The sequence below is a fragment of the Stomoxys calcitrans genome, chromosome 2, assembly GCF_963082655.1.
Source record: "Stomoxys calcitrans chromosome 2, idStoCalc2.1, whole genome shotgun sequence".
In the NCBI taxonomy this organism is placed as follows: domain Eukaryota; kingdom Metazoa; phylum Arthropoda; class Insecta; order Diptera; family Muscidae; genus Stomoxys; species Stomoxys calcitrans.
Genome location: NC_081553.1, coordinates 110,691,692 through 110,835,870, shown reverse-complemented (window position 1 = coordinate 110,835,870; position 144,179 = coordinate 110,691,692). Strand labels below are relative to the sequence as shown.

Genomic DNA, 144,179 nt, shown 5'->3' with positions numbered 1-144,179 from the left:
CTATTAGTCGAAGCGCCGCACAGTGTAGCCAAGCCGAAAAATCTTGAAAATAAATCGAGAGGTTTAGAACGGTTAGAGATATGTACACGAAACACAACACAGTCAATTTTGAGGTGTCTTCCAAAAAGCATGAACAAATTGGGGACCCAAGTGGGTCCAAAAGCTGATCCAAGTTGGCCACCGCGAGTATGTTAAATTTTGAATAGTTTACAAAACGGTCAATTATAGGCCGATCGGCTAGATTCTTTTTTATACCCTCCACCATGGGATGGGGTATACTTATTTCGTCATTCTGTTTGTAACACCTCGAAATATGCATCTGAGACCCCATAAAGTATATGTAGTCTTGATCGTCATGTCATTTTAAGTCGAACTAGCCATGTCCGTCTGTCTGTCGAAAGCACGCTAACTCTCGAAGGAGTAAAGCTAGGCGCTTGAAATTTTTCACAAATACTTTTTATTAGTGTAAGTCGGTTGGGATTGTAAATGAGCCAAATCGGTCCATGTTTTGATATGGCTGCCATATAAACCGATCTTGGGTCTTGACTTCTTGAGCCTCCAGTGGGCGCAATTCTCATCCGATTTGACTGAAATTTTGCACGTGGTGTTTTGGTATCACTTCCAACAACTGTGCTAAGTATGGTTCAAATCGGTCCATGTTTAATATAGCTGCCATATAAACCGATATTGGGTCTTGACTTCTTGAGCCTCTATTTGAGAAAGATGGTAATTCCCCAGCTCACAAAGGTGACGGTCTTCAGCAAGGTTGAGGGCAGCAAACTCGCAACGAAAACCATAATGGCAGGCTTAATCAACCAAAAACCAAGATTTGGTCGCGGAGGGCTTCCACAGTGAGGAGAAGGAAAAAAAACACTCTTTGTGGTGGGCATTGATCAAGTATCCGTGACAAGTTTGGCTAAGACCTTTTTTTCAAGATTGGAAAGACTACGATAGGTAAATTCTCTCACATTCAGGCAGTGCAGTGGCAGAACACTCGATAACGCCTAACGAACAGGGGGCCGACGACGAAACAATAATGGGGAGACAAGGAGAAGCAAAGATCCTAAAACAAAAACTTCAGGCATTGCAGGGACGAGAGATTCAACACAGTCTAAGTACAGTACAGGGACCCAACGATGGATTCATCAACGACTTTCTTACGACTGGGATAGATAAAGATTCTTATATTGAGACGTCAGGCAGTGCAGTGACAGGAAACTCAATGCAACCTAAAAAACGGGGAGCGGATGATGGGACCATCACCTACTCCCAAGAAGCCCATTGTCTTAAGATTTGAAAGACTAGGATAGACAAAGATCGTTATTTTAGAATATCAGGCAGTGCAGGGACGGAAGACTCAATACAACTTAATGAACAGGCAGTGTTGTGAGAGGAAACTCAATGCAGCCTAACAAACAGGGAGCGGACGATGAGACCATCACTTACTCCCAAGAAGCCCATTTACTCAAGAATTGGAAGAGTAGGATAGGCAAAGATCCTAATATTAGAATATCAGGCAGTGCAGGGACGGAAGGCTCAATACAGCCTAATTAACAGGGACCCGACGATGAAACCATTACCGACTTTCTGAAGATTCGGAAAACTAGGATAGATCCTCATATTGAGACATCAGGCAGCGCAGTCTCAGAAGCCTCAATACCGCCTGAAGAACAGGGAGCAGACGAGGAGACCATCATCAACTCCCAAGTAGACCATTTACTGGAGGACCAATGATTGAGGTCATCCAGATAAACCTCCACCAGAGCGAGACAGCTACACACCCTGATAGAGAAAATCACCAAGCACAAGATTCATATTGCCTTAATTCAGGAGCCATGGACGACCGGAAACAAAGTTTCTGGACTTAACCTTACCAACTACCTATTATTATTCCATGCTAACACTGGTACTCGGCCGAGGACCTGCGTTATTTGTCTAAAAATTGTAATTATTTTTTTTACCAGATTTGTCAACGTCATACTTTATGGTATAACTTTATCTGCCTTTCGACTATCCGACACCGCAACCCATGTCTGAGCAGCAACGGTTGGTGAGGAAAGCAATACAGACAGCAAACGAGGTACTTATAGGGTGCAATACGAACTCTAACCACATTTCGTGGAGTAGTACCATATCAATCAGCGGAGCCAAGCCCTGGCAGAATTCTTGAATACCAACGACATAATAACACTCAAGATTGGTAACATAGCTACCGTTGTTTATACGATAAGGGAGTAGGTTTTAGATGTGGCAATATGTTCAGAAATTTTTATTGGTGAGGTACAGTATTAGAGGGTCTCCAAGGAGCACTCCTTCTCAGACCATCGCTACATCAGGTTTAGAATTGCACGGCCAGCATTCATTCCGATAAACTTTCGTAATAAGTTGAAAACCATCTGGACAAAATTCGGAAGAATAAGCAGAAGAAGAAAGGCCAAGGTAATTTAGATTTTCCAAGCAGAGAAGACATTGACGACAATGTTAACAGGATTACAACTGCACCAGTGGAGTATTAAGATACTCCACTAAGATAAACTCTGATGTCCTTTCGAGAAAGGACATCAGCCCAAGAAAAACATTGAATGACCAGGAAGATTCGCAATATTAGGACCGGGATTCGAAATATAACAGAGCACGTCGTAAAAAAACGGAAGTTTATGGGGATGTGCATTACACACGGCTCATGGAATACGATAAAATTATCAGAGTGGCAAAACGTGCCTCCTGGAAGCTTTTCTACGAACAGGTCGGTAGTGTTAATGACGCCACCAAAATAAAAAAAGTTTCTGTCAAAAAACCATGTCCAAACTGAAACGTTAGTAGACAACATGGGAAAACAACGGAGGACATGTGGAGGCATTTGATGAAAACGCATTTTGCCCACGATAAGACGGGACGCACGGAGCCACCGGAATCACGAAATAATGAGGTTGACCGTAGGCTTATCATTGCAGAATTTATGGTAAAGGAAGCTTTGAGGAGCTTCAAACCATAAAGTAACCCGGACCTAATGGAATATTTCAGGCGTTTCTATAGAAGGAGGCGAACTATCTGGCGTTCCATCTGTCCTGTATTTTCACAGCGTGCCTAAAACTTGCATATACTCCGAAAGCCTGGCAGGTGGCAAGGGTGGTATTTATACCCAAGCCCGGAGGAAGAAACAGGTGGACCAATTTGACGCACCACGTTTCCTCAACAGAACGATATCTGACTAGGTCAAGTACTTAGGTGTAATCTTGGACAGGAAACTGAGTTGGAAGTGTCACATTCAAAAGCGTACTGAGAAGGCTTACAGATGTTGGACACTATGTAGACTAGCCGTAGGCTCGAAAAGAGATCTGAATTCGGGGATAGACCATTGGCTCTACAGGAGCGCGATTAGACCAATACTTACTTACGCCTCAGTAGTGGACTGCGAGGGAGCAAAATTGCAACGTAAGGACCATACAACTGGTTCAGAGAGCATGTTGTTTTGGCATATGCCGAGCGGGGACCACGCCCACTGGAGACTATTTTAGATATCCGACCCATTGACTTAAGGCTTAAGGCAATGGGAGAATGGATTGAGGATGGGAGCAGCTCATTCCATCGCGGTATAATCGACGACAGGAAACCTGGAAGGGAAGGGAAGACGTTTCCGATCGGACACCTGTGATAAACCTTGAGGTCGAGTACGAAGCACTGCTGCCAGCGGCACACTATTGGATTGACGGAACCCTAGTTTTGTCATCTGGAAGATCATATTACACGAATGGATCAAAGCTAGAGAACAGAGTGGGCCTGGGGGTCTACATTCAGAACCCAGGGACTGAGATCTGTTTTAGCTTACCTGACCATAATACGGTACCAATTGCGTGAAGTGGTGTGGTGCTAACGCGGGGACGTCGAGTGTGAACATCTTTACTGACAATAAAATTGCCATAAGGGCAATAACAACCAGAACGGTAAGGTCACGAACAGTCTTGCAGTGTAAGAAGGAGATTAACGCCTTCTCAGAGGATGGCACGATCTGCATCGTTTGGGTGCCGGGCCATAACAGAGTAAGGGGAAATGAAAGGGCGAACGATTTGGCGGCGAAGGCCAGAGGACTGCCGTCAATAAACTTGGTTAACCCGAAGAGTGGGCGACGAATGCGCATGCAATATTGTGGAACAGCGAAACGGTAGGACAGCCAAAATCCTATGGGGGGATCTAGATCGTGAGAAGACGAGGCTATTACTGAAAGGGAGCAAGAAGGAGGTCAGTATAGCTATTGGAATCATAACGGAACACATAGGACTACGAGTTTACTTATGTAAAATCGGTGCGGCAAGTGATAGGATGAGTAGGGCATGCAGGGAAGATGGTGAAACGTTGTAGCATTTCCTTTGTCATTGCCCGGCTTTCGCGTCCATTGATACCGGTACTTAGGTAGAGACACAATAACAGACATGAACCAACTTAGGAGAGTGATATTGAAAACAATTAAGGATTTTGTAAGTAGCACGGAATTCCTAACTCCAAATTGTCCTTTTGGAGGTTACTTTATAGTTTTTAGAGCGCACAAAAAGCCAATTACTGGCTTAGATTTATATCCATAGTGGCATGGGGCGGATAAATATCTGCACCTCTCTTTTCAACCTAACCTAACGTCTATCCATCCGCCCTGCACAAAGTTCATCCATTTCGTAACTTTTTGGTACTTTTTTTAGTACCTTAATTTACAAATTGCCAAAAACACCTATAGTCACCCAATTGAGGTTGCCATAATGTACCTAAGTTCCAAAATTCAGAGCTTTAACTTAATTGACAAAGAAAGTACCAAATAGTACCAATTGCGATATATAACGTGCTTTTTCTCTTCCAGTACGATTTTCCAAATTTTTTTAGCAAACCTTATTATTTTCGAGACGCTGTTTAATTTGAGCCCAATAACATAGTTTCAACCCTTTCCGTACGCGTTTGGCAAATATGTACCATTTCGAACTTTTTGAAATTTTTTAGTACCTCGACGTACGAATATCTCAAAATCTAGCCTTATCCCGTGCCTATGACTCAAGACCAACATTTGTTCAAAATTTCATGATTCTTGCTGTAGCCGTTTGGGCTGGGCGATGATCAGTCAGTCACGCACCTCTTTTATATACTCGTATATAGATAAGTTTTAGACGAATTTTAATTGTCCCTAAACTTAATTTCGAAATTTTAGTTAGGTGTAAAACTTTTTTTTCAATTTTTCTAAATATTTTGCTTATAAGTCCCACTATTAATTTTTTTTTTATTGACTCTAAGCCACCCTATTGTTTACCAACAAATATCTGCAGGTTCATTTACCACCACAAGTGTATATGTGTGTGTTTGTCTACATGTGTGATTCGTAATTTGGCAGTGTCACGTTCAGACATAATGACGGCAATAATGCCATCGATGTCATTGTCGTTGATTTTAATGTTGCGGCTGCTGTTTTTGGTTTAGTGTCGCATAATCATGGCTTAGATATTTTACATATTTTGGCATTTTTAAATAGGCGTTTTAATTTTTCCCCCTAATTTAAAATTTTTTGAAACACTAATAATGTAATATGCATTCTATGAATGCAGAAAAATCTACTTTTTTTTTACAGGGAAATAAACAGAAGTTCACGCTATAATAATGCAGAACTTTGTTTGATAACGGCCGAAAGGAGGTAAACTTTTCTAACTGATTAAATGCAGTTCCAAGTAACAACTTTGACTCGAACGATTAAAATGCATATCTCCCAAAGAACATCACATTAAAGGTGCTATTACACGACATGTATTTATCATAGGACATGTCAAATGTAGCATATGGGAAAGTTGCACACCTCGTGTGATACGTATGAAACACTTAGTATGAACAAGTAAAAAAGCGTTAAGTTCGGCCGGGCAGAACTTTGATATACCCACCACTTCGGATATATATGTAAACCACCTTTCGTCAAAATCCGGTGAAAAATGCATTCCTTATGACCCATAGTAGTTATATAGAAATATGTTCCCATTTGGACCCAATACTTATAAGTACAAGTCATTGTTCAATTGTGTATAACAAAATATTGGTCTTTTTGGTAGCCATATCTAAAAATAAACCGATCTGAACTATATACGACATGGAAGTCGAAAAGCCTAACATAAGTCACTGTGTCAAATTTCAACGAAATCGGATTATCAAGACTTTAAATCGAGATATCGGTCTATATGGCAGCTATATCCAAATCTGGACCGATTTGGGTCAAGTTGCAGAAAATTTTCGAAGAGCCCAACTCAACTCTCTGTCCCAAATTTCGGCGAAATCGGACAATAAATGGGCCTTTTATGGGCCCAAAACCTTAAATCGAGAAATCGGTCTATATGGCAGCTATACCCAAATCTGGACCGATTTGAGCCAAATCGAAGAAGAATGTCAAAGGGCCTAACACAACTCACTGTCCCAAATTTCGGCGACATCGGACAATAAATGCGCCTTTTATGGGCCCAAGACCTTAAATCGAGAGATCGGTCTATATGGCAGCTATACCCAAATCTGGACCGATCTGAGCCAAATCGAAGAAGATTGTCGAAGGGACTAATACAACTCACTGTCCCAAATTTCGGCAATATCGGATAATGAATGAGCTTTTCATGGGCCCAAAACCTTTAATCGAGAGATCGGTCAATATGGCAGCTATATCCAAATCTGGACCGATCTGAGCCAAATCGAAGAAGAATGTCGAAGGGCCTAACCCAACTCTCTGTCCCAAATTTCTGCGAAATCGGACAATAAATGCGCCTTTTATGGGCCCAAAAACTTAAATCGAGAGATCGGTCTATATGGCAGCTATGTCCAAATCTGTACCGATCTGAGCCAAATTAAAGAATGATGTCGGTTGGCCTACCACAACTCACTGTCCCAAATTTAAGCAAAATCGAATAATAAAATGGCTTTTATGGGCCTAAGACCCTAAATCGGCGGATCGGTCTATATGGGGGCTATTTTAAGATATATTCCGATGTAGCCCATCTTGGAAATTAACCTGCTTCTGGACGAAAAAAGAATCTGTGCAAAGTTACAGCCCAATATCAGTAGCGTGATTTCAACAGACAGACGGACAGGCGGACGGACAGGCGGACGGACAAGCGGACGGACAAGCGGACGGACAGGCGAACGGACAAGCGGACGGACAGGCGGACGGACATGGCCAGATCGTCTTAGATTTTTACGCTGATCAAGAATATATATTTTTTATAGGGTCGGAAATAGAAATTTATTTAAAAAATAAAACACAATTTGTAGGTAATTTGGTCCGATTTCAAGCGTAATATCTTGAAATCTAATCTTTTTATACCCTCCACCATAGGATGGGGATATACTCAATTCGTTATTCCGTTTGTAACACCTCAAAATATTCATCTAAGACCCCATAAAGTATATAAATTCTTGATCGTCATGACATTTTAAGTCGATCTAGTCATGTCCGCCCGTCTGCCCATGCTTCCGTCCGTCTGTATGTCGAAAGAACGCCAACTAGCGAAGGAGTAAAGCTAGGCGCTTGAAATTTTGCACATATACTTTTTATCAGTGTAGGTCGGTTGGGATTGTATATGGGTCATATCGGTTCATGTTTTGATATAGCTGCCATATAAACCGATCTTGGACCTTGACTTCTTGAGCCACTAGAGGACGCAATTCTTATCCGAATTGACTGAAATTTTGCATGAAGTGTTTTGTTATGCCTTCCAACATCTGTGCTTAGTATGGTTCAAATCGGTCCATAACCTAATATAGCTGCCATATAAACCGATCTTGGATATTGACTTCTTGAGCCAATAGAGGGCGCAATGCTCATCCGGTTTGGAAATTTTGCATGAAGTGTTTTGTTATGACTTCCAGCAAGTGTGGTGAGTATGCTTCAAATCGGTTCATAACCGGATATGGCTGCCATATAAATCGATCTTGACTCCTTGAGCCAATAGAGGGCGCAATTTTCATCCGATTTGGCAAAATTTTGCATGAGGTGTTTCATTATGACTTCCAACAACTGTCCTAAGTATGATTTAAATCAGTACATAACCTGATATTGCTGTCATATAAACTGATCTTGGATCTTGATTTCTTGAGCCACTTATCCGATTTGTCTGAAAAGTTTCCAACAACTGTGCTAAGTATGGTTCAAGTCAGTACATAACCTGATATAGCTGTCATATAATCCGATCTGGAATCTTGACTTCTTAAGCCTCTAGAGGGCGCAATTCTTATCCGATTTGGCTAAAATTTTATACAACGGCATCTCTCATGACCTTTAACATACGTGTCTAATATGTTCTGACACGATCTATAGCCTGATACAGTTCCCATATAAACCAATCTTCCGATTATGCTTCTTGAGCCCCTACAAGGCGGAATTCTTAACCGAATGGACTAAATGACATAGGGAGCCCCGGAAGCCGAGTTGGTAGCGTGCTTAGATTACCAGTGCAGGGGTCGTGGGTCCAATTCCCGCCAGAAGTCTTGGTCTGTCGCAACTGTGCTATCACAATGGACTTAAAATTGTCTAAGTGAGTCTGTGAAGGACTGCCACTCTTACCTAACCTAACCTACCCAATGACTTCTTCAACATTCGATTCATTTATAGTCCAATTCAGACTATAACTTGATATAGCTCCTATAGCATAATAATTCTTACTCATTTTTCTTTGTTTGCCTAAAAAGAGATACCGCGCAAAGATCCCGACCAATGGAGGAGGGTATATAAGATTCGGCCCTGCCGCCCTTACTTGTTTTATTTATTGATGGGTATATTTAATAAATGTAGAATTATCAAAAAAATAAAAATGATTTCTTTTAGAGACTCTCTTTAAGTAAATCACTATTTAAAGACGTACTTTCATTTTACACCCATATTGCACTTATCGGTCCACTTTTGGTTTTGAATGGCGTTTTTGGGATAGGGGGCGGGACCGCCCCCATTCGATATCTAAAAATTATACAGCCACTGTTTCCTTCCAGACAAACTTACACAATCTGTGAAAATTTTAAGAAATTCAGTTCATCCTTTTTTGATTCTACGGAACAAACCAATATGCCCATTTAAGGCGTGTTTGGGGGGGTAGGGTGACCCCCTATACTTCGATCTGATTTTGTATGGTAGATTCGTAATCTACTCCCGAATACCTTTCATTTGAGGCCCATATTGAAATGAATGTCCAACATGTCTTTTTAGGGGAATTTTAGGGTTGGGGCAGCCGATAGGTATTTAGACCCAAATTTTAACACCATATTCGTATTCTATTTTGCAATACCTTTCATTTGATACCTTTATTGCCCTCATCGGTCCACTTTTGATTTTGGTGGAGTTTCATGGGTAAAGGGGGAGGGTCCGCCCCCTTCCGTTATCAATAAATTATAAAGCCTATTCCTACTTCCTGACCATATTCGTAATCTACTCCCGAATACCTTTCATTTGAGTCCCATATTGTCAAGATCGTTAAATATACCCATTTTAAGGGGTTGTGGGGCTGGGGCGGCCCCCAAGGTACTTGGACCCAACTTTTGTTATGAAATTCGTACTCATCTATTGAATACCTTTCACTTGAATCCCATATTGTCCCGATCGGCCCACTTTTATTTTTGGATAGTACTTTTGAGGTAAGGGGGAGGGTCCGCTCTCCTCCCAATATCAAAAAATTATATTGAAAATTTCGAAATAAACGGTTCAGCCGTTTTTGAGTCTATACAAAACAAACCGACAAACACACAAACAAACACACGAACAAACAAACAATCACAAATTGAATTTTATATATAAGAAGAAAAGAATATTCGTATTTTCGTCCATGGAATTCATTTAATCAGAAACAGTGTCTAAATTCACATAAAACTGAAAGAAACAGAATTTTCAAATGAATCAGTAATGGACAAGTTTTAAATTAGTTTGTGCTCTTTTGAGCCTCAAAGTGTTCAAACCTTCCGTTAAATATACAACATTTTATAATTTCTATAAAATTTCCATTTTATTATGAAAACCCATATGAAGAGAAAAGTTTAATAAATTTTACCTTGAAATTTACAAATTCATAGTTGCCATAAAGTTTATACACACGCACACACACACACACACACATGCATTCTCACAAAAATACTTAGTTGCTTCATGTGAAACAGAGAAAACATATCCTTCATCTATGGAAATTCCTGAATAATTTAAGCCATCGCACTAAAACTCTGCATGCATGAAATTTAAAAGTGTTTTTGCTTTCGCCTTTCTTCTTCTGTTTTTGTAAAGCAAGAAGAAAGGTGGAAAAAAATTGATAAATTTCTTTTAAACATCGCGTGCATTTTTTCATAAGGCCTCAGACATGAACGTTAAAAGTCGCTCGTGCCTCCTGCAGATGTATTTTGCATTGCATTGAGTTATTATACACACATACATATAATACACATAGACACAATAGGGTGGAGTGAAGGTGTATGTAAATGAATTGGTCATTGAGTCTATTACAAATAAATTGAAATCAAACATTACTTACTTTGATGGCTACCACATCCTGATAAAATGCGGCTGTTTGGTCCTTTATCCGAACTCAGCATAATTTCCATGCGCTTGTTCTCCAATTTTTAGTATCTTGTTTCGAGATAGTTTTTCTATCGAAATTTGGGTCTTCATTTCTGCGATTACCATTAGATCCATTTTAAAATTACTTCTAAGCTGGGGCTTCTTCAATCATTGCTGCAACATAACCATGAAGTTGCCGTTGTATTTTGATTAGCTTAGGTTAGGTTGTAGGGCACGTGGCTAGCAACCTTAGGTCTATTGTGTTCACCCTAGAAGAAAATAGAAGAAAGGAAGAGGATTATATAAAAATACACCACAGATCGCTACAAGACATCAAATAAGGACAGAAAAACGAAAATAACGCATAACACAAGGAGGCCACCGTAGCGCAGAGGTTAGCATGTCCGCCTATGACGCTGAACGCCTGGGTTCGAATCCTGGCGAGACTATCGGAAAAAAAATTTCAACGGAGGGTTTTCCCATCGTAACGCTGGAAACATTTATGAGGTACTATGCCATGTAAAACTTCAAAGAGGTGTCGCATTGCGGCACGCCTTTCGGACTCGAAGGATCATTGAGCTTGAATCGGACTGCACTCATTGATATGTGAGATGTTTCCCCCTGTTCCTTAGTGGAATGTTCATGGGCAAAATTTGCATTTGCAACTCATAAGACAAGAAGAATAAAACTCATCGTTGAGAGTATGGTCCAGTCATCCAATTCAGGACTCTATATAGTATTGCAGAATGACAAGAGGGCTAAGAGCCTCTAGGGAATCCATGCTGGGAAAGATTATGTTTACCTATTACCCTGTGTCTTCTCCTCGCAAGTGCGGGGCAATGACACAACAGATCCTCGACCATCCCCAGCTCCTACTCGTCATCGCACATTCTGCAGAGGTTTTCCTCTACCTGCACCCATAATGACCAGTCAGAAGTGATATTAGCAGTTCTAAGTCATGCTTTCTCAGCTCCATGATAAAAGCCCCATAGGGCCTTTGAAACCCTACAACCTAAGCACCAGCCCGCGCCATCGCGCAGTCATAGTAGAAGACAAACACCTTAGCAAAAAGCTCTCACGATGGATGTGCCACATATGTTTTAGCAAGATCTGCGGCAATCAGCGATCCTTTCCTGGCCAACTCGTCTCGTTTCTCGCCATACCTGGATGGCCGGAGACCCAGCTGAGCCTGACAATCTATCCCATGGTTCGAAGAATCCCTTTGCATCTTCAAACCAGCTTTGATCACGCGCACTCTGACGCCAGGGCCTTTAGCACCGACTGACTGTCCACATTGATGCGCCTGACTGTCGACAATCATGCTTTCGCACCGCCTGACTGTCCACATTTGCACCGCCTGACTGTCCACACTGGCTGTCCACATTGATCAACATCGTCTCCAGTGCCATCAGGATCGCGAAAACATCCGCCTGAAAGACGCTGCACCTGTCGAGAAGCAGTTGAGGTTAGGGGAAAGTTTTCCAGTAGTTTTCAGGAAGCTTTACGTGCAACAGCAAAGTGGGATACCAAAAGTGGTCTAGGTGTAAATCCATGTAAGACAGAAGTAGTTCTTTTCAGCAGGAGATACAAGTTGCCTACAGTGTCACCTGTCGCCTTGGGTGGAGAGAATGTTCCATTTAAAGGAAGCACAAAATACCTGGGTATTTTGCTGGACAGGAAATTGAACTTCAAATCCAACATTTTGGAAAGGGCAAGAAAGGCAACTCTTGCCGTATTCACCTGTAAGAGAGTCATTGGCAAAAGTTGGAGGTTTAGAACGCGCGTAATGCATTGGGTATATACTGCAGTTGTCAGAGCAATAATGCTATATGGTGTTGTGGTCTGGTGGACGGCGCTTCAAAAGTGCATCTACTGTTAAATAGTCGACGGGATACAAAGGTTGGCTTGTTTTTGCATCACAGCACCACTCAATTTAATGTTACATCCAATGCCTCTGGACATTGTGGTTAGACAAATTGCAGCGACCACTGCCATAAGGCTAAGGGAGCTTTCTCTTTGGTCATGTTGTGGCTACGAACACTGTGTTATCTTTGATACAACGTCCGATGTTCTAGGCAGTGTGGATTACAACCTACCTGAGCCGCTTTTTGATAAAAAAGTATTGTACAACTATTCTTGATAGAACCGATTAGAATTACGATATCCCTGGAAATAGAAGTTACATAGACTTCTATGCGGATGGTTCCAAACTAGACGTCCGAGTGGGCTTTGGGATGTACTCTAAAGATCTAGAACTGGTCATATCGAAGAGGCTACCCGACCACTGCAGTATGATTCAAGCGGAGATCCTTGCAATTGAGGAAGTGGTGGAATGGCTAAGATATAATGTCGTAACGACGATTGGCATAAATATCTTCTCAGACAGCCAGGCAGCCAATAAGTCCATGGATAATGTATTTCTGACCACAAAAACCGCCCTCGACTGTCGCAGATCTCTCAACGAGATGGTTGAACAGTTTTTACGGGCCGCAGAGATTCAAAATACAAATTTGCAAATTTTGCCCATGAACATTCCACTAAAGAACAGGGGCAAACTTCTCACTTATCAATGAGTGCAGTCAGATTCAAGTTTTAAGCCCAATGATAAGGGGCCCCTTTCTATAGCCGAGTCCGAACGGCGTACCGCAGTGCGATACCTCTTTGGAGAGAAGTTTTACATGGCATAGTACCTCACAAATGTTGCCAGCATTAAGAGGGGAAAACCAACGCTGAAATTTTTTTCTGATGGTCTCGCCAGGATTCGAACCCAGGCGTTCAGTGTCATAGGTGGACCTGCTAACCTCTGCGCTACGGTGGCCTCCAGGGTCACAGAGATATTCCTGGGAATTGTAAAGCGGATGAGCTTGCGAGACTAGAAACTACCTTACACATTCCAGGGATACTGGAATCTGTGGGTATACCTCTAGCGACATGTAAGCTAAGTTTTCAGGACCAGGCTCGAGGGACAACGAATGATAGATGGTCATAAAGAGGGCGCTGTGAGCATTCCAAAATTATGTGGCCAAATCTAGACTTGAAGAGGTCCAACGCTTTGCTGTCACTGGCTAGAACAGACGTCTCAATCATTGTGTCCGTCATGACAGGTCACTGTCTAATCGGAAAACATGATGACAGACTGAAGATAGCCAGTAATGAATTTTGCAGAAGCTGTGAGGACATCGAAGAAGACGAGACTATAGAACATCTTCTGTGTGTGTGTCCCGCACTGGCAGTTAGAAGGAGTTCAACTTTAGGTTCTCATTTCTGTGAGAACCTGTCAGATTTAGCAGAAACGAACATTCGCAAATTGTTGGCCTTTTTAAAGCGATGTGGATGGTTTAACGGTAGGAACTAGAAGGCGTCTTCCTTCTTCTGTTCCTGTGGTATCACAATGGACGAAAACGTCTAAGTGAATCTGATGGCAGATTGCCACTTAAACCTAACCTACCAACATCTGTGGTATATTCCGGCCCAATCGATTGCTAAATGTGGGACAATATAACTACAAGTAAAATCTTTAAAACCACATATATCCGATCAATATCCAAATTTGAACCGACTTTTTATATATATATATATATATATATATATATATATATATATATATATATCAGAACCGATTTGCTTCAACCTATGTCACCCTATTCTCCATCCTGTTATAACTTATTATCTCACAAACCTGTCTAAACACTCCACCCTAATGTTCAATTGTTGCCACTGTTATTATTTTTCGAGTTGTTTGCTTCAGTTTTTGTTCTCTGTTTATAGTTCAAGGTAAACTCATAAACTTTTGTTATATATTCATCATCTCCATTCACAACGCCATCATCATCATCACTTTATAGCGCTCCATTCCATTTCGACTGAGTTCAGTTCAGTCAGTGGGTCTATAGGTCGTAGTTTCGTTGACTGACGGACGGTCTGCTCGCTCGTAAGCTCTATGTATGATGTCGTGGAATGTTTGGCATGTGCCAGTATCAAAGTGCATGTTTCTTACATGCATTATTATAAACACACACACAAGCACACAGACAAACACAGGTTCAAAAAATGTACCCTCTCACATACATTGGGAAAAAATGCAAATAGATTTGCCGGGGCCAAAGGTAAGAATGGAGAGAAAAATTAGTTTTTTTTCTTTGATGGACACGTTTTTTCAATTCATTAACAAATCCATTGAATCTGATTGCATCCATCAATTTGACCAGAATATTTTTATACCCTTCACCATAAGATGGGGGGTATACTAATTTCGTCATTCTGATTGTAACTACTCGAAATATTCGTCTGAGACCCCATAAAGTATATATATTCTTGATCGTCGTGACATTTTATGTCGATCTAACCATGTCCGTCCGTCTGTCCGTCCGTCCGTCTGTCTGTCGAAAGCACGCTAACTTCCGAAGGAGTAAAGCTAGCCGCTTGAAATTTTGCACAAATACTTCTTATTAGTGTAGGTCGGTTGGTATTGTAAATGGGCCATATCGGTTCATGGTTTGATATAGCTGCCATATAAACCGATCTTGGGTCTTGACTTCTTGAGCCTCTAGTGTGCGCAATTCTTAACCGATTGGGATACAATTTTGCACGACTTGTTTTGTTATGATATCCAACAACTGTGCCAAGTATGGTTCAAATCGGTCCATAGCCTGATATAGCTGCCATATAAACCGATCTTGTGTCTTGACTTCTTGAGCCTCTACAGTGCACAATTCTTATCCGATTAGAATGAAATTTGTGTGCGCAATTCTTAACCGATTGGTATACAATTTTGCACGACGTGTTTTGTTATTATATCCAACAACTTTGCCAAGTATGGTTCAAATCGGTCCATAACCTGATATAGCTGCCATATAAACCGATCTGGGGTCTTGACTTCTTGAGCCTCTAGAGTGCGCAATTCTTATCCGATTGGAATGAAATTTTCCACGACGTGTTTTGTTACGATATCCAACAACTGTGCCAAGTATGGTTGAAATCGGTCCATAACCTTATATAGCTGTCATATAAACCGATCTTGGGTCATGACTTCTTGAGGCTCTAGAGGGCGCAATTCTTATCCAATTTGAATGAATTTTGGCACTTAGTATTTGGTTATGATATCCAACAACTAAAACCGATCTTGGGTCATGACTTCTTGAGGCTCTAGAGGGCGCAATTCTTATCCAATTTGAATGAATTTTGGCACTTAGTATTTGGTTATGATATCCAACAACTCTGCCAAATATGGTTCAAATCGGTTCATAACCTGATATAGCTGTCATATAAACAGATCTGGGGACTTCTTGAGCTTCTAGAGGGCGCAATTTCTATCCGATTTGGCTGAAATTTCACAAGACGTTTTTATTGTTACTTTCAACAACTATGTCCAAAAAAGCACAAGTCGGTTCATAACCTGATATAGCTGCCATATAAACCGATATGGTGTCTTGACTTCTTGAGCCTCTAGAGGTCGCAATTATTATCCGATTTGCCTGAAATTTTGTACGACGGATTCTCTCATGACCATTAACATACCTGTTTATTATGGTCTGAATCGGTCTATAGCCCGATACAGCTCCCATATAAATCGATCTCTCCAAAGGGCGCAATTCTTATTCGAATTGGCTGACATTTTACACAGGTCTCCAACATATAATTTAGTTGTGGTCCAAACCGGACCATATCTTGATATCGCTCTAATAGCAGAGCAAATCTTTTCTTATATCCTTTTTTTTTGGCCCAACAAGAGATGCCGGGAAAAGAACTCCACAAATGCGATCCACGGTGGAGGGTATATAAGATTCGGCCCGGCCGAACTTAGCACGCTTTTACTTGTTATAGTTGTTGTTGAATGGAAAATGTCTTTAGCAAGCAGGATATGGAAGTTCTATATAATAGGAAAAATGTTTGTCGAATTTTATATCCACTCTTTTTATATTCTCCACGATAGGAAGGGGGAATACTAATTTCGTCATTCCGTTTGTAACACCTGGAAATATTCGTCTAAGACCCCATAAAATATATTTATTCTTAATCGTTGTGACATTTTAAGTCGAACTAGCCTTGTCCGTCCGTCCGTCTGTCTGTCGAAAGCACGCTAACTTTTGAAGGAGTAAAGCTAACCGCTTGAAATTTTGTACAAATACTTCTTATTAGTGTAGGTCGGTTGGGATTGTAAATGGGCCCTATCGGTCCATGTTTTGATATAGCTGCCATATAAACCGATCTTGGGTATTGACTTCTTGAGTCTCTAGAGGATGCAATTCTCCGATTCCGATTTGACTGAAATTTCGAACATAGTGTTATGATATCACTTCCAACAACTGTGCTAAGTATGGTTCACATCGGTCTATAACCTGATATAACTGCCATACAAAACCATCTTGGGTCTTGACTTCTTGAGCCTCTAGAGGGGGCAATTCTCGTCTGATTTGACTGAAATTTTGCACATAGTGTTTTGATCGGTCCATAGCCTGATATAGCTGCCATATAAACCGATCTTGGGTCTTGACTTCTTAAGCCTCTATAGAGAGCAATTCTCATCCGATTTGGCACAAATTTTGTACAACGGCTCCTCCCATGGCCTTCAACATACGTGTGCAATATGGTCAGAATCGATCTATAGCTTGATACAACTCTCATAAAAACCGATCTCCCGATTTCGCTTCTTGAGCCCCGAATCGGACTAAAACTTGATATAGCTGCTCCTCGTCGTTATTCATTATACTAAAAACAGATACTGCGCAAAGAACTAGACAGATGCGACCATGGTGGAGGGTATATAAGTTTCGGCCCGGCCGAACTTAGCACTTACTTGTTCTTATTTTCATTGACGATGCATGAGGTGTTTTATTTGACGTCCAAGTATGTGTGAAAAATTTCATTAAAATCGGTGTAGATTTACATATAGGACCCATATATATCATTTATCCGATATAGTCTTGAAAGGCTATAGAAGCCACAATTTTCGTCCGATCTTTAAAACATTTTGCACCAAGTGTTTTATTTGACGTCCTCATATGTGTGGAAATGTATAAAAATCGGGCCAGGTTTAGATATAGCTCCCATATATATCTTTCGTCCGATATGGTCATTTAAGGTTGTTGAAGCCACAATTTTGACCCGATTTTTACAAAATTTAGCGGGAGGTGTAGAAGCCTTAAAAAAAAATGTTGCATGAGATGTTTTATTTGACATCCCAAATTAAGCACAAAATTTCATGAAAATCGGTCCAGATTTATATATAGCTCCCATATATATATATATATATGAAAGGTATTCGGTCAGGAAGTAGGAATAGGCTGCTTTATAATTCCTTGATAACGGAAGGGGTCGGTCCCTCCACCGTTACCCCAAAAACACCACCCAAAAATCAAAAGTGGACCGATAAGGACAATATGGGTATCAAATGAAAAGTATGCGGGAGTAGGTAAAGAATCTGGCATACAATTTCATGTCGAATTATAGGGGGTCACCTCACCCCCACAAAAACGCTCAAAACGGGCACATTAGTCAATCACGGATATATGGGACTCGGTTTGTTTGTTCCGTATAGACTGAAAAACGGCAGAACCGATTTTCTCGAAATTTTCGCATATTGTGAAGGTTGGTCTGGAAGGAAACATAGGCTATATATAATTTTTCGGTATGGAGGGGGGACGGACCCTCCCCCTTATACCAAAAACACAATCCAAAATCAAAAGTGGACCGATCGGGACAATATAGGTATCAAATGAATGGTATTGGAGAGTAGAATACGAATATGGTATTAAAATTTGAGTCTAAGTACCCATCGGGCCGTCACCTGCCCTAAAACTCCCCCAAACAGACATATTGGACGTTCATTTCAGTATGGGGCTCAAATGAAAGGCATTCGGGAGTAGATTCCGAATCTGGCATACAAAATTAAATCAAAGTATAGGGGGCCACGCCACCCCTCAAAAACGCCTTTAGACCCATTATGACTATATGATACTTGGCTGAAACGATTTTCTTAAAATTTTCATAGTTTGTGTACGATTGACTGGAAGGAAACATAGGCTATATAATTTTTAGATATCGGGTTGAGGCGAACTCCTCCCCTTTACCCCTTAAAAACGCCTTAAATGGGCATATGACCCATCAAGACTATATTGGACTCGGTTTTTTTGTTTGTTTCGTAGAATCAAAAATGGCTGAACCGATTTTCTTACAATTTTCACAGATTGTGTTAGTTTGTCTGGAAAGAAACATAGGCTATAGAATTTTTAGATTGCGGATGGAAGTGGTCCCTCCCCCTTACCCCAGCAACGCTATCCAAAACCAAAAGTGGATCCAAAGGCACAATATGGGTATCAATTGAAAGGTATTGGAGACAAGAAAACGAATATCGTATAAAAATTTGGGTATGTGTACACAGCGGACCTCCGCAACCCCAAAACTCATCTAAACAGATATATTCGACATTCATGTCAATAAGGAACGCAAATGAAACGTATTCGACAGTAGATTACATAAAACATTGGGTCCAAGTAATGGCAGGTCACCCCACCCCCAAGTACCCCAAATGGGCATATTAGCCGAGCAGGGCTATATGGGACTCAAATGAAAGGTATTAGGGAGTAGAGTACGAATATGACATTAAAATTTGCGTTCAAGTCTAGGTGGCGCTTTTCCTCCTAAAGATACGTCAAATGGGTTATTTGACCCATTATGACAATATAGGACTCAAATTAAAGGTATTTGAGAGTAGAAAACGAATTTGATATTAAATTTTGAAGCCAAGTGTTTTGGCTAAGGCACCCGCCGAACTTCATTTCCGTTGGGAATAAAGAACGAATTTGATATCTATTTTCAGTGTAAATTGCCGTTGGCCGCCCCAGTCCCAAATCACCCTCCAAACGGTTCATATTTACCGGCCATGGCAATATGGGGCTCCAATTGAAGGGATTTGGAAGTGCAGCATGAATTTGATATTCATGTTTGAGTCGAAATGTCTCAGGTGCCATCCCACCCCTAATGAGAACATTACCCTAAGGAAGAATATTACCACCAGGAACCGAGAACGAGCAAATTCTCACACATCAATGGGTGCATTCCGATTCAAGTTGAAACTCAATGATAAGGGACCTTTTTTTATAGCCGAATCCGAACGGCTAGCCGCAGTGCGACACCTCTTTGGGGAAAAGTTTTTAAATGACCATGCATGGCATTGTACCTCGCAAATATCGCCAATATTAAGAGGGGATAAACACCGCTTTGTCCGATGTTCTCGCCAGGATTCGAACGCGCTCAGCATCATAGGCTACAATGGAACGAATCCGATATCCACATTCAGGGCGAAATGTCCCCACCCTGAAAAGATATTAGAGAGTTAAAGAAGGCGCAGCGGAGCGGGCCCGGATATTGGGTTGCCCAAAAAGTAATTGCGGATTTTTCATATAGTTGACGTTGACAAATTTTTTCACAGCTTGTGACTTTGTAATTGCATTCTTTCTTCTGTCAGTTATCAGCTGTTACTTTTAGCTTGCTTTAGAAAAAAAGTGTAAAAAAAGTATATTTGAATAAAGTTCATTCTAAGTTTTATAAAAAATGCGTTTACTTTCTTTTAAAAAATCCGCAATTACTTTTTGGGCAACCCAATATATATTTCATCCGATATGGCCTTTTGAGGCTTATAAGGTCCTATTCGATATTTCAATAGGTCTGACTAGATTTGGAGATAAGCTCTATAGATTAAAAGTAGGGCTGCGCCCGACTTTTGCCTTTCCTTACTGATTTTTAATATTTTTATACCCTCCACCATGGGATGGGGGGTATACTAATTTCGTCATTCTGTTTGTAACTATTCGAAATATTCGTCTGAGACCCCATAAAGTATATATATTCTTGATCGTCGTAAAATTTTATGTCGATCTAGCCATGTCCGTCAGTCTGTCCGTCCGTCCGTCTGTCTGTCTATCGAAAGCACGCTAACATCCGAAGGAGTAAAGCCAGCCGCTTGAAATTTTGCACAAATACTTCCTATTAGTGTAGGTCGGTTGGTATTGTAAATGGGCCATATCGGTCCATGTTTTGATATAGCTGCCATATAAACCGATCTTGGGTCTTGACTTCTTGAGCCTCTAGAGGGCGCAATTCTTATCCGATTTGCCTGAAATTTTGTACGACGTATTCTCTCATGACCATCAACATACGCGTTTATTATGGTCTGAATCGGTCTATAGCCCGATACAGCTCCCATATAAATCGATCTCTCTATTTTACTTCTTGAGCCCCCAAAGGGCGCAATTCTAATTCAAATTGGCTGACATTTTACATAGGTCTCCAACATATAATTTAATTGTGGTCCAAACCGGACCATATCTTGATATCGTTTTAATAGCAGAGCAACTCTTTTCTTATATCCTTTTTAGCTTAAGAAGAGATGCCGGGAAAACAACTCGACAAATGCGATCCATGGTGGAGGGTATATAAGATTCGGCCCAGACGAACTTAGCAAGCTTTTACTTGTTTTTTTTTTTTTTTTTTTTGAAACATTTTTGGTATTTTTTCCGGAGTCGAGGTAATTTTTTCCACTCTGACTAGCAGCCCTTGTTGAAATACTTCCATGAAACATTGGGGACAATATTGACAATGTCTTGCTTGATTTTTTGAATGGGTGTGTGGTACAATGTACTAAAATGTCCAAATGAATTTGATTGCAGACTGCCACTAAAACCTAAACCTTATTAAGAGAAACTGTTGATACCAAATTGAGTTACTTTTATACCAAATATACAGAAAAATACATTTTTAAACTTTTGCATGAAACTCAACGCCATTGTTGGTTCATTAAATTTGGCTAAATCGGCAACGGCGTTTCCACTTTTTCTTGTTCATTTTTTTTTTGCCTGTGTTGTTTAGGCCACATATTTTATAGGCCATTTGAACAGAGATTTAACTTAATTTCGTCTCCAGCTGAGTGCACGTGCCTTCAATTGTTGTCGTTACCCATTTTAGCCCTTTATTATTGTTATTGCATGTTGCGTTTTTTTTTTTCATTTCTCTGTTTTGTTTCTTTCTCCGTTTCTTATATTTTCTGGGTCGCTTGTTTCGGTTTCAGCTACGGTTTTTTTTTTTTTGTTTTTGCTCATTTGAACTTTTGCTTTTTTCCGTTGAAGTGTGTTAATTATAATAATTTTATGCAATGCAAAGTTGCGTCATTTGTTCCTTAGTATACCAAGGGGTTTAATAATGGCGGGTAGTAGCAAATAACTACATGAAGTGCTTTCTAAAAAAAAAAATTGCCACTTTTATGAGAATACTAGGATTTTTCAAAAAGAAGAATAAAATAGAAAAATGCTTTTCAGTAACAAGTAAAACGCCTTAAATGAAGTCGGGACAAACTGGGAATAACCTCCTAAATCTGACCTATCAACTGCAAATAAGGACTCTTTTACATGGCAAATGTGGTCCGATTTGAACCGCATTTGCCAACAATCTCATAGACATCTTTGGCAAATACATTACAACAATAACGACTTGTTAAAAATTTCATGCATTACTTGCTGCATGATTGAAGGCTTATTGCGCTGCCCCTTTTTGTCGTACAATGTGATTGACGGCATGGCTCTTTGTTGAAATATTTCAACGATTTTTTTCTTGTATGTTAAATATGCTCTTGGCATTCTGTTCTTCTTGTTGCCATCAATGATGATGAGGGAAACGAGAAATTATGGGGTTCCAAGAAAATTGTAGGCCTCAGTGCTTGCCAATGAAACTGAATAACAATAACAACAAAAAGAAAAAGAAAAACCTGCAACGAAACAAAACACGCAAATATTTAAAGCATGTATTTAGGATTTTCAATTAAGCAGAAAATTCGAATATCTAAAGTCTCATTTAGAAGCAATTGTTTGTTGAAGTTTTTCGAAGTGAACTTGAACTGAATTTTCCATTGACCCAAATTCATCATAATTTTATTGATTTAGGGTTAAATTGTTTGGTAATTGTATTGGATAGATTTTGTGTAAAAAATAAAGAAGGTCGAATATTCTGGTCAAGGGAAATGAGGTACGATACGTGTACTTAGAACTAATTGAAGTGAATTAAAACAAGTAAAATCGTGCTAAGTTCGGCCGGGTCGTATCTTATATACCCTCCACCATGGATCGCATTTGTCGAGTTCTTGTCCCGGCATCACTTCTTAGGCAAAAAGGATATAACAAAAGATTTGCTCTGCTATTAGAGCGATATCAAGATATGGTCCGGTTTGGACCACAATTACATGTTGGAGACCTGTGTAAAATGTCAGCCAATTCGAATAATAGTTAAGCCCTTTGGGGGCTCAAGAAGTAAAATAGAGATATCGATTTATATGGGAGCTGTATCGGGCTATAGACCGATTCAGACCATAATAAACAGGTATGTTGATGGTCATGAGAGGATCCGTCGTACAAAATTTCAGGCAAATCGGATAATAATTGCGACCTCTGGAGGCTCAAGAAGTCAAGACCCAAGATCGGTTTATATGGCAGCTATATCAGGTTATGAACCGATTAAAACCATACTTGGCACAGTTGTTGGATATCATAACAAACTACGTCTTACAAAATTTCTTTCCAATCGGATAAGAATTGGGCACTCTAGAGGCTCAAGAAGTCAAGACCCAAGATCGGTTTATATGACAGCTATATCAGGTTATGGACCGATTTCAACCATACTTGGCTTAGTTGTTGGATATCAGAACAAAACACGTCGTGCAAATTGTCAGCCAAATCGAATAAGAATTGTGCCCTCTAGAGGCCCAAGAAGTCAAGACCCAAGATCGGTTTTTATAACAGCTATATCAGGTTATGGACCGATTTGAACCATACTTGACACAGTTGTTGGATATCATTACAAAACACGTCGTGCAAAATTTCATTGCAATCGGATAAGAATTGCGCCCTCTAGAAGCTCTAGAAGCTCAAGAAGTCAAGACCCCAGATCTGTTTATATGGCAGCTATATCAGGTTATTCACCGATTAGAACCATACTTGGCATAGTTGTTGGATGTCATAACAAAACACGTCGTGCAAAATTTCATTCCAATCGGATAAGAATTGCGCACTCTAGAGGCTCAAGACAGACGGACGTACGGACAGACGGACGGACCTGGCTAGATCGACATAAAATGTCGCGACGATCAAGAAAATATATACTTTATGGGGTCTCAGACGAATATTTCGAGTAGTTACAAACCATCTTATGGTGGAGGGTATAAAAAAAAATAGTTGTATATGAAACATATGTACAAATAATTGATAATGGGAGGAAGAAGTAAACAATGAATAGGATTCTGGATGTATAAACTTCATATCGAAACTCCAGTTCATTCATTGCCATATTAAATAAATTTCCAATGAGACTAACTTCTCTACTCTGGTTTGCAGAGGAAGGCTATCTTCTTGACTACTTCTTTTTCCGTTTCTCAAAGAAAAATATTCAAATCTCGGAATAGGTACTACCTATTACACAAAAGTTTTAAAGCCTATTTGGTATAGGCTCAAAATGGACTTCAAAGACCCAATAGCTGCGGTGTAGGCGTCAGAGCGTAGTATGTTGTCCTCCTCTCCTATAAGTGTTGGTGCCTTGACACCTGTAGTCGAGACAACTAGTCATCAGACTAACAAACGAGAAAGAGACTGATACACCAGAGCGATGCTCAGTTCATCCCCAGCCCTTACGTAAAGATGGTGTTTCCGATTCGGACTCAGACAGCGACAGTGTCATTGAAACAGTATTCGTAGTCGAATCAAGAGATGAGGACAGCGGGATAATGACAGAAGTGAGCGAGGGCTTCGGTAAGCTCACAAAAAGACCGAGAAAGCAATCCGATCACTAATGTGGTACAGGGTATTATAATTTAGCGCATTTGTTTGTAACACCCAGAAGGGGAAGACAGATAGACCCATTGATAAGTACATCGATCTACTCAGAATCACTTTCTGATAAAGCCTATAGAAAATGGAAAAAAATCGGTTCAGATTAAGATATAGCTCCTATATATATGTTCGTCCGATTTTGAGAAATATTGCAATGAAGTGCTCATTTGTAAACCGATTCTCTCGAAATTCAGCAGGAAGGATTTTCTTTTGGCTCCGGACATGACTGGTGAGTTTCATAGAAATCGGTCCAGATTTAGATATAGCTGTCATATATGTATATCGCCCCATTTGCACTCCAAGAGCCACTGGAAGCGCGTTTATTGACCAATCTTTCCAAAATTTTGCATAACGCTTTGCTCGAAATCGGTTCATATATAGATATAGCTCCCACATATATGTTCGTTCCATTTTGAGAAATATTGCAATAAAGTGCTCATTTGTTAATCGATTCTCTCGAAATTTGAGAGCAAAGATTTTCTTATGACTCTCGACATTACTGCTGAATTTCATAGAAATTTGCCCAGATTTATATTTAACTGTCATACATATATATCGCCCGATTTTCATTCCTAGAGCCACTGCAAGCGCATTTTTTGACCAATCTTTCCTAAATTTTGCTTATCGCTTTGCTCGACAACTACAACGCTTTCCTAGACGTCTACCACAATATCTGAGAAGTTTGCTCGGTGGCCTGCCAGGCTAAGTCATGTCTATGATTAGGTTTCAGCGAAAGAAAGACAATGAGTGACCAAGGTGGCGTATGATCTATGGCTTATTTGAGCATAATTATCGAAAAGTAATCATACACACCCATGTTCAATAGACATAACAAGGAAATTATTTTAAGTGGTTGGTGCTGGGTAAAAATCGTTAATAATGGACCTAAGCTATATCTCAAAATCAAAAGCTGTTAGAGATAAACTATTGCTGGGTATGGATGCAACGCGCCAATTTGAGATAGACACGCTTAAATATTAAGAAAAACAAACCTAAATCCGCATAAAAGCCAAAACCCGCATAGAAGCCAAAATCTGCATAAATGCCAAAGTCTGCATAAAAGCCAAAATTCTTACAAATGCCAATTTCATTCAACTCAGTCTTATAGCCAAGGTTATATGGCCTAATCTTGTCTCCCGCTTGACTTGAACAAAAGTTTCACTCATTGTATTATGACAGGTCATGAACTAAAGGATAAGCAGATGAGTGACCATGGTGGCGTATAATCTATGGCTTATTTGAGCATAATTATCGAAAAGTAATCATACACACCCATGTTCAATAAACTTTACAAGGAAATTATTTTAAGTGGCTGCTGCTGGGTAAAAATCGTTAATGATGGACCTAAGCTATATCTCAAAATCAGAAGCTGTTAGGGATAGACTATTGCTGGGTATGGATGCAACGCGCCAATTTGAGATAGAAACGCTAAAATATTAAGAAAAACAAAAGTCATGTTGACCAGTGTAATCCGTACACTCTTTTTATACCCACCACCATAGGATGGGGGTATACTAATCTAGACATTCCATTTGTAACACCTCGAAATATTGATCTGGGACCCCACAAAGTATATATATTCTTGATCGTCTCGACATTCTGAATCGAATTATCCATGTCCGTCCGTCCGTCTGTCGATATCGCGATAGCGGTTGAACGCGTAGAGCTAGCTGCAGGAAATATTGCACAGATAATTAGTATTAATGTAGGTCTTCGGGGATTACAAATGGACCATATCGATTCAGATTTGGATATAGCTTCCATATAAACCGATCTCCCGATTTGACTTCTTGAGCCCCTGGATGCCGCAATTTTCTTTCCATTTGGCTGATATTTGGCACACAGTTTTCCGTTATGACTTTCAACAATTGTGTCAAATACGGTCCAAATCGGTCAAGAACCTGATATAGCTCCCATATAAACCGATCTCCCGATTTGACTTCGTGAGCCCCAGGAAGCCGCGATATTCGTCCCATTTGGCTGAAATTTTGCACATAGTATTTCGTTATGACTTCCAACAACTGTGCCAAGTACGGTCTAAATCCGACAATAACCTGATATAGGTCCCATATAAACCGATCTCCCGATTTGAATTCCTGAACCCCTAGAAGCCGCAATTTTTGTCCGATTTGGCTGAAATTTTGCACATAGTGTTCTGTTATGACTCCTAACAACTTTGCCAAGTACGGTCCATATCGGTCAAGAACCTGATATAGCTCCCATATAAACCGATCTCCCGATTTGACTTCTTGAGACCCTGGAAGTCCAATTTGTATCCTATTTGTAAGAAATTTTGCATATAGTGTTATGTTATGACTTCCAAAAACTGTGCCAAGTACGGTCTATATCCGTCTATAACCTGATATAGGTCCCATATAAACCGATCTCCCCATTTGAATTCCTGAGCCCGGCATTTTTTGCCCGATTTGGCTGAAATTTTGCACATAGTATTCTGTACGGTCCAAATCGGTCAAGAACCTGATATAGCTCCCATATAAACCGATCTCCCGATTTGACTTCGTGAACCCCTGGAAGCCTCAATTTTCATCCGATTTCTCTGAATTTTTGCATGTAGTGTTATGTTATTACTTCCAATATAAAGGGTGATTTTTTTGAGGTTAGGATTTTCATGCATTAGTATTTGACAGATCACGTGGGATTTCAAACATGGTGTCAAAGAGAAAGATGCTCAGTATGCTTTGACATTTCATCATGAATAGACTTACTAATGAGCAACGCTTGCAAATCATTGAATTTTATTACCAAAATCAGTGTTCGGTTCGAAATGTGTTCATTCACCGTAACGTTGCGTCCAACATCATCTTTGAAAAAATACGGTCCAATGATTCCACCAGCGTACAAACCACACCAAACAGTGCATTTTTCGGGATGCATGGGCAGTTCTTGAACTCCAAATGCGGCAATTTTGCTTATTTACGTAGCCATTCAACCAGAAATGAGCCTCATCGCTGAACGGTGAATGAACACATTTCGAACCGAACACTGATTTTGGTAATAAAATTCAATGATTTCCAAGCGTTGCTCGTTAGTAAGTTTATTCATGATGAAATGTCAAAGCATACTGAGCATCTTTCTCTTTGACACCATGTCTGAAATCCCACGTGATCTGTCAAATACTAATGCATGAAAATCCTAACCTCAAAAAAATCACCCTTTATATGCTAAGTACATAGTGTTCTGTTATGACTCCTAACAACTTTGCCAAGTACGGTCCAAATCGGTCAGAAACATGATATAGCTCCCATATAAACCGATCTCCCGATTTGACTTCTTTAACCCTTACAAGCTGCGACTATTTCCCGATCTGTTATGACTCTCAACAACGGTCCAAGTCGCTCTATAACCAGATATAGCTCCCATATTTTAGCAGTATCCTTGGTGGTGGGTTCCCAAGATTCGGCCCGGCCGAACTTAGCACGCTTTTATTTGTTCAACCTAAAAAATCAACCTAAAACATGCCAAAATTTTGTGTCATTTGTAAAAAAACGAATATTTAGGAAATTTTGTGAAATTAAAATTTTAGTCTTCGTATGTAAAGAATTCTATTAACAAAACCCTACACATCGCACCCTTAAATTAACTTCTATTGTAATCCAATTATGATTAAGTTTAAGCATTAAACCTTTTTGCATGCCGTTAAAGTATACAAAATATTTACCTTCCTCAAGAAAACATTTTATGGTAATAAGTCAAAAGTGCTTTGAATGGCCGACAAACAAAGGATATTTGTGAACCACACACAAACACACACACATCCCCATCTATACAGACACACAAAGTGTATAATTAAGGCAATGTTAATTTACTTTTAATTAAAATGTAATAACGAATAGCCACAAAATTAATTTAATCCATTTACAATTCCATAGAAAATCGTTTCGGCCTTCCATCCACACCTTCTCTAAAATTAAAATCCCCATGGCCTTAATATAGTGTGTGGCATATCACCACCATCCCCCCACTGCTTCGTACTTGCGGCCATCTCAAATTTGAAATTTCTAAAATTCTTTGAATTTTCATTTGTTCATAATAAAATTGTTAGCATAACGAAAGTTGCTAATGATAGACGCAACAACTGCTATGGAATGTTCACAGTAGGAAATCGGATATCTAAAGAATTGAAAAAACACACTTCTAACTTGGCCAATATTGAATAGTTGATAGATGGACAAATAAAATGAACATTCAATGAAGAGTGAAAACGATAACAGACACATAAAAAAACTAGGTATAAAGAAAAACTTGGGAGAACGAAATATAAATTAAATTAACGTTTACAACTCACTAGTAAAGTGGACCAAGGTCTAACTTTGGTCCACCCATGCAGCATTAACTTCCAGATGGCAATATAAGAGTTCTGTCGAACCAAGTCTATGCCGGCAACAGTGCCTCACACTCGGTCTCAGATATCCGATTCGAAACCTCTTCCATTCCATTCAGGCGTCCCTTCGTCGCCGTGACAATTCCGCGGTGGTGACCTGTCCCTCCCCTTTAACACCATTCTCGGACATGGTTTCACCGAGTAAAGCGAAATTTTGTACCCCACCAACACGAAATTGGTATAAAACTTCTGGGGTCAAATATCCTGGGGCGACGCCCCATTCCAAAACCCACTGGACATTGGGTCCGAATACCTAGGGAGCCGTCCGTAGCCCAAGGTTAGGTTAAGTTTGGTTTAAGTGGCAGTCTGCCATCAGACTCACTTAGACGTCCATTGTGATACCACAGGAACAGAAGAAGGAAGATGCCTTCAAGTTCCTACCATTCAACTATCCAGATCGCCTTCAAAAGCCCAATAACTTGCGAATGTTCACATCCGCTAAATCAGACAGGTTCTCAAAGAAATAAGAACCTAAAGTAAAACTCCTTCTAGCTGCTAGTGCGGAACACACACACAAAAGGTGTTCTATAATCTCTTCTTCCTCGATGTCCTCATAGCTTCTGCAATGTATTCAGCATGTTTTCCGATTAGACAGTGACCTCTCACGGCGGACACAATGACTGAGACGTCTGTTCTAGCCAATGACAGCAAAGCAGAAGATATCTTCAAGCCTAGATGAGGCGACATAGTTTTGGAATGCTCACAACTCCATCTTTGTAACCATCTATCATTCGTTGTCCTTCGGGTCTGGTCCTGAAAACTTAGGAATGCTCACAGCCCCCACTTTGTGACCATCTATCATTCCTTGCCCTTCGGGCCTGGTCCTGAAAACTTAGCTTACATGACCCTAGAGGCATATCCTCACATTCCAGTGTCCCTGGAGAGTGTAAGGTAGTTCCTAGTCTCGCAAGCTCGACTTCTTTAGAATACTCTGAGATATCTCTGTGGGCCAACACCCAGAACAGGCGAATTTTGAACTGTTCAGCCATCTCGTTGAGAGATCTGCGACAGTCGAGGTGGGTTTTTGTGTTCAGAAATACGTTCTCCAGGGATTTAATGTCGACATCTTCAAGTCTAGATGAGGCCACATAGTTTTGGAATGCTCACAGCCACCTCTTTGTGACCATCTATCATTCGTTTTCCTTCGGGCCTGGTCCTGAAAACTTAGCTTACATGTCGCTAGAGGCATACGCACAGATTCCAGTGTCCCTGGAGTGTGTAAGGTTGTTCCTAGTCTCGCAAGCTCTTCTGCTTTAGAATTCCCTGGGATATCTCTGTGGCACAGCACCCAGAACAGGTGAATTTTGAACTGTTCAGCCATCTCGTTGAGAGATCTGCGACAGTCGAGGTGGGGTTTTGTGTTCAGAAATACGTTCGCCAGGGATTTAATGGCTGAGAAGACATTTATGCCAATCGTCGTAATGACATTATATCTTAGCTATTCCACCACTTCCTTAACCATTTCACCACTTCCTTAATTGATACACACTGCAGTGGTCGGGTAACCTCTTCGATATGACCAATTCTAGATCTTTAGAGTACACCCCAAAGCCCACCTGGTCCTTTAGTTTGGAACCATCCGTATATTAGTCTTTGTAACTTCTGTTACCAGGGATATCGTAGTTCCAATCGATTCTATCAGGAATAGTGGTACAGTAATGTTTATCAAAAAGCGGCTCAGGCAGGGTGTAATCCTCACTACCTGGAACATAGGATTGTGTATCAAGGATAATACAGTGTCCGTAGCCGCCACATGACCAATGAGAAAGCTCCCTTAACCTCACGGCCGTGGTCGCTGCAATTTGTCTAGGCACAATGTCCAGTGGCATAAGATGTAGCATTAAATTCAGTGCATCAGATGGTGTCGTCCTCAATGTGGCTATGATGCACAAGCAAGCCATCCTTTGTATCCGCTTAATTATTAAGCAGTAGGTGGATTTTTGAAGCGCCGTCCACCAGACCACAACACCATATAGCATAATTGGTCTGACAACTGCGGTATATACCCAATACATGACACGCGGTCTAAGTCCCCAACTTTTGCCAATGGCTTTCTTGCAGGTGTATAGGGCAAGAGTGGCCTTTCTTGCCCTTTTGTTGACTTTGAAGTTCAATTTCCTGTCCAGCAAAACACCCAGGTATTTTGCGCTTTCTGTAAATGGAACATTCTCCCCACCCAAGGAGACAGGTGCCACTGTAAGCAACTTGTATCTCCTGCTGAAAAGAACTACTTCTGTCTTGTACGGATTTATACTTAGATAACTTTCGGTAGCCCACTTTACTGTTGCACGTAGAGCTTCCTGAAGTATATCTCTTAGAGTGCTGGGAAACTTTCCCCTAACCGCAATTGTCACGTCATCAGCATACTCGACCACTTTTACGTCTTTTTCTTCCAGAGACAATAATATATTGTTAATGGCTATATTCCAAAGTAGAGGAGACAGTACACCTCCTTGAGGAGTTCCTCTGCTGACCCATCTTTTTAGATCCACAGAACCCAAGCCTGCCGTAATGCATCTTTCAGTAAGTAATTTATTAATAAACTTTCTTACGTTAGAGTTGATACCTAGAAACTCCAACTACTTCATGGTTTTGTCCTAAGCCCAAAACCGCCCCAAAAGTACCGCCCAAAATCAAAGTGGACCGATTGGGACAATATGGGACTCAAATGAAAAATATTCGGGAGTAGGATACGAATACGATGTCAACAATTGAATCGAAGTACGAACATATATATGAAAGCTATACCTAAATTCGAACCGATTTTGAGCAAACTTCGTAGATATTGGGTTAGTTGTCGAGGAAAGCCTTATACAAAGTTTTTGCAAGATTGCTCAATAAATGAGATTGCAGTGGCTCTAAAAGTGAAAGTCGGGCGATATACATATATCGCAGCTCTATCTAAATCTGAACCGATTTCTATGATATATACCAGTAATATTGAGAGTGATAAGAAAATCCTTCCTGCCAAATTTCGAGAGAATCGCTTAACAAATGAGGACATTATTGCAATATTTCTCCAAATCTGACGAACATATATATGGAAGCTATAACTAAATCTGAATCGATTTCGACCAAACTCTGTAGATATTGTAGTAGTAGTCGAGGAAAGCTTAGTGCAAAATTTTGGAGAGATTGATCAATAAATACGCTTGCAGTGGCTCTAAAAGTGAAAATCGGGTGATATGGCATACATATTTAAATCTGAACCGATTTCTATGATATTCACCAAAAATATTGAGAATCATAAGAAAATCCTTCCTGCCAAATTTCGAGAGAATCGCTTAACAAATGAGGACATAATTGCAATATTTCTCTAAATCTAATGAACATATATACGGAAGCTATATCTAAATCTGAACCGATTTCGACCAAACTCTGTAGATATTGTAGGAGTCGTCGAGGAAAGCGTTGTGCACAATTTTGGAGAGATTGATCAATAAATGCGCTCTCAGTGGCTATAAAAGTGAAAATCGGGTGATATACATATATAGCATATATATTTAAATCGGAACCGATTTCTATGATATACACCGGTATTATTGAGAGTCATAAGAAAATCCTTCGTGCCAAATTTCGAGAGAATTGGTGAAAAAATAACCATTTTATTGCATTTTTACTGCAAATCGGACGAACATATATATGGGAGCTATATCTAAATCTGAACCGATTTCGATGAAATTCACCATTAATGTCGAGAATCAAGAAAAAATCCTTCCTTCCAAATTTCGAGGGAATCGGTTAAAAAATAACCATTTTATTGCATTATTACTGCAAATCGGACGAACATATATATGGGAGCTATATCCAAATCTGAACTGATTTTTTCCAATTTCAATAGGCTTCGTTTTTAGGCCGAAAAACATGCCTGTATGATATTTTAAGACGATCGTATGAAATATGCGACCAGTACTTTGTACACAAATTATTGGGTTGCCCAAAAAGTAATTACGGATTTTTCATATAGTCGGCGTTGACAAATTTTTTCACAGCTTGTGACTCTGTAATTGCATTCTTTCTTCTGTCAGTTATCAGCTGTTACTTTTAGCTTGCTTTAAAAAAAAGTGTAAAAAAAGTATATTTGATTAAAGTTCATTCTAAGTTTTATTAAAAATGCATTTACTTTCTTTTAAAAAAATCCGCAATTACTTTTTGGGCAACCCAATAACATGGACAGACGGACAGACAGGTAGACACACGGAATCAGAAAGTGATTCTGAATCGATCGGTATACTTATCAATGGGTCTATCTCTTCTCCTTCTGGGTGTTACAAACAAATGCACTAAGTTATAATATCCTGTACTACTATGGGTCTAAGAAAATGCTATTTAAACCAAATTTTTCAATGAAACTTAGTTTTTAACAAAATTTTCTTTGAAAAGCAAATTAAAAAAATATCGGTATAAATGAAATTGTCACACTACCGGTCAATTATTTTTTAAATATCCAATTTTGTTCCAAAATTCCCTAGCATGAATTTTGCAAAAAATTTTCTAGACCTTTAATCATTCCATTGAAACCTTATACAACTGCACAAGAGGCTACAAAAAAACATGTTTTTGACGCATGTTTCCTATAGATATCATTTTCCAAATACTAAACATGTTTTGCCATGGGAATTCATTTGAAAAACAAACCAAAAAAAAAACCTTTCCAGCCATTGATCACACACAGCAAACGCATAAAGAAAATTGTAGGGGGGAACTGAAATCTCTGTTTCCTCAATTCTCAAAAACAGATATGGAATAAGTAGCACATAGATACGGCCAATGATTTTGTTCCAAGAATGTTTCAATGGAATCACTGTCAGTTGAGGCACGTTTCATTGTAGAGTGTGCCCAAAATCAAAATGAACAAAAATGTTCAAATGCTCAAAGATACAGCATTCAAGATAAATGTCATACACTGCGACCGATTATTTTGTCGTTGAGGGTGATGGAAATTCCATGAAGTGAAGCACCCACACCCACTGTCTGTAGAGCCCTTACACAAAAACTAATGGCCACTGATGTGATAATCACTGCTGCCGCATTCAACAAACGCTTCACTGCTATCCAGATTTGGTTGAAAATACTCGTAGCTTGCCAGCATACCATTCAATTAGTTCCCACAATTGGAGATTCACAAAGGTATTGAATGTTATAGACAGTAGTACAAAAAAAATCTATTACCACAGAAGTGCCACATTGGTGGGGTATAGTTTTGTTGCTATTCATGCTACACTCTTACAAACAGTATTCTATTCTTTACACAATGGGAGATATTTGAAAAGAAATCTTGCGTTCAGAGTGATCCGATGGTTACATAGGTAGGATTGGCTGAAACGATTACAGGTGACGGCTGGTTACTGTGGTTATTACATCCATAGATTGTTTGCTGTATTCTTTTAAATATCCAGATGTACTTAAAGTGCTGTCGTCAAGATACCTAGGACCTTGTCTTTATGACTTTTTTGGGGAACCATAAAGGCTGTCAAATGTGGCACTAAGTATTTTGGGATAGTAAGTGGTCGAAAACGTTATACAATACGCAAAGCGCAGTGTTAAGGTGTCCCCTCTTTATGCGCAGCTCATGACTTGAATGGATGGTCTCCCTTCAGAGTCCAAGACATGTTCGAAAATCCGTTCGTTGACCAAATGCTCCACTTTACTCTACGACTAGCGGTCACTTAATTCGCGATCCAATCTGCTAGGCGTGACCAAAGGAGCGTGTTGGTGATGTCCTCAAAAAACGTGACAGGGTTGACAGTTTCGAAAACCTCGATAGGTCGGAAGCAACGATGACCGTCATATGAGACCTCGGCTAATATGTGCGGTGATGGCATCATAGTGCTTTGCAATTTTCGAAATCCATCCTTAAACTAAGCCCATGGAAATAATTTAACAAGTCTACGCAGGAGTAGAGCCTCAGACGACTTGAATACGATACTCCCCTGTTCTTGTCCGTTCCAGGCTTCAGTATCGGAATCAATCTGCCCATTCTCCAGACATGCACATGCAAATCTGTCCATGAACATTCCATTGAGGAACAGGAGCAACCTTCTGACATATCAATGAGTTTGTCTAATTCAATTTTAAGCTCTATCTCATTTGCCAGACATGGGGGACTATAAGAGTGTCCAGAGACACTTAGCTTATATGTGCGGTGACGGCATCCATCATAGTGCTTTGCAATTTTCGAAATCCATTCTTAAACTTAGCCCATAGAAATAATTGAACAAGGCTGCGAAGAAGTAGAGCCTCAGGTTACGTTGATACGATACTTCCCTGTTCATGTCTGTTCCAGGCTTCAGTATTGGAATCACTGTACCCATTGCTGCCCGGTTCAAGTTTAATCTTTATCTCATTTCCCAGACATGGGGGACTATAAGAGTGTCCAGAGACAAGTTGAGATCCAAGTTGAAGATCGGCAAATGGAAAATTTCTAACGAGACTATGGAGGAGAAGGCCCTTGCTCAAATTTGTGACTATTTATCAACAAATTTCTTGTGAGCGGAAGAGTTGTAAAAGCTGTCCAATCTGACACCAAGCCAACTTATGTTGCAGGCACGCGACTACCAACCTGCCTGACCACAATGCGATCCTGCACCCGGTATGGGATAACTATGGGCATCACACAGTCTCGAGCTTTGAACTTCAATTTGTGTGGTGTACTTCGTTGTCACGAGAAGCTTAGGCGCGTCCACAGGTTGCTCATAGTGGAATGCTCCACACAGAGTAGCTGCAACTGCAGTCGCGGACAATCAGCGGTATCGAGTGGAGAGTCTCAGCGAGAGGCTGGGTGGCACCTGCTCTTGCTTGTATACTGAGTGCCTATGATGCTCGATACGGCAAGGAGAGTTATTGGCGCCTTTAAATAATCAATGGCCCCGGCGATCGTCGTATAGACATGAACTAGCTTGCTCGCCTATAAGAGCTTGACGAGGATCGCCAACACCACATTCAAATATGGCTACAACAACAACACAGTCCTGCGGAGATCCGCACACTCAGGGAATGAGTGAGGTGGTACAGCTTTAACGCGAGGTCGTCGAGGATAAAATTCTTTACGGACAGTACAGTGACCATCAGGCCTAAAAACAAACAGTACGGTAAGGTCACAAACAGTCCTTGTGTGTCAAAAGGAGAGGATGGTATCTATGAGGATAGCACGATCCACTTCGTTTGGGTGCAGTGTCAAAGCGATGCAAATGGGAATGTATGAGCAGACGATTTGGCAGTGAAGATCAGAGGATTGCCTTCAATAAACTTGATTAACCCGAAGCCTTTCGGGTTGACGCAGTCAGTGCTAAGGGCGAAAGCACATGTAACACTGTGAAACAGCAAACGGTCGGTAGGACGGCGAAAATCCTATGGGGGATCGGGATCGTGAGTAAACGAGGCTATTACTGAAAGGAAGTAAGGTCAGTAAAGCTTTCGGTATCATAACGGGACACATAAGATTACGAGCTCATTTATGCAAAATAGGGGCGGCAAGTGATAGCATGTGAAGGGCAAGATGATGAGACGTTGTCCAGTGGGATAAAAAAAAAAAAAAAAAAAAACAAAAATATACCATTTGAGATCGTTTAAAGCTAACTATTTCAAATGGTTACAGGCCTTAGGTGGTCAGGGCGTCTCTTGGCGGGGCCCTAAAGCACTCACACATGATTTCGATGACACCTCAACTCTAACCATTTCCAATTTTAAAGTGTAATCTCTATCCGTTCTTAAATTGAATATTTTACTAGTTTTTTCGATTTAATCCCACTGTGCGTTGTAGCATTTTCTATGTCATTGCCGGACTAACAGATACCCGCACTTAGCTGAGAACACAATACCAGACATGAACCAACATAGGAGAGTGGTATGAAAAACAACATTTTGAGACGTCAAATAAATTTTCTAATTATTTTCTGCAAAATTTTCTAAAGATCTGACCAAAATTGTGGCTACTACAGCTTTAAAAGTCCATGTCCGGATGAATGATATATATTGGAGCTATATCTATATCTGAACCGATATGAACCAAATTTAACAGATTTAGTTCTAGACCCGTTATAAAATTCTGTACGGAATTTTGAGGGGCTAACTTTCTCCTGTGATTTGTTGCCTCACGACCCTGTCTTCGGCACCACAGTGGTTAGGCTGTATTGTGTCTCCCGTCTCTGCACCGTCTGATATTCCAATATTGGGATCTTTGCCTATGCTAGTCTTCCCAATCTTGAAAAAAAACATCTTTGGTCCCCTAGTACGCCATGTCTTTGGTCTAAGCCAAACTTGTCACGAAAACTTGATCAACTCCCACTACTAGGAGAGTTCCTTCCTCTTTATCCTCCCTGTGGAAGACCTCCCAATTCCCCGCATCCAAACGTTGGTTTTGCTTGTTCCGTAGCGAATTTGCAGCCCCATCTCTTAATGAAGACCGTCGCCTTTGTGAGCTGGAGGATGTCACCAGGTCGAGCCTTGTGCCCCAGAGATACTTCCAACGAGCATTTTGACAGTACTATCAATACAATACGCAAAGAGCAGCGTTAAGATGTCCGCTCTATATTCGCAGCTCACCTTTTGTATGGATGGTCTGCCTTCAGAGTCGAAAAGATGTTCGAAAATCCATTCGTTAACCAGATGCTCCCCTTGGGACCGATGATCTGGTGGAATTCTACCGGATGTACTGCTGATATCGATGACTGCGTATGTCAATTCATCTCTATTGTGCTTGCTTCACACTCTGGCGAAAGTGGGCGGCTCCTAACCTTTATCGGCGACCAACTTCCCCTTCCGTGTTGTGCCTGGACTGTCAGTTCTATCCCATCCAGCATCCTGCACATTCGCCCGATTGCGCTGCCGAATCATACTCCTCTATCTCCATCGTCCTGCTCCGGATTCTTTTCTCGATCTTCCTGATGGCTTTTTCTAATCAAAGCTCTCGCTCACTTCTGCTGTCATCCCGGAGTCCTCATCTTCCAATTCGCCTGAGATGACGGTTTCATTGACACTGTTACTGTCTGAATTTGAAACAGAAACACCACATTTACTTCAGCAAGGCTTTGCTCGCCTTTAGCCCGCCCTTACTTGCTTTACCGATTGTATCGTTAGTGTTAAAAACTATCGATATGGGCGCAAAAATGAAACTATTGATTTTTTGCCAGCTCTTATCCACAGGGCATATCCCTAAATTCGTTATACATCCAATGAGCGAGAAATTGGATGGAGGAAGTGCTTTTTTGAAGACTGATCTGGGCATGTAATACTGATTGGAGGCCACCGTAGCGCAGAGGTTAGCATGTCCGCCTATCACGCTGAACGCCGGGTTCGAATCCTGGCGAGACCTTCAGAAAAAATTTTCAGTGGTGGTTTTCCCCTCCTAATGCTGGCAACATTTGTGAGGTACTATGCCATGTAAAACTTCTCTCCAAAGAGGTGTCGCATTGCGGCACGCCGTTCGGATTCGGCTATAAAAAGGAGGCCCCTTATCATTGAGCTTACACTTGAATCGGACTGCACTCATTGATATGTGAGAAGTTTGCCCCTGTTCCTTAGTGGAATGTTCGTGGGCAAAATATGCAATTTTGATCTGGGCATGGGTATTGAGTATAAGCATCAGTTTCAATACCAATGATCTTAGCCGTAAGTCATTAAGGCATACAAATTTTTGACATTTAAACGGAACACTCAGAGACTCGAATATTGGCGGATAAGATGCAGAGCTATACGGGGTAAACTACTGTAGGCTATTCGCAAGGAGTCACTATAGACATTAAACATATATTTTTAGCCGGACGAAAACAAAGATTCCTGGAGATTTCGCAAAACTTAGTTTTGGATCCCTTAGTGCGTGACAATTGACAGAGATCCTGGAATGAAAGGACATCCACTTAGATTAGGTGGCAGACAAACGAGTTACAAGATTACTAAAGGGAAAAACACAATGAAATGTAGGACCTACGAAGGGAGTGGTATTCACTTTAGGATGAACAACAGGGCTCCCAAAAAAGACACACAGGCTAAGAATGTGGCTCCATTTAAAATCTTCCATATTCTCTTAATAATCCAGTATTCTATCAAACTTCTTGATCACTCGAATAGGTTAAAGTTTATGCTTATAAAAATCTGCTGTAATCACAATGCCCTTTTTATTAATTTTGAGATTTTTGTAATATTTCTTCTCTCTAACCCATTGTGCGCTCCTTTCTTCTTATTATTAGGTAGTGCTACGCTTAGCAATGCAGTCAGCTATAACAGCTGGAGCATCAAGATAAGCGCACGTGAGCATGTGTCGCAGTGTCATACTATACGCTGGTTTCTGTGGCACATTAGTTAATCGGCTCAAGTGCACGATTCAGATTCAACGACAGCTACATATCGCTCAATCGTTAGAAGCTTAGAAACATCAATCACAACAATCTCATATAGACACTCACGCACACCGACACAAAGATGGGCTGAGAAATACAGGTAAGCCCTGATGCACGATTTAATTATAAATTTGTGGGTGGGGTGGGTGGTGCGATGAGCCCGCTCAGAGCACCCTCTAACAAAAATTTGAGAATGATGTGCCGATGGTGGTGGTGGTGGTAGTCGTCGTCGCATCATCATTCACCACAGTCGTTGACAAGATCGCAGTCGTCTCATCGTAGCCGTCGTCATTGTAGTTGCTGTTTGCATTGTCATCGACTCGAGTCGTGCATTTGAAATAAAAACAAAAGTAAAACAACAACAACATGAGCAAACAATATGTAAATGACAATATTGCAAAATTTTGTTGTTTTGTTAAATCTCTCAAAGGGGTAGACATTTATCAATTAGTTGAAGTCTAACTTTGGCTAGGTGCGTTACGATAAAACGGTCGAAAGCGAAATTTGAACAGAAAAAAAAATAAAGCTAAGCTGCTAAACCCCAAATGGATAATTAAACGCGAAAAATGGCGGGAAGTTAAATTTAAATTGAATCTTTAAAAGAAAACTTTTTTTTATTGAAGAAAATCCGAAATAATAAAAAGTGTTTTAAAGTAAAAATGAATGATTAAAAATGTGAAAGAAAAAAATGTTATTGTTTGAGGATTGCACAAAAAAAACTAAAGATGATATCAAGAGGTTTTAGAATTAAATTATTTTGAAATTTAAATAATTGTGAAGTTAGAAGCTTTTAAAATATATAAAAAAACTTAATAATTTTGATTCATAAAAATAATTTAAAGTGCCTTTCAAATGCAGGATTTAAATTTAGAATTACGGTACAAAAAAGAAAAAAATTATATGTATTTGCAAGCGACAAGATCGTTTTATTATTAATAATAATATGAATAAAATTTAAATTTAAAAAACAGCAGCAAAAATCCATAAATGACAAACTTACTTTTAAGAAACAAATAATTAAAACAAAAAGTAAAAATTAAAAAAAAAAAATTAAAAATTAAAACAAACAATAATTATTTTAATACTTGAAAAAAAAAATACGAATGACAAAATTCGGGCGAATATATAATACTCTACACCTACATTATAAGTGTAAACTGGGCAACATCATAACACAAAATAACCCAAAAAAAATCATTTTTCGAGTTATTTACAAACAAATATGCTATCATGTTTTTTTGTGTAAAAATTACATATTTATATCTCATGAACTTTTTTTCATATTTGTTTTAGTTTTCTTTATTTTATTGAACATAAAGTGCAGCAGTTAACATCTCAAAATAAGTTTTCTGCAAAATAAATTTTTTTAAGTTATATAAGAACATGAGAGATACACTAAAATCTGAACCTATGGAATTCGGCTAAGGTCTTCAGATGCGTAAAAAAAAATGTGTGAAAAATTTCGCGAAAATCCGTGCAAAGTGGTAGTGACTACAACCTCATAAGTGCTCGGGTGATGCATATCGAAATCAAAACTAAGAAAAGGATGTGCAGATGAGTAAATCAATCCTCACCAATTTGAGATTGTTTGAATATGGGAAATCGGTCGATAGATATACACAAATGAAAACTATATCGCATAGTTAGCCAATTTTGATGATATTTTTTAGAGATCCTGGATAATAACAAATAAGTGTTCACCAAATTACCTGAATATCGGTCGTATACGGTTACTACGTATATTACCTTATAACTGAAAATCAAGCCAACATATTGGAGCTATGTCGAAATTTGAACCGATTGCTTTCAATCTGTCAATAACTAGGACCCAATTTTCGATGACTCAGGTACAAAAATAAGTTGAAAGGGTCACAATATCCCTTCAATGTTGGTTCTAAACTCTTGCAGCGTCGTTGGCATACACCAATAACTTGACGTAACCCCAAAGGAAATATTCTAGAGGTGTCAAATCGCACGAACGAGCTGGTCAATCGACTGGGCCATTTCTTGAGATAACACGCTCATCAAACTTACTCTTCAATAAAACGATTGTAACGAGTGATGTGTGCCTTGTGGCACCGTCTCGTTGAAACCACATGTCGTCCAGATCCATATATCCAGTTCAAGCCCAAAACAAGTAAAAAGGCGTTTGGATACCCACCACCTCGGGTGTATATGTAAACCACCTTTCGTCAAAATCCGGTCAAAAATGCTTACCTTATGCCCCATAGCAGCTATATCGAAATATGTTCAATTTGGACCAAATACTAATAAGTACAAGACAATAATATACAATTGTGTATAACAAAATATTGGTCTTTTTAGTAGCTATATCTAAAAATAAACCGATCTGAACCATATACGACACGGATGTCGAAAAGCCTAACATAGGTTACTGTCCTAAATTTCAGTGAAATCGGATTATAAATGCATAAGGGCAATAACTACCAGGACGGAAAAGTCACGAACAGTCACGGAGTGTAAGAAGGAGATTAACGACTTCTCTGAGAATGGCATGATCCGCATCGTTTGGGTGCCGGACCATTTTCTTTTTCAAGGTTACTTTTTAGTATTTAGAGTGCACAACAAGCCGTTTAATAGCTTAGGTGTATGTCCATAGTGGCATGGGATGGATTTATATCTGCACCTTATTTTCAATCTAACCTAACCTAAGTGAGGACACAATACGAGACTTGAACCAACTTAGGTTAAATGGAGGACAATTGGGGGTTTTATAGCACGGTAGCAGCACGGAATTCCTGATTTAGATTTTGTCGAGCTGATTACTGGCTTAGGTGTATACCCTTAGTGGCATCGTCCGTATTCAACCTTATCTAACCTCACCTACATACCATAAAAAATTATGGTATGTATGTTCCAAGGGAGCATAATAGGGAGATCATAAATCACCTGGGTCAAAATATGGTTAAATGTAGACCTCTTTTGGCATAGTGTGCGAATTTATATAAATTCGATAAAAAAAAAAAACAAGTCAAAGTGTGTTAAGTTCGCCCGGGCCCAATTGTTCAAGAAGTAAAATCGGGAGATCTTTTTATGCGGTAGCTATGTCAAGTTATCGTCCGTTCCAAATATTTGGTACGTATATTGAAGTTTATGGAAGAACTCGTTGTACAAAATTTCAGCCAAATCGGATGATAATTGCGCTCTTTAGAGGCTCAAGAAGTAAAATCGGGAGATTGGTTTATATGAGAGCTATATCAGGTTATGAACCGATTTAGACCATGCTTGGCACAGTTACTGGAAGTCATAGCAAAACACGTCATCAAAATTTCAGCCAAATCGGATAAGAAGTGCGACCTCTAGAGGCTCATGAAATCAAGACCCAAAATCGATTAATATGGCAGCTATTTTAAAACATGGACCGGTTCGGATCATACTTAGCACAGTTGTTGAAAATCAAAACAGAACATTACATGCAAAATTCTAGAGGCCGCAGAATTTAAGATCCAAAATCGGTTTGTATGGTAGCTATATCAGGTTATGAACCTATTTAGAACATGCTTGGCACACTTGTTGGAAGTCCTAACGGAATACCTCTTTCGCTTCCGCAAGATGGTCAAGATAAGATCGGTTTATATAGCAACTATATCAAAAAATGGACCGATTCGGACCATACTTAGCAAATTGCTGCAAGTCAGCACAAATAAATCATACACAATTTTAGCCAAATCGGATAAGAATTGCACCTTCTATTTTAAGGATCTAGACAGTTCTTACTACACCCAGGATATGAAAGCAATTGAAATTGCAGAAAAAGGTGTATCGAGCTAAAACGAGATTGAGGTGATAAATAATGAAAATGTTTCCCAAATTTGTTATTTCTTTGTTGGTTCGGAAGGTTTTAGAAAGCCTCCAATTTTCAGAAAAATATTTATTTTTGTATATATATATATATTTATATATATATATATATATATATATATATATATATATATATATATATATATATATATATATATATATATATATATATATATATATATATATATATATATATATATATTTATATATATATTTATATGTCAAAATGTAAATTTGCCCATGAGCACTCCATTAAGGAACAGAGACAAACTTCGAACATATCACTGAGTGCTGTCCGATTCAAGTTTAAGCTCATTGATAAGGAGCCTCATTTTTATAGCTGATTCCGAACAGCGTGCCGCGCAATGCGACACCTCTTTATATGGCATGGTACCTCACAAATGTCTCCAGCTTTAGAAGAGGATAACCATCGCTGAAATTTTATTTTGATGTTCTCATCCGGATTCAAACCCACGCGTTTAGCGTCTTAGACGGACATGCTAACCTCTGCGCTACGGTGGCCTTCAATCTTTATGTCAGGTCAGCTAATTCTGTGATCGCCCTCGTAGTACTATATCCGTGGTCAAAGTTTGTATCTAACACAGTTTTTCATAATTGTTTGAATATTTTACCGTATTCTATACAAGTATTTGAAGTGTCCGAAAATTTTGAGTACCTATTGGGTTGCCCAAAAAGTAATAGCGGATTTTTCATATAGTCGGCGTTGACAAATTTTTTCACAGCTTGTGACTCTGCAATTGCATTCTTTCTTCTGTCAGTTATCAGCTGTTACTTTTAGCTTGATTTAGAAAAAAAGTGTAAAAAAAGTATATTTGATTAAAGTTCATTCTAAGTTTTATTAAAAATGCATTTACTTTCTTTTAAAAAATCCGCAATTACTTTTTGGGCAACCCAATATATCCTAAAATGAACCTATCTGAACCATATACGACACGGATATCGAAAAGCCTAACATAAGTCACTGTGTCAAATTTCATTGAAATCGGATTATAAATGCGCTTTTTATAGGACCAAGACTTTAAATCGAAAAATCGGTCAAATCTGGACCGATTTGGTCCAAATTGAAGAAGGATGCCGAAGGTACTCACTGTCTTTCGGCGACATCGGACAATTAATGCGCCTTTTATGGGCCCAAAACCTTAAATCGAAAGATCGATCTATATGGCAGCTATATCCAACTTAACTCACTGTCCCAAATTCCGACGACATCGGACAATAAATGCGTCTTTTATAGGCCCAAAGCCTTAAATTGAGAGATCGATCTATATGGCAGCTATATCCAAATCTGGACCGATCTGGTCCAAATTGAAGAAATATGTCGAGTGACCTAACACAACTCACTGCCCCAAATTTCAGAAAAATCGGATAATAAATGTGGCTTTTATGGGTCTAAGACCCTAAATCGGAGGGTCGGTCTATATGGCAGCTATATCCAAATCTGGACCTATCTGAGCCAAATTGACGAAGGATGTCGAAGGGCCTAACACAACTCACTGTCCTAAATTTGTGGCTTTTATGGGCCTAACACCATAAATCGGAGGATCGGTCTATATGGCAGCTATATCCAAATCTTGACCGATCTGGGCCAAATTGACGAAGGATGTCAATGGGCCTAACACAATTCACCGTCCCGAATTTCATTAAAATCGGATAATAAATGTGGTTTTTGTGGGCCTAAGACCCTAAATCGGCGGATCGGTCTAAATGGAGGCTACATCAAGATATAGTCCGATATAGCATATTTTCGAACTTAACCTGCTTATGGACAAAAAAAAATCGGTGCAAAGTTTCAACTCAATATCTCTATTTTTAAAGACTGTAGCGTGATTTCAACAGACAGACGGGCGGACATGGCTAGATCGTCTTAGATTTTTACGCTGATCAGGAATATATTGGGTTGCCCAAAAAGTAATAGCGGATTTTTCATATAGTCGGCGTTGACAAATTTTTTCACAGCTTGTGACTCTGTAATTGCATTTTTTCTTCTGTAGTTATCAGCTGTTACTTTTAGCATGCTTTAGAAAAAAAGTGTAAAAAAAGTATATTTGTTACAATACTTTCTTTTAAAAAAATCCGCAATTACTTTTTGGGCAACCCAATATATAAAGGGTGATTTTTTTGAGGTTAGGATTTTCATGCATTAGTATTTGACAGATCACGTGGGATTTCAGACATGGTGTCAAAGAGAAAGATGCTCAGTATGCTTTGACATTTCATCATGAATAGACTTACTAACGAGCAACGCTTGCAAATCATTGAATTTTATTACCAAAATCAGTGTTCGGTTCGAAATGTGTTCAAATTTTGACAAATTTTGTTCAGCGATGAGGCTCATTTCTGGTTGAATGGCTACGTAAATAAGCAAAATTGCCGCATTTGGAGTGAAGAGCAACCAGAAGCCGTTCAAGAACTGCCCATGCATCCCGAAAAATGCACTGTTTGGTGTGGTTTGTACGCTTGTGGAATCATTGGACCGTATTTTTTCAAAGATGCTGTTGGACGCAACGTTACGGTGAATGAACACATTTCGAACCGAACACTGATTTTGGTAATAAAATTCAATGATTTGCAAGCGTTGCTCGTTAGTAAGTCTATTCATGATGAAATGTCAAAGCATACTGAGCATCTTTCTCTTTGACACCATGTCTGAAATCCCACGTGATCTGTCAAATACTAATGCATGAAAATCCTAACCTCAAAAAAATCACCCTTTACTTTATAGGGTCGGAAACGGATAATTCGATGTGTTGCAAACGGAATGACAAAATGAATATACACCCATCCTTCGGTGGTTGGTATAAAAATTCAAATGGTCGCAATATACTTTAGATTAACTATTCTACTTTAGATTAACTGAGTTAAACTACACAATATAAGCTAAATATATAAGAAGAATCCTTAAATTCCTATTTCGTGACCATTAAAAAAGATACATATAAAAGTTATTTCTTTTACTCTATATTAATATTATGCAATGTATTCTTAAATGTGCTAATTAAAAAAAAAAACAACTTTGTTACAAGTGTTAAATTTTAAAGACGACTATAAAACAAAAGAACCATATGAAAAATAGTGCAGTGTAACATATTGAAAATGCCAACTCATAAAACGTCAACAATTTGTCGTAGACTTAGAATGGAGATAAACCTCAAAAATATTTATTAAAAAAAAAACAAATAATAAAAAACATTAATTATTAAAAAAAATCCAAACGTCATTGTTTGTTGTGTAATAATAAAACATAGCATTAGCTTTTAAACAAAACAAACAACACAGACTGCGACCACTTAATTGAGAATAAACCCTGGACTTGCACAATGACCCTTCGGTATCATCGTCACACCAACGAACAATTTTCGCATTCAAAAGCGTTAACAACAGTTTACACAGCAATAATAATTCTATTAACAATACAACTCAAATGTTTAAACTGCAGTAAGTATTCATTCAATACACAATATTACTATGATAAGTATGCATGCCCATGTATTGTACCACTTAAACACCCCCTCCCCTTCATACCATCTGTGTATGTGCATACCAACAAACACGTGCACATTGTTAGTTGAAGCCATTAATTTAGAAAGATTATACGTCATCATATAACTGGTAATCGCATACAAATGCAATGATTGTTAATCTCTAATGATTGCTAATTAAAATTAAGCAGTAATAAAATAAATTAAAAAAAAGAAAAACTTTCAATAGGCTATATGAATTTAAAATACACCATAAATTAAAATTGAACAAACTAACCATTAAAAAAATAAAAAAAGGAAAAATCATAATAATAACAAGCAAAACCGTACTAAGTTCGGCTTGGCCGAATCTGATATACCCTTCATTTCGGATCGCATGTCAAGTTTTTTGTCCCGTATCTCTCTATAGGCAAACAAAAGATAAGGAATATAAATTACCATGCTATTGGAGCTAGCATGATCTGTCAAATACTAATGCATGAAAATCCTAACCTCAAAAAAATCACCCTTTATATCAGGTTACGGACCGATTCGGACCGTACTTGGTTTGGATATTGGAGACCAAAGTAAAGTCATTGTACAAAATTGCAGCCATTCGTCTTCTCACGATCCGAATCTTCTCATAGGATTTTCGTCATCCTACCGACCGTTTCACTGTTACATGAGCGTTCCACACTGTTGCCAAGTCAAACAAGTTTGGAAATAATTATGGAACTTTTGAACGAATAGATATATGAACATGAAACTTTATATAGTTAATGTTGAGGTGTTTTCCAATATGTATGCCTAGTAGGTCCACAGGGGCTTGAAAGTTGGTCACCTCGAGGATGTCAAATTTTGAAGAAAAAAAACATGCTGAGATGTCTAGTCTGTCTCTAATGTCTCTAACAGTTTAGGAGTTATTGGACTTATAACAATTTTTTTTATACCCACCTCCATAGGATGGGGGTAATCTAGTCATTTCGTTTCTCGAAATATTGATTTCCGTCCTCATAAAGTATATATATTCTGGATCCTCTCGGCATTCTAATTCGATTAAGCCTTGCCTGTCCGTCCGTCCGTCTGTCGAAATCACGATAGCGGTCGAACGCATAAAACAAGCCACTTGAAATTTTGCAAGGATACTTAATATGGGGGATTGCAAATGGGCCATATCGGTTCGGATTTTGATATAGCTCCCATTTGAACCGATCTCCTGACTTGATTTCTTGAGACCCTGGAAGCCACTTGGCGCAGAGTGTTCTCTTACTCTAACAACTGTGCCAAGTGTGGTCCAAATCGGTTTATAACCTGATATAGCTCCCATATAAACCGATCTCCCGATTTGACTTCTTGAGCCCCTGGAAGCCCCATTTTGCATGTTGAGTTCTGTTATGACTTCCAACAACTGCGTCAAATACGGTCCAAATCGGTTTATAACTGATATAGCTCCCATATATACCGATCTTCCGATTTGATTTCTTAAGCCCTTACAAGCCGCAATTTTTGTTCAATTTGGCTGATATTTTGCATGTAGTGTTCTGTTATGACTTAGCTCCAGTGCAAACCGGTCTCTTGAAACCAATCTCTCGATCGGTCTTGTTCGGTTCCTAAATAGAAGCGTTAATATATACTGGTTTGGCAAAAGTTTGGTATGTAGAATAAAATTATGCCCTTCAACCAAATTTATTTTGTATACATTTTTAGCAGAATCCATGGTGGTGGGTTCCCACCACCGCACTTAGCTCGCTTTTAGGTTAGGTTAGGTTGAAAAGAGGGTGCAGATATTAATCCGCCCAATGCCACTATGGACATATACCCAAGCCAGCAATCGGCTTGTTGTGCGCTCTTAAAAGTATAAAGTAGCCTCTAAAAAGAAAATTTTAAGTTAGAAATTCCGTGCTACTTACAATATCCTTAATTGTTTTCAATACCACTCCCATAAGTTGGGTTAACTCAGTTTAGTGACGGCAGTCCTCCGACCTGCACCGCCAAATCGTCTGCCTTTCATTTCCCCTTACTCCGTTATGGCCCGGCACCCAAACGATGCGGATTTTGCCATCCCCAGAGAAGGCGTTTATCTCCTTCTTACACTGCAAGACTGTTCGTGACCTTACCGTCGCATATTGCCCTTATGGCAATTTTACTGTCCGTAGAGATGTTCACACTCGACGTCCTCGCATTAGTACCAGCACTTCACGCGTTTCGTGATCGCCCGGATCTCCGCTTACAGGGCCGTATTGTGGTCAGGCAGTCTAAAACAGATCTTAGTTCCTGAGTTCTCAATGTAGACCCCCAGGCCCACTCTGTCCTCTAGCTTTGATCCATTCAAGTAGCATTATCTTCCAGATGGCAACACTAGGGTTCCGTCAATCCAAGACTGTGCCGAAGGCAGCAGTGGCTCGCACTCGACTTCAAGGTTCATCTCAGGTATCGATCGGAAACCTCTTCCCTTCCTTCCAGGTTTCCTATCGTCGCCTCGATTAAACCGCGATGGTATGAGCTGCTCCCATCCTGAATCCATTCTCCCATCGCCTTAAGTCTCATAGCTGCAGTGGCTGCCTCACACTTAATCTTTATGTCAATGGGTCGGATATATAGAATAGTTTCCAGTGCCCTAGTAGGCGTGGTTCTCATCCCTCCGCCTATGCCAAGACAACATGTTCTCTGAAACTGTTGCATGGTCCTAATGTTGCACTTTTATCCAGTCCACCAAACTACTGAGGCGTAAGTAAGTATTGGTCTAATCATGTTCCTGTAGTGCCAGTGGACTAACCTCGGATTAAGGCCCCACTTCGAGCCTACGGCCCGTCTACATAGTGCCCAACATCTGTGAGCCTTCTCAGTACGCTCCTGAATGTGACACTTCCAATTCAGTTTCCAGTTCAAGATCACATCTAAGTGTTTGTCAGATATCGAAATCGTCTTATTGAGGAAACGTGGTGCGTTAGATTGACCCACCTTCGTCTTCCTCGTGAACGGGCATATTTCAGTCTTCACTGGGTTAACAATGAGACCTCTGGGTCTAGCCCAGTCATATGCCATATGCGAGACCATTTCGGCTCTTCTGCATAGCTCGTTCGAATTCTTACCCCGTAGAAGTATTATAACATCGTCTGTGTAGCAGACGGGTTCAAATCCCTCCTCAGTCAGCATCCGTAATAGGTCATTTATGGTGGTCACCCATAGGAGTGGCGATAAAATGGCCCCCATGTGGCGTGCCTTGTGCCACTTTCTCCCTTATATTTATGCCATGCGACACACAATTTATCCACCTGTTCCATAGCATATGGTTTATCAAGACTCTAAGGACCGGGTTCACCCGGTACTGGATTGGATCAGTGTGGATTGGTGTACGTTTTGGCATGGAAGGATTCTTCTATTTTATGCACAACCTCGTGCAAGGCACTCTCCACCCACCTTCCCTTGCCATAGGCATGCTGTTTGTATTGGAGCAGTTGGCTGGATGTCCTACTCTTTATCATGGTGTCTACAATATGTTTCATGGTTTTGAGTAGAAAGGACATAAGGCTTATGGGTCTGTAGACCTTTGGTGTCGCATAACTGGCCATGCCGGGCTTGGGTATAAACACCACCCTTGCCTCCTGCCAGGCTTTCGGAGTATATGCAAGTCCTAGACACGCTGTGAAAATATTGGTCAGATAAGGCGCCAGATAGTCTGCCTCTTTCTTTAGTAACGCCGGAAATATTCCATCAGGTCCGGATGGCTTAAATGGTTTCAAGCTCCTCAAGGATTTCTTCACCATAAATTCTGTAATTATAAACCTTCAATCAACATCATTATTCCAAGATTCCGGTGTAGCACGCTTTTCTTTGTTGATGTTTTAAAGAGAACTAGATGAGAGAGAAAGGGAGTAGTGCGAATAATGCTGCGAAAGTACCGATTTGACCAACCAATATATATGTGAATGCGATCCCAAAATAGACAACTTTTAGAAAACAAATTTTTTCCTTCCAAATTTTCAAATCGCAAAACACCGATTCACAAATTCTAACACTTTCAAGTAGCCCCACACGTCTACTAACTAACTTCAAAAGGTTTCTACATTCGACATGCTCAAGGTGGCCCCCTTTCAAGCTCAATGGGTTAGCCCAAATTTTGCATACTTATTGGAAAACATCTCAACATTGACTTTGTTAAGTTTCGTCTCCATATTTCTATCCGTTTAAAAGTTCCAAAATTATTCCCAAGATTTTTTCGATTTTACCATTTTTCGTGCATAGGACTTGCATATACTTCGAAAGCCTGGTAGGACGTTGATGTTAGTACCCAAGCTCGGCAAGGCAAAGGATGTGGCATTTCATCGCCAGTCTTAAAGCCGAAAGGTTTGGAATCTATCTGCAACGATCAGAAGGTTCCTCAAAAATACGGCTTGGGTGTCCGTCAAGGTCAAATACTTGAGAGTGGTCTTGGATGGGAAATTGAACTGGAAGTGCCACAAACAGGAGCGTACTGAGAAGGCTGACAGACGTTGGGCACTATACAGACGGCCCGTAGACCCGAAATGGGGCCTGAATAGACTACGAGGACATTCTACTGGCTCTACAGGAGCGTGATTAGACCAATACTATCTTACGCCTTAGTGGAGGGTGATTGAAATAAAAGGACATTACAAAAGGCTCAGAGAACATGTGTCTTGACAAAGGAGCGATATAAAACGAGATATAAAATGAGACACTCACTGGGGCTTAATGCGGAGGGAGTAGTGGAAAGAAAATGGAAGCAGGTCATACTATCGCGGCATAATCGAAACGACGATAGGAAACCTGGATAGATTAGAAAAGGTTTTGGATCTGCTGCCAACGGCGCGGTCTTGGATTGACTGAACTCTGGGATTGCCATCTGGGAGTTCATCCCATAAGCAAGGATCAAAGTAAGAGGACAGAGTGGACCTCGGGTACTTATTGATGCCACAGGGATTGTGATCTCTTTCTGACTGCTTGACCATAATATGGTCTTGCAGGTGGAGATCCAGAATGCGTGTGGTGGTATGGTGTTAACTCGACAGCTAACTGACCATCAAGGCTATAACAACCTTGACGGAAAGGTCACAAATGGTCTTGAAGTGTAAGCAGGAAATTAACGCCTTAATGAAAGGGCAGATAAATTAGCCGTAGGGGCCAGAAGACTGCCGTCTTTAAACTTGATGAATGCAAAGCGCTTCAGTGCGACGCAGTTCGAGTTAAAAAAGTTCGCAACAAACGCGTTTAAACACACTTTGGAAGAGTTAAACTTTCGGTAAGACGACGAAAATCCTAGGGGGGATTCGAATCGTGAGGGGATTCCGTCTGTGTCTGGCTGTACATCTTAATTTGTGTATAAAACTTTCCTTTATCTCTTTAGAAATTCACCATTTTCTATAGCACCCATAATCCGATTCATCCGATTTGCTCTTATTTTGAAATAATGCGTCAGTTTTTTTTACCGATTTTCTAGATATTTTTCAAAAACAATTCTCTTATGACTCCCGGCACTGCTGGTTTTGTTTGCCGGTCTGTTCCGTATAGACTCCAAAATGGCTGAAACCATTTATTATGAAATCTTCTTAGAATGTAGAGTTAACAACCGGTGAAAATACTTGACATTCGAATTAAGGGCACACCCTCCCCCTTACCATAACTTTCAAACACGGCAGATTTCGGAGATGGGTATACCGATTTAAGCAAAATTGTGTTTGCACAAAAACAAATGAATTTGGTAAAACAATTTTTAGGGCGTCATGTGGTCAGCCCAAGCGTATCTGCTTAACCGTATGGGACAATATGGGTCTCAAATTAAACTGTAATTTAAACCGATCAAATAAACATTTTTTGGGGGTATAATGTGAATTTTTGTATGAACATTTTAGGCTTAATGTTCGGGGGCCGACCGAAACTATCGAAATGGCCGAGTAGACCGATCGGGAGAATCTGGGACCTAAGAGAAAAAAATTTTGGATTGAAGTCTGTATCTGGCATCCAAATTTGGTACCAAGTATTTGGGCGCAACTCTCTCTCAAATCATAGACAGGTGCCTGAGTAAAGGCCCGGGGGGACTTCAACTCCCACTTTGAAACATTTATGACTATCGGTACAACAGGTAATACAAAAATGTAATACGTTGCAATTAGAATACAAATCTGACATCAGCGATTGAGGTCGAATGTCTGAGAGCCAGCCCCAGTTCCCCATCCCGACCAACACAATATGGACGTAAAATGGAAAACCATTTGAAAGCATAGAACAAATCTGCCCTTTACGTTTGGGGAAAGAAATGATCAGAACGATATGATGGATGAAGTACAAACCGAATCTGGCATCCAGATAAGTGATAATATGAACTCGGGAAGGACCCGAGAAAATTTTTGTACGCTACAAAAACAAAATGCGTTTGGAAAAGTAGCCAAACGAGATATGTATTACACTATAATATCATCAACTATGTTCATATCACCAATTGGACTCCTACCTGCTCAAAATTTAACCAAAACCGGTTAAGAATCATGAAACTTATATATTTTAGTGGTGACCACCGTGGAGCATATCTTAGAAAGTCCACCTATGACGCTGGACGCGAAGGTTCTAATGCTGGTAGGTTAGGTTAGGTTTAAGTGGCAGTCTCACTCAGACTCACTTAGACGTTTCCGTCCATTGTGATACCGTTGAACCATCCATATCGCTTTAAAATGCCCAATAACTTTCGAATGTTCATATCCGCTAAATCAGATAGGTTCTCAAAGAAATGGGAACCTAAAGTGGAACTCCTTTTGCCTGCTAGTGCGGGACACACACAGAGAAAGTGTTCTATAGTCTTGTCTTCTTCGAAGTCCTCACAGCTTCTGAAAAAGACGTTGCTGGGAACCTTTAGTCTGTCAGCACGTTTTCCGATTACAATGACTAAGACGTCTGTTTTCGGCAATGACAACGGTCGACCTCTTCAAGTCTATATTAGGCCACATAGTTTTGGAATGCTCACAGTCTCCTCTTTGTGACCATCTATGATTCGTTGTCCTTCGGACCTGGTCCTGAAAACTTAGCCTACATGTCGCTAGAGGCATACCCACAGATTTCAGTATCCCTGGAATGTTTAGGGTAGTTCCTAGTCTCGCAAGCTCATCCGCTTTACAATTCCCTGGGATATTTCTGTGGTCCGCCAGCCAGAACAGGTGAATTGTGAACTGTTCAGCCATCTCGTTTAGAGATCTGCGGCAGTCGAGGGCGGTTTTTGTATTCAGAAATACGTTCTCCAGGGATTTAATGACTACCTGGCTGTCTGAGAAGATATTAATGCCAATTGTCATAATGACATTATATCTTAGCCATTTCACCACTTCCTTGAAAATGAATTAGGAATAAATTTAACAATTTTAACTTTAAAACACACACAACTTTAATTCTTTCTTCAATTACTGTTTTCCCCAAAAACCATATCCCCTAACTTCTTTGTCTTTTCATTCTTTACAGATGCAATTCTGCTCAAATGTCCCCTCTATCAAATGCATTTGCAAAAAATTGTGGGGTTTCGGCCACCCATTGAATACCTTAAAGATAGAAATTTAATCTATTCACCCCATGGCAATTACAAGGAACATAATCGATATACCCGGGAGGGATATCCCATTACCGAAGCACAACTGCAAGAGCAGCGATCACAATCTGTAAATGGCTCACTACGATTCGAAAGCACTGCAAGTTCTGAGTGTTGGCGCATCTGCAATGAAGATGATGCCTGTTTGGCCTATGTTCACCTTTTGGATGTCAATGAGTGTTATGGCTATTCATTCTTTGAAAAGAACCCCAATTATATGGCGGTTGGCAATGATTTGCCCCTTGTAGCTGATGGTGAGGCCGTGTTCTATGAAAAGACATGTTTAAAAGGTGAGGGCATTGACAATTCATAATAGGCGTACAATTTAGATTTGTTGTTATCTTAAAAAATTTGTTTTTGGGTAAATTAAAACAATTCTAATTTTTAATAGTGCCCGAATCATGCAAACAGCGTTTGTGGACCTTGACTAAGATACCCGGAAACAGTTTAGTATTCCAGGGAAAGAAAACCATATCGACATTGGTCACGCGACGTGAATGTGCTGAGAAATGTCTATTCGAACATGAGTTCCAGTGTTTATCTGCATCGTTTGCCCCCTCGCATCGCAACAATCATGAGAGGTGAGTAGAGTAGTATTCGTAGTTCTATTGTGGATTTTTGGTACTTCAGTGGCGGAAAATGAGGTAATACCTCAATGGAAAAGGCCTTTGAAGCATAACAAAAAGAAGTAAAAGACTTAGATTTGACCGAGAGGAGTTTATTTTCAAAGCTATATCAATTTTATTAAAATGAAATTGTTGAATGTATGCTGGCGGAAGAAATTTCCATAGATGCCTCTTTCTCACGGCATGTTACATGACGTTGCTGCATAATAAATTCATTTACGGCATAAATATTCGCTGGTAAAATTGCCGTTTTTAGACGATCTTCACAGAATTCGACTTTGAGCGATTGTCGGCTACTTTGAGCGAGAGGCCACCACGACATTAAATCAGTTTTTCACAGTGCTATAGGATGGTGCTTCATCGCCATACAGAGATTTAAGTTCGTCAATGCACTCTTGTCGTGCTACACCACGTCGAAAGTTGTGAAAAATGGTAGCATGGAAATTTTTACGACTTAATTCCATTTTTATACCCTCCACCATAGAAGGGGGGGTATACTAATTTCGTCATTCTGTTTGTAACTACTCGAAACATTCGTCTGAGACCCTATAAAGTATATTTTGGGTTGCCCAAAAAGTAATTGCGGATTTTTCATATAGTCGGCGTTTGCATTCTTGCATTCTTTCTTCTGTCAGTTATCAGCTGTTACTTTTAGCTTGCTTTAGAAAAAAAGTGTAAAAAAAAGTATATTTGATTAAAGTTCATTCTAAGCCTTATTAAAAATGCATTTACTTTCTTTTAAGAAACCGCAATTACTTTTTGGGCAACCCAATATATTCTTGATCGTCGCGACATTTTATGTCGATCTAGCCATGTCCATCCGTCTGTCTGTCGAAAGCACGCTAACTTCCGAAGGAGTAAAGCTAGCCGCTTGAAATTTTGCACAAATACTTCTTATTAGTGTAGGTCGGTTGGTATTGTAAATGGGGTATATCGGTAGATGTTTTGATATTGCTGCCATATAAACCGATCTTGGGTCTTGACTTCTTGAGCCTCTAGAGTGCGCAATTCTTATCCGATTGGAATGAAATTTTGCACATGTTTTGTCATAATATCCAACAACTGTGCCAGGTATGGTTCACATCGGTCCATAACCTGATATAGCTGTCATATAAACCGATCTTGGGTCTTGACTTCTTGAGCTTCTAGAGGGCGCAATTCTTATCCGATTTGAATGAATTTTTGCACGAAGTATTTTGTTATGATATCCAACAACTGTGCCAAGTATGGTTTAAATCAGTTCATAACCTGATATAGCTGTCATATAAACAGATCTGGGGACTTGACTTCATGAGCTTCTAGAGGGCGCAATTCCTATCCGATTTGGCTGAAATTTTGAATGTCGTATTTTATTCTTACTTTCAACAACTGTGTCAAATAAGGTTCAAATCTGTTCATAACCTGATATATCTGCCATATAAACCGATCTGGGATCTTGACTTCTTGATCATCTAGAGGTCGCAATTATTATCCGATTTGCCTGAAATTTTGTACGACGGATCCTCTCATGACCATCAACATACGTGTTTATTATGGTCTGAATCGGTCTATAGTCCGATACAGCTACCATATAAATCGATCTCTCTATTTTACTTCTTGAGTCCCCAAAGGGCGCAATTCTTATTCGAATTGGCTGACATTTTACACAGGTCTCCAACATATAATTTAATTGTGGTCCAAACCGGACCATATCTTGATATCGCTCTAATAGCAGAGCAAATCTTTTCTTATATCCTTTTTTGCCTAAGAAGAGATGCCGGGAAAAGAACTCACCAAATGCGATCCATGGTGGAGGGTATATAAGATTCGGCCCGGCCGAACTTAGCACGCTCTTACTTGTTTTTTTTTAACATTCTCTGTAGGAAAACATTCTGACTACGATTTCGTTTAAAAATTTCAATCTTTCCTATGGTAATGTCACATAATACATGGCAACACTTAGTGTTGCATAGGCAAGAAACTTATATAGCAGCCGTCGTATGTTCATTAATGAACATTTGTGGACCAGAAGGACCTATGTGAGCCTCAATGTAGCACATTTCGGTTAAAAGTTTAAGGTTTCTAGTTGCTTAAGTCCTTACATCGAAGGAGCTATACCAAAATTTTCAATCTCAATCCTCAACTACATAAATAAGAGAAATCTAAGCTAAATATTCAGCGGATTATTTTATCTTTTCAACACTTTCGATTATGTCCACATACATAAGTAAGAACGGACATAACTAGATCAACTAAGATTGACAAAACGATCTAGACAAGTTTTTGCTGGTGGCTATAAAAATTAAGCATTGCCTTTCACTAATATAAGGCCCCACAAAACCGCCACTGTTTGGCAATCCATTTGCTTTGGGAATTTCTATGGAATTTGTTTGCTGCCTCTTCAATTGGTGTAAATGTGTGTGTGCGCGCGTTTGAGAGCAAGTGAATACGAAATTAGAATTTTGATTGCATTATAATTAACTAAAGTTTTCTACACAAAAATAAACGAAAAACACTGTTAACAATTCAAAATTTAAATGTTATTGCAACCTTTGCCGTAGATCCATGATTTCATCGCTTCTTCCCCATTCAATGGAATTTCCCATTTTCAGCAACAAAAAAATGTACAAGCAAAAGTACAATGAAAGTGCAATGAAGTCATACTTAATTATTTCGATTTTGCGCTTCAGTTATTGGTATGACGACCTATGAATGATATTTTATAAGTTGAAACAAAAAACAACAGAAATATAAAAATAGGATACCAAAAATCTAATTTCGAAAAAAGTTAAAATGCACAAATTTAAAACTTCCATCACCATGTGCACAATTTAACCGTTTTTAAAGATATATGGTACATGCTGAGTATATGGAACGAACATTTTACCCAACTGCTAGTGTACGACGTTGGCGGCGAAGAGGATACCAGAGATCCAATCCCTGATGATGGTATAGAATGTTTACCTCCTAGTCAGATTGGGGTTCAAGTAGCAGCGATCCGACTGAAGAACAACAAGGCAGTAGGAGCCGACGGGTTACCTGCTAAACTATTTAAGAACGGAGGCGACACGCTGATTAGGCGTATGCATCAGCTGATGTGCGCAATCTGGCTAGAAGAGCGCATACCTGATGACTGAAACCTCAGCATACTATGTCCCGTGCACAAGAAAGGAGACAAGACGGAATGTGCCAACTACGGAGTAATAAGTCCTCCCCATGGCATACAAGATACTATCGAGCGTATTGTGTGAAAGATTAAAACCTAAAGTCAATGAGATAATTGGGCCCTATCAATGCGGCTTTAGACCAGGTAAATTCACCCTAGACCAGATATTCACACTGCGCCAAATTCTGGAAAAGACCCGAGAAAGGACAAATCAACACCTACCTTCTCTTTGTTGACTACAAAGCCGCTTTCGATACCCCTTTACGTCCAAAGGTATTTCGGCTTTAGTCCTGGTTAATCCACCCAAAACCAGATATTCACCCTGCGCCAAATCCTGGAAGAGACCCGAGAAGGACAAATCAACAACTACCATCTCTTTGTTGCCTACAACGCCACTTTCGATACCCCTATACGTTCAAAGGTATTTCAAGCCATGTCTGAGTTTGGCATCCCTGTGAAATTAGACCAGATTTACACTGCGCCAAAAAAAATAAGTCTGCAGATCTCTTTTCCAATATTGCGTATCTCCCCGGTCATACAGGGTTTTTCTTGGGCTGAAGGATCTCGAAGGACCCCACCAGTGCAGTTTAACAGAGCACGTCTAAAAAAAGGTGGAAGTTTATTGGGATGTGTATTACACACGGCTCAAGGAATACAATAAGATTACCAGAGCGGCAAAACGTGCCACCCGGAAGCTTTTCTGCGAACAGGTCGATAGCGTTAATGACGCCGCCAAGATAAAAAAGTTTCTCTCAAAAAACCTTGAGGAGCTTCAAACCATTTAAGTCACCCGGACCTGATGAAATATTTCCAGCGTTACTACAGAAAGAGGCAGACTATCTGACGCCCCGTCTGGGGCGTGCATAGGACTTTCATATACTCCGAAAGCCTGGCAGGAGGCAAAGATGTTGCCTAGCCAAGCCCGGCAAGGCAACACCATAGGCCTACAGACCCATAAGCCTAACATCCTTTCTACTCAAAACCATGGAACGTATTGTGGACACCATGATAAAGAGTATGACATCCAGCGAACTGCTCAAATACAAACAGCATAATTATGTCAAGGGAAGGTCAGTGGAGACTGCCCTGCACGAGGTTGTGCATAAAATAGAAGAATCCTTCGATGCCAAAACGTACACACTGGCGGTATGCATTGACATCGAGGGGACTTTTAACAATGTACGGACCGACACACTGATCCAATCCTTAGAACAGTACCGGTCCTTAGACACTGGATAAACCATATGCTAAGGAACAGGTGGATAAATTGTGTGTCGCATGGCATAAATATAAGGGAGAAAGTGGCACAGGGCACGCCACAGGTGGGCATTTTATCGCCACTCCTATGGGTGACCACCATAAATGACCTATTACGGATGCTGACTGAGGAGGAATTTCAACCCGTCTGCTATGCAGACGATGTTATAATACTTCTTAGGGGTAAGAATCCGAACGAGCTATGCAGAAGGCCGAAAGGGTCTTGCATATGGCACATGACTGGGCTAGACCCAGAGGTCTCAATGTTAACTGACCAGAGAAGACTGAAATATGCCTATTCACGAGGAAGACGAAGGTGGGCCAATTTAACTCACCACGTTTCCTCAATAAGGCAATTTCTGATAGGGTCAAATACTTAGGTGTGATCTTGGACAGAAAATTGAATTGGAAGTGTCACATTCAGGAGCGTACTGAGAAGGCTCACAGATGTTGGGCACTATGTAGATGGGCCGTAGGCTCGAAATGGGGCCTGAATCCGAGGATAGTCCTCGGATTCGCTCTACAGGACCGTGATTAGACCAATACATACTTACGCCTCAGTAGTTTGGTGGACTGCTATGGAGAAAAAGTGCAACATAAGGACCATACAACAGGTTCAGAGAACATGTTGTCTGAGCATAGGCAGACCAATGAGGACCACGCCCACTAGGGCACTGAAGACTATTCTAGATTTCCGACCCCTTGACATACAGATTAAGTGTGAGGCAGCCACTGCGGCTATGAGACTTAAGGCGATGGGAGAATAGATTGAGGATGGGAGCAGTTCATACCATCGCGGTATAATCGAGGTGACGATAGGAAACCTGAAAGGAAGGGAAGAGGTTTCCGAAGCACTGCTGCCATCGGCACAGTCTTGGATTGACGGAACCCTAGTATTGCCATCTGGAAGATCATGTTATATGGATGGATCAAAGCTAGAGGACAGAGTGGGCCTGGGGGTTTACATTGAGAACCCAGGGACTGAGATCTGTTTTAGACTACCTGACCATTATACGCTCCTGTAGGCGAAGATCCGGGCGATCACGGAATGCGTGAAATGGAGGACGTCGAGTGTGAAGATCTTTACTGACAGTAAAATTGTCATAAGGGCAATAACAATCAGGAAAGTAAGGTCACGAACAGTGTTGCAGTGTAAGAAGGAGATTAACGCCTTCTCTGAGGATGGCAAAATCCGCATCGTATGGGTGCCGCACTATAACGGAGTAAGGGGAAATGAAAGAGCAGACGATTTGGCGGTGAAGACCAGAGGACTGCCGTCAATAAACTTGGTTAACCGGAAACCTTTCAGGTCGACGCAGACCAAGTTAAGGGAGTGGGCGACGAATGCGCATGAAACATTGTGGAACAGCGAAACGGTTGGTAGGACGGTGAAAATCCTATGGCGGGATCAAGATCGTGGAAAGACGAGGGCATTACTGAAAGGAAGCAAGAAGGAGGTCAGTATAGCTATTGGTATTATAACGAGACACATAGGACTACGAGCTCACTTATGTAAAATCGGTGCCTTCAAGTGATAGCATGTGTAGGGCATGCGGGGAAGATGATGAGACGTTGGAGCATTTCCTTTATAATTGCCCGGCTTTCGCGTCCAACAGATAACGGTACTTTGCTGGAGACACAATATCAGACATGAACCAACTTAGGGGAGCGGTATTGTAAACAATTAAGGATTTTGTAAGTAGCACGGAATTTCTAACTTAAAATTTTCTTTTAGAGGTTATTTTATAGTTTTTAGAGTGCACAACAAGCCGATTACTGTCTAAGGTGTATGTCCATAGTGGCATGGGGCGGATTAATATCTGCACCCTCTTTTCAACCTAACCTTATTTAATCTACACTGCGCCAAATCCTGAAAAAGACCCGAGAAGGACAAATCAACACCTAACATTTCTTTGTTGACTACAAAGCCGCTCTCGCTATCCCTTTACGTTCAAAGGTATTTCAAGCCGTGTCTGAGTTTGGTATCCCTGCAAAATTAATAAGACTCTGCAGGATAACACTTGCTGATACGCGTTCCTCGGTAAAAATAGGAAAGCATCTCTCCGAATCATTTTAAACCAAACGGGGTTTCAGACAAGGAGACAACCTATCGTTTGATCCCTTTAATATCCTGCTGGAGAAGATTATACGAGATGCAGATGTGAATAGATATGGCATACTAATCACAAGAGAACACATGCTACTCGCCTATGACATCGAAATCATAGGTCGGTCACCGGAAGTAGTAACTGCAGCTTTTGAAAGAAACGAAAGAGAGTCAGTGAAAATGGTTCTGGCAGTAAATGGAGATAAGACGCAACGGATGGTTTCCAACTACCAAAATGCCTTGTACAATCGAGCAGATAAAAAAAATTGTGAAAGTTAGGAACCAAAACTTTGAGATAGTCATCAACTTTATCTACCTCGGCACCGCCGTAACCGAAATGAATGACACCAGTTTTGAGATAAGGCGAAGAATAATACTGGTGCTACTTTGGATTAAGTTAGCAGTTTAGAAACAAGGCCACCTCTCGATAGACGAAGAATACACTATACAAGACACTGATACTATCCCTATTGTTATATATTGGGTTGCCCAAAAAGTAATTGCGGATTTTTCATATAGTCACAATCAATCAATTTATTTGATTAAAGTTCATTCTAAGCTTTTTAAAAAATGCATTTACTTTCTTTTAAAAAATCCGCAATTACTTTTTGGGCAACCCAATAGTTCTGAGTACTTGTGAAAGCAGATGAGGCAGTGCTTGGAGTATTTGAGAGAAAGATTCTTCGTAAAATATATGGACCCGTTTGCGTTAATGAAGAATATAGGCGTCGTATGAACCATGTCAGAGATCGGTGCAACTCTAAGGGATTGAATTAAGAACTTAGAGAAAGTCTTTCACTAGCTATGATCCGTAAATCAATGAATCAACCCTAACAGGTGTGAGTTTTACAGGAAAAAGACAATGTAGTGCAAGTCTCCAGCGATAGGGAAATCCACACAGAACTCGATAACAAAAGGGATCCGGGAAAAGAAAACGTCAATCAAAGTTAAATAGCTGTGGCGTATCGTGGCTTGGTACAAAGGTTTCGTACCAAATTTTGCCACACTTGCATGAGCTGTATGACGACGATAGCATAGTTAAACGTATCAAAACACAACGGCTGCGTTGGCTAGGTCATGTTGTTAGAATGGATGAAGAAGCTCCAGCAAAGAAGACTTTTGAAGGCAAACACGGTGGTACACGCAAACCGAAACGACCAAAAGCCCTGCAAGGGATAGTTGTGAGCCCCACATAGGCTGGAGCATTGAGGTCCAATCTGTGTGGTGTTCATTGCTTTCACCAGAAGCTTAGCTGCGAGCTACCGGACGCGTCCACAGGCTGCGGATATTGGAATGCTCCATACGGTGTAGCTGCAATGGCAGCCGCGAATAGTCAGTGGTATCGAGCGGAGAGTCTCAGTGAGAGGCCTGGCAGCACCGGCTCTTGCACAAATACTGAGTGGAGCTCGATACGACAAGGCGACTTATTGGCGCCTTTATATAACTAATGACTATTATTAATGTCTGAATTTGGCATCGAGTCGATCGGTCGTAAAGACCGGTACGAACTTGCTCACCTATGTTAGCTGGACGAGGATTGCCACCTTATAGGCAAATGCGGCACCGACAACAACGACGTCTAAGTGAGTCTAATGGCAAATGACCATTTAAATCTAATCTAACTTAACCTAACCTTGCCTCTGATACACCTGTGAGGTATACGCTAATAAACTAGGACTGTGCCATGTATAATCTAGATCGGATTTTGGAAATACGTATGTTTTTTTTATTTTTTTCCACCATATTCATGGTTGTTATCCCAGAAATAACGACTTGTGCCTCAATTGAATTGAAATCAATAAAACTCCAATTTCGAACAATTTCAGATTCATTCAAGACAAGTCTTTGGCGGCAAGACAACATCAAAGTACTTTGGGTAGATGTATACTCAGCGACAAAGATAAAATGATACAACCGGATGCATTTCGTGCTGCCCCCTATGATGAGGAGTACATAGAAAATCAATGCTATGAAAGACCCGTGGAAAATGATCAATGCTCATATGAGCTATATGCGAATAGCACCTTCCTCTATGCGGAGACCATGATTAGGGGATTGAACCAGAAAGAATGTCAATCGTATTGTTCACACGAGACACGATTCTATTGTCAAGGCGTATCGTTTTATTTCGAGGGGGATTTGCACAACACCCAATGTCTACTACATTCAGAGGATATCATATCGATGGGTCCGAGAAGCTTGAAGCAACGCGAAAACTCTGTCTATATGCGTAGAGTCAAGTGTTTGGATGGTAAGAGGAAAACAAACAGGGAAGGGGGTGTTCCTTCTTAAACGATTTTTTTTTTTTTTTGATTGCAGTTCAGGTACTTTGTACCCACAATGAAATGTCCATACGGTACACGCCCAAGGATTGGTTCCAGGGAAAAATGTATGTCAGCATGCACTCAAAGGAGTGTATGGTTCAGGGCAATGGCACTAAAAGTACCATGCTAAGATTACCCATAGGCAGTGAAGCTAAAGAGAATAAATGTGGCATACTTAGAGCCTATGAAGTGACCAAGGACTATCACAGGTAAGTTTCCTTTAGAGGACAACAGGAATTGTGTAACAGTAACCCTTTTTTCTTAAGAATCTTCATTTCCACGCTGGTGGTTATACAAAACAATCCCAATGTTCAAACTCAGGGAGATCGTTTGATAAAGGTGGGTTGCATTATGAGTAACAGCACCTTAAGGGAAAGACGGGTGGATAGTGAAGGTAACGAAGCCGATATCAAACTGCATATCAACAGCGGCAACGGTGATGATGATGTTGAAGATGGATATGATAACACTGAAGACAAGAATGATGACAACAGTCCCAATGCCATAGCTTTGGAATCTTCTTTGGAATTTGCTCATAGGTGGGTAGGGGCTCCACATAACATCCTTCATCCTACTCAATTTTCTTTTCAGTTTTCCCCCCAATGAAGGCTCTTTACATTTCAATGCCAGCGATTTTCATCCCACCCCCAAAATCACTCTTCAGATAATCGATCTGGCCCACGACCATCAGACCAATGATGTACAGATCGGACAAGGTTTGGAATTGCAAATTGCCGCTGAATACACGGCCCAACAGCACAGAGAGTTTGCCCACATTGGTCTTCCAGCTTTACCAGACTTTCGGGCAACTTCGCTTATAGCCAAAACTTTGGACAAGCAAAATTATGTGCAATTATTGGATACCAGAGGCTGTCCCACCGATGTTACCGTATTTCCCGGACTGGAAAGAGTTCGCACCCCTACCAAGAATATTTTGAAGGCAAGATTTCATGCATTTAAATTTGCCGGCACTTCCATGGTTAACTTTGATGTGCGAATACATTTCTGTACCAGTCCTTGTCCAGAGGATAATTGCCAAAGTGCCACAAGCGGACCTTCTTGGTATGCCATAACAACATCAGAAGCATCACCGCCCAGCAGACATAGAAGACAAGTGCCACCCGAGCAAAGTTTGCAGCAGTTCAAAATACAAAATCCTGTGTATATTTCTACGGTGATGGACATAGTAAATCTGCCGGATAATGAGAACACAACAAGTTTTGAAACCTCGAAGGAAGAGGAAGGCAAATCCGATGCTATACCTCTGAACTTTAACTTAAGGGTTAGAGGTCCAGATAACACAAATAGCAATAGTTTTATTTATGGCGAGAGAGGTGTACTGCTTATAGCTGGCATAGGTAGGAGTTTGGTTAATATTTTAATGTCCTCACTTCAATGGTTAGCTCTCTTTCTGTTTTCATTCGTTTCAGATGATCAACTGCATATGGAAAGCATTTGCATGAACCAAAGTCTTCTCATTGCGCTATTGATCTTCTGGCTAATATTCCAGATCGGATTAATGTTCAGTTGCTGTTTTGTCATTCAGAAATACAAGCGCTTAGCAATGCTGGATGAGGAGCGTCGCAAGATACATGAAAGTCTGGAATATTTAGAGGGTCGTCGTGTTCATTGGGCCGATCAGGGTGGCTACACCCTGTAATTGCTTTGTTTTTTAGTTTTAGACATAATGTGCAGAAACAAATTAACTTTAGACAGTTGGTACTTAAATAAGATTTGAATGTAAATATTTAACGAAAAAAAAACAAGCACCGCTTAATAAACAAAATTTTGCAAATTTTTTTATTGGTATAGAAAATTGTTTGAAGTAAATTTTTCAAAATTATGGCCAAGTTCTGTTTTCAGGAACAATTTGGAATAAAACTTTTTTCGGTTTTATATTTAAGCCTTATGTCCTTTCTACTCATGGAACGTATTAAGTACACCATGATAAAAGGTAGGACATCCAGCGAACTGCTTTATCGTCACTCTTATGGGTGACCACCATAAATAACCAATTACGCTGACTGGGAGGAATTTGAACCCGTCTGCTACGCAGACGATGTTATAATACTTGTAAGAGGTAAGGATATTTTTTTAATGTCGACAATCGATTGAAAACTTGCTATCGATTACACTCAATGTACAACACACTGCTACAACAACAACAACTAAAATAAAACATCTGTGATTGACTGTCCTATATGCCAAGTAGTACCACGCACATCACACCCCCACCATGCCCTCACCTAAATAGTGATACTCTTTCTCTCACATAACTACCAGTTGCTTTTCTTACTCAGAATTTTCTCATGCGCCCACAATACGGCAATGTATTCACACAAATATGGAGGCCACCGTAGCGCAGAGTTTAGAATGTCCTCCTATGACGCTGAACTTGAATGGAATGTTCATGGGCAAAATTTGCATTTGCATTCACACAAATAACGGATACTTAAGCAAAAAACCAGCAACAATTTGCTATGTTTTCGCTCCTTCTTCTTTTATTAAAAATCATTTCCACATTTTCATGGCTTTTCGTTCCGGAAAATTAATTTTCATATATATTCTGCACATCTCTGGAAAAATACCTTTCGATTGATGACAATTTCATTAAATTCCACTTAGGCGTTTGGCCGTAATATGTATCACAAACTCGCCTTTATAAAATACTAGGCCGTTCCAAATCCACATTGACAATAGTACCCAAATCGGATAAAAATTGCGTCATCCACGTGCATAGAAAGTCAAATTTGAGAAATCGAGCATGCATTTTGGCTCCCAAGAATGCACTTTACTTTAAAGTTTCATATTTACCACAAAGTGGCCAGAGGAACTCCGCAAGGAGTGATTTTATCCTCTCTCACACCTGCTGGTTATTAATGGGATTTTCAGGAGAAAGTGTACGATTTCTCTCTACTATTACGAACCTATTTAAAGGTGCCTTGTTAAACCACTTGGATGGGCGAAGACCAATGGAATTGGCATAAACCCTAGGATAACTGAGCTTGTACTTTTCAACAGGTAGCGAAAGTTGTGTGTATTCAGAGGACACGTCCTGTATAGGGTAAAGCTGTCACTCTCTCTCTCTCCCTCCCTCTCTCCCTCTTTCTCTCCCTCTCTCTCTCCATCTCTCTCTCCCTCTCTCTCTCTCCCTCTCTCTCTCCCTCTCTCTGTCCCTCTCTCTCTCCCTCTCTCTCTGTCCCTCTCTCTCTGTCCCTCTCTCTCTCTCTATCTCCCTCTCTCTCTCTCCCTCTCTCCCTCTCTCTCTCTCTCCCTCTCTCTCTCCCTCTCTCTCTGTCCCTCTCTCTCTATCTCCCTTTCTCTTGAGGCCAAGTACCGAGGCATAATTCTTAACCATAGACTAAGTTGGATAAGGAGCTTCGAGCGTCGGAAAGGGCTAAAAAGGGAGTGAATGCTTTATTCTCCTGTCGCAAATCGATAGGAAGGATTAAGGGTCTCAGGTCGGGGACGGTACATAGGATATTTGAGGTGGTGGTTCTGCCGATTTTCACAATATATGTCTGTTGTAGCATAGGGCTCTGGAAAACTATACCCTGTAAAGGATTATTACGGCGGTGCTGATATCTGGAGCAAGGAGGAGTGCTCCAAGAGAGGCACTGAATGCCTTGCTAAATCGTAGGCGTTTGCACCTATTTGCTGATTGTGGGGCAACGAAAAGTAAGAAACCTGGCGCTTCTAAAATTTTGAGCACTTTTCTATTCTGCTTGGGGTTGGCAGCATGCTATATGCGGTGCACCTAATTAAATACCCACAGGCTGGAACTTTGAACTCCGTTCTATGTGGTGTTCATCACACTGAGACTCTCCACTAGATACCGCTGATTGTACGCGAGTGCCGTTGCAGCTACTCCGTATGGAGCATTCCACTATCCACAACCTGTGGACGCGTCCGGTAGTTTCCTGCTAAGCTTCTCGTTGTTGTTGTAGCCACATAGCATGTAGAGGTAGCGATACTCGTCAAGCTCGTTCCGGTCCGACCGATGTCCCGGGAACAGAGTGACCATTGGTTATTTAAAGGCGCCAATAACTCGCCTTGTCATATGGAGCATCATAGACACTCAGTATTTGTGCAAGAGCTGGTGCCGCCCGACCTCTCACTGAGACTCTCTGCTCGATATCGCTGATTATCCGCGACTGCCGTTGCGGCTACTCCGTGTGGAGCATTCCACTATCCGCAACCTGTGGACGCGCTCGGTGGCTCGCAGCTAAGCTTCTCGTGATAGCAATGAACACCACACAGATGCGACCTCAATGTTCCAGCCAGTGTGGTGCTCACAGCTATGCCGTGCCAGGAAGCTTCTCGCGATAACGTGGAAAACCACGCAGATCGATGGTTAAAGTTCCAGCACGTTTGATGTGTGGTACTCACAGCTATCCCGTGTTGGGAAGGAGCTTCTTCAAACCATAAGGAAGACTACCAGGTTCTGCCATTAAGGGATGGCGGGGAACGAGACTGCCGACAAGCTGAACAGGAATGGATCGTTGTAAAGCGCACATCGTGATACGGAATCAGTGAACCCATCGTGTACGTGCTTTTTGGTAGGGTGTATGCTTCCTAAGATGACCGCGCGAATAAGTCGTAAACTATTGATGTGTGCTACAACAAGGCGGAAAGGACCTTGTGGCCAGATATTTCGCGAGACACGACTTCACTAATCGTGGGGCTGAGGTACCATACCATTCACTAATCCTGGGACTTAATTGTTATTACTGTTGTTGTTGTAGCCACTTTACATGTGAAGTTAGCGATCCTCGTCAAGCTCTTGTAGGTGAACAAGTTCTCTCCGGTCCAAAGGACCGATCGTCGCGGGTACAGGATGGCTATTGGTTATTTAAAAGAGCGGCAACAGCGCTTGCCGATGAAGGCCTCCATCAGATCAATCCGGTAGGTACAACAGACTGCCATGGGATTGAGACTACTGATGGGATTCTTGACTGGTCATTGCAACAAAAGGTCTTTAACTTCGCGCTGTCCGTAGGAAAGGCGGACTCTGATGATGGTCCGGAGGAGACTGGCTTTTGCAGCCCATAGAGCAGAATTCTGATTTTTCTCGTCTGAACTTGCTCAAATGGCGAGTTCAAACTGGTGCTGCAGTTCTAGCGCCTTGCAGACGAATCACTCCTCTTCCAAATGAAATTTTGCATTGCTGAAAGTCTCACAAATCTCTCCGAGTGTGAAGTTCGCCCCATCCATGGGAGTTAGTTAGGTTTTAGTGCAGTCTGCAATAAGGCTCAATTTTAAGTCCATTGTGATGCCACAGAAACCAGAGAAGGAAGATGCCTTCTAGTTTCTACCGTTCAAGCAGACAGATCACTTTAATAGGTTAATAAGTCGGGATCCGCTAATTTAGAAAAATCTTTAAACAAATAAGATTCAGTGCGTGACACAAACACGGCATGTGGTCTATACTTCCTTCCTCCCCGATGGCCCCAAGGCTTCTGCAGAAATCTTTATCTTAATTAGTAACTCAGCATGTTTCGGACAGTAATTCACACGAAGATCCTAAGTGTGACCATCGACAGGCTCTTTTTGCCGTAATCCCATGCTTCTACAGTCTGCAATAAGGCAAAAACAGAAACAACATAGGAAGCAGGAGTGAGCCGTACGCAATGGAGGAACCTAGAGACCTGTTGGAACGCAGCCCTGAGACTATGACGGGCCAATCCCTGGAGTCCTTCATCGGTCTCAGTGTACAATACACTGCTACAACAACGACAATTATGACGGGATGCCTACATATGACAAACATCGATCACCCACACGAGAAGACCAAGTCCTCAAATACAAAACAAAGATAATAGTTCCGAATTTCCGAGCTACTGAGTTAGAACCTAGCTAGACACGTCAGTAGCAGTATCTGGAGTTTTAGGGATAATCCCCTCAGAACCTTCTCACACAGAACGGGCTTGCAGGATATTTACCAGGACTTCATTGTATGAGCCAAATAAAGTCCTTAGACGACGCCCCCCTTCAATAGAAGATGATGAGAGGAAACGACCTAGGAATACCAGAGCTACTCTGGCCCAAATAAGTTCGGTTGGTGTAACAACGAATATCTCTCAAGGTTAAACGATGTCATCCTCAATATCTGCCCTACATGGCCCCATGATACCAATCACCTCTTTACATGCCCGCAAAAACCTACTAATCTAACTGCATAATCAATATGGACCGCTCCATTTGATTCCTGCAACAAGATCTGAAGCAATGCCATAGCAGCCGGTTGTACGTACCGGATTGACCCGATAAAGTTCTCCATCGGCAAGGGCTGCCGCCTCAGTATATAACACATTGCTACAACAACAACAACTCATGCTTTCATGGCCAACAATTTCCTACTCTGAATTTATACTACAATATTTTTCTTTTAATTTCTTTTTCTTCTCTTACCTGGTGTTGGTCTCGAATATGTTGATTTCAAAATTGACAACCTGCCATCCGTCGTTTGGTTTCTTTTTCCTTTAAGAGCACTTGTATTTGAAGCCAAAAATGCATAGATGCGCAACGTCATATTAGATCAAAAAAGACGATAACATAGTGGACAATTAAGAAAAAGGAAGACAATTTTTGTGGTACTATTTGCGTGGATCATAGTGTTCCCATTTGCGATGATTTAATTTGGAAAAGTCTTTGCAATTGATGGCTATATCCTTTAAATACTTTGATAGCTTTAAAAGCTCTTTGTCGGTGCTGCGATTTAAGTGAGCCTGGCGGAAAGGTCTAATGCGTAGACCCGAACGTGGATTCATGAGAAAATTGCGCCGTATGTCATCAAACATAATTGTATTGGCAGCCGAATACTGGGGATACAAACCCCAAATAACACCCAGAGGTTTGACATCTATAACACCTCGGTCGGGCGTATGTACCGATATCATTGCATGTGAATCCAAATAGAACATTATTTTGTACGCCGGATGGCTGGATACTCCCAACAATTTCATTTTCTCTTCGATCCAACGCATGCCAGTGGCTGACCAAATGACAATGTCATAGTGTTCATAGGCACACGTAAGAAACTCATGTAAGTAGGGGCGCATCAGTTCCGCACCCGACTCGGCTGACGAGCGATGATCAAAGAGCGTGTAATCAATATCTAATACTAATAAATGCTTGTCTGGCCTTGGAGGATTTAGCTCGGTAATGGTATAATCCTTGATGCGCTTTTGTATTTTTGCCAAATATATGGCCGAATTCTGTAAGGATTCTTCTTCATCATTATCTTCCAAGTCGTCGATGACCTCGCCAATGTCATCGGGTCTTTGGCAAGCATCCTCAATGTCCGCCTCAGTTGAACCGACCATCATCAGCTTGAAATTCGGTTTCAATTCTAAATTACCCAACTTGAGATTATCTTCCGCCGGTTTGCCTGTAAAATAAAGGAGTCATTAGTTATTTAGTTTTATAACGTAGTAGGTTTACCTTTGTATTTTAAATTTAGTAGCTTCTGGCGTTCCGGTCGAACTTGGGTCATTTTGAATATTTCATGGCGTAGCACAGCTACAGTGTCCTGGTCGGTTAAATCTGTTATGGGATATTCTTTGCCACTCCATTTGACCACTATGGTTATTTCTCGGACCTCAGTCATGATTTTTGTGTGGTTTATTTTATTCACTATCCAATAACTTAAACACTTTTTCCAAGTTGTTTACTTGTCAAATGTCAAAATCACAACTCAAACAATGTTGCAGCAATACCACCGGCAACTTTATCAACATGATGCAAAGAAACTGCAACATTTTCAGCACGTTGCTACAGGGACTGGGGACAGGCGACATATGGTACATTTATGTCAAAGCTTTAATAATCTTTATTATAATAAAATTGTCTATGCTTTTACTATTATTGTATTGTTTAATTATTTGTATTTACAAGAATTTCAAGAGTTTTTATTTAACAATTCGGAGATAATTAGTCCAGAAAAACTGTTGCCACTGCTATTTGACTCTTAGGCCTAGTACTGACTTTGACTTTTCACACGAACAGCTGTCAAAACACTCTATAAAAAATCGTCACGAACAAATTCCGTACAGTGGTACTGAGTTCTATGAGCAAAATAGTAGCTAGATGTCGCTGCATCAAGATAAATGTCGCACAGTTTTATTTGCAAATGTAATTAAATGATCACGAAATGGGCCGATCAAATCTGCTTCAATACATGATACAATTAAGAGGCGGCGTCAATAGCACAACAACAAACACCTACCCCCAACGAAACTACCATGAGTGGCAAATGTCGTAAATTGAAATATCAAAATGGTTATTTATTTAGATTTTAGAAAAAAATCACAGCTGTGTTATCAAGCCTTTGACATTAATATTTACTGTAAAATCAAAACATATACAAGGCGGATTTAAAAAGGTGGTTTCACGCGAACAGCTGCTAACAGCCGGCCAGATTTTTGTTTGCATTCTCTTTGTTGTTATCTTCTTTCCCTGCAAACATTTTCTATCGTGCGAGTCACTAAATCTGCACTCAAGGAAGTTGAAAACAATCTCAGGCGATATGATTTTTTACGCTAAATAGTGTCTCGGTACGGGAGAAAACTGCCACTTGGCGATATATACCCATGAGTGACTAAATAGGGACTAAAAAAAGTTTAAAATTCGATTATCAACGTCATTAATAAAAATAAATTTTTATTTGCCTAATGTTTTTTTTTTAACTTTTAGAGTGAGGCTTATTTTTATTTATTTTCCAAATCAACATTAATTATCGAAGATTTTATTTGCAATGATTTTCCCTGACTGGGATTTGAACAGCCAACAAACATGATTCGTGGTTGTTGTACAAATGAGACCACCTTTAATTGTTTCGCCATGAAACATATAAAAAAATTGTACCCGGCTGTTCGCATGACTTCACCTTATAAGTGCATCCTGGCTGACCAGGATTCAATGAATAAAGTAAAGCCAAGGGATCAGCCTACGTACATTTTTTACTTGGCATTGAGGATATCAACTTGTTCTCCTTTATATTAATTCTTTGTTTACGTTTTCCCCTATTTGATGACATTTTTAATCGACAGATTTGACATTCTTAATGATGTTCATGGGGCCTATCCACTTTATGTTTTTTCAAGTGACCCAACCTTAGTGAATCCTGTGTTCTGACAAAGAAAAGAGTCTGTCGGATTTCGCAAATCGGAGCTGCAATGCGGATTTAAAAGGTGGTCCCACGCGAACAGCTGTTACAAGCCAATCAGTTTTGACGGTATTAAGATGTCAGATTTTTGTTTGCATTCTCTTTGTTGTTATCTTCTTTCTCGCACATTCTCTGCTCATATCAACTGATTTCATTGTGGGAACCTCCTGTGTATTAGACCTTGTGACGTTTAGCGACTAGATCACAACAAATATACCGTTATACTATGGGACGCATACATGCATATCTCAAAAATAGTAAACAAAAGCAAAATAAATAAAATAAAAATATTACTATTAGCAAAAATCGAGATCACCAATTATTGTGAATAAAAGAGAAGGAATATTTTGCGAGGTTGTTAACAGTTGTAATTTTTGTTGGATAGGAACGCATACCTTGGGTTTAAAAATGTCTGCACCCGTATCGAACCAAACCAAAAGAAAGTTACCCACTACTGTTCAAATGGTTAATGAAGCCCTGTTACAATCAGACCAACGCAAAGGTAAAATCTTTTATATCTATAAAATGAAATTGAAAATTTTCCAGTTTATAATTATACAGGAACAACTTTGCGCTCTATATACACATATATAGAGGAAAAGTATTCCCTAGACCTAAGTAAACGGAGAGTAAACTTTGCTAAGAAGCATCTTGTGGCCTTAATGGAATCAAAAGAACTTACAAACTTAACAGCAACAGGTCTACGGGGGCACTTTAAACTTACAAATAAGAAAAGTTTCGAAAGAAGCGTCAATGTTCGATCTAAACGAAAGAAAAAACAACTGCCGGCTGTGTCAGCTACAGCTTTACAAGATCCCTTGCCCCCTAGCCAAGTTTACGAATTGGAAGAACGAATTCCAGCTCCTGGCAAGAGAAAGAAACATTTAAATGTACTACCGCCGCCACAACTTCCAACACTTAGAAAAAGGCCACCTGCACCCATACCAACTCCAACACAAAATGAGGCTATTACATTAGAAGAATGTATTCCACCTCCCAGTAGTCAAGTATATGAATACACAGAAGAAGTGCCTGTTATTAGACGCAAACCAGGCAAATCAAAAAACCTGAATGTACTAAAAAATAGAATTTTACAACGAAATTTTCAAAGAGAATTAGATAGCCCAATGGTGCCCATTAGGGCATCAACGCCTATTGAAAGACTTCGTTTCCCACTTGCTCCTCGTAAATCAAAATCTGCAAGTCGGTCACCAACCGTAGCAGACGTTGAAATGACACCGCGTACTTCATTGTCAGATAAAAGAAAGCGGTTGCGACGTATTCAAAATACACCAGATTTGCTGCATGATCTGAGTTCAAGTTGAACTCGTTATTTTAGTTAAGAAAAAAATAAAATATTCCATCTATGGCATTTGACATTAATGCAATTACAATATTGTTTGTTATACTTTTTGTTGCTATATATATATAAATTATTGTCATGCTTTTTGTAAAAACATCGTATGTTAATTTAATTTTTCTTAAGTATTATCAAGAAATTTAACTTTCAGTAAAAAATTTACTTGCGATTGTTAAAATTTTACAAATGAGCATATGTGTATTTTTCATACCAAATTTCTGCCAAATCAGCAAAAATTGAAGCTTCTAGGCACCGTAGAAGACTATTAGGGAGGTCGATTTGTATGGGAGCTATATTCAGTTATAGACCGATTTGGAACAAACCACTCGTGGAAGTCAAAACGAAGGACCACTTTATATGGAAGCTATAATATTTGAACCAATATAGCCCATTTGCAATACCCAAATACCTACATCAATACAATCCCATGGCTGGCGGTTGTGCATATCGGATTGACCCGATGGAGTCTTTCATCGGCAAGGACTGCCATCTCAGTGAACAACTGCTACAAAACAGCAACCTACATGATTAAGAAGTATATGTGCATAATTTCAAGCGGATGTCTTCACTCGTTTCACCGCTATAGTGATTTCGACAGACGGGCGAAGGCGAGGAACATGGTAGGATCGACTTACAATGACAAGAATCCCCCTTAGTCCGATTGGTTTACATGAGGTATCGCATGAGTCGAAAAAAAAGGAATAGAAGACCAACGAGCTCTCATAGATGAGAGCTTTTTTCGGTCAAACACTTTCACAGTAGTATAACGGGAGGGATGAGTGCTTCGAGGGAATGCAGACACGAAAAGAAGTGTTCACCCATAATCATGTGCTCTCTACTTGCAATTGTGGGGCAATCGACTATGCAGAAGATCGTCATCCCCTGTGTTCCAATGGCCAGTCAATGCACGTATCACCAGACCCTTGTTAAATTATGTACTCTTTCGCGAAACACTCGGCCGCAGGGCCTTTGCAAATCTGCAACCCGCACCTTATTCGCTCGGTCATAGTGAAGTGTATATACCCTACACAAAAAGCTCGCAAGCGTTCTGTAACTTCGTAATACAAATGAGTGAAGTCCGTTTCAAGTTTAAGCTCAATAATAAGAGGCCTCCTTTTTTAGCCGAATCCGAATGGCGTGCCGCAGTGTGACTCCTCTTTGGAGACAAGTTTTACATGGCATATACCTCACAAATGTTGCCAACATTAGGAGGTGATGGTCTCGCTAGGATTCGAACCCAGGCGTTCAGCGTCATTGGCGGACATGCTAACCTCTGCGCTACGGTGGCCTCCGTTATTATTGTTGTTGTAGAAGACATATATTTGAATCTGGCGGTACGATCTTTCTCAACCTCCCATCGGTAAGTTAGCTCTGGCTAACATAAACGTTCTACGACATAACTGCTATCGCGACTTATCGGCGACGTCGAATGGAAAGACTCAGGGAGAGGCCGGATGGCACCAACACTTGCTTTTATATACTTAGTGCCTGAGATACTCGATATGACAAAGTGTGTTATTGGCGCCTTTAAATAAACAATGGTCTTGGCGTTTTCATTACGATCGGTCCTATGGAGTGTAATAAACTTGCTTACTGATGGAGCTTGAGGATACCTAACTCCACATACTAATGTGGCTACAACAACCGATTGCAGCGGCAACGTATGGCCATTGATCAAGTATCACAGGTGCTTAGTATGTAAGCAAGAGCCTGCGCCGCCCTGTCTCCTACTGAGACTCTCTATTCGATACCGTTGATTGTTACTGCTTATAATAACGGAACATTCCACTATCCATTTACTGCTTTTAATAACGGAATATTCCACTATCCGGAACCTGTGGATGGGCCCGGCAGCTCCCAGTTGAGCTTCTCATGATAACTACGAAAACCACAGAGATGGTGGCATGTTGATATGCATTCAGCTTTGAGAGGTTATGAATTCTTATGGTCAGTAAATAGAGAGAACTATAGAAAAGTGGTATGATCTGATTGTTGTTGCAGCAGTGTGTTAAACACCGAGGCGGCAGCCTTTGCAGATGAAGAACTCCATCGGGTCAATCTGGTGCGTACAACCGGATGCCATGGGATTGGGACGGAACTGGTTCTTATCATGGTCGCCCTATATATAGTTGAGTGTATATACAGGACTAGTCAAACCGAACTTTTCACCTGTTTCATTTTTGCGTTTGACCACAATATGTGTTTTTCTATTAATATCAAGTTATAGATTATTTGACATTTGAATTAGAAATTGTATTTAAAAAAAAAATTTGAAAATATATAAATTAACAAAGATCTGTAATAATCCAATGCAACAAATGAGACAATTCTTGTATAACAATTTAAAATCAATATAAGGGAAAAATACAGTATAAATTATTAACGACTATTAACAAATTAATATAATTTTTTTTTCACACAATAAACAAAAAAATTTACAAATAAATACCTGCAACATTTCTAAATTCACCACAAAAATATAACAAAATATTTTGAAAAATTAGAAATGCATGCAAACACTTTTTCTAACTAATTTATAAAGATATTCTTGATGTAAACTATTCGCCATGCCATAGTAAGCAAAAATATAACTCGATTATTATAATATTTATGTATATACATTTTATAGAGTACATTTAATTAACAAAATTAAAGAAAAAAACTTCACTGGATTCATTTGGAAAGACCTCGTTTGACCTCTTAACGTTGTACTATAATAGGTATTATCCATAGATTTTTGACCAAATTATGAAAATGCTTAACTCGAGAAACTATCAACAAGTCGTTTCTTTTTAAGTGGCAACGACAACCTTTTGGGAGTAGAATCATAGTTACTTCTTTTTCCTGCTGGTGTAGAAATACGTAGTGTCGATGCTTCCGATAGCGAAACCTGTATCGGAGTATCAAACACCGACGATCTACTTCGTTTAGGAGTGTATGTTTCCTCCTCTTTTGGAGATTTCTTTATAAACAGCTCAGAGTTTACTTTATTGCGTGCCTTACGTTTTGGAGGCGAATTATTTCCAGTTTCCTCTTCTTCCTTGAAGGCCTTACGTTTCACAGGCTGTTTTGTTGTTTCGAGTTTAGAACGGAATTTTTTTATATTGGAAATTTTAAAACTACCAACCAAACCTTTGCCAGAGACATTTATGATATCGTCGGACTCAATCAACTCATTTAAATGCTTCTTAATGAGGCTCTTTCGCCTTGCGGTTAAATTGATGACATATTTTCCTGCAATATAGGATGAAAGTTTTTGAAGGCTCGTTCCCTTGCTTGTGTGTAATTCTATTAAGCCGTCTTTAACCATTTCGACAGTTGTAGGTAATCTCTTGGCGTTAATCGAACTGGTCATTGCAGAATATTGCGATGAGTTTCGTTTCGTTGTCTTTAAATTTGCCATTATTTTAATTTGTCTAAAATTAAGACTCTAAATTGTTTACCTGCGACTGCACTTTGATTGTTGTTGCTGTTTAACGTGTGTCAAAATTGTAACGGAAAATAATAGACCCATTCAGGGATGGTGTGAAAGTGGAAATTAATAAATAAATGTAATACTACGTTTACATTGGCCCAAATAACTTTAAAAAAATTAAAAACTAAGTACTGACTTCATTCGCATTGAAAATAACCATTAAATTATTGCGAAATCCGATGGACTTTATTTTTCGTCAAAACACATACTAAAGACAAACAGGAAAACTCAATAAAGACAGCAGCATTGAAGCACATTTGAATCCCGTTTACACTGCTTATTAAATCGGGATTTGAGGCTCTCGTCAGCTGATTTTATAAAGGCAAAGAAGATGATCGAGCCATTAAATCCAGATTTCAAGAAGAAATTAAAGTTGGTCTCATTTGTACAAAAACTACAAATCATACGTGGCAATCCGCCATCTTGTCATCAAGCTGATCGGCGTTTTGCAGACACACACAAAGAAATACATGAGCAGAGAATATGCGAGAAAGAAGATAACAACAAAGAGAGTACAAACAAAAATCTGACATCTTAATACCATCAAACCTGGCCGGCTGTTAACAGCTGTTCGCGTGAGACCACCTTTTTAAATCCGCCTTGTGTGTGTGTGTGCATACGTGTGCGTAAATGAGCAGAAAGGAGGATAAAAAACAAAGAGAATGCAAATAAAAATCTGGCATCTTAATACCGTCAAACCTGGACGGCTGTTAACAGCTGTTCGCGCAAGACCTCCTTATTAAATCCATACGGAGTACCTGCTACGGCAGTCACGGGCAATCAGCGGTATCGAGTGGAGTGTCTCAGTGAGAGGCCGGGCGGCATCGGCTTTTGCACAAATACTGAATGCATATGATGCTCGATGTGATAAGGTGCGTTAAATAACCCTAAACCCTAAGGTACGCCCTAAAATAACCATTGGCAACCTTGTTCTCGCGGCGATCGGTCCTTTGGACTGGATCTGGCTTGTTCACACAGGAGCTTGACGGGGATCGCCACCACCATATGAACATGTGGCTACAACAACAACGTAATGGAAATAGTGAATAAAAACTGTTACATTTTTTTCCTCAGAAATGGAAAGGCAGTACAAGTTTGACATTTCCACAAGAAAATTGTTCATGGGGATCTTTTTGTTGTCAGGCAACTTCCATGATATAACGAAGAGGTACCATATAGCAAACAGCTGAGTAAATTTTGTCTCGCGATATCTCTCAACGAGTTTTGGTTGTGTGTGTGCATTGTAGGTAAGAACTATATCACAAAAAAAACGAAAAATGGCCTGAACTCGTAAATAACACAAAATCAGAGTTGCACTCGCTGATTTTGACACATAGTGCACTCAATCTTATGTTGGGCAACCTATTCTACCTGTAAATACATATATCTTATTACCTTCTATTTATCTGCCTCGCTAATAATCATTAAGTCTGCCGCCGTTAATAATTTCACAATCGGCTAGTATCTATGACTCAGACTGACTTGTCAACAAATACAGCTGATATAAATACGCAGAATTGCTAACGTGTGTGTCCTTTCAAAACAACCCACGGTAACAAGGTCATGGAAAACTATAAAGAAAAAAGGGCCGGTGCAAAATCTATGTAGAGAAAAAGTATATTGTGTCTAATAAATCTAAATCGCAATTCAACAAAATGCAATAAATTTATATCGAAATTTCGTATAATTAAAAAAAAACTTGTACCGAATGAAAAAGTGTTTTTAAAAATATAGTATATCTTCATAATATTATAAAACAACCAGACCAAAGTATAATCTCATTCCATTGCTTACATTTACAAAAAAATAAACTACAGAGCGAATAAATAAATAACTGTTTTTGGATGATGACCACGAGTTGTTGCGAGTATCAAAACTTTTTGCCTGTTTCCAAGAAAAATTCACGCAAAAACATTTTAACATCCAACCTCTTCGAGCATCAGTACGCTCCACCTTTTATTATATGCCGATATACCGACCGTGAACTAGACGGCTTGGAGTCAGTGTAAAAGACCTTTACTGCGTACAAGTGTGTAAAGAACGAAACTTTTAAAAGTAGGCCTAATCTAAGTACTTACCGCAAGCATTTTGCAATTATGTCCAGCTCACCATGTGGTGGTGGAGGTGCTGGAATCAATGATTCAGGCGGGGGCGGTGCCCATGGAGAAGATGACAATCTGGGATCATCTTTAGAAGCGTTCCAGTCCATGCCAAATGACTTCAATTCCGCATTGGACGATTTTCGCACCAACTGGCAAAAAGAGCTGCAACAAAAACAAGCCCCAGAAGATGAATTGCAACATGTTGCCGTTGCCGCCTCAAAAGAAGCTGAAGATGTTGAAAGTCCTCTGACCGCCACACACATTGGCGGAGACCAAGAGGCCTTAGCAAAAAGCTACTTCCACAAAGCCGTGGAGTTGGAAAAACGCGGTAAAGTCTACGATGCCATACCATTTTATCGCAAGGCTGTACAAATTGACCCAAATATCGAATTTACCTACTATGAACATCAAAAATCAACAAACACCTTGCAATCAAAGGAATTGCGCACAAATACTGCAAGCACACAAAAGGCTAATGAGATTCCCGATTTTTCCGAGGAGGATGTTATCGATGATTTATATGAGAAATTTCAAAATGATTTAGCCCGAAACTTTCAGGGAAAATTAATAATGAGCAGCCGTGATCCGGGTACTATCACCACGGAAATGCATATTTCAGAATTGCCGCCAGAGCTTTTGTTATACATAATGCGCTGGGTGGTTTCCAATCAATTAGATTTGCGTTCATTGGAACATTGTGCTGCTGTTTGCAAGGGCATGTATTTGATGGCACGAGATGAAGAAATTTGGCGTTTGGCTTGTGTCAAGTAAGTAAAAGTCCAAATTTTCTAGACTAAGGTTGTTGTTGTAGTAGCGACATTTTCATGTGAAGGTGCTAGGCTAAGGTGAAGAGGCAAAATTGTAGTTTTTGGACATAAATTCTCAACAAGGAAAGGTTTTAATGGGTTGTCGGCTTGAGCATGAAAGTGCTTATTGACATTTGTCTTAAATCTTTGGATGTCAAAGTGGGTGTGGAATGCATTAGCTGGAAGTCGATTCCACATACGAATGGTTCAGGCGAAATAAGAATTCTCTCTATAATGCATTGTGCGGTCCGCTGTCCTATCAATTACAAACGGGTGTGAGTTCCTGGAATGTCTAGTATCCCTGACATACAGTTGGATAAGAAGACGAATATCAGACGAACAGCGCCAAACAACCCACATTGCGACGATGATGAAGGGAGGTAATAGAGTTAGATACCCCACTGTCCCCAATCAACGCCATCGCTCTCCTCTGTACACGGTCCAGTGCTCCAGGGATGATTTTGAAGCTCCAGCCCATACATGTGAGTTGTTCTCCATTTTCGGCCTCATTTCGGTCTTTACATTGTTAAAAGTCTCTACACTGCCGAAGAATACTGCTCTTGTCTAGCAGTATGTCTCGTCCATCATAGGATGGGGATAATTTCGTCATTCCATTTGAAACACATCGAGATATTGATGTGAGCCCCAGCAGAGTCGATTTGGCCTTGTCCGCCCATCTGTCATTCTATCGAAAGCACGCTAAGTTTCGAAGGAATAAAGCTAGGCGCTTGAAATTTTGCATTAATACTTCCTATTAGCGTAGGTCGGTAGGGATTGTAAATGGGCTATACTGGATCTTAATTTCTTGAGCATCTAGAGTGCGCAATTCTTAGCCTATTTATCTGAAATTTTGCGTGAGTTGTTTTGTTATGATTTTCAATAACCTTGCCAAGTATAATCCAAATCGGTTTATAGCCTAATATAGCTCCCATATAAACCGATCTCGATTTTTGACTGTTGAGCCACTAGACGGAGCAATTCTTATCCCATTTGGCTGACATTTTTGCTTTGACTTCCAACAACTGTGCCAAGTATGGTTCAAACCGGTTTATAACCTTATATGGCTCCCATATAAATCGATCTCGGATCTTGACTTCTTGAGCCGCTAGAGCGCGCAATTCTTTTCCGATTTGTCTGAAATTTTGCACGAAGTGGTGTGTCATAGCTTTTAACAACTATGTCAAGTATGGTCCAAATAAGTTTATAACCCAATATAGCTCTGGTGATTATACTTTTTGAGCCTCTAAAGGACGCAATTCATATCCGATTTGGCTGAAATTTTGTACAACGACTTCTATGATCTTAAACATACGTGTTAAATAGGGTCTGAATTGTTCCATAACCAGATATAGCTCACATATAAACATATGTCCAGGTTTTACTTCTTATGTCACTATAGGAACCAATTCTTATTATATTCGCCGGAAATTTTGCGCTCTGACCTTTTGGTCTCCATCAGCTATATAGTGTGGCCCCAACCGGTTCATGTTGTTGTTGTTGTAACAGTTTGTTGTTTTCTATCTTCCTTCTGCGTCCACAGGGATCTGGGTCCGAGTCGAGTTGTTCTGGCTGGGCAGTTTAACAGGTGACGTGTCTCGTGCGGTCCCTGGTTACAATCGGGACATACATCTTGCACGTCGGCATCAATTCTTGCTCTGTGGGAGTTGAGGCGGCTGCATCTGCCGGAACGTAATTGAGCCAGAACTATTCTGGTTTGCCGGTGGAAGATCAATTTCTTCAGGTGCAATGGGAGGCGGTCGTTCTTCAAAGACTTCATTCACCCGGTAGCCGTTTACCGAATCTGCTACCTGCTTTGTATGCTGCTTTATCTAGAGGTTCTCTCTTATAGCGCTGAACCTCACGCTCTAGATCATGTAGATCTACCTTAAGGCTTCTGGGCGGTGAATGTCTATCCATAAGATGATGATTTGGATGGTCTCTGCGATAACAGCCCAAAAGGTACTGCTTAGACAGCATGTAGTTATGTCTTTGCACTGGTAGGATCATTGTCTCCTGATGCAGGTGGTCCACATGAGAATTGGGGAGACAGACCGTCGCAGTTCGGAGGGCGGCATTTTGACAGATCTGAATATTATTCCACTGCGTGTCACATAGCTGCACTGGCGCTGCATAACTTACCACAGACCGGCCAAATGCTTTGTACGTCGTCATCAAGGTTTCTTTGTTGTTGTAGCAGTGTGTTGTACACTGAGGCGGCAGCCCTTGCCGATGACGGACTTCATCGGGTCAATCCGGTACGTACAACCGGCTGCCTTTGGATTGCTTAGTTCTCTCTTCTTGTTCTTGTAGCAGTGTGTTGTACACCGAGATGGCAGCCCTTGCCGATGGAGGATTCCATCGGGTCAATCCGGTACGTACAACCGGCTGCCATGGGATTGTGGATTGCTTAGTCTGCACCCCAAGTGCTGCCAGCAAGTGACTTGAGGACCTTGTTTCTACTTTTGACTTTATCGCAAATTGCTGTGGCATGTGGGGAGAATGTGTAAGAGCTGTCAAATGTGACATCAAGTATTTTGGGACACTTGATGGTTGAAATCATTTCTCCATCGACCATTAAATTTGTAGTGAACAATGTGGCTGAAGATTTGGTGGCAGATATCTTCAGATTTCTTGCAGCGAAATATGAGGCAAATTCGTTCAACCTATCGCAGATGTCATCAATGGATGGGGGGCCTGATGCCATGACCGTACAATCGTCCGCATATGATACGATCTCTATGCCGCCTAGAGGGGGTGGAATGGAGGATAGTGTCGTAGATATCACGTGTTCAATCGGTTCATAACTTGATATAGCTCCAAAAGCGTAGCCATTCTTATCCATTATCTTTTGTTTGCCTATAAAAAGATATCGGGCAAAGAACTTGACAAATGAGATCCATGGTGGAGGGTATATAAGATTCGGCCCGGCCGAACTTAGCACGCTTTTACTTGTTTTGAATTATGTTAAAAAAAGCACTTCTTATGCATAGTGTGAAACGTTAGGGGCCTGATAATTTCCCATGAAATTAAATGAATGTAAGCTTTATGGGATTTTAAAAGAGCGACAAGCAAACACACAAACTTTTACATATTGTGTAGGAACATAAACAAGAGCATAAACCCATGCGCATAAAAATTATGTGCAAATGTGATAGGCCAACACTTGGTAGTCCTATGACACAGCAAACCACATCAATAGTAATTATTTCTGCATTTTATACCACGTCATACTTTATGCATAGGGGGTTCACAAAAGGGGGTTTGGCTTTCCCAAGACTTCAAATCTGTCCATTTATTACTAATGAAATATTAATTTTTTTGTATATTATTGGGTTGCCCAAAAAGTAATTGCGGATTTTTTAAAAGAAAGTAAATGCATTTTTAATAAAACTTAGAATGAACTTTAATCAAATATACTTTTTTTACACTTTTTTTCTAAAGCAAGCTAAAAGTAACAGCTGATAACTGACAGAAGAAAGAATGCAATTACAGAGTCACAAGCTGTGAAAAAATTTGTCAACGCCGACTATATGAAAAATCCGCAATTACTTTTTGAGCAACCCAATATGTTTAATATATTTTTTTTATAATCTCTGAATGAATAAAACATCTGTCTCTTTACTTTTCGCAGAGTTTGGGGACACAATGTTGGCAGCCTCACTCATTCTGATCATGATGAAGAGAAACCATCGCAATTGGATGATCAATGCCCCATAATACCGAAATATTCTAGCTGGAGACAAATGTTTATAGAGCGCGAACGGGTGCTATTCAATGGTTGTTACATCAGCAAAACTACCTACATTCGTATGGGAGAAAATAGTTTTCAGGATCAATACTATCGTCCTGTGCAACTGGTTGAGTATTATCGGTATTTGCGTTTCCTACCCGATGGTACAGTATTCATGATGACCAATGCCGATGAACCACAACAAGGTGTGACCAGATTGAAGAACTTGCAACAATTACGCCCTGATATCATTAAGGGTCATTATCGTTTATTCGGCAGCACCATCACCGTTGTCCTTGCAAAGCAACAGCAGCAATCAAAATTCATAAGAAATCCTGCAGGCGGTACATATAACCGACATCGTCGTGGCAGTTCCGTGTATGATGAGGCATCCTGCAACAGTACCAAGTACTGTATTGAATTCCGCATACTGCATACGTCGAAGCGTAAGTTTGCTCAATTGGCTTGGCTACACTATTCGATAGTGCAAGTTCGTAATAAGATCGAAACTACATCTGAGTTTGATATAACTCCTTCTAAATATCCACCCTTGAGATTTTCACCGGTGCGTAGTTATCACTTGGATTCTGATGCTCCTCTAATTTAAAGAGAAGGGATGTTTATATTTTTTGCTGGGTAGAAATTAAAACTTACAGCTTCGCAGAGCGATATCGCTTAGTCTACAATAAAACAAAAACAACAGCCAAAATGTTGGCTATAAAAATTTGCTTTTTTTTTCCTTGTATGCATATAACGATAAAACTTCTCCAATATTATTATCAATAAAATTACAAATGTTTAAAAAGGCAAAAATTTTTTAAAAATGTAATTTTGCATGTATACTCGTATACTGCACATACCATGGCAGCCGGTTGTACGTACAGGATTGGCCCGATGGAGTACAGCACACTGCTACAACAACAACCAGCTGCGAGGAACTGGAACTGTAACTGTGTGTGATGAATAGTCTCCTTTGCTGACGGTTTATGGGAACCCTAAATGGTGAGAATGGGTTGAAAATTTGCCTTTTGGGTTTATTATAGATTTTCCAGATTTTCCCTCGAACATCCCATTAAGGATGCCTTTTTTTGTAGCTTACCGCTAAGCTAAATCTACTCGTACAAAATTAAAAATGTTTAAAGGCTTTACACCATCATTAAAGTCATAACCACAATCCCGTGGCAGCTGGTTGTACGTACCGGATTGAACCGATGGAGTTCTTCATGGTCAACGATTGCCGCCCCAGTGAACAACACACTGCTACAACAACAATATAGCCACTATTGACATTTTTGTAATGCTCCTCTAGGATTTCCAGTGCAAGCATTCAGCGTCATATTAACCTATGCTGCAAAGTGGCCTTCACTCCTTCTCGGTGTTTATACCCACCACGATAGAATGGACATGGCGTCCAAATATTGAGCAATTTGGCAGACAGTTTGTGTAGGACCTAGTGAGAGATAATATAAAAAGGCCTAACCTGAGAAAGGCAAGGAAGCTCTCAGTCGAAGTCACGTCATTCTTATTAAAAGCAGAAAATGTTGCAGAAGTCACAAGTAAAGGCAAACCGTCAAAAGTTATATGCCTGGACCTGATTGACTAAAGGGCCGCCCCGTCAGCCATCCTAGACCTTTGGAGAAGTCCAGAATGATTCGAGCCCTAAAAGCCCGTAGAGAGCTCAGTGAAGAGAAGAGGTTTCCACCCATAATCCAACGCATTCTCGCCGACATCGCTCAGATGCTCAACCGTCACCAATTCCTCCTCATCGCCACAGACCCTGCAAAAATCCTAATCTTCTGAAGCTCATCGCCATGTCAGCGAACTGACATTGCTCATTCCAGTGGCCGGTCAGGACTTCCACCAACAACCCAAGGCCACGCTTTCACAGTTCGAGTACAATCGTCTTTCTTGTTCCGGAGAATCTCGGCCACAGGGCTTGGCATCTCTACAGCCAAAAGGCCAGCCTACGCCGTGTCAGAACATTCCTCATAATAGAAATCCACCACCCCAAACAGCCAACACAGAGGGAGTTCACCATCGGCTGATGGTCGATGGAGAAATGATTCCGACCATCAAGTGTCCCAAAATACTTGGCGTCACATCTGACAGCTCTTACACATTCTCCTCACATGCCACAGCAATCTGCGATATAGTCAAAAGTAGCAACAAGGTCCTCAAGTCACTTGCTGGCAGCACTTGGGGTGCAGACAATGAAACCTTGTTGACCACGTACAAAGCAATTGGCCGGTCTGTGGTAAGTTATGCAGCGCCAGTGTGGTCTCTTCAACTTTGTGACACGCAGTGGAATAATATTCAGATCTGTCAGAATGCCGCCCTTCGAACTACGACGGGCTGTCTTTTAAATTCTAATGTGGACCACCTCCATCAGGAGACAATGATCCTACCAGTGCGAAGACATAACTACATGCTGTCTAAGCAGTACCTTTTGGGCTGTTATGGCAGAGACTATCCAAATCATCATCTTGTGGATAGATATCCACCGCCCAGAAGCCTTAAGGTAGATCTACATGATCTAGAGCATGAGGTCCAGCGCTACAAGAGAGAACCTATAGATCAAGCAGGTCCAGACAACATTCATGCAGACACGGTAGCAGATGCTGTAAATGGCTACCAGGTGAATGTAGTCCTTGGAGAATGACATAGACTACTGTCATCGGCAAATGAGTAGACGGATTCGAAGTCTGACCCAATAGACCGTCAATGAAAAAAGGAAGGGGAATGGACAGAGCCTTGTGCCACACCTGCGGTCAATGTATACTCATCTGATGCGAACCCATCTACAACAACTCGTATAGTGCGATCTCTGAGAAAGCTCGATATAATTCGAACGAAGTTAGATTTATATCGAGAGGAAAGGACAGAGCCTTGCGCCACACCTGTGGTCAATATATACTCACATGATGAGAACCCATCTACAACAACTCGTATAATGCGATATCTGAGATAGCTCGATATAAAACGAACGAAGTTACTACCGACTCCAAAAGCGACAAACTTTGATAAAAGTGCACCGTGCCAGACCCTATCAAATGCCTTGGAGATATATATCCAGAGCCACGACCTACCGCTCACCATACTGGTGGATAGAGCGAATCCATCGTTCCGACAAAAATGCCATTAGGTCTCCCGTAGAGCAGTTTCTGTGGAACCCATACTGTCTGTCGCTAAAAAGGCCTTTGGACTCTAAGTATCTGACAAGATGATGGTTAACCATACTCTCCATAACCTTGGAGAGCACGGATCATATCGCAATTGACCGGTAATTCGCAGGGTTGTTCGCCCCACTTTTTTTGGGGATGGGCTGAACGTTCGCAACCTTCGAACGCGCCGGAAAAACTCCCGCACAGTAAGCTAGGTTGAAATGGTTGCGTAGTGGACGATCAAGCGTCGAAGAACACTTATTGGTTGCCCAAAAAGTAATTGCGGATTTTTCATATAGTCGGCGTTGACAAATTTTTTCAAGGGCTTGTGACTCTGTAATTGCATTCTTTCTTCTGTCAGTTATCAGCTGTTACTTTTAGCTTGCTTTAGAAAAAAAGTGCGCGAAATTTTGTTTACATTTGTTTGTTTGGCGTCAATTTTAATATGGAGCCCACAAAGGAGCATTTTCGTCATATTTTACTATATTATCTCCGTAAAGGAAAAAACGCGGAGCAGGTTGCTAAAAAGTTCCTTAAAATGAAGACAGTGTCAAAATTGGTTTCGCAAATTTCGATCTGGAGATTTTTCACTTAAAGATGAGCCACGTTCAGGTAGGCCAAATGAAGTTGATGATGACCAAATCAAAGCATTAATCGAATTGGATCGTCATGTAACTGAGCGTGAGATAGGAGAGAAGTTAAATATACCAAAATCAACCGTTCCTTATCACTTAAAAAGTCTTGGACTGGTGAAAAAGCTTGATATTTGGGTACCAAATTCATTTAACAAACCGAATCAACGCTTGTGCACCTTATGCACCTTAAACGCAATGAATTCGATCCGTTTTTAAAACGAATCATAACTGGAGATGAAAAATGGATTGTTTACAACAACGTTAGTCGAAAACGATCATGGTCCAAGCATGGTGAACCAGCTCAAACCACTTCAAAGGCTGATATCCACCAAAAGAAGGTTATGCTGTCTGTTTGGTGGGATTGGAAGGGTGTGATTATTTTTTGAGCTGTTTCCAAGGAACCAAACGATTAATTCGGATTTTTACTGTCAACAATTGGACAAATTGAATACAGCCATCAAGGAGAAGCGACCAGAATTGGTCAATCGTAAAGGTGTCATATTCCACCAGGACAACGCTAGACCGCACACATCTCTGGTCACTCGCCAAAAACTGAGTGAGCTTGGCTGGGAACTTTTGATGCATCCACCATATAGCCCTGACCTTGCACCATCAGACTACCATTTCTTTCGATATTTGCAGAACTCCTTAAAAGGTAAAACTTTCGGCAATGATGAGGCTATAAAATCGCACTTGTTTCAGTTTTTTGCAGATAAAGGCCAGAAGTTCTATGAGCGTGGAATACTAAGTTTGCCAGGAAGATGGCAAAAGGTTATCGAACAAAATGGCGATTATATATTTGATTAAAGTTCATTCTAAGTTTTATTAAAAATGCATTTACTTTCTTTTAAAAAATCCGCAATTACTTTTTAGGCAACCCATACAAAGGACAAAAGTTGATATACCGTCCGGGCCCGGAGATTTATTAACGTCAAGATTCGCCATTTTTGAAGGATGAAAAAAAAAAGAAAAACAATATTTGTTTTTATTTTTTTCTCATTTTTTTATTTATCATCATAATCGAGCGGGAATTTGTGTTCCCTTTTGTTTTTGTTGGTAAAACTAAAAATAATTTATTCCTGATTTGCAATCTATAATTTTACACTAAATATTTGTATTTCATTCATAGTGTTGGTTTATGTGTCAAGTTCGTTTGTTTTAAAACTACTTTAAAGCATAATAATAAAATAATATATATAAATAGATATAGTGGTTTTCCTTTAACATATTATTATAGTGTTGGAAATTTGAAAAGATCACATTATGTTCATTGAAAGAAGGACGACGACGGTCGGTTTTAGTTGAGAGCGTTAATAAGAAGGAGACAATTAAACTTACTGCCTAAGAGAGGGAGATTGTGTTGTTGTAGAAACAATGACAAAGTGTTTTTTTTTTTTTGTTTTCTTCATAAATTAGGTAAATGCTTAAACGAATAGTGAGCGAGTGCTGCTTTTAAATTCACAATGGGTAAACTGGATCTTTAAGTGGACTGGAATTGACCAAGCTATGATGCTAACCATTCATAATTTTAATCGTGTTTCATTCATTTTAAAACTCTTAAATTAAAATATATGTATATAATTTTTGTTGTTGTTAAAATCAATCTCTTATCAATATGTTTATGTTTCCATTTCAGTGAAGCCGTTTAGGTGTAATATGTTGCTTGTGTTTATATCGAGGGACAGAGTTTCTATGCTACATTCCTATATATGTTGTTTCAGATGTATCTTTTCAAGAACGATAACACAATCATACGTCATACACACAATCAATACATACATATATACTATGTAATAATTCTTGCAAATTGCTGCATCCTCTTAAACAATCCATGAGTGTTGTTTGAGAAAAGTGTGAGTATATTTGGAGTAGTAGTTTCGTTTAAAAGTTTACTTTGGTTAAATGGACATTCTTGTCATTTGGTTGTTTTCTTCCTGAATCAAAACCATAAACACACACAGTGACGGATGTGTAATGGATAAAAACACGCCTAAGCCCTCCCTCCTGTTTACTTTTCAGCCTGTACAATAACCTTTTCGTAGCGCATTTTATCGGGGGTATCCCAGCAGCTTTTTAGGCAGGTAAATATCAAAACGTTTCCAAATTCTAGGGGGGCGCTCTCATTACTCTGTTGCATTTTTAATTTTGGTATCAATGTGGACAGAATCTGTACTTCACAAATTGTATCCCCATTACAGTTGGGACATTTGGGGGTAGGTTCTTGCAATGGGGCTATTAGTAAAGGCAACGTGTCACGAGAATATCTACAATGGAAATTATGCATGAGAAACCTACAATCATACATGTGCGGGCAATATACATACCTCAAAATTTGTCCCGGATTCTGTTGTATGGTACCTAGGAAATAGTGAAACATTAAATCACCGTGCGCTGGTATAGCCTTTTCATAGCCCTCCTGGTCTTCTGGAGTACCAGCTCCAGCCACAGCGTTCCCACCCGAGCCAGAAGCACTATTTCCACTTACTGCGGCACTGCCTGGTGAGAGAGCTGTTTCATCCTGTTTCTTATACTCCTGATATAAATCGCGTATATGTTCTGATGACAATGAATCACTATAGGAATCATATTCCTTGTTGGAATCCTTGCATTCCAAATCGACAGCTATGAAAAACGATTTAATGGAGAGATCGGATAATTTTGCTAATGGGCCCAAGGCTGCTGGTGTAGGTGTATGCTTCATTAAGGCTATTAAATCACGTTCAGGCTTTTGGGGTGATTCGACGAGAACAACATCCGTTTCAGGTCCTTCAATTTCTGCACAAATCACCGCCGATGCCCCACTGCACGCGTAATTACCCTCATTTTCCGCGCAGGCTGCCGCTATGCCTCCCACTCCTCCCCCCGCAGCGGCACCAGCACAATTGGCATTGGGATCTTCAGCGATATTTTGTGGCGCTCTAACATCCATTTGATTAAAACTCAATATGAGGTCATTATCCATGGAATTACTTTCATCTTCCTCATCGTCTTCATTCGATAAGGGACGATCGTCGTCTTCATCCTCATCGTTTGTCTCCAAATGATTTCCAGATACAGGTAAATTGACATTCTTGGGATTAATCACATTGCCATTCTCCTCATTAGGCTCATTGCAGTCATCAGCGCCCGTGTCCATTTGCTCTATAGCCTCTTTGACGGCAACCTCATCTACTACTATACCCCAATCATCAGCTCCACTGCACCATGATAATTTGGCGGACGTCGCCTGTTTGGGGTCCTTCTTTTTCTTCTGCTTACCATTTTTCGGCGATGCCACAACTTTTATAATTTCACTATGATCGGGCGTCTCTAAATGTTGCGTTCGAACACACAACCAACTTTTGGAATTTTGCGAACAAATTGGATTCAAACATGCAAAAATAAACAACGAACGATGAAATTGTGACATATCTAGTGGTGCATATAGCTGCACCACTAAAGGACGTGCAGTGCCACACAAAGGACAGGATGGTATTTTGATTTCGCCATTGGGCCAGTCCTACCACAGAAAACATGTGAGGGAAAAATCAATTATTTAGTATATTTTCATCGCCACCCTTTTAAACACCCAACATTTCCATAGACCACACAAACTTACCGGAGTTCCTCCGACTTTATTAACCGTACTATTCAATAAAGACGCATGCTTGTCGTTTATTTCTTCATCCTCATAGCCCAGATACACCGTGCTCTTGTTTTTGGCCATAGTGGAAAGAGAAAATTGCAGATTTTCTGTTAATTTTTCGTATTTTATTCCTATGAAAAAGTCTAGAGGTGTATATGCAGTCTATTTGAATGTCGCTGTTGTCAGAACGGTGACAAAGAGCACTACATATGATGTGTGGCTGTCAACTCTTAAAATGTGGTTGTTTTACACGATGGTGCACCACGCGACTACAGATGTCATTGCAAGTAGAGTAGCAAGGCGGATTTAAAAAAGGTGGTCTCACGCGAGACTGATTTTTGTTTGCATTCTCTTTGTTGTTATCTTCTTTTTCACATATTCTCTGCTCAACTGTGCCAAGTACAGTCTAAATCGGTCTATAACCTGATATAGCTCCCATATAAACCGATCTCCCTATTTGACTTCTTGAGCCTTTACAAACCGTGATTTTTATCCGATTTGGCTGAAATTTTGCAAATAGTCTTCTGTTATGACACTCAACAGCTGTGCCTAGTACAGCCAACATTTCAAATATATGTTATAATCCAGCTGTTATGCATTTTGAAGCATTTCCCAAACATGTGTAAAGCTCGTGCCACCTTAATATGAAGCTATTTGGATAATCAATTTCCGTTGTTAAATTCTTACACCCAATATATTCGATATAATACGGCAAGTGACAGTTGTATGCGGGTGTATGTGTACGATTAGTCGTTTATCGATTAGTCGATAACTAATGTTGACTAAAAAATAATTATTAATCAGCCATTTTGCCTAGTGAACTACCAAATTTGTGGATTTTCTAATAAAAGTGAGCCTCGAATACATATAAAAAATATATTTTAGTGTATTTTCATAACTGATCATTGCGTAGGAGTTGAAATATGTGAAGTGGAATTTGGTATAAGCCCAAAAAATAAGCAGAGAAAAAAATATTTTGCCAGACCCACCCATGAGAATTTTTTGCTTGATTGCAGGTTTTTGTGTCATTTTGAGGTGGAGCTCGGGCACCCCAAAAGAGGCAGCCTATCCGCTGCACCGAATTTTAAAAAGTTTTTGTTAAGATAATTAAAAGAAAAATAAAGCTCTTAATATGACGGAGAAAATTACTTTGGCTGATGCCTTGTCTAATGTGGAGGTTCTGGATGAGTTGTCTCTACCCGATGAGCAGCCCTGCATTGAAGCCCAGCCATGTTCGGTTATATACAAAGCAAATTTCGATACGAATTTTGAAGATCGCAATGGGTTTGTGACTGGCATAGCAAAATACATTGAAGAAGCTACAACTCATGCCAATTTGGTAAGTTCCAAGTTCCCCTTATGGTACAGAACAAGTTAATTATTATTTGACTACTTCAGAACATATTGCTCGATGAAGGCCAAAAGCATTCGGTCATGTTATATACTTGGCGATGTTGTTCCCGGGCCATTCCACAACCAAAATCTAACGAACAGCCAAATCGTGTGGAAATTTATGAGAAGACAGTGGAAGTCTTGGCACCGGAAGTGAATAAGTTATTAAACTTTATGTACTTTCAAAGAAAGGCCATAGAGGCTTTTTCGGGCGAAGTTAAACGCTTGTGTCATACAGAGAAACGTAAAGATTTTGTTTCCGAAGCCTATCTGCTAACTTTGGGACGGTTCATCAATATGTTTGCTGTCCTAGATGAATTGAAAAACATGAAATCCAGTGTAAAGAACGATTACAGTACCTATCGCCGGGCGGCTCAGTTTCTAAAGGTTATGTCAGATTCCCATACACTACAAGAGTCACAGAATTTGTCCATGTTTTTGGCAACACAAAACAAGATTCGCGATACTGTCAAAGACACCTTGGAGAAGATTATGGGCTACGAAGATCTTCTTTCGGATGTTGTGAACATTTGTGTGCACATGTTTGAAACTAAAATGTATTTGACTCCCGAGGAGAAACACATGTTGGTAAAGGTAATGGGATTCGGTCTCTTTCTAATGGACAGTGACGCGTGCAACATCAATAAATTGGACCAGAAAAAGAAAATACGCTTAGATCGTATTGATCGAATTTTCAAGAATTTAGAAGTGGTTCCCCTATTTGGAGATATGCAAATTGCTCCATTCAATTACATTAAGCGAAGCAAACATTACGATCCCAGCAAATGGCCTTTGTCGAGTTCAAATGCTGCCAGTCCCCAGGCAGATCTCATGGTACATTTGCCACAGATACGTGAAGACCATGTCAAATACATATCGGAATTGGCTCGTTATACCAACGAGGTAACCACAACGGTTAAGGAGAATCCTTCCGATGCAGAGAATAGGGCCACATCCGATTTGGCATTACGTGGTCTACAACTATTGTCAGAATGGACAAGTGTCGTGACAGAATTGTACTCATGGAAGCTGTTGCATCCTACTGATCATCATCAGAATAAGGAGTGTCCTGTAGAGGCAGAGGAATACGAAAGAGCCACACGCTACAATTACACATCAGAGGAGAAATTCGCACTGATTGAGGTGATTGCAATGATTAAGGGCTTGCAGGTTCGTAAGAAATGTATTATTATGAAGGTATATGAAGCATTTTAATCAAACTGACACTTTTTCAGGTTCTTATGGCTCGCATTGAAACTGTTCTTTGTGAGGCTATACGTCGCAATATTTATTCTGAGTTGCAAGATTTTGTACAACTCACGCTGCGTGAGCCTTTAAGAAAGGCGGTTAAGAATAAAAAGGATCTTATACGTAGTATTATCATGTCGGTGAGAGAAACTGCTGCTGATTGGCAAAAGGGTTTTGAGCCCACCGATGATCCCGTGATTAAGGGTAAAAAGGATCCCGACGGTGGTTTTCGCATACATGTACCACGTCTCAATGTTGGCCCCTCTTCCACTCAGTTGTACATGGTGCGCACCATGTTGGAATCATTGATAGCCGATAAATCAGGTGGCAAAAGGACACTGCGCAAAGACATTGATGGAAATTGCCTAATGCAAATCGACACCTTTCACAAGACCTCCTTTTATTGGAGTTACTTGTTGAATTTCAGTGATACTTTGCAGAAATGCTGTGACCTTTCACAGTTGTGGTATCGCGAATTCTATTTGGAGATGACCATGGGTCGTAAGGTGAACAAGTGCATGGTCAGGCATCAGCACAACGAGGAGTGCAAAGATTTAATAACAATGGAAAAACGTATTCAATTTCCCATTGAAATGTCTATGCCTTGGATATTGACGGATCACATATTACAAACAAAGGAACCCTCAATGATGGAGTAAGTAAAGTCGTTACATATATGTATACTCAAACATTAATGCTAAAAATTTTATTGTTTTGGGTTTTCCTAGATTTGTTTTATATCCCTTGGATTTATATAACGATTCGGCCCATTATGCATTGACCGTCTTCCGTAAACAATTTTTATATGATGAAGTTGAGGCTGAAGTAAATCTTTGCTTTGATCAGTTCGTCTACAAATTGAGTGAGCAAATATTTGCTCACTACAAACAATTGGCCGGAAGGTACTTAGCTACTACAACAAAAAGATTTGCTGAATATGCCACTAATCAATGTTATTTTTTATTTTTTTTTAGCATTTTCTTAGACAAACGTTTCCGCTTGGAGTGTGAAGTTTTGGGCTTTAACTTCCAATCATATCCTCGAAATAATCGTTACGAAACTTTACTAAAGCAAAGACATGTTCAATTACTAGGTAAGAAAGCTTAAAGAAAGCAATGATTCAGGTGACGATAAGAAACGTAGGAAATATACCAGCACCGGCGTCGTAGTGTAACTTGTAGACCATATGATATGGTATTAAAATCACATCTCTAAAAGGATTTGAAAGCTTAAACGGTAAAAAATTTATGGACTGCGGTGGTCAGACCTGCAACGCTATATAATGCTGTGTTCTGTTGAAAAAGGAAACTAAAAAATACGACGTGACAATTATTTTTTGCCGGATTATTCCACAGGAACCTTCTGCTAGAATTACTTTAGGATATGATGTGAAAAGGTCTTGACCTTTAATGCCAACTTTTATCTTAAGAGGCAGTGGTACTCTCAGACGAGTATGATGGAATTCAGTGCACTGACCCGCCAACCCTGTAATCAGCGAACTAAATCTGGAAATTAATAGGGTGGGAAACGAATATAAGCGAAGTATTTGTATGAAAATCTTAATGCAATGTAACCCAATCTGTCTTTGAGCACTCTTAAAGTTCCAGATGCCTGAAAGACGGGCAGTGTGATCGCGCTTCTGAAGCCTGGATAGACCCCGCGCAAGGGGGAATCATACAGACCGATCTCTATTCCCTCATCAGTAGCCAAGGCGCTTAAAGGAATACTTCTCTCGAGCTACGTTGAAGAATTTCCATTCGCCGAGCATCAAAATGGATTTCAACAGAACTATAACTATTCAATGCAGAAAACGTTGTCGAGGTCATAAGAAGAGCTAAGCTATGGGCAACGACGGAATATCGATGTTGATGCCCAATCAATTGGGTGAAGTGGGAATAAAATACCTGACGGATGTCCTTAATCTGTTTATCTCCACCCTGGTGATTCCAGACATATAAAAGGCAGGTCGAGTGGTTCCTATTCTATAGCCGGGCAGACAAAGTAGGCCAATGTCTATATTGTCCCTGGTCGCAAAGACAATTAAGGCGCTGCTCCTACCTAACCTTAGCTCGTCTCTGATCCCAACCGATTATCAACACGGATTCCGTGAAAAGTGTAGTACTACTAAATCACTTACATCTATCACCGCACATACCACTACATACCCGGCTCGGGATAACTATAACGAGATCCTTTGCTGCGAGCTAAAGGGCGCGTCCGCAGCTTGCGGATAATGGAATGCTCCATAGGGAGTAGCTGCAACTGCAGTCGCAGACAATCAGCGGTATCGAGAGGATAGTCTCTGTGAGGGGCCGGACGGCACCAGCCCTTGCATATATATTGAGTGCTAATGACGCTTGATACAAGGCGAGTTATTGGCGCCTCATGTTCACGCAGCAATCGGTCCTTTGGAGCGAAACGAACTTGCTCACCTATGGAAACTTGACGAGGATCGCCATTGGTTATTTAAAGGCGCCAATAACTCGCCTTGTCACATCGAGCATCACAGGCACTTAGTATTTAAGCAAGAGCCGTTGCCGCTCAGCCTCTCACTGAGACTCCACTCGATACCGCTAATTGCCAGCGACAGCAATTACTCTTACTCCGTATGGACATTCTATTATCCGCAAACTCTCGGAACGGCATAGCTGTGAGCATCACACAAGCTGGAATATTGAATTCCCATCTTTGTGGTGTTCATTGCTGTCACAAGAAGCTTAGCTGCGAGCTACCACAGGTTGCAGATAGTGGAATGCTCCATAGCTGTAACTGCAGTCGCGGACAATCAGCGATATCGAGTGGAGAGTTTCAGTGAGAGGTCGGGTGGCACCGGCTCTTGCACAAATACTGAGTGCCTATGATGCTCGATATGACAAGGCTTGTTATTGGGGGCTTTAAATAACCAATGACCACCTTATTCCTGCGGCGATCGGTCCTTTGGACTGGAACAAGCTTGTTCACCTACAGAAGCTTGACGAGGATCGCCACCTCCACATGAAAATGTGGTTACAACAACAACAGCAACTATCCACAAAGTATGGACGCACCCGATAGCTCTCAGCTACGCTTCTCGTAATAAAAATGAACACTTCAAAGATCGGAGCTCAAAGATCCAGCTCGTGTGGTGCTCATGGTTATCCCGTGCCGGGCGACATCCTACAAAGGGGTTGGGATGTCTCCTTCCACCCCTCTCTGGCGTGGAAGTAATATTATATGCAGATGACTGTTCTGTCCTAACGATCGGGCAATAATATCAGCGGACTGTGCGAGCAAAAAAATGTTACAGAATTTTCCAGGCGTAAACTAAAAATTTTAGAGAATTTTTCAGGAAGCGTAACCTAAAAAATTTCCCCCACCAAATCATCAGCAACGCTATTCAAAGCTTGGGGCAACTGATTACACCAGAGAGCTTGATAAACGAGTCAATGGACAAACGATCCCAGCGGTGAGGAACACAATATCTTGGGAGGAAACATCGACAACTGCCTCTCAATGTCAGCCGACGCTGCTACGATCTGCGAAATCTTTGCTGCCAGCACATGGGGAATGAACAAGAAAACCTTATTACCGACCTATAAGGCGATCGGTCGAACACTGATTAACTATGCGGCCCCAGTTAGGACAATGGGGGTGTGTGAAACACTTCAAAACTACCAGAACGCGGCACTAAGGACCATCCCAGTATTTTAGCAAATGGCTAGCATCGACCATCTACAGGAGTACACTAAGATCCTTAGGGTAAAGGACCACTGTTAACTTCTAAACAGTTTTCCCAGGGCCTTGAGAGAACCACCTGAACTTCCTATTCATCGGGATTGCAACGTGTTGCTGTAAAAACAACAACAGTATGGATTTCGGAGATTGGATAGCATGATGATTGGTTGGTTTGCCATCACCGTACGCCATTTCTTGGTATCGAAAAGCTTTAATCGTCCTTTGGAATACTGACTTTTCCTTTCTCATATACTACATTTTCACTTTTTAATTTAAATAAACTTTCTTTTTAGGACGGTCCATTGATTTGAACAAATTAATAACACAACGCATAAATGCGAATATGCACAAAAGTATTGAATTGGCCATTAGTCGATTTGAGGGTAATGATATCACAGGCATAGTGGTAAGTAATTATTTCACTATAGAGGTTTTAAATATTTTTTTTGTATAATTTAATGTTTGCTTATATTTAGGAACTTGAGGGTCTATTGGAATGCAATCGCATCTGTCACAAATTATTAAGCAAATACTTGGCTTTAGATAATTTCGAGTCAATGGTAAAAGAAGCCAATCACAATGTTTTGGCACCTTATGGACGCATAACACTGCATGTGTTTGTTGAATTGAATTATGATTTCTTGGTAAATTATTGCTACAATGCAGCCACTAATAGGTATAATTGTTAATTGATAGGTTTTGTTACAAATGTGTGAAAAATCGTATTCATTTTCCTTTATAGGTTTGTACGCAGTAAAGTGAATTTGGCTTCGGCCCAGCAAATGCAAAGGGAGAAACCTCCACAAATGTCTCATTACTATTTGTGGGGTTCCAAGCAATTAAATGCTGCTTATTCGACACAATATGGACAGTATACAGGTTTTGTTGGAGCACCTCACTTTCATGCTATGTGCCGATTGTTGGGCTATCAAGGCATTGCTGTTGTCATGGACATCATACTCAAAGATATCGTTAAGCCTTTGATACAAGGCTCTCTCTTGCAGTTTACCAAAACTCTTATGAGTGCAATGCCTAAATCGTGTAAATTACCACGTTGTGAATATGGTTCGCCGGGAGTGTTGAGCTATTATCAAGCTCATCTCACCGATATTGTACAGTATCCGGATACAAAAACCGAACTGTTTCAATCATTCCGTGAATTTGGCAATTGCATTATATTTTGTCTACTAATTGAGCAGGCATTGTCTCAGGAGGAAGTTTGTGACTTGTTGCATGCTGCTTTATTCCAAAATATCTTTCCTAGACCGTTTTGTAAAGGTAAGTGAATAGCTTATGAAAAGGAGAAAGCTTCAAATGAAAAAAATTAAAAGATTACAACACACACCAACCACTATGGGACGCGTTTCGTCTTTGGTTAGAAGACTTTTCAACCATATTTTTTGTGATGGCTTCAAGGGCCGTACGTTGATATTTTGTATATCGTAATAAGTGCGAAAACGCCTCCTTGATACAATTACCACATTAACCACGCTCGACAACACGGTCTATTAGCTGTTCTTTTTTTTTCCAAAGCATGTGTACCACGGAAGTAGCGTAAAAAAGTCTGTCATTACACATAAACACATGCATTGGGAAAAAGTACAGCTAATAGACCGTGTTGTCGAGCGTGGTTAATGTGGTTATTATATCATGGAGGCGTTTTCGCACTTATTACGATATACAACATATCAACGCACGTTGATCACACTAAATATGGTGGAAAAGTCTTCTAACCAAAGGCGAAACACGTCCCATAGTGTGTTGGTGTGTGTTGCAATCTCCGGCTTTCCATTTGCCAAGAAAATCTCAGCTCGCCTCGAAAGAGAAACAAACAAAAATTGTAAATTTTAATGATTTTTGCCCTAAAGGCTAAAAAATTGAAATTGAAAAATTCAAGATTTTCAAAGGTGTACAAATTTACGAAATGCTCATTTGGCAATAGTAATTGAATAGAGTAATAATTAACATTTATTCTTTGTTTCAGAAAATGAAAAACCGGAGGCAAAGCAAAAGCGTTTGGAGGCTCAATTTGCCAATTTACAAATTGTCTCAAATGTAGAGAAACTGGGCACAGCCAAGGTGGGTGCATTAAATTACAATAATCGATTGTTTTTTATTTTGCATTAAAATTTCATTCTTCCAGCAAGCCATGATTGCCCGTGAAGGCGATTTGTTGACAAGAGAACGGTTATGCTGTGGTCTTAGTATTTTTGAAGTTATTTTAAATCGCATTAAAAGCTATTTAGATGATCCGGTCTGGACTGGTCCAGCACCTGCAAACGGTATTATACATGTGGATGAATGCTCCGAATTTCATAGGCTGTGGTCAGCCTTACAATTTGTATATTGTATTCCTGTACGAGGAACAGAATACACCATCGAAGAAATGTTTGGAGAAGGTCTCAACTGGGCTGGCTGTGCCATGATTGTATTACTGGGGCAACAGCGGCGATTTGAAGCTTTAGATTTTTGCTATCACATCTTGAGGGTACAACGGGTGGATGGCAAAGATGAGGATGTCAAAGGAATTGTAAGTTTTTGTGGTTGTATTGGGTTGCCCAAAAAGTAATTGCGGATTTTTCATATAGTCGGCGTTGACAAATTTTTTCACAGCTTGTGACTCTGTAATTGCATTCTTTCTTCTGTCAGTTATCAGCTGTTACTTTGAGCTTGCTTTAGAAAAAAAGTGTAAAAAAAGTATATTTGATTAAAGTTCATTCTAAGTTTTATTAAAAATGCATTTACTTTCTTTTAAAAAATCCGCAATTACTTTTTGGGCAACCCAATATAATAGATAAATTTGAATAGCTCTTTGACCTATTGTCTCTTCTATAGAAACTTAAACGTATGGTGGATCGCATACGGCGCTTCCAGGTATTAAATTCACAAATTTTTGCTGTTTTGAACAAATATTTAAAGGGCAGCGATGTGGAGGGCTCGAATGTAGAACATGTGCGTTGCTTCCCTCCGCCGCAGCATCCTTCGGTTATATCTTCACATTATCAGGATCCCAATAAACTGCGCCAAAGCATGAACAATTAAAACAAATAACGCAGATACTCACTTCCTTCAATGAGCAGTGAGAGCAATTGACAAAATATTTAAACCAACGTATAATGATATATAGTTAATAGATTTAATTATAAACTAAATTCTTCTTCTTAGCCAGTATATTATTAGATATTCGTTTTTTGTTTTTTATTTTATTTTATTTTTTCTTTATATAAGTACACAAAAACATTCAATGCAACATCAAGTATTTCATTTCCAACTACAAGTATTTGAATAACTCTATCGGCATTTGATTAAAATTTAAGTGCATCCTACTACCTGCAGACACAACGATTCCTTTACAATCACCACAACAAAACACCTGTATGAAGAGGCCAAAGATAAAATTTCATTTGTTTTTTTTTTTTTTGCTTTTTCCTATCAATTCGTTCTCGGTTTCTTTTTGGCTTTAAAATGAAGAGATCAATTCTCTTGCCATGTATTCCAAAAATACCTACCTATCTAATGGAATAGATTTATCTTTCGCAAACACGAGGACACTAGATATACACAAAGACATCCAATAATAGCACAATAAATAAATGGAATTGCATTTTCTCCAGTTTTTTCTTCTTTTTTTTTACATTTTAATGGTATTTGGATATACATACATACATTCATATATACATATTAAAATAAATACTATCAATATAATGCGAATACTATTGCAAAGGTATAAATAGTACGTACAAGCTAAAGGAATACAATTTTCAATAAATACATTTTGATATTTGTAGCGGAATAATACGAAATTGTGTTTTTTTGTTTCGAAAACAGGTACCTTTTTAGGGCCTAGTAGAGGGATTGGCAGCCACAATACCAGGGGCCTAACTCTCGCATTCGTTATAGAGCGAGTTTTTGTTCGAAGATGAATTCCGTTGTGTAAGTACAAATTGGATCATGGCTAACGATCGTAATTTGTGGAAAAGTTGTCGATTTCGGAAAAAAATCGGTCTGAGGAGCATATTTTACCATCTCAAAGGTAAACAAAGCAAATGGATATAGTGTAAAAAAGTTATTGCTATTAAAAAAATACATATATAAAAACACGTTTTAAACAATATGCCATTGTGCTTTTTAACGATATGTTATTGTTTTTACGCAATAAATTGTTTTATGTGAAAGAGGACCAAAAAAGATGGGGTATTACGCCTCTGGCACAGCTAACGGCGCTTTTTCAATGTTAGTTTTTTCGGACAGGCATAAGTAGAACAACAGCCAAAGCATGGATAGAAAAGTCAGTACTATAGTTTTGTTTTCAGTGCTTTTTTCCACGAAAGGGTACCGTGGTACCCCCGCTACCCATTTAGTACGCTTTGATGCACTTAGAATATTTCTTAAGCATTCGGATGTTTTCAGGCATTTATTTTTTTACGGAGGCCACTGTAGCGCAAAGGTTAGCATGTCCGCATATGACGCTGAACGCCTGGGTTCGAATCCTGGGAGGAACATCAGAAAAATTTTCAGCGGTGGTTATCCTCTCCTAATGCTAATGACATTTGTGAGATACTTTGCCAAGTAAAAACTTCTCCCCAAAGAATAGTTGCTCTGCGGCAAGCCGTTCGGACTCGGCTATAAAAATTAGGTCCCTTATCATTGCGCTTAATATTGAATCGGACAGCACTCATTGATTTGTGAAAAGTTTGCCCCAGCTTCTTAATGGAATGTTCATGGGCACATTTGCATTTTTTTACTGACAAGTAGTTCTTGATTTACGATACACATCACGCTAGGGATATTCGCTTGTTAGTCATTCGATTCAATTATGTCCGCCCGAAATAAATCGGTTCACCCATAACTGATGTATATTTCAAATATATCGCAAAAGATGAGGACCTTTTGTCTTCGGTTAGGTTTAGATATAACGGGCAGTTGTATGGTGTAATAAGTAATCTGCACTCAAATAATTTTTGATTTTTTTGCAATACAAAAAGGACTCTTTCGGTCCAAAAAGTACCTTTTTAGTATAATTTAAAATGTTGTATTTTCCATTCCTGAGCCAAATATTTGCCCCCAACGAAACTACTTTGAGTGGCAAATGCTTTTAATTGAAATGTCAAAGTGGTTTTAGAAATATACCAAGGCGGATTTATAAAGGTGGTCTTACGCGAACAGCTGTTAACAGCCGGGCTGGTTTGACTGTATTAAGATGTCAGAGTTTTGTTTACATTCTCTTTGCTGTCATCTTCTTTCTCGCATATTCTCTGCTCCTGTACGGACACAAATTTCTTTGGCTGGTTGGTAAAACGTCGATCAGCTTAATGGCAAGATGGCGGATTTGTGCTTATGTGTGGAATATCGGATCAAATAGAACATCTCTTTAAGATTTGAGAAAAAGATCACAGCTGTGTCACATCAAGCCTTTGACATTAAGATTTACTACAAAATCAAAACCAAAGTAAAAAATTGTACTCAGCTTTCGCATGATCTCACCTCATAAGTGCATCCTGGCACAACAACAAAAATCTACCCCCAACGAAAGTACCTTGAGTGGCAAATGCTGTTAATTGAAATGTCAAAGTGGTTTTAGAAATATTCTTCGTTTTACAATTCATCTTATTCAAATGTATTTTATATTTGTATTTTCATCGTTATAAGACTATCTTTTTGCTTATGTGTTGAATATCGAATCAAATAGAACATTTGATTTGAGAAAAAAATCACAGCTGTCTTATCAAGCCTTTGACATATAGATTTACTACAAAATCAAAACAAAAATAAAAAATTGTACTCAGCTGTTCGCATGAACCTTAGGATGCACTTACCTGAATGTACATTTGGGTAAAGAAAAAATATCATGCTGCATTAAATTTCGTGGTTAAATGACAAAATATTTTGTTTGATCATGTTTGTAGATAATTTGAAAATTTGCTTTGCCAAATTTGGCACAAAATTAGTTTTTGTCCCAATAAAAGGGCCAAATATGTGAAAATATATTTTTTTCGAAAAGTCACGAAAAAATTTAAAGATCAAAATAAAAGAGAGCAGACACTGATTTATTTTATAAAATAAATACTTTGATGTGCTATTTTTTGCTTGACCACTTGAAAACAGGCAAAAATTGGTAATTTACGATGGTTAATTGCCGCGGGCAAAACTCGCACATTTCAATTTGAAGTTTCGGATAGAATTAATAGTTAACGGATGCCATAATATTGGGTTGCCCAAAAAGTAATTGCGGATTTTTTAAAAGAAAGTAAATGCATTTTTAATAAAACTTAGAATGAACTTTAATCAAATATACTTTTTTTACACTTTTTTTTCTAAAGCAAGCTAAAAGTATCAGCTGATAACTGACGGAAGAAAGAATGCAATTACAGAATCACAATCTGTGAAAAAATTTGTCAACGCCGACTATATGAAAAATCCGCAATTACTTTTTGGGCAACCCAATACAAAAAATGCGAAACTCGATCGTAATAAGTCGATTGCGGATGCGAGAATTACGTCCAAGGGTTAGAGCTGGCAAACTATCGGTAACCGCAACATTCGATATTTTCGATAGTTTTAATAATAAATATCGATACTATCGTTATTTTCCCATTTCCTATATTTCAAACGAAAATGAGAATTAAAAATCAGGAGTTCGATTTATATAGAAGCAAAATCAATGCACAGACCAAATAAGACCAAGATTAATAAAGTCAGTTGGAAGTTATGAGAGAAATCATTGTACAAAATCCTAAACTAATCGGATGATAATTGCGCCCTCTGTGGGCGAAATGCATTTTGAAGGATTTATTTAGTGCCGCATCGCAGGAGACCGCTTTTCCTGGCGCTGGCAAGCATAATTTCAGACTACTGATAGGAGTCTTGACTGGTCTCTGCAAGGTGTCGCGCTGGACGCAGAGAGAGACAGACTTTTGTAGAGTGTGTGAGGAGGAGTTGAAGACGATCAAGCACCTTTTGTGCCACTGCCCTACTATTGCGAGGAGAAGACACAGGATAATGGGTGAACACCTTTTTCCGTACCTTTATTCCCTCCGGACACTTAGTCATTCTGGAGTTTTGTAGATGCCTGTATTGGCTGACTGAACTATACTCCCATCGGCGAGATTTTTTTGCCGGTGTTCCCGGTCCGCCTTATTCCCAACTTTTTTTACCCACCACCATAGGAAGGGGGTATACTAATAAAGTCATTCCGTTTGTAACACCTCGAAATATTGATCTACGACCCCATAAAGTATTGGGTCGCCCAAAAAGTAAATGCGGATTTTTCATATAGTCGGCGTTGACAATTTTTTTCTTTCTTCTGTCAGTTATCAGCTGCTACTTTTAGCTTGCTTTAGAAAAAAAGTGTAAAAAAAGTATATTTGATTAAAGTCCATTCTAAGTTTTATTAAAAATGCATTTACTTTCTTTTAAAAAATTCCGCAATTACTTTTTGGGCAACCCAATATACACATTCTTAATCGTCTCAATATCCAGAGTCGATCTAGCTATTTCCTTCCGTCCGTCTGGCGAAATCACGGTCGAACGCGTAAAGCTAGCCGCTTGAAGAGACGCTTAGCTGCGAGTTACATGGTTGCGGATAGTGGAATGCTCCATACGGAGTAGCAGCAACTGCAGTTGCGGACAATCAGCGGTATCGAGCGGAGAGTCTCAGTGGGAGGCGGGGTGGCACCGGCTTTTGCATAAATGCTGAGTGCCTACGATGCTCGATATGGCACGTCGAGTTATTGGCGCCTTTCAATAACCAATGACCATAATGTTCTCGCGGCGATCGGTCCAATGGACCGGTACGGGCTTGCTCACCATAGCAGCTGGGCCAGGTTCGCCACATTCACATATAGACATGTGGCTACAACAACAAGTGTAAGAATGAATTTTTTACCTACGACCTCGGAATTATCGATTCGTGATCGATCGATCGATAACTAATCTTAAAAATTCCCTTACGCATGTCGATGACTAAATGCAAAGCATCCGTTCGCCTATAAAAATGAAAATCACCAAAAATAAAAACAAATATTAATGTTATATAAATGTATATATTTTTGTTAAAAAAAAGGTTAACATATGCATGTTCTATATATCTATATGTCTTCATTAATACATATTTGTAGATTGGATGTATATAGGTGTGGGGGAAGAAAATGGATTGTCTTGACAGAAAGTCTCAATAAAGGCATGTATGTATTGGTATTGGTATTTGTGTTTGTATGGAATGTCTTGGGGCCAGGGTAATAAACTCGTTCCTTAACCAATGTTATTTTGCACTGGAACAACCATTTGTGGAGGCAGTACCATTTAAGGAGCCATTCGTATGCAACTCCTTGTACTGATACATAACATCAAAATTATCCGAATAGTTGCGCGGCAAGGGGAAACCAATACCATCCGCACCAAGGTAACACGCCCCATAAGCCATACTCTTTGTAATGCGTAAAAGCTTCAGACCAAAGGGTATTTTATATTTTCTCATAGTTCCAATAAAGCCATCTTTAAGCAGTGGCCAACTTAGCCATACCGAACCCACGCAAGCTATGCTTAAGTCTCCCGTCTTGACCAATTCGTCGTGAACCTTTGGTAATAAGGCCTGAATGCTACGTGCTAAATGGCAACCGGCCTCATAGAATACAAATTTAGCCAATTCGTCCCCTTGTTCGGCGGCATGTGATAGCTTCTTACATAGGCTGGCAAAAAAGGGTTTATCGAATTTCGCATAACAATGTGAAAGTAAGTCATGACGGCTTTGTATGTTAAAATGTTCCTCAATCAGCTTCCAAATATGTTGAACAGGATAGGGAGATTTTTCAAAGTTGTCCATATCATCGAAGACGATTTTCATAGCACGATGTGATATGTACCAGGCTGTAAAAGATAGAAAAAGGAAACTTTATTAAAACTTTAAAGTAATACAGTGAAGAATTTAGATTCTACATAATCAATGTTGGGGGATTTTAGATACATAGAACACTAATCCTGCTCATTATCAAAAGCTTTGACTGATGGGCAGATTTAGACATTGATTTAGAATGTCAGATTCGTTGGCTATTTCCAAATACCCCTGGATGAAGCGAGAGTTGAGTAGGCAACCGAGGTCTTCAACCAAATATTTCCTGATGTTTGGAAAATGAGCACAGTGATCTCGCTAGAAGATCTTCGGTAGAAGCCAGGAAAACATTAAAGCCAGTGTTGCGCAGATGAGTTTTTGAATCCGGAATCCAAGTTGGACAATTTTTCTGGAGTCGGAGTTCCGTACGGATCTGAGCATGCTCTTTTACGAAGCTCGGAGTCGAGGTGAGACACCGCAGCCCTGATTGTAGCGGGGAAAATAGTACAGACCGATTACACTTCTGTCAACAATAAGTAAGACGTCTAAGACACAACTTCTCCCAAGGTTTTTTTTTTGGAAAATGTTTATGTCTTGAACATCGGCATGGATTTCGTAGATTACATAGCACGACGAAGCCTTTGCATGCCATCACCGCACACATTTGCCTTGGCTTCAGGCCATGCCATAAGACGGACCTCGTGACACTGGACCTATCGAAAGCATTCGACGCGGTCAGTCATGCCAAACTATTTGAGAATATTGCCCATATGTCCCTCCAGCCAGGCTTGAAACACAGGGTCGCCGGTCGGTTGTGTAATTAAGAGATAAGAAATAAACCCCGTGGAGAAACAGCGAGGCGAGGTGATATCTCCGGCACTGTTTAATCTCTACCTAACCTTCAGTCATCCCAAACTATTTAATAACATTGCCAATATGTCCCTCCAGTCAGGCTTGAAACGCTGGGTCGCGAATTATCTGTGTGATCGCCAGTCGTTTTTTGTGCAATTAAAAGATAAGAAGTCGAAACCCCGTGAAATGAAACAGGGAGGTCCCCAAGGCGAGGTAATATCTCCGGCACTGTCTAACCTCTACCTAACCTCCATTCTATTCCCTCAAGACGTCATTGAGATCATATCATATGCCGATGACTGTCGATCATGGCATCAGGCCCCACACCCATTATTTGCATCTGCGATAGGATGAACGTCTACCTCAACGAACTTGCCGCTTATTTCGCCGCAAGAAATTTTGAGTTCTTCGGCCACATTGTTCACTACAAACACGGGTGAGGTGAATAATTAGCAGAATGTGAAAGTCGAGGGAGTAACGATTCCGACCATCAAGTGTTCCAAAATACTTGTCACATTTGACAGCTCTAACAGATTCTCCCCATATACCGCAGCTATTTGCGATAAGGTCAAAAGCAGAAACAAGGTCCTCAAGTCACTTGCCGGCAGCACTTGGGGTGCTTACAAAGAAACCAAAGCAATTTGCCTGTCTGGGGTAAGTTATGCAGGGTCAGCGTTGTGTCGTCAGCGTTGTGACACGCAGTGGAATAATATTCAGATCTGTCAGAATGCCGCTCTTCGAACTGCGATGGGCTGTATCCTCAGTTCTCACGTGGACCATCTCCATCAAAACAAAGATCCTACCCATGGGAAGACATAACTACATGCTGTCGAAGCAATACCTTTTGGGCTGTTATCGCAGGGACCACCCAAATCATCGCCTTGTGGATAGGTATCCACCGCCCAGAAGCTTTGTTTTTGAACGTTGCGTTGAAAAATGCAACTATGCTAACAACAACCAAATGTTAAGGATTTTCAACTTTGACGACTGAAATCCAGCGTCATTCTGTGTTGCCATACGTGAAGTAGTGTTTTTAGGCGTCAAAGTTAAAAATTGTTTAACTTTTGCGCGTTGCTTTTCTGCAGAGTTGCATTTTCAACGCAACGTTCAAAAACAAAACTCAAGGCGCTCATTCTGTTTTATCCCTTAGGGTGGACCTACATGATCAAGAACGAGAGGTTCCATGCTAAAAGAGTGAACCTCTAGATCAAGTAGCATATTAAGCGGGTCTAGTCACCATTTATGCAGAGACGGTAGCAGATGCGGTCAATAGCTACCGGGGGGTGAATGTGGTCCTTGGAGAACAACCGCCTCCCATTGCAACTGAAAAAATTTACCTTCCCCGGTACATCAGAGTAGTTCTGGCTCAATTACGATCCGGCATTTGCAGCCGTCTCAAATTCTACAGAACAAGGATTGATGCCAACGTGGAGGAAAAAAGACGCTATGCCATGTAAGAACTTCTCCCAAAAGAGTTGTCGCACAAGTCCCGCCGTTTAGGACTCGGCTTGAAAATTGAAGCCCGTTATTATTGAGCTAAAACTTGAATCTGACTGCACTCAATGATATGTTAGAAGTTTGCCCCTGTTCCTAAATTGAATGGTCATGGGCAGATTTTCATTTGCAGTTCTGGTGGATATGTACATATGTAGGGGAAATATCACCCGGATGGGGGATATATCCAGCACTGTTCAACCTCTATTCTGTCTCCTAAGTTGTCATGTGGTCCACCTCCATCAGGAGACAAAGATCATACCCGTGCAAAGACACATTAAAAGTTGTCTAAGATATACTGGGCTGTTAGCGCAGCAGCCACCCAAATCACCATCTTTGGGATAGACACCCAACGCCCAGAGTCGTCAGATTGGATCCCCATGATATAAAGAGAGTGCATAAACACTCAAAAACCGAGCCTGTAATTCAAGCGGTTCGGTCGAAAGAGCATTCGCGTGGATGTGGTAGGAGACGCAGTAAAAAGTTGGGGAGTGAATGCCGTTCTTTAAGGACATCCACTTCCCATTGCAGCTGACGTGTATTTCTTGTTCTAGTAGACGCAGCCAGGTCAATTCCTACTGGGTAGAACGTAGGGGGTCCGCGGGACCGCGCTAATCACTTGTTCATCTGCTCTGTCAACTCTACTCGACTTACTACCAGATCACTCAGGGCCACCTAAGCCACTCTGGAAAGACAACCAAGTGACAAGATACTATATCTAGTTGTTTATCAGAACCCATCACCCAAATTAAGGATTAGGACACAGCATACTATTATAACAAAGGTTCCAATTTGGAATTTAGATGTCAGATTCATATACTACTAGATTTTGGAGTGGGGCGACCCCCTTGGATTTGACCCTTAATTTTTCCAATTTCCTTCCATTTGATACCCATATTGCCCCAATCTGAAAATATGTAATTTTTGGGCGGTTTTTTGGAGGGGCGGACCCCTCGACACACAGAGTCAAATTAAAATATCAAGTTCGTACGCTATTCATAAAAACCTTTCATTTGATAACCATATTGTTCCATTCGGTAATTATGGGTGAAACGCCGTTTGGGGTAGGGCGTTTCATCCGGTTATTTTATCCCAAAGTTTTATACTACTTTTGTGTCTTTGGGTCACTATAAAGGGGCATACAAAATTTTGCTTAAATCGATGAACCGATCTACAAGATCTGTCATTTTTGAAAATTGGGGTTACGGGGAAAGTCCGCCCCTACAAGGATTTCACAAAATGAAGTAACCTATTTTCACCCGGAGGCCAAACTCTATCATCTGCGAAATTTTCATGAAAATCGGTTCAGCCGTTTTCGAGTATATGTAAAAGATTATTTCCAAATACTTTTCATTTGAGTTTAATTTTGGGTTTTGAGGAAGGTCGATATCCCCCGAACAACTAAACTAAATTTTGACGAGAATTCCTTTAATCTGAGTTCCATATTGTCGTAATCAACCCAAATTTCCGTCTGGTGAGGACGTTTAATGTCCTAATCAGTTTAAATGCCCGGACGGGAAGATTTAGGTGAGGCCCACACTTCGGGCCCAACAGACTTTTAGCCTCAAGATATGACCGGCTTTTACAGACTCGAACACAATTTGAATTTTAGATACGTACTCCATTCTCAAATAAATTGTTTGAGTTCCATATCCCATGGTTGCCGACATATTCTCATGGTTTGTTATTTGAGGAGTGGCGCGTCCCCATCGTCAGTTACGACCTGTTTGTCGATGTCAAAGTCGAACCTTTGTGTAACTCAAAAGTTTACTTAAACGTCAATTCGAACAAAAAAAATGTGTTTCGATATGTAAAAAGATTCTTCAAATTCCAAAAAGCTTCAACCCATCGAAATTAAATATCAAAAATCATCTAGGTAGACGAACCTGGATCTAAAGGGACGGTGTTTCATTCATCTGGGGTTCTTCTCATCATCTAGGTAGACGAACCTGGATCTAAAGGGACGGTGTTTCATTCATCTGGGGTTCTTCTCGACATCGACAAACAGGCTATTAATACCAAATTTGGATATCAAATTCGTACTCCACTTCCTTTATACCCATCATTTTAATATCACATTGCCGTGACGGCCGACATGTTCGCATGGGGGTTTTTGGGATGTGGAACATATTGTCGAAACAGAGCTTTAGAGAATATAATTTTAATACATAATTAAAAAATGTGTCATAGAAACTTGTTTTTTTACACATATCCAAAACTATTTTGGTAACATTATTTTTTCTATACCCTCCATCATGGGATGGGGGTATACTAGTTTCGTCATTCTGTTTGTAACACCTCGAAATATTCGTCTAAGACCCCATAAAGTATATATATTCTTGATCGTCATGACATTTTAAGCCGATCTAGACATGTCCGTCCGTCCGTCTGTCTGTCGAAAGCACGTTAACTTTCCAAGGAGTAAATCTAGCCGCTTGAAATTTTGCACAAATACTTTTTATTAGTGTAGGTCGGTTAGGATTGTAAATGGGCCAAATCGGCCCATGTTTTGATATAGCTCCCATGTAAACCCATCTTGGGTCTTGACTTGACTTGAGCCATGGTGTTTTGATATCACTTCCAAGAACTGTGCCAAGTATGGTTGAAATCGGTTCATAACCTGATATAGCTACCATATAAACCCATCTCGGGTCTTGACTTCTTCAGCTGTTATAGGGCGCAATTTTTATCCGACTTGGCTGTAATTTTGCATGTGGTGTTTTGTATCACTTCCAACAACTGTGCTAAGTATGGTTCAAATCGGTTTATAACCTGGTATAGCTGCCATATAAACCGATCTTGGATTTTGAGTTCTTGAGCCGCTAGAGGGCGCAGTTCTCATCCGATTTGGCTGAAATTTTGCATAAGGTGTTTTGTTATGACTTCCAACAACTGTATTAAGTATGGCGGTACATAACCTAATATAGCTGTCATATAAACCTATCTGGGATATTGACTTCTTGAGCCTCTAGTTTTTTTTTAATATTTCCATCTTCAAAATTATACTCACCACTTCCTTCATCACCCATAAAGTGACCCCAACCGCCACAATTGTGCGAAGAACCATCGGGATTTCTTAGCAGCGCATTGGATCCTGTTCCAGATATGACCACCATGCCTCCAATGGGTGAGGCTGTGAAAATACTTCCCATTGTATCACTGGTGACTGTGTAATTATCGGCTACATCAGGAAAAGCTGTACGCAACTCCATTTCCAGCTCACGATTTGTTGCCTCCTAAAGAACCGATAAAGATGTCATGTCGAAAAGAAAGAAACACAAACAACCACAAAACACAATGTAGGTAGTATATGCAAATTACTTGACCTTGATTTGATAAAATCAAAAAACATTTCGGTCATTCATAATTCGCAGATGCATCATCTTCAAATACCTGTTCGCAGCCGCTCAAGCTTAAGCCCAAACTTGTCAAACGTGTCTCCTGTTGTATGCCTGCATCGGTTTTGGCACGTTCCACCATATCGGCTATGCGGCGAGCACATTCAGCTATGCCCACATTCCAATGATTGGTTCCGAGTCCAGTTGTAGTCGCACAACATTCACCGTTCTCATCACAGATGACCAAGCGTGAATGTGTGGCACCACTGTGGGAGGAGAACAAAATAAATATCAAATAGCTACATACATACATCTTATATAGGGGTTAAGTCAGCAGTGGAGAAGTATTCAACATACTTCTTACATATACTACATGGAATATCTTGGTTAAAACTTAAATTAAAATAAAAAATTTAATTTTCAAAAAATTTTTTTTTTTTTGTGAAAAGAAGAAAAATTTCCTCAGACAAGCGCCTTGATTTCTGATTTGCGATTACCGAGCTGACATTACCAATGCGGTTCGTTTCCTACCAGAGGCTTTGGCTCCTCTGATTGTTGTAAGATTGATCGGAACAATATGGAGTTTCAAATGGTAAGTGTTTCAGTGTAGATAATGGTTATGCAAAATACAGAAATCAATCCCATGGCAAAATCATATTCGTGGCTAAGACTTTTGAACTCAGTTTACGTCCGCCCAGCCTACTTCATTTACTTCTCTTCGTTGGGACCGTCTCCGGACACCCCTACAGTTCACATGTACAGTCATACCGCAACTGAAGTCTGAAAAGAACTCAAGCAAGGAAGAATCGCACAGATCGATTCTCCCCCAATGAATTTTGAGGGGGGCTCGCCTCGCTGCGTCGTCTTTTGCAGTATAAACTCAAAACTTGGTCCACTGTGCCTCCCAAATACTTTCCATTCGGTTGCTACATATGTCAGTTTTGAGGAGAAGCGGCTACCCAAAAATTAAATTTAGTTTGTATAAATTTTTAGCAGAATCCATGGTGGTGGGTTCCAAAGATTCGGCCCGGCCGGACTTTGCTCGCTTTTACTTGTTGTTGGAAGTCATAACAGAACCCCACATGGAAAATTTTAACCAAATCGTACAAAAAATTGCGGCCTATAAGGGCTCAAAAAGTCAAATCGGAAGATAGGATTGCATGGGAGCTATATCAGGTTATAGACAGTACTTGGGACAGTTGTTGGAAGTCATAACAGAACACTACATGGAAAATTTTAACCAAATCGGACAAAAATTGTGGCTTATAAGGGCCCAAGAAGTCAAAACGGGAGATCGGATTATATGGGAGGTATATCATGTTATAGACCGATATGGACCGTACTTGGTACAGTTGTTTCAAGTCCTAACGAAACACCATATACTAAATCGGATAAAAATTGCGGCTTCAAGGTGCCCAAGAAGTTAAATCGGGAGATAGGTTTATATGGGAGCTATATCTTTAACTGAACCGATATGGCCCATTTGCAATCCTCAACGACCTACATCAATATTAAGTATCTGTGCAAAATTTCAAGCGGCTAGCTTTACGCTTTCGACCGCTGTCGTGATTTCGACAGACGGACGGACATGGCTAGATCGAATCAGAAAGTATATACTTTATGGGGTCGCAGATCCATATTTCGAGGTGTTACAAACTGAATGACTAGATTAGTATAACCTCATTCTATGGTGGTGGGTATAAAAACGTGTTTTGGTAAGAAAACAAAAACATGTAATGACTGTCAAATTTCGCTAGCTAAGCAATTAAACAATTCAGCGACTTTTCCGAAAGCAGAATAGAATATCACCGTAGCGCAGAGGTTAGCATGTCCGCCTATTACGCTGAACGCGTGGGTTCGAATCCAATCGGGACCATCAGAAAAAATTTTCAGCAATGGTCTTCCCCTCCTAATGCTGGCAACATTTGTGAGGTACTATGCCACGTCAAACTTCTTTCGAAAGAGGTGTCGCACTGCGGCACGCCGTTCGGACTCGCCTATAAAAAGGAGGCCCCTTATCGTTGAGCTTATAACTTGAATCGGACTGCACTCATTGATATGTGAGAAGTTTGCCCCTTTTCCTTAGTGGAATGTTCATGGGCAAAATTTGTATTTGTTTGAATAGAATACTAACCCTAAGTCGTGATTTTCTTATGAGTCGTGACATCTTGTGGTTCGTGATTTTCTCGTGAGTCGTGATTGGCGCTGTGGATCGTGATTCATGCTCACGCACGAAGCATTTTAATTCAATCATGCTCACGCACGATCATGTGATTAGATTTGGATTTCACTCACGAGTCACGCGACTCACGCGTCACATGCACATCTCTAACTCGTATGGCCTGAATCGGTCTAAAGCCTGATATAGCTTCAATATAAATCAATTTATCGATTGATTTTGACGCGATATACATGTCCTGTTGTAGCTTAGGACATGAACCAAATGATTGGTCCATAATATTAATATCAGTTTCGTACACTACTGTCAAAGTCCCATGTTGCCCCGATGGGCCTTTATGTCCCGTTGGAGGGTTTTTGGGAGTGAGGCGCTCCCCAGACGATTTGTCACAAATATTTATATCAGATGCGTAGTCTCTCCCTAAGATACTTCATTTAATACCCATTTAGTATTAATGGACATACATGCCCGTTTTTGGGGTTGGAGACGCCCTGTAAAAAACCCTTGAACCAAATTGTTAAACCCACCATCATAGGATGGGGGTATATTATTCTATTCACTCCATTTTATAACAACTCGAAATATTCGTCTAAGACCCCATAGTCTCTTAAATATTCCTGATCGTCTCGTCGTTCTGCATCGATCTAGCCATGTCCGTACGTCCGTCTGTCGAAATCACGATAGAGGTCGAACACGTAAAGCTGGCCGTTTGAAAATTTGCACAGATACTTAATATCGATGTAAATTGTTGCGGATTGCAAATGGGCCAAGTCGTAATTTTCATATGAGTCGCGATATCTCGTGGTTCGTGATTTTCTCGTGAGTACTGATTGGCGCTGTGGACCTTGATTCACGCTCACGCACGAAGCATTTATTTCAATCATGCTCACGTACGATCACGTGTTTAGTTTTGGATCTCACTCACGAATTACGTGCACAATAGACCTGGCAAAATATCGAAGGCACTATCGATATTTAATTTTTTGACTGAATATCGATTGATATTTTTCCGATGGATACTATTGCGCCTATAGAGGGAGCAATTTTCATCCGACTAGACTTTTTCCCTCATGACTTCCAACTGACATTATTAACCTTGGATTTATTTGGTCTGTGCATTGATATAGCTTCTAAATAAATCGATCTTCTGATTTTTACTTCTCATTTTCGTATGAAATATAGGTGATGGGAAATTGACGATAGTATCGATAGTTATTATCAAAACTGTCGAAAATATCGAATGTTACGATTATCGATAGTTTGTCAGCTCTAGTGTACAACTCTAACTCGTATGGCCTAAATCGGTCTAATGCCTGATATAGCTCCCATATAAATCAATCTATCGATTACACTTTTTAAGCTCCTAGAGGGTGCTGCTCAGCAGATTGCAAATGGGTTATATCGGTTCAGATTTAGATATAGCTCGCATATAAACCGATCTCCAGATTTGACTTCTTGAGCCCCTGGAAGCCGCATTTTGTGTCCGATTTGTCTGAAATTTTGCACGTGGTGTTCTGCTATAACTTCCAACAACTGTGCCAAGTACGGTTCAAATCGGTATTTAACCTGATATAGTTCCCATATAAACTGATCGCCCGATTTGACTTCTTGAGCACCTGGAAGCCACAATTTTTATCCGAATTCAGCGAAATCGGATAATAAATTAAGCTTTTATGGCTTTCAGGCCCTCTATCGGGAGATCGGTCTATATGACAGCTATATCTAAATATAGAACGATCTGAACCATATCCGATCCATAGATCAGATGTCGGGAGGCTTAAAACAACCCACTGTTTTAAATTTAATCGAAATCGGATAATAAATAAAGCTTTTATGGCTTTCAGACCCTCTATCGGGAGATCGGTTTATATGGCACCTATATCTAAATATAGTCCGATCTGAGCCATATTTAAGTCGGATGTTTTAACCTACTCACTGTGTCAAATTTCAGCTTTTTTTTGGCTTCAGACCCCTTATCGGCAGATCGGTTTATATGGCAGCTATATCTAAATATAGTCCATTTGGATCCATATAGAGGACAGATGTCGGGAGGCTTAAAATAGCCCACTGTTTCAGCGAAATTGGGCAATAAATTAAGCTTTTATGGTCTTAAGACCCTTTATCGGAAGATCGGTCCATATGGCAGCTATATCTAAATATGGACCGATCTAATCCATATTTAGGTCAGTTGTCGGGAGGCTTAAAATAATCCATTATTGCAAATTTCAGCGAAATTGGGTAATAAATAAAGCTTTTATGGTATTAAGACCCTTTTTCGTTAGATCGGTCTATATGGTAGCTTTATCTAAATATAGTCGAATCTGAACCATATTTGGGTCAGCTGTCGGGAGGCCTTAAACTACTCAATGTTTCAAATTTCAGCAAAATCGGATAAAAAATAAAGTCTTTATGGGCGTAGCGTGCATAAAAAAGGCTTATCTGTGCCAAATCTCAGCTCAAAATCTCATTTTTTGAAGGCTCTAGAGTGATTACAACAGACGGACGGAAAGACGGATAGAGAAACGGACAGACACATGGATATCGTTAACTCGTATTAGAATTTTACGACGATCCGAAATATATATACTTTGTAGGCTCGGAAATACATATTTCGATGTGTTGCAAACGGAATGACTAAATGAATATACCCCCTATCCTACGGTGATGGGTATAAAAAGAAAAAATAACTTTAAAATTGCTTTTTGAGTAAGTCCACAGGCTGACTAACTTTTCACTTGGTGTTCTGTTACGACTTCCAACAACTGTGTCAAGTACGGTCCAAATCGGGCTATAGCCTGATATAGATCCCATATAAACCGATCTCCCGATTCGACTTCCTAAGCCCAATTTTTGTCCAAATTTTTGTCACAAATTTTGGCTAATCCTTTGCATGTAGTGTTTTGTTATGACTTTCAACAACTGTGCCAAGTACAGTCGAAATCGGTCCTTAACCTGATATAGCTCCCAAATAAACCGATGGTCCGCAATTTTTGTCCGATTTGGCTGGAATTTTGCATGTAGTAGTAGTAGTTATGTTATTCCAACAAATGTGCCATGTACGGCCAAAATCAGTCTATAACCTGATCAGTCTAACCTGTAAACCGGTCTCTCGATCATCCTTGTTCTGTTCCTAGGGCAAAGAATACAATTATGTCATATAACTTAATTTATTTTGTATACATTTTCAGCAGAATCCATGATGGTAGGTTCCCAAGATTCGGCCCGGTCAAACTTAGCACGCTTTTACTTGTTTATATTAAAGTTCTACTCTACTTCCAAATACCTCTCATTTGATACACTTAGAGTACCATTCGGTAAATATGTCTGGTTAGGGTTTTTTTGGGGGTTGGCGTGGCACCCAGACACCTGGGGCCAGATTTTATATCAGATTCGTTCTAAACTTCTAAATACATTTCATTTGATACCCATATTGCCCAAATCGGTGAATATGTATTTTTGGGCAATTTTTTTGAGAGTGAGGTGAGGCCACGGACTCTTGGGGTCAAATTTTCACATTCCTAATCTACTTAAATCTTAAATACCTTTCATATGAGATATTTTGTCCTTTTACATGTAAATTTGGGGGGGTTTTGTGGGTGGGGCGCTCTCTCAGGTTATATGACCCCAAACTAAATGTTGCCCTAATCGGTGTCCCCGTCTCCGAGATGAAGCATTTTAGAAAATTGTGGTAAGGGAGAGGTTCCGCCCCCTCCAGATATTAACAAATGAGGCAAAACCCTTCATACTGTGAAAATGTTATCGAAATCGGTTCAACCATTTTTGAGTCTATACGAAATAAAGAAACACAGCGCAACACGTTCGCTTTTATAAAATAGAAAGTACTGCAGTGAAAGCTATTGGGGAGTTGAATACTAATATGAAAAGAAAAATATTATTATGTGTATTGTAATAGAAGAAGTAGTGGGGCAGGTCGAGTTCATTATATAAAATTGCTGTTTTAAGAGATTTTCTTAAATTCAAAATTTTCTAATACAATTTTTCAACCATATGCCATGTCACAAGAATCATCAAATTTTAGTCAAAACAGTGTTTTAATATAGTTTATCTTAAATGACCTTGACTTTGTGTTCATTTTTATTGAAAATCTAAAACCTGCTGGGAATTCAAAGATAAATCCCCATTGGTGAGTTGTGATCAATCAATTTTTATTATATGAAACCGCCAAAAGGGCCAAATTCGTACTGCAAAAATTCCCCAATAGATTCCAACCATAAATGTTAACATCTACTATTGAGGGATTTGATTTGCTTATCGATTAGCGCATTCCAAGAGACTAAAAATTTGTTTTGATATTGCCCTTGATTTACGATCATCACTGTCGGCCATAAAACATTCACGATATGGCGCACTTATACCAATATTTATTTAAATAATTCCATCTGATGTTGGTTGGGAATCACTTTCCTTTACTTTGTGTTATTGCAAACGAATATATCGCCCATTCATTGATTGCATTGATATTTAAGTATATATGGTTCTATAATAAATAATAATAATAATAATTGTAAATTACAAAAGAATTAATGCGTTTTTTTGTTATTGTTTTCGCTTCGTTTTTTGTTGGTTGCAGGTTATCTCTGGCTTGGATGTGTTCAAGTTGAGAGTAATCAAATCGAAACTGTGCATCTACAATGACGGCAATTGGACATTATCGTTATGTTCCGAACGATTCATAATGGTAAACTTTTTTATGGCGAACAAATAGTTAAAGTTTTTATTTCTTGCCCACCGACCTCATTCTTCACCCAGTTAATCTGAGAATTTAATTGACTGATTTATATGTTAAATAGCTTGAAGTGGCCACCAATTGATTTGATTAATTATTTTCAATAACAATGCCAATGTGTTACACATTCCCTAACCTATACGACTACATGGCATGGAGCTACACTCGAAGAATTTCGTTGCTGGTCACACAATATTCAAGGAAATAAAAGTTAGCGAAACTTTAAAAAATAGCAAAAAACAAAAAAAAAAAAAAAAAAAAGGAAAGACAAAAGTCGGGAGAAGCCGACCATATAATACCCTATACCACCGAGTCTGCTTACTATTTTTAATGCAAGGAACCTATGTTGAAAGTTGAAATATAGTCAGATTTTAACTTTGCATACCTATTGATATATTGAATAGAACCTTGTAAGATTTTTTTACGATAGGACCTAAATTGCGGCTACTAGAGCCTAAAAGCCCATATCATATGAAACAAACCCCAAACTGGCCATATCAACCGACCAGGTATATAAAAGTAGAATTAGAAAATTATATTAAAAATTTTGGTTACTTCTCGCCCCACCCCAAAATTATGCCCCAAATGGTAGGAAGGTGTTCCGAATATAAATTATTGGGTTGCCCAAAAAGTAATTGCGGATTTTTTAAAAGAAAGTAAATGCATTTTTAATAAAATTAAGAATGAACTTTCATCAAATATACTTTTTTTACACTTTTTTTCTAAAGCAAGCTAAAAATAACAGCTGATAACTGACAGAAGAAAGAATGCAATTACAGAGTCATAAGCTGTGAAAAAATTTGTCAACGCCGACTATATGAAAAATCCGCAATTACTTTTTGGGCAACCCAATATTTCCAAATTTGGACCAAAAGGGGGCTTCTCAAACACTTAAGGGTGTGGCGAAGCACAATGGGCCTGCTAGTCTTTGATAAAATTCAAATGCTGCAAAAATTAGGCTAACTAGTTTATAGAAAACACCGATCACATTAATAATAACTAACTTATTTTTTCGGGTGTATGTTCAAAGTATTTCAATTATAAACAAGTGCTAAATTCGGCCAGGCCGAATCTTATATACCCTCCACCATGGATCGCACTTGTCGAGTTCTTTCCCGGTATCTCTTTTTAGATGAACAAAGAATAAATGGGGGGGGCCTCTCAAACACTTAAGGGTGTAGCGAAGTACACCGGGCCTGCTAGTCTTTGATAAAATTCAAATACTGCAAAAATTAGGCAAACTATTTGCCAGAAAACGCCGATCACATTATTAATAACTAACTTATTTTTTCGGGTGTACTCTCAAAGTACTTCAATTATAAACAAGTAAAAGCGTGCTAAATTCGGTCAGGCCGAATCTTATATACCCTCCACCATGGATCGCATTTGTCGAGTTCTTTTCCGGTATCACTTTTTACATGAACAAAGGATAAATGAATGTTGGAGACCACAGTAGAGGTCTATGTGTAAAATTTCAGTCAAATCGAATAAGAATTGGGACTTTTAGGGGATCAAGAAGTAAAATAGGGGATTAGTTTATAGGGGAGCTGTATCAGGCTAAAGACCGATTCAGACCATATTTGACACGCATGTTGGAGGTCATAGGAGAAGCCGTTGTACACAATTTCAGCCGAATTGGATAATAATTAGGTCTTCTTGAGACTCAAGAAGTCAAAATCCCAGATCGGTTTATATGGCAGCTATATAAGGTTATAGACCGATTTCAATCATATTCGGCACAGTTGTTGGAAGTCATAAGAAAACAACTCATGTAAAATTTCAGCTAAATCGGATAGGAATTGGGCCCTCTAGTGGGTAAAGAAGTTAAGATTTAAGATCGGTTTATATGGCAGCTATATAAGATTATGGACCGTTTTAAACCATACTTGGCACAGTTGTTGGTAGTCATAGCGAAACACGTCATGCTAAATTTCAGCCAAATCGGATAGGAATTGTGTCCTCTAGAGGCTCAAGAAGTCAAGACTCCAGATCGGTTTATATGACAGCTATATCAGGTTATGGACTGATTTGAACCATACTCAACACAGTTGTTAACAAAACACCTCATGCAAAATATCAGCCAAATCGGATAAGAATTGCGTCCTCTAGTGGCTCAAGAAGTCAAGATCCCAGATCGACAGACAGACGGACATGGCTAGATCGACATAAAATGTCATGACGGTCAAGAATATATATAATTTATTTGGTTTTAGACGAATATTTCGAGGTGTTACAAACAGGATGACGAAATTAGTATACCCCCATCCTATGGTGGAGGGTATACAAATTGTGTCATCTCTTGTCCATTACTTTTCTTTGTTAAATTTTCTTGGACGATAACGACATATATACAAGCTATTCAAACGATACTATGCATTTCTTTTAACTTTCATAGATTTGAAAATTCAATAAAAACAAGTTGAAGTGGGCTATACTCGATTGGGCCGTATCTAATATAACCTTCACTGTAGATCGCATTTGCCAATTTCTTTGGACTATATCAATTTAGAAGCATAAACCAACAACTTTTTCCATTAACGATAAAAATAATACCCTCCAAGGTCTGAAGAAGTCAGAGATGGGTTTATATGGGACCTATCTTATATATAAAAATCAATTTGTGTTTGTTTGTAGGTTTGTTCGTTTGTTTCTTTGTTTGTTTGTAGGTTTGTTTGTTTGTTTGTTTGTTTGGTTGTTTGTTTGTTTGTGTGTTCCTTATAGACTCAGAAACGGCTGAACCGATTTTCTTGAAATTTTCACAGATGGTACATAATGATCCCGTGGTGAAAATAGGGTACTACTTTTTTTGATATCTGAAGCGGGAGCGGACTCTCCCCCTCACTCTAATTTTCAGAAATGCCAGATCTCGGAGATGGGTGGTGCGATTTAAGAAATTTTGTGTGCACTCATATCGTACCCTAACAACAAAAAATTTGGTATCCAAATTTCGGATAGGGTACCTAGGGGGTCCGCCCACCCTAAAACGCAAAAAACATATATTTAGACACAATCACGACAATATGGGATTTAAATGAAATGTATTTGGGATAAGAAAACGTATCCAAATGTCGGACCAAGTAGTAGGGAGACCACCCCAACGCCCAAAAGACCCCTAAATCGGACATATTTACCGAACATGGCAATATGGGACTCTAATGAAAGGTATTTGCGAGTAAAATACGGATCTTATATCCAAATGTGGAACCACGTTTCTGGGGGTCCACCCCTTCCCCAAAACACCCCCCAAACAGTACTTATTTACTGACCATGGCAATATGGGGCTTAAATAAAAAGTTTAAAAAGTATTTAAGTATAGAATTCGAATCTGATATCCAAATTAGGGGGGCCGCCTCTCCCCAAAAAATTCCCCTAAACCATAGCGATATGGGGCTCAAATGAAAAATAATCGAAAGTAGAGCACGAATTTGATATCAATATTCGGGAAAAGTGTCTATGGGGCCACCCCACCCCCACAACACCACCCAAATAGGAAATTTTTGCTGACTATTGCAATATGAGGCTCCAATAAGAGGGTTTTTGGAGTAGAACACGAATCCGATATATATTTTCAAGGTCAACTCACTGAGTAGCCGTCCATCCCCCAAAACACCCTCCAAGCCGGTAATTTTTGCCGACTATGGAAATATTTGGCTCAAATTAAAGGTATTTGGGAGTCGACCACGTATCTGATATCAACATTAGGGACCAACTGTCAAGGGGACGTCCCACCACCATAACAACCCCCAAATAGAACGTATTTGCTCCCCAAGACAATTTGGGCCTTAAAGAGAGTGGAACTAAATGTTTATAGTTTTTAGAGCCAATACCCCTAACCGGACATATTTACTGACTTTTGCAATAAGGATTTTAAATGAGATAAGAAAACGAATGTGATATCCAATTTTGAGGCCAATGGCAATATGGGGTTCAAATAAATGATATATAGTTATATGAGAATAGAGCACGTTGCTGATATATTTTCCGAGCTTAGTGTTTGGGGGACCAGCCCAATCCCCAAAACACCCCTAAATCGGGCATATTTACCGACCATGTCAATGTGGAGCTTAAATGAAAGGTATTGGGGGGTAGAGCAAGAATTGATACCCACTTTCGGGACCAATTTTCTGGGGGTCTACCCCTTTCCCAAAATACCACACAAAACAGCAATTTTTTACTGGCCATCGCAATATGGGGCTCAAATAAAGGTATTTGGGAAGGCCCTTTCAAAGAAGGGGCAGAAGGCGCAGCGGAGCGGGCCCGTGTCGGCTAGTATCATATAAAAGAACTATGTGGACCATACTTGAAATCAGCTAAGTATTGCATACAGCGGCTTCTGAAGAAGTCAAATCGGAAGATCGGTTTATATGTCAGTCAGTTTTTGACAGATTTGGAATATTCTTCACATCAGAGAGAATTGCTGTCTCCAGCTTTTCAAGAAATCAAATTAGAAGATCGGTTAAAACGGAAGCTTTGTATAAATCTCCGTCACAGGGCATGCGCCTTGGCTTCGAATGAAGATTTATTATTATAGCTTACTCTTTTTAGTAAGCTCGAAATGGGGCCTGAATCCGAGGATAGTCCACTGGCTCTACAGGAGCGAGATTAGACCAATACTTACATACGCCTCAGTAGTTTGGTGGACTGCTATGGAGAAAAATACCAACATAAGGACCATACAACAGGTTCATAGAACATGTTGTCTTAGCATAGGCGGAGCAATGAGGACCACGCCCACTAGGGGACTGGAGACTATTCTAGATATCCGACCCATTGACATACAGATTAAGTGTGAGAAAGCCACTGCGGCTATGAGACTTAAGGCGATGGGAGAATGGATTGAGGATGGGAGCAGGTCATGTCATCGCGGTATAATCGAGGCGACGATAAGAAACCTGGAAGAAAGGATTTCCGAACGGACACCTGAGATGAACCTTGAGGTCGAGTGCAAGGCACTGCTGCCAGCGACACAGTCTAGGATTGACGGAACGCATCTGAAAGTATTGCCATCTGAAAGATCATGTTACACGGATGAATCAAAGCTAGAGGACAAAGTGGGCCTGGAGGTCTCCATTGAGAACCCATGGACTGAGATCTGTTTTAGACTGCCTGACCATAATACGGTCCTGCAGGCGATCACGGAATGCGTGAAGTAGTGTGGTGCAAACGCGAGGACGTCGAGAGTGAACATCTTTACGGACAGTAAAATTGTCATAAGTGCAATACCAACCAGGGCGGTAAGGTCATGAACAGTCTTGCAGTGTAACAAAGAGATTAACGCCTTCTCCAAGGATGGGAAAATCCGCATCGTTTAGGTGCCGGGCCATAACGGAGTAAGGGGAAATGAAAGGGCAGGCGATTTGTATGACAAAATCCGCATCGTTTGGGTGCCTGGCCAAAGGGACAATGAAAGGGCAGATGATTTGCCGGTAATAAACTTGGCTAACCCGAAGCCTTTAGGGTCGAGGCAGCACGATTAAAGAGCATGGGCGACGAATGCGCATGCAACACTGTGGAGTAGCGAAACGGTCGGTAGGACGGCGAAAATCCTATGGGGGGATCCAGATCGTGAGAAGACGAGGCTATTACTGAAAGGAAGTAAGAAGGAGGTCAGTATAGCTATTGGTATCATGACGGGACACATAGGATTACGAGCTCACTTATGTAAAATCGGTGCGGCAAATGATAGTATGTGGGGAAGATGATTAGACGTCGAAGCATTTCCTATGTCATTGCCCGGCTTTCGCGTCTAACAGATACCGACACTTAGATGGGGACACAATACAGACATGAACCAACTTAGGGGAGTCATATTGAAAAAAATTAAGGATTTCGTAAGTAGCATAGAATTCCTAGCTTAGATTTTCTTTTTTGATGCTACTTTTTAGTTTTTAGGGCGCACAACAAGCTGATTACTGGCTTAGGTGTACGTCTATAGTGGCATGGGGCAGATTAATATCTGCATCCTCTTTTCAACCTTACCTAACCTACTCTTTTAAAGTGTAATTATTTTTTTACATTTTTTCACTTACCCTTCAATTCCGCCAAAGTATTTCATTTCCCTCCAATTGACTAAAACTTGAGCTGAAAAATTTTAGTTTGGTGTTGATTTATGCAAGCAGACCAAAAATGTCGACTAGCTAGGAACTCATAACCTGAAAAAACAAAATCACAAAACAAAACAAAGTGAAATAATTTATAAATAAACTTTTTTTATAGATCAGATCATATTACAAACAATTGTACGTACGTACACCCAAATGTGCTCATTGCAATGTGCTACGTAATTATTGCTGTATCCATTGTTTATCAGTAATTTGCTAAATTGCTAAAAACCACAAAATAACAAAAATAAAAGTAGGTACCATTTTATTTTAATTGCTTGAATGGCGTTAACATGCAATCGGTGAATGGCCCATGGGTTCTCTTTCACTTTTAGATCTCTGATTACAGATTAAGCTGTTGCCAAATATATTGCAGCTCTTTTGAATTCTGCACGAGTTCAATACGCTCGAGAAAAAAAGTTGAGGCAAACCCACTGCATTTAGTTAACATATTTCTCATCCGACTTTGATAAAATTTTAAATGATAGGTTAAAATATACCTTCCTTCATTTGCGCTAAACATGTTGTTTAGAGCTACTTATATAGACCGATCTCCTGATTTTATATCTCGAGGGCCGAATTCTATGAAATTTTATAGGTTTAAGGTTTAAGTGGCAGTCTGCCATTAGACTTACTTTGACGTTTTCGTCCATTGTGATACCACAGCAACAGAAAAAGGAAGATGCCTTCTAGTTCCTACCGTTGAACCATCCAGATCGCTTTAAAAAGCCCAATAATAATTCACATCCGCTAAATCAGACAGGTTCTCAAAGAAATGAGAACCTAAAGTGGAACTCCTTCTGACTGTCAGTGCGGGACACACACAGAAGGTGTTCTATAGTCTCTTCTTCGTCGATGTCCTCACAAAAAATTGCTAATTTTGCCCATGAACATTCCACTAAGGAACAGGGGCAAACTTCTCACATATCAATGAGTGCAGTCCGATTCAAGTTAAAGCTCAATGATAAGGCGCCTCCTTTTTATAGCCGAGTCCGAACGGCGTGCCGCAGTGGGACACCTCTTTGGAGAGAAGTTTTACATGGCATAGTACCTCAAAAATGTTACCAGCATTAGGAGGGAAAAACCACCGCTGAACATTTTTCTGATGGTCTCGCAAGGATTCGAACCCAGGCTTTCAGCGTCATAGGCGGACATGCTAACCTCTGCGCTACGGTGCAAAAGTCTTTGCTAGCAACTTTCAGTCTGTCAGCATGTTTTCCGATTAGACAGTGACCTGTCATGACGGACACAATGACTGAAACGACAGTTCTAGTCAATGACAGCAAAGCGGTAGATCTCTTCAATTCTAGATTAGGCCACATAGTTTTGGAATGCTCACAACCCCCTCTTTGGGACCATTTATCATTCGTTATCCTTCGGGCCTGGTCCTGAAAACTTAGCTTACATGTCGCTAGAGGCATACCCACAGATTCCAGTATCCCTGGAATGTGTAGGGTAGTTCCTAGTCTCGCAAGCTCGTCCGCTTTACAATTCCCTGGGATATCTCTGTGGCCCGGCACCCAGAACAGGTGAATTTTGAACTGTTCCGCCATCTCGTTTAAAGAGATCTGCGACAGTCGAGGGCGGTTTTTGTGTTCAGAAATACGTTCTCCAGGGATTTAATGGCTGCCTGGCTGTCTGAGAAGATATTTATGCCAGTCGTCGTAATGACATTATACCATAGCCATTCCACCACTTCCTTAATTGCAAGGATCTCTGCTTGATACACACTGCAGTGGTCGGGAAACCTTTTCGATATGACCAGTTCTAGATCTTTATACACCCAAAGCCCTGCTGGTCATTTATTTTGGAATCATCCGTATAGAAGTCTCTGTAACTCCTGTTACCAGGGATATCGTAGTTCCAATCGGTTCTATCAGGAATAGTGGTACAGTAATTTCTATCAAAAAGCGGATCAGGTAGGGTGTAATCCACACTGCCTGGAACATCGGATATTGTGTTAAGGATAACACAGTGTCCGTAGCGGCCACATGACCAATGAGAAAGCTCCCTTAATCTCACGGCAGTGGTCGCTGCAATTTGGGTAGCCACAATGTCCAGAGGCATAAGATGTAGCATGAAGTTCAGTGCATTAGATGGTGTCGTCCTCAGTGTGGCTGTGATGCATAAACAAGCCATCCTTTGGACACGGTTAAGCATTGAGCAGTAGGTGGACTTTTGAAGCGCCGTCCACCAGACCACAACACCATATAACATTATATGTCTGACAACTGCAGTATATACCCAATGCATGACACCCGGTCTAAACCCCCAACTTTTGCCAATGGCTCTCTTGCAGGTGTATAGCGCCAGAGTGGTCTTTCTTGCCCTTTCCAAAGAGTTGGATTTGAAGTTCATTGAACCTGTCCAGCAAAACATCTGTAAATGGAACTTTCTCTCCACCCAAGCAGACAGGTTCCTCTGTAGGCAATTTGTATCACCTGCTGAAAAGAAATACTTCTGTCTTGCAACGATTTATACCTAAACCACTTTCGATAGCCCACTTTGCTGTTGCAGGTAGAGCTTCCTGAAGTATATCTCTTAGAGTACTGGTAAACTTTTCCCTAACCGCAATTACCACGTCATCAGCATACGCCTTTTCACATTTACGCCTTTTTCTTCCAGGGATTTTTGCCCTAAGATAAGTTTCTATCAACCTCTCAAGAGTCTTCAGCATAAAGGATGACAGACTAATAGGCCGAAAATCTTTCGCTTTCGTGTGGTAGTTCCTGCCTTCGGAATGAAAATTACCTTCGTGTCCCTCCATATCACAGGTATATATGACATTCTGATACAAGCAAAGCATATCTCCCTAAGCCAGGGAATCAGTCTATCAGACACAGCTTGTAATTCAACCGGTGATACATCATCATTGGAGACCAGCCCAGAGGTTAGCATGTCCGCCTATGACGCTGAACGCTTGGGTTCGAATACTGGCGAGACCATCAGAAAAAAAATTTCAGCATTGGTTTTCCCCTCCTAATGCTGGCAACATTTGTGAGGTACTATGCCATGTAAAACTTCTCTTCAAAGAGGTGTCGCACTGCGGCACGCCGTTCGAACTCGGCTATAAAAAGGAGGCCCCTAGTCATGGCTTTAAACTTGAATCGGAATGCACTCCTTAATATGTGAGAAGCTTGACCTCTTTCCTTAGTGGAATGTTGATGGGCAAAATTTGCAATCATCATCAGGGCCTGGCTTCTTAAAGGAGTCGAAACTTCTTATCGCCCAAAGGATTTTCGGCACAGACACCATTTCTCTAATAGCCTCCGACGAATGCATACCAGTGACAACCTCTTCTGGCGCCACGTTGTCCGTTGGAGAATTTCCCGGGAAATGTGTCTCAACGAGTAGTTCTAGTGTTTCCTCACTAGACATTGTCTATACATTCTCCGACTTCTGAATATACCCCACCGTAATAGGTCTCGAGGATAGAATCCTCCTTAGCCTTAGAAAATATAAATTTTCTTAGCTCATAGATGTCCCAATCGTGTGTTGTTCTTATGGCTTTTGTTCTGTTGAAGAGTTTTCTGCAGTCCTTCCTTAGACCAACAAGCTTTGGGGTCCACCATAGCGGACGCTGTTTGCCCCTTGGCTTGGCACCTGTGCATGCCGACCCAAGGGAGTCATTCAGGGCCTTCGTGATCCGCTTGACCACTATGTCTATATTCTCAGTAGTTTCCACTTCCTTTTCTGGTCAAGTAGGGATAGACGTGCAGAATTTGTGAGGTATTTATCCCAATCCGCCTTTTTTCTGTTTAACCGAGGGACCACTATTTTCTCCTAGGCTGTATTTTTTTCAAGGCTGGCTACTACTAAATCTTCAGTGCTTAGCGACGGAAGTCTCCCATTCCCCGTACCCTTGAGAAGTTTAAATCCAGTAACTGTTAGTCCACATGGTTAGTAATATTTGTAACTCTTACGTCAAATCCAAGTTTTGTTCCCTTAAGTCTGGATAAATTCGTTATCCGATTCCAATGTAACATTATCCCCTTCTACTTCTAATCCCTGTTCTGCTCCCATTTTTTGATATGGTCCCTAGTTACTTCAATTTCTTAATTTAACATCTTAAACTTGCGAAGAGCTAACTCATTCCACTTTGAAGAAACTCGAAGTAGCAGATTATCTTTGCGTCCCTCAGTGTGCATGCTGAATACGCTTGACATATATAGATCCACCGTATGATATCGCTGTCTTATACACCAATCCCCGATAAGCCATACAAACATGTAAATCTTTTTCGTTGGATGTATGTTGGTAAGACTTCCTTAATTATGAAAGATTGTGCTATCTACTATTTATTATTTTTCTTTGTAAACTTTTTTTTTTTTGGCGATAACGACTTTCTATCGATTTGATATACGGGTCGGTTCTTCGTTTCGCCTCACTTTCACTTTACCCGCATATATGATTATTTTTTCTTTTAATCTTCAAAGTATTAACACTACGCATTGTGTAAGTCACAAGAGATGAGAGAAAAAGTTTGGGAGTAGGGGTTATACCAGTATCCATATATGTCAGTCAGTATATACTTAAATCTCCGAGGGAACATTTGCTTGCACCCACCAGAGTGTCTACTACATGTGTGTGTATACCAATAATACTTCACGCCCATATACGATAAGGTTGTGAAGGGTCTTATCGTGCCCCTATGGAAATCATTCCGTGCCGTCGATATATTTGAGGCGATTCCTTTAAGGTACATTTGCTAGGTTTCCTTAGCTAGGTTGGGCTAGAGTGGCAGTGTATTTCCTTAACATACTTTGACTATTTAAGTCCTTTGTGATACCACAGTAGAGACGGGCCTTAAATCTGGTGCTGCAACTACCATGGAAAGTTACCCGGCACTCTCAGAGATATACTTCAGGAAGCTCTATGTGCGACAGCGAAGTGCACTTCCGAAAGTGGTCTAGGAGTAAATCCATAAAGACCGAAGTAGGTCTTTTCAGCAGGAGATACTCTTTACCCACAGTGGCACCCGTCTCAGCAGGAAATCATTCAGTCCTGTCGATATATTTGAGGCTATTCCTAAAAAGTACATTTGCTAGGTTTCCTAAGTACGGTTAAGTTAGAATGGCAGTGTATTTCCTTAACACATTTTAACTACTTAAGTCCATTGTGATACCACAGTAGAGACGGGCCTCAAATCTGGTGCTGCAACTACCATGGAAAGTTTCCTAGCACTCTCAGAGATATACTTCAGGAAGCTCTATGTGCGACAGCGAAGTGCACTCCCGAAAGTAGTCTAGGAGTAAATCCATAAAGACCGAAGTAGGTCTTTTCAGCAGGAAATCATTCAGTCCTATCGATATATTTGAGGCTATTCCTAAAAAGTACATTTGCTAGGTTTCCTAAGTTAGGTTAGGTTAGAATGGCAGTGTATTTCCTTAACACATTTTGACTATTTAAGTCCATTGTGATACCACAGTAGAGACGGGCCTCAAATCTGGCGCTGCAACTACCATGGAAAGTTTCCCAGCACTCTCAGAGATATACTTCAGGAAGCTCTATGGGCGACAGCGAAGTGCACTCCCGAAAGTGGTCTAGGAGTAAATCCGTAAAGACAGAAGAAGGTCTTTTCAGCAGGACATACTCGTTACCCACAGTGGCACCCGTCTCCTTAGTAGGAGAGAATGTTCTATTTACTGAAAGCGTAAAATACCTGGGTGTTTTGCTAGACAGGAATTTAAACTTCAAATCCAGCAATTTGGAAAGGGCAAGAAATGCTAATCTTGACCTATACACCTGCAAGAGGGCCATTGGCAATAGGTGGGGGTTTAAACTGTGTGTCATGCACTGGAATTTAATGCCACACCTAATGCCTATGGAATGGCTACGGACACTGTGTTATCCTTCATACAATGTCCGATGTTCCAGACAGTGTGTATTACACATTGCCTGAGATGCTTTTGGATAATAAGTACTGTACCACTATTCCTGATAGAAACCATTGGAACTACAATATCCCCTTAACTATGCGTCCTAGACGGAAATGGGCTAAAATTTGTGACGCCATCAAAAATTTCAAAATTTCATTCAAAGTCCATCAAAAATCGAAATTTCATCTTGAAAACTTTAAAATGGCTATATCTTCTAAGCTTTTATGCGGATGGTTCCAAACTAAACAACGAGGTGGGCTTTGGGGTGTGGGTGAGTTGGGTGGGTGAACTTGCATTGGTCATATCGAGAAGGTTAACCGATTGCTGTAGGGTGTATCAAGCGGAGATGCTTGCAATTAAAGATGGGGTGGAATGGCTTAGATGTAATGCCATAACGTAGACTGTCATAAATATCTTCTCATACAGCCGATAGCCATTAAATCTCTGGAGAACGTATTTCTGAACACAAAACCGGCCTCGACTGTCGCAGATCTCTCAACGAGATAACAGAACAGTTCAAAATTCACCTGCTCTGGGTGGCAGGCCATTGAGATATCCCAAAGAATTATAGAGCAGACGATCATGCAAGACAAGGAACACCGTTTGGACTCGGCTATAAAAGGAGGCTCCTTATCATTGAGCTTGAAACTTGAATTCTGACTGCACTCATTGATATGTGAGAAGTTTGCCCCAGTTCTTTATGGGAATGTTCATGGGCAAAATTTGCATTTTTTTGTTTTTGCAGCGGCGAAGTTTTCTTTGCCTCAATCCATTATCTGACGTTACCTCGTGATGGCTAAATTTTCCAAGCTTGATGTGTTCATCTTTGTCTTTGGCTTATAGCTAGTCTCTTCCATCACAGTTAATCTGAAGACAAGGTGTTTAAGTCTTCGACTTACCACAAGTGAGTGCCAACCTCGATTGCATCACTAGGAGAGCTTAGTTCCATTATGTTAATCCAAAAAGAAGGTAGGAGAGAACAAGTGAAAAAGTGATATGTTTGGCGAGGCCCAATCGGGATTTGATTGTGGCTCCGATTCAGATCATGCTTGACACTTAGAAGTCTTTGAGCCAATTTTCAAGCAAATCGTATAAAAATTGAAGCGTAAAGGGGCTCAAATTTTGCCCATAAACATTCCATAAAGGGACAGGGGCAAACTTCTCACATATCAATGAGTGCAGTCCGATTCAAGTTTAAGCTCAATGATAAGGGACCTCCTTTTTATAGCCGAGTCCCAACGGCGGCCCGCATTGCGACACCTCTTTTGAGGAGAAGTTTTTACATGGCATAGTACCTCACAAATGTTGCCAACATTAAGAGGGGATAACCACCGTTGAAAATTTTGTGATGGTCTCACCAGGATTTGAACCTAGTCGTTCAACGTCATAATCGGACATGTTAACCACTGTGCTAAGGTGGCCTCCTCAAGGGGCTCAGGAAATCAAATACGGCGATCGGATTATATCGGAGATGTATCAGTTTTTAGACCGATTAGAATTATACTCTGCACGGATGTTGGAAGTCAGAACAAAAGTTCTTGGGCCAACTTTCAGCCAAATCGGATGAAAATTGAGGCCTCTAAAGGGTCAAGAAGTGAAAACAGGGGACCGGTTGATATGGGGGCTATATAAGTTTATAGAACGTTTCGGATCATAGTTGGCGCTGGTGCTCAAAAGTCCTTGGGCCAAATCGTAAAAAATTGAAGCATCAAGGGGCTCAAGAAGTCGAATCCGGCGATTGGTTTATAAGGGAGCTGTAGCAGTTTATAGACCGATTCGAATCATACTCGGCACGGGTGTGAAAGTCAGAATGGAAGTTCTTGGGCCTCAAAGAGCTCAAGGAGTGAAAACTGGGTATTAGTTTATATGGGAGCAATATGAGTTTAAAGACCGATTAAGGTCGTACTAGGCACGGTTGTCTGAAGTCAGAACAAAAGTCTTTGTGCCAAATTTCTGTCAAATCGGATGAAAATTGAGGCCTCTAGGGGCTCAGGACGTGAAACCGGAGATCGGTTTATATGAGGGCAATACCAGTTTGTAGACCGATTCAGATCGTACTCGGGACGGTTGTTGAAAGTCAAAACAAAAGTTTTTGTGCCAAATTACAGTCAAATCGGATGAAAATTGAGGCCTCTTTGGATTCAAGACCGGTTTATATGGCAGCTATATCCAAATCTGAATCGATATGATCCCTTTGCAATCCACAAAGACCTACATCAATAAGAAGTCCCTGTGCAAAATTTCAAGCGGATATCTTTATTTTTTAGACCGCTATCGTGATTTCCACAGACGGGCGGACGGGCATGGCTAGATCGTCTTGGGATGTCAAGACGATCAAGAATGACGAAATTAGTATACCCCCATCCTATGGCGAAGGGTATAAAAAAATGGCTCCGCGGAAAAAGACTTTTTGGCAATGAAGATGTGGAAGATGCGGTTGATGACAATTCTGAGGAGCTAGACAGTTCCTCATACAAACAGGTTGTCAAAGCTTTTGAAAATCGCTAGAAAAAGCGTATGGAGCTGTAAGGATATGATGTCGTAGCTCACAACGAATGTTAAAGGCAGTTAGCCACTGGAGGCCATCGTGATGCAGAGGTTAGCATGTTCGCATATGACGCTGAACGCTTGGGTTCGAATCGTGGCAAGAACATCAGAAAAATTTGCTGCGGTACTATGTCATGTAAATGGCATAGGAGCCATGAAAAAACATCTATACAAAGATATATAAAAATGAGGTCCCTTATCAATGAGCTTAAACTTGAATCCGACAGCACTCATACATATCTGAGAAATTTGCTCCCTGTACCTAAAGGCATGTTAATGGGCAAATAAGCGTAGGCAGCTAGCTCAGGCGACACCACGGGGAGGTCAGTGTCGACAATTGAGATGAAAGATAAACCTAGATTGGCCTGAACTTTGCCAAGTTGAAGTAACCGTTACTTGGTATCATTCAAACCCTACGTCACCTGATGCTTAAGGTTTTGTTAGAAAATACCACTACCACCAAAATACCACCATTAATGAAAAAATTTTGTTGGGAAGTAAGTGTTTAATCGATAGCTGCAACACGAGAAACCGTTAAACTTTTACATATCATAAGTGTTTTAAATTGGTTTGTATTTAATGTGCTACACTAAAATGTGTTTTCATATTCCTAATAGCTAGGTATTTCCCTCAAAAAACTCTTGTCGTGAATTATTTACCACCAATAACAAATTAAAAAAAAAAACAGATATTCTTCAGCAGTCATTGCCAAACACAAAGACCCACACTGTTGCACCATATTGTGCACATACACAAGAACATAAGCCTGCGGACTTGGAAATAATGTGCAAATGTTTGAGTATGCCCATCACTTTTCTGCAGCATTACCACATTAAAAAATTATTCTCAGCAGTGTTGCCGCATTTTCATCATTTGATTAACCAAGGAAATGGAAAACAAAAAAAAATTAACGGCAATTCTATTGTTATATACAAATAATTGTCATTTCACAATAAAATCGTAATACTTAACCCCCCGCAACCCACTGTGTACGTATAGAAATTTGAAAACAACAACAACACTTTAAAAACGAACCGGTAGTAAAACATTGCACTTGCAGTTCTGCCAGAGGTACTTCACACACATATTACACTCACACATTCACTTGCATGATTTCATGGGAGCACAAACAAATAAACAAATTCAAAGCTAATTCTACATGGGCAACGATTTCAAGCATAGAAGAAGGGCACTGGTGGATACAGAGAATAAGGGGAAACCAACCAACCGACATTGCAGGCGACACGTAAACAAAAATAAAAAAAGAAACGCTGTCGCTCTTATTAACTTTTATTATTCACGCTTATTTGTCATTTTACTTAAGTGCAGAGTAATTAAGAAGCAATTTACCATTTATTAACACACAAAGTTCTTTCTTCAACAATTTATGTTGGAATGTTTACTCTAATGTTGTTCTTGTTTTGTTTTGTTGTATAAAAGCAAGGCGCAATGGTTATTTGTTGTCAAACAAGTTACGTTTACGATGGTTTCTTATATTTTGTTTTTCTTTCAAAGTACCCGACCGAGTGACTGTTAATTGATTTCCGTATCTGCTCTGCATTTGACGACGTTCACGTTAACAATGATTTCAAGTATACGAGTATAACATGAATCCGTTTGTGGTATGGCCAGACCTTCTCTTATCCATATACAGTTTACTACCTAAAATATTTTGCTTTCTTTCATTCTTCTTGTATTCGCCCCGATTCGTATGAGGGTATTGACGGCTAGTTGCTCAACGACAGCAAAATGCGCTCACTTGTGCGCAGATGACAGAACAAGTGACATGAGAAGCCATATGGAAGGCCTTTTTAACAATTGGGAGGCCTTGTTTCCAACATGTGACATTTGAGAAAATGAAAAATATTTATAAATATTTAATATTAAAATAAAAACAAATTTTCAAATATCATTTACTAATAATTGCACATTTATTATTTGGCCATAGGTATGTCATTAAACTTAAATTAATTAATTCTCAATTTACCTCTCACTCGCCAGAAATCATAAGGCCTTCAATATTTCGTCACTGCTATTTTAGCCGGTCGACCCATCCCACACACGCCCAACCACCAATACCTCTACAAAACAGCTCACTTCTCTGGTAGATTTTGAGAATCTAAGAGAATGAATAAGAGATTGACAGAAATTCACCGTAATAAAGTGGGTTGCCATACAATGTATGACTAATAGTCTTTTGAGGCGATTATGAGTAGCAACAAACGTCAAAAGCAACGCGTTAAGTGGTCGCCTGACAACGGGAACTGTCAATTGATGCCGATAAACAAATGTAAACAAACAGTTAAATCAACGCAATACATTTCAAGAATAAGCTTTTTATTTTTAATGTTAGGCACTGTTGAACAATGCACCTGCATAAGGTTTTTTTGCAAACTGAAGTCACACTTATGTGTTTTGCAAAGTAACAATATTCGTTCGGAAATGAAATTCAAAATGTTGGCAACTATGGTTTTTCTGTTTCTCTTCTTTCTTTTTCGCTCTTTTAAACCGTTAATTTTTAGATTGATTAGGTTTGTTAAATTAATCATAATTTAAAGCGGAGCATTCATTTACATTTGACCTATTGAGTAAGTGGGTGAATTTTAGATAAACGGGATGAGATTTAGATCCCTGACAGACAAAAACTTAAACAAACTTTTTGATCAGCCACATTTATAATCATACAAAGTTTCACATGAAAATGTGGCGTGAAACAAGTAAAAGCGTGGCAAATTCGGCCGGGCCTCCACGATCGATCGCATTTGTCGAGTTCTTTGCAACTCTTTATAGGCAAATAAAGAATAATAATTGCCATGCTATTGGAGCTATATCAGGGTATGACCGATTCGGGCCTTGCTTGGTTTGGATGTTGGACACCAAAGTAGAAGTCATTGTGCAAAATATCAGCTAAAGGAATAAAATCGGTGGAGCGGTTTCTATGGGAGCTATATCAGGTTATGGACCGATCCATTCCATATTTACCACCTATGCTGAAGGTCATAGGAGCACGTAAGTTTGAGGTCATAGGAGACCTCAAAATTTCGCCCTCTAGAAGCTCAAGAAGTATAATCGGGAGATCGGTTTGGGAACTATGCTATGTAAAATGTAAGTATATATCGCCAGTTGGCAGTCAATTGGTACCAAGGCCCTGGACCCCGACTTATGTACCGAATGTCGAGTATATGACCAAGGTTCTCAGTTTGTTTCTAGACACCCTTATAGTGGCCGATGTCTGAAAAATGGGCAGTGCGATAATGGTACTGGAGGTAAGAAAGGATTCCAGAAACGGGAATCGTAGAGAACGATTTTCTTAATTGTATAGCATGTCGACCGAAATCTCAACCAGCTCAATCCGTGTTATATGAGGTCCTCGTGGCTTTGGATCTAACGATGGCTTTCAATACGGTCGGCCATAGCATGTTTTTTTGACATCGCCAACACATATCCAAAACGTAGGTCCATGTGACTGTCAATCGTACCTAGGAATAAGAATTCAAAGTCCCGTCACGGGATGACTATGAGCATCACACGGGTTGGAACTTTGAGCTCCGATTTGGGTGGTGTTCAACGTCATCATGTCACCTGCCGCATCTATAGGTTGCAATATGGAGATATTGGTAATAACTGCAACCGCAAATGCAAATATGCCCATGAACTTTCCACTGAGGTACAGGGACAGACTTCTCACATATCAATGAGTGTTGTCCTATTCAAGTTTAAGCTCACTGATACGGGACCTCTTTTTTATAGCCGAGTCCGAACGGCGTGCCGCAGTACGACACCTCTTTGGGAAGAAGTTTTTACAAAGCTAGTACCTCACAAATGTCGTCAGCATTAGAAGGGGATAAACACCGCTGAATTTTTTTTTTGCAATAGCTGCTACTTTCGCATAAGTTCAACGGTATCAAGTGGCAAGTCTAAGTGCGAGGCCGGCTGGCACTGGATCTTGCCTAAATACTGACCGCCTGTAATTCACGATCGATTAACAAGGCGAATTATTGGCGCCTTTTAATATCGAACCTATGGACCCGAACGAGTTTGCTCACCTATGGAGCTTTACGAGGATCGCTATGTGTACATACAAATGTGGCTACATCGAGCTCCTATCATAGGATCAGACCGATCATGGCCCCCTCGTTAATGACATCTACTAGAGGTTAAACGGCTACCTTTCCAATCTTGTCGCTTATTTCGTTGTAAGAAATTTAAAGATATCCGCCACATTGTTCAATTCATTGACAGCGGAAGTACGTCGTCAGTTGATTGTAGGAGCTAAATGCATACAAATCACCATCAAGTGGTTGGACAGTTACCGCCCTGAAACTTCAGGTTGGATCTTTATAATCTAGAGCAAGAGGTTCAGCACTAAAAAGAGAAGCCTTTATATCAAGCAGATTAACAGGCGGGTCTAAATAGCATTCACGGGGATGCGGAAGCGATGAAGATCTACCAAGTGCATGTCTTTCTTAACGTCCATCTGCCGCCTAGATGTGAGTTTCGCGTGTGACCCAAGGCCACGGACCCACGTCTACTTTTCATCAGCCCAGCGAATCCTACTCTACTTAATTATTGATCCAGCTGGGCGCTCTAAGCCCAAGTTGCTGATTTGCTGGATGTGAATATTTGGAAAACCTAACAAACGAAATAAGGATGAATGCACAACATACTGTACTGTAGAACGACAAAAACGTTTCTAACTACAGCCCTTGGCCGATGGAAACTCAATTAGGTCAATCCGGTTGTTGTTGTTGTTGTAGCAGTTTATTGTGTTCTATATTTCATCTGCTTGATTCTGTTGAGTATCAAGACCCAGGAACTCTGCGACTAAGATGGGGTGCGTCCACAGGGATCTGGGTCTGAGTCGAGTGGATCTGGCCGGGCAGTTAAACAGGTGACGTGTATCGTGCGGTCCCTGGTTACAATCGGGACATACATCTTGCACGTCGGCATCAATCCTAGCTCTGTGGGAATTGAGGCGGCTGCATCTGCCGGAACGTAATTGAGCCAGAACTACTCTGGTTTGCCGGGGGAGGTCGATTTCTTCGTGTGCAATGGGTGGCGGTCGTTCTCCAAGGACTACTTTCAGCCGGTAGCCAATTACCGCGTCTGCTACCGTGTCTGCATGAATGTTGTTTAGACCCGCTTGTGCCGCTTGATCTAGAGGTTCTCTCTTGAAGCGCTGAACCTCACGCTCTAGATCATGTAGATCTACCTTAAGGCTTCTGGGCGGTGGATATCTATCCACAAGATGATGATTTGGATGGTTTCTGCGATAACAGCCCAAAAGGTATTGCTTGGACAGCATGTAGTTTTGTCTTCGCACTGGTAGGATCTTTGTCTCCTGATGGAGGTGGTCCACATGAGAACTGAGGAGACAGCCTGTCGCAGTTCGGAGGGCGGCATTCTGACAGATCTGAATATTATTCCACTGCGTGTCACAAAGTTGACGAGACCAAACTGGCACTGCATAACTTACCACAGACCGGCCAATTGCTTTGTACGTGGTCAACAAGGTTTCTTTGTCTGCACCCCAAGTGCTGCCAGCAAGGGACCTTGTTTCTGCTTTTGACTTTATCGCAGATTGCTGTGGCATGGAGAGGAGAATGTGTCATCATCATCGGTCAATCCGGTAAATAGAACTGGCTGTAATGCAAATTTGCCCATAAACATTCTATAAAAAGAACAGGGGCAAACTACTCACATATAAATATGTCCTGTCCGATTCAGGCTTAAGCTCAATGATAAGGGACCTCCTTTTTATAGTTAGAGTCAGAATGGCGTGCCGCAGTGCGACACCAGTACTCACAAATGCAATGGCAGCCGATTGTATTGGGTTGCCCAAAAAGTAATTGCGGATTTTTTAAATGAAAGTAAATGCATTTTCAATAAAAATTAGAATGAACTTTAATCAAATATACTTTTTTTACACTTTTTTCTAAAGCAAGCTAAAAGTAACAGCTGATAACTGACAGAAGAAAGAATGCAATTACAGAGTCACAAGCTGTGAAAAAATTTGTCAACGCCGACTATATGAAAAATCCGCAATTACTTTTTGGGCAACCCAATACATACCGGATTGACCCGATTGAGTCCTTCATAGGCAAAGGCTGCGGCCTCAATGTACAAAACACTGCTAAACAACAACAAATGATGCCAGTATTAGGAAGGGATAACAACCGCTGAATTTTTTCAGATGTTTTCATCAGGATTCGAGCACAGACGTTCAACGTCACATGAGGACTTGCTAACGTCTGCGATATCGTGGGACTTTTACTACAACTTGTTTACTTTCAAATCGATTTGCGCAAGCACATTTTTCCTAGTGGTATCTCAAACACTTACTTCCTCTAAATTCAATGGTATATTCCGTATTTTCAAGAACAGCAAAACATTGTGCGAAGCTTCAATTAACTAACGCTTATATAGATCATTGAAACACCACGAGCCAGTACATTATACTAGTACAAGGTAAAATCTTATCACCGCATACAGGCCTGGCCGGGATGATACAAAATTTAAATCATTACTCAGTCGTTGCTGCTGCGGGCAAAAACATAAAAATTTCGTTCCGCATTCGAAACAAATAAATTGAGCTTCAGCCAATTCTCAATTCAAAGAAGTCAAATTAACTCAAAAACAAAAAAAAAAGAAACCAACCATGAATTATTTCTTTGCCTTCTCATTATTTATCGCTTTGATACAATTTGGACTTATTTCAATAATCGGAATGGTAAATGCCACACCTCTACCACAATGGCAACAACAATATTATAATGGGCACTTGCATCAATATCCAGCGCAGACAGCATATCCACATTATCAACAGAATGTGAATGGATACTATTACCAATCGCCATCGGCTAGACAACAAAACTATAGAACGCCTTATCAGCCTAAAAAGGAGAAATCATACAAGGATATATGTCGTCTTGTTAACACTAATGGCTTCACGAATCCTGGAGGTGTTCCACGGTGTCCTTATTGAAAATGACTAAGATTCAAAAATTTTGTAAGGTTTCAATTAGCATTATCTACTTATAAATGAATTATGTTTTAAAAGTTCGTATCATTTAATAAAAATTTGCATTACTACTTATTTTTTCCTTAAATTACCTTCCAAAGCTGAGGAAAACATTAATAAGAAACATCTTTTTATAAGAAAAACATATTTCAACACCTGCAGGCTGTAGGGACACATTGTGCTACGCAAGGATCGCTTAAGGAGTGGAGGTGGGGAATTGACCTTCATTATACACCATTCCGTGCAGTACGGACCCATCTCGCCTGCGCCCTTGGAATGAATAAGGTTGGCAGTCAAGATCGGTACAGCCGAGATAAAGCTATTCAACGTATACATAGCGCCGATTGGTTGTAGAATCCCAGATAATGGCCACGTTTACAGGCCCGACATTAGTGGCCGACTGTCTGGCCCTAATTGCCTGCTTCTAGGAGACTTTAATGCACCTCACATTTCATGGCATTCTCCCGGGACATAGCTTTGGCAGAGCAGATTGAAAGCTCCACTTTGTGCACGGTAAATGAGGATGCCCCCACTAGGATTACAAGGAGGTGCAGTAGCTCGCCAGACATTTCCATTGCATCTCCTGATCTTCTGAGTGACGTATGAAACCACTATTCTATAATGCACACCATCGACCAACCACCCGACTTTATAACCTCTGAGCGCCGGACGTTTATCGATCAAAAAAAAGGCCGCTTGAGACGACTTTAGAGAGTACACCAATCGTCGCTTCAGTCGGCTGACTCTCCTCTCAAATGTGCTAGTAGCCGAAAGGAAATTCCGAGACATCATTAACGCAGCAGCAGCTCGCTTTATAACAGCCGGTCGAATACCCCAAAGATTGACACAATTTCTCGGCGCAGGCAGTGGTATTCGCAAATGTGCGTGATGCGATTCGTTGCACGGATCTCACTAACACCAGAACTAGCGAGCTGCATGTGAAAATTAACTGAATAGGAAACGAAAATAATCGGAATTTGAGGCTGGAACACTTGGAGCCACCGTAGCGCAGAGGTTAGCATGTCCGCCTAAGACGCTAAACGCCTGAGTTCGAATCCTGGCGAGACCATCAGAAAAAATTCTCACCAGTGGTTTTCCCCTCCTAATGCTGGCAACATTTGTGAGGTACTATGCCATGTAAAACTTCTCTCCAAAGAGGTGTCGCACTGCGGCACGCCGTTCGGACTCGGCTATAAAATGAAGGCCCCTTATCATTGAGCATAAAATTTGAATCGTACTGCACTCATTGATATGTGAGAAGTTTGCCCCTGGTCTTTAGTGGAATGTTCATGGGTAAAATTTGCATTTTTTACACTTGGAGCTGTGTAACTTAGGTACTTTAACTTTTAGGCAAGCTATGGTCTACAGTTAAGGCACTCTCGAATCCTGGTTGAAGGGATGACGGCGTAACTGTGACTGACCCGAGGAGATGCGCCAGGTCGTTCAACGTTCAACTTATTGAGCATCCTCAGACAGGGCTCGGAGGAGAACCATTCATTATATCCGTGATCTTCGAGCCTATGGACAGCTATTACAATTAGCCGTGAGCGCACAACAAGCCGATTACTTGCTTAGGTGTATGTCCATAGTGGCATGGGGCGGATTAATATCTGCATCCTCTTTTCAGCCTAACCTGGACTTAGAGCCCTAAGCCGACAGTTTCTTCTCGGCCGCGTCTCTTTCAGACATAGATCAGAGTACGACGAAATGGCATAGCATCAACAACAACCAACCAACCAATAACGAGGCATGTCAATAAATGGTTATACATTTGCTCTCAAGCATCTGCACTTGCCCACACATTTTGATTAGGAGAAGCAGATCCACATCTAAATCTTCTTCGCTCGCAAACGATTGAGAATGTCACACCACACCGACCGTGCATTCGTACTGGGGTCAGAATTTAATCCACAGCCATCATAAGACTTTAAACAGAGTTCTCGCCAATGTCAGGTTATGATAAAAGTTGCAGGAAGCCATTGCCTTCTGTTGTTGCAGTGGTATATACCAGACACCCCATTGATCATTTTAAGGTGTATAAATTTTTCCTTTATTCAACTTTAGGCCAATTAGGATTAATTTTTTTTTATTATTAGGACAATTAGGAGGGGAGGCCGCCGTAGCGTAGAGGTTAACATATCCGCTTATGACGTTAAAAGCCTGAATTCAAATCCTGACAAGAATGTAACAAAATTTTTCAGCGGTGGTTATCCCTTCCAAATGCTGGCGTTATTTGTGAAGTACAATGCCATTTAAAAACTACTCCCCGGCACGTCGTTCGGACTCGACTGTAAAAAGGAGGTCGCTTATCTTCAAGTGACACTTGAGGTCGAGTGCGAGGCACTGCACCCATCGGCATAGTCTTTTTACTGACGGAACCCTAGTATTGCCTTCTTGAAGATCGTGTTACACGGATGGATCAAGGCTAGGGAACAGAATGGGCCTGGGTGTCTACATTGAGAACCCAGGGACTGAGATCTGTTTTCGACTGCCTGACCATAATACGGTACCAACTGCGGTACTAAACATACGTTTAGTCCCGTTACTAGCACTATTTTAGCATTTTTTCTTTTCACCCTCCTCCTTTTGCACCAGATGTCTTGTTAAGTCAAATATCAAAATTCTACGTCTATCCATGTGGTGGGCCTGGGGGTTTACATTGAAAACCCAATGACTGAGATCTGTTTTAGACTGCCTGACCATAATACGGTTCTGCAGACGGAGGTCCGGGCGATTACGGAATGCATGAGGTGGTGTGGTGCTAACGCGAGGACGTCGAGTGTAAACAGCTTCACAGTCGATAGGACGGCGAAAATCCTGTGGGATGATCCGATTTTCAAGTCCTATGGAGTGAAGTAGAAGGAGGTCAGTATAGCTTTTGGTATCATATCGGGACACATAGGACTAAGAGCTCAAAATCGGTGCGGCAAGCGATAGCATGTGGGAAGATGATGAGACGTTAGAACATTTCTTATGTCATTTTCCGGCTAGAAGACACCGGGATTTAGATGGTTACACAATACCAGACATGAACCAGCTTAGGGTAGTGGTTTGGAAAATAATTAAGGATTTTGTAAATAGCAGGGAATTCCTTACTTAAGATTTTCTTTTCAGAGCCCACAACAAGCAGATTACTGGCTTAGGTGTATGCCCATAGTGGCATCGGGATTAATAACTTCAACCTAACCTAACCTATCTTTGAGCTTAAAATTGAATCGGATACCACCCATTGATATGTGAGAAGTTTGCTATGGAAGCATTAGCTCTAAAATAGTAAATTATTACCGAATTCAG

The 144,179-nt window shown here is 40.2% G+C and overlaps 8 protein-coding genes across 8 annotated transcripts; 4 read left to right on the top strand and 4 right to left on the bottom strand.

Moving 5' to 3' along the window:
* Nucleotides 1-46,004: 46,004 nt before the first annotated feature.
* LOC106082808 (uncharacterized) lies at nt 46,005-65,302 on the top strand. The gene is made up of 8 exons (XM_059363483.1): nt 46,005-46,416; nt 53,904-54,317; nt 54,419-54,608; nt 62,989-63,413; nt 63,482-63,695; nt 63,753-64,025; nt 64,078-64,844; nt 64,917-65,302. Exons 1-8 carry the CDS (start codon nt 46,299-46,301, stop codon nt 65,144-65,146), a joined length of 2,631 nt encoding a protein of 876 aa, XP_059219466.1. The 5' UTR covers nt 46,005-46,298; the 3' UTR covers nt 65,147-65,302.
* A 4,646-nt stretch (nt 65,303-69,948) lies between these two features.
* LOC106082795 (ubiquitin-like domain-containing CTD phosphatase 1) lies at nt 69,949-71,174 on the bottom strand. The gene is made up of 2 exons (XM_013245527.2): nt 70,930-71,174; nt 69,949-70,876 (listed from the first exon to the last, which is right to left on the bottom strand). The coding sequence occupies exons 1-2, from the start codon at nt 71,093-71,095 to the stop codon at nt 70,083-70,085; spliced, it is 960 nt and encodes a 319-aa protein (XP_013100981.1). The 5' UTR covers nt 71,096-71,174; the 3' UTR covers nt 69,949-70,082.
* Nucleotides 71,175-72,971: 1,797 nt separating this feature from the next.
* On the top strand, nt 72,972-74,024 carry LOC106082800 (histone H1-beta, late embryonic-like). Its single transcript, XM_013245533.2, has 2 exons — nt 72,972-73,154; nt 73,214-74,024. Exons 1-2 carry the CDS (start codon nt 73,061-73,063, stop codon nt 73,975-73,977), a joined length of 858 nt encoding a protein of 285 aa, XP_013100987.2. The 5' UTR covers nt 72,972-73,060; the 3' UTR covers nt 73,978-74,024.
* Nucleotides 74,025-76,770: 2,746 nt separating this feature from the next.
* LOC106082799 (histone H1, early embryonic-like) lies at nt 76,771-77,415 on the bottom strand. Its single transcript, XM_013245532.2, has one exon. It carries the CDS (start codon nt 77,413-77,415, stop codon nt 76,771-76,773), a length of 645 nt encoding a protein of 214 aa, XP_013100986.2.
* A 1,567-nt stretch (nt 77,416-78,982) lies between these two features.
* On the top strand, nt 78,983-84,849 carry LOC106082807 (F-box only protein 9). Its single transcript, XM_013245541.2, has 2 exons — nt 78,983-80,356; nt 84,027-84,849. The coding sequence occupies exons 1-2, from the start codon at nt 79,584-79,586 to the stop codon at nt 84,730-84,732; spliced, it is 1,479 nt and encodes a 492-aa protein (XP_013100995.2). The 5' UTR covers nt 78,983-79,583; the 3' UTR covers nt 84,733-84,849.
* Nucleotides 84,850-88,922: 4,073 nt separating this feature from the next.
* LOC106082789 (programmed cell death protein 2-like) lies at nt 88,923-91,726 on the bottom strand. Its single transcript, XM_013245522.2, has 3 exons — nt 91,520-91,726; nt 90,246-91,420; nt 88,923-90,185 (listed from the first exon to the last, which is right to left on the bottom strand). The coding sequence occupies exons 1-3, from the start codon at nt 91,625-91,627 to the stop codon at nt 89,930-89,932; spliced, it is 1,539 nt and encodes a 512-aa protein (XP_013100976.2). The 5' UTR covers nt 91,628-91,726; the 3' UTR covers nt 88,923-89,929.
* Nucleotides 91,727-92,312: 586 nt separating this feature from the next.
* Nucleotides 92,313-101,504, top strand: LOC106082804 (cytoplasmic FMR1-interacting protein). Its single transcript, XM_013245537.2, has 12 exons — nt 92,313-92,396; nt 92,563-92,885; nt 92,945-94,108; nt 94,174-94,841; nt 94,915-95,088; nt 95,161-95,279; nt 98,194-98,306; nt 98,377-98,576; nt 98,643-99,178; nt 99,885-99,979; nt 100,044-100,430; nt 100,736-101,504. Exons 2-12 carry the CDS (start codon nt 92,679-92,681, stop codon nt 100,940-100,942), a joined length of 3,870 nt encoding a protein of 1,289 aa, XP_013100991.1. The 5' UTR covers nt 92,313-92,396; nt 92,563-92,678; the 3' UTR covers nt 100,943-101,504.
* A 4,418-nt stretch (nt 101,505-105,922) lies between these two features.
* On the bottom strand, nt 105,923-135,491 carry LOC106094837 (N-acetyl-D-glucosamine kinase). Its single transcript, XM_059363610.1, has 5 exons — nt 135,215-135,491; nt 125,367-125,489; nt 112,467-112,677; nt 112,084-112,309; nt 105,923-106,765 (listed from the first exon to the last, which is right to left on the bottom strand). Exons 2-5 carry the CDS (start codon nt 125,390-125,392, stop codon nt 106,161-106,163), a joined length of 1,068 nt encoding a protein of 355 aa, XP_059219593.1. The 5' UTR covers nt 125,393-125,489; nt 135,215-135,491; the 3' UTR covers nt 105,923-106,160.
* Nucleotides 135,492-144,179: the final 8,688 nt, after the last annotated feature.

Coding starts and splice junctions, on each gene's coding strand:
- LOC106082799 (XM_013245532.2), bottom strand. CDS start 77,415: ATGGCAAATTTAAAGACAACGAAACGAAACTCATCGCAATATTCTGCA.
- LOC106082807 (XM_013245541.2), top strand. CDS start 79,584: ATGTCCAGCTCACCATGTGGTGGTGGAGGTGCTGGAATCAATGATTCA. Junction 80,357..84,026: donor TGGCGTTTGGCTTGTGTCAA/GTAAGTAAAAGT, acceptor TACTTTTCGCAG/AGTTTGGGGACACAATGTTG.
- LOC106082795 (XM_013245527.2), bottom strand. CDS start 71,095: ATGACTGAGGTCCGAGAAATAACCATAGTGGTCAAATGGAGTGGCAAA. Junction 70,877..70,929: donor ACTAAATTTAAAATACAAAG/GTAAACCTACTA, acceptor TTTATTTTACAG/GCAAACCGGCGGAAGATAAT.
- LOC106082789 (XM_013245522.2), bottom strand. CDS start 91,627: ATGGCCAAAAACAAGAGCACGGTGTATCTGGGCTATGAGGATGAAGAA. Junction 91,421..91,519: donor ATAAAGTCGGAGGAACTCCG/GTAAGTTTGTGT, acceptor TTTCTGTGGTAG/GACTGGCCCAATGGCGAAAT. Junction 90,186..90,245: donor AATCCGGGACAAATTTTGAG/GTATGTATATTG, acceptor TTTCCATTGTAG/ATATTCTCGTGACACGTTGC.
- LOC106094837 (XM_059363610.1), bottom strand. CDS start 125,392: ATGAAATACTTTGGCGGAATTGAAGG. Junction 112,678..125,366: donor TACTTTGGCGGAATTGAAGG/GTAAGTGAAAAA, acceptor CTCCTCCCACAG/TGGTGCCACACATTCACGCT. Junction 112,310..112,466: donor GCTTGAGCGGCTGCGAACAG/GTATTTGAAGAT, acceptor TCGGTTCTTTAG/GAGGCAACAAATCGTGAGCT.
- LOC106082800 (XM_013245533.2), top strand. CDS start 73,061: ATGTCTGCACCCGTATCGAACCAAACCAAAAGAAAGTTACCCACTACT. Junction 73,155..73,213: donor ACAATCAGACCAACGCAAAG/GTAAAATCTTTT, acceptor ATAATTATACAG/GAACAACTTTGCGCTCTATA.
- LOC106082808 (XM_059363483.1), top strand. CDS start 46,299: ATGACCCTTCGGTATCATCGTCACACCAACGAACAATTTTCGCATTCA. Junction 64,026..64,077: donor TCTTTGGAATTTGCTCATAG/GTGGGTAGGGGC, acceptor TTTTCTTTTCAG/TTTTCCCCCCAATGAAGGCT. Junction 64,845..64,916: donor ACTGCTTATAGCTGGCATAG/GTAGGAGTTTGG, acceptor CATTCGTTTCAG/ATGATCAACTGCATATGGAA.
- LOC106082804 (XM_013245537.2), top strand. CDS start 92,679: ATGACGGAGAAAATTACTTTGGCTGATGCCTTGTCTAATGTGGAGGTT. Junction 95,089..95,160: donor TACAAACAATTGGCCGGAAG/GTACTTAGCTAC, acceptor ATTTTTTTTTAG/CATTTTCTTAGACAAACGTT. Junction 99,980..100,043: donor AGAAACTGGGCACAGCCAAG/GTGGGTGCATTA, acceptor TCATTCTTCCAG/CAAGCCATGATTGCCCGTGA.